We start from the raw sequence: 125,014 nt of genomic DNA, 5'->3' as shown, positions 1-125,014 counted from the left end.
AGTGAGCAGGGCACAGCACCAGACCTGCTAACACAGGCTTTAGGGGCTCAGACCAAAGGCAACAGGTGGAGGCACTGAACAGCCAGAGCAGCACAAGGTATCAATGGGGTGATTATGAAGGGCATGACAAGCAGCTGTCACAGCACACCAGCTGTCTAGCCACTGGTGTCTCACACTGAAGAGAGGAAAGAAAGAAAACAAGCCACCAATAACTGACACCATCACCCCCTCCCCATCCCTGAGCCTCACTGACAGACACAGGTCTCACTGGAGCTGCTGCATCGTTGTTCTTGGGTTACTTCTTCACCCCTGCCCATGGCCCTGTGCATGTTGTACCCTCATTTGCCTGTCTTCTCTTTTGTTTAAAGCTAGGCTGTTCCAGCTTCAAATAAGGAAGCCAAACTTGCCTGACTACAGAAGGAAGGAAAGGAAGACTTTAGATTGCTGATGACACCAAACTGGGAGGCTTGGCTGATACAGTGCAGACTGTGCAGCCATCCAGAGAGACCTGGAGAGGCTGAGAGCTGGGCACAGAGGAACCAAATGAGGTTCAATAAGGACAAGTCCCTCCTGCACCTGGGGAGGGATAATAAACTGCACCAGTACAGGCTGGGAGGGGATCTGTTGGAGAGCAGCCCTCTGGAGAGGGAGCTGAGAGTGCTGGTGGAGAACATCCATGGCACAGCAATGTGCCCTTGTGGCCAAGAAGGCCAATGGGGCCCTGGGGTGCATTAAGAGTGTGTCCAGCAGAGCAAGGGTCAAGCAGATCAAAGATCCTCTGCCTCTCCTTTGCCCTGGTGAGACCTCATCTTGAATACTGCTTTCAGTTTTGGGCTCCCCAGCCCAAGGACAGGGATCTGCTGGAGAGGGTCCTAAGAGAGTTTGGGCTGTTCAGTCTGGAGATGAAAGGCTCTGAGGTGACCTCCCAACAGCTGAAGAGGGCTACAAGAAAGCTGGGGAAGGACTTTTTGGGGTGTCAGGTAGTGACAGGACTGGGGGCAATGGATCAAAATCAGAAGTGGGTAGATTCAGATTGGATATTAGGAAGAAGTTTTTCACCATGAGGGTGGTGAGAGACTGGCACAGGTTGCCCAGGGAGGTGGTGGAAGCCTCATCCCTGGAGGTGTTTAAGGCCAGGCTGGATGAGGCTCTGGACAGCCTGATCTAGTGTGAGGTGTCCCTGCCCATGGCAGTGGGGTTGGAACTGGCTGATCACAGAATCAAACAGGTTGGAAGAGACCTCCAAGTTCATCCACTCCAACCTATCACCCAGCCCTGTCCAGTGAACAAGACCATGGCACTCAGTGCCCCATCCAGTCTTGTCTTGAACACCTCCAGGGACAGCGACTCCACCACCTCCCTGGGCAGCCCATTCCAATGCCAATCACTCTTGATGTCAAAAACTTCTTCCTAACATCCAACCTGAACCTGCTCTGGTGCAGTTTGGGGCTGTGACCTCTTGTTCTGTTGCTGGGTGCGTAGGAAAAGAGAATCATAGAATCAACCAGGTTGGAAGAGAGCTCCAAGCTCATCCAGCCCAACCTAGCACCCAGCCCTGGCCAATCAACCAGACCATGGCACTGAGTGCCCCAGCCAGGCTTGGCTTCAACACCTCCAGGGATGGCAACAACACTACCACCCAGGGCAGCCCATTCCAATGCCAATCACTCTCTGACAACAACTTCCTCCTAACATCCAGCCTAGACCTCCCCTGGCACAACTTGAGACTCTGTCCCCTTGTTCTGTTGCTGCTTGCCTGGCAGAAGAGACTGAACCCTGTCCCTTCCAGCCCTGACAATTGTGTGCTTCTCTATGAGTCCTTTACTTTGAAACATTCTCTCTCTGTATTCAGTTTACAGCTTTCCTTTGCCTGCTTCCTCAGTCCTCCTTTTGTGTGTATCACATTGAAATCTCCCTTCTTGTAACTGGATGTAATCCCAGTCCCAGCTCATAATAACAGTGGCCACTGGTACTGAGCAGCTTTCCAGAGGGAATCCATTATTCCAAGCATTTATAACTGGGCTGGGTAAAACAGTTTAAATATATATAGGAGAGAAAGGGAACAATTCTGCACTGCCAAGGGCTGGGCTTGGAAGACCAAAGAAGGCCTTTTTCTATCTTGCAATTCCTATGCTGATCATGGAAGCACAGAGCCTAATGAGCCAGATATTCAAACATCTTTAGGCAAACCCATTTTGGCCAGGAAGAATGTCATTGGATGCTCAACTCAATGCATCTGAAAGAAAAAATCAATAGTTTTCCAAAGGCCTTAATAGAACAGAAATAGTGTTGGCAGTTCTGGGTATTGCTTTGTGCAAATTTGGTACCCATCAGTTATATAAGTCACTAAAGTACTTTTCTTTTCGTGCATCAAAGGCTGTAGAGAGCAGGTTTGAGCTGCTCTTCCCCTCAGATCTTAGCCTTGCTGGCTTTCTGTGGATGTCATGAGCATAGCAACACCCCAAAGTATTTATTCTTTTATTGTATTGCCTTTTTTTTTTTTTTTTTTTGATGTAATCACCTGATTTCCCACCCAGTAAAAGACTCTGAATTCCCTGTCTGACAGATGTCAGAGTACCCCTGCCATGGGAAATGATCATCTCATGTTTATGGGAGATGGAAGAGTAGAAAGGTCTGGGCTGCAAGGGCCCTCCAAAGGTTATAGAATCACAGAATTGACCAGGTTGGAGGAGACCTCCAAGATCATCCAGTCCAACCTAGCACCCAGCCCTGTCCAATCATCTAATCCGATCCCCTCTGCAGTCAGCAGGAGCATCCTCAATTAGATCAGCCAGGAAGAAAAGGACTGGACACAGCACTCAAGGTGTGGCCTGGGCAGTGCTGAACCTTGTCCTGCTGCCCACACTGCTCCTGAGCCAGCCCAGGATGCCATTGGCTCTGCTGCCCACCTGGGCACTGCTGCCTCCTCTGCAGCTCCTCTCTGCCAGCACCCCCAGCTCCCTCTCTGCCTGGCTGCTCTCAGCCACTCTATCCCCAGCCTGCAGTGCTGCTTGGGGTTGTTGAGGCCAAAGTGTAGAACCCTGCACTTGGCCTTGTTCAATCTCATCCCCTTGGCCTCTGCCCACCCATCCAGCCTGGCCATGTCCCTCTGCAGGGCTCTCCTACCCTCCAACAGCTCCACAGCTGCTCCTAGCTTGGTGTCATCTGCAAACTTACTGGCGCTGGACTCAATCCCCTGCTCCAGATCATCAATGAAGATATTGAACAGGACTGTGCCCAGCACTGATCCCTGGGGCACACCACTAGTGCCAGCTGCCAACTGGATGTGGCACCATTCACCACCAATCTCTGGGCCCAGCTTTTCAGCCAGTTCTTGACCCGTATCAGAGTGAATCTGTCCAAGCCAGAAGCTGCCAGCTGTGCCAGGAGCTTGTTGTGGCAGACAGTATCAAAGGCTTTGCTGCAGCCCAGGTAGACTCATCCACAAGATTCCATTAGGGAAAAAAAAAAACCCAAACAACAAAAAGGCATGCAAATATTAGGCACTTTTGTTAAAATTGGACATTTTAGGTCGGGGAGCATTTGATTGAGTTCTTAAACTGGTTCTCATTTCAGGGTATTATGTTTTACTCTTAACAACTGAGTCTTCTGATAGGCTTCTTCTCCCTGTCCTCGCTACAGCGCCAATTGCTAAATCAATTACCAAACCAATTATCTATTACAAATGACCACTCTGCTCTGTTTGCCAATGAGAAAACCAAATATGAATTACCAAACCAATTAGAATGCCAATTAAAAATTTCCATTGTAATTACCAGCCCCCCCCCAGTAAAGCATTACCCCCAATGGCCATTTGCAACAGCAACTGCCAATTAAAATACCAATTACCAAAGCAAATACCAGTTACAGTAGCACTTAACAATTAGAATCCTAATGAATGATTGCATTACCATATCTGACATTGTTTATAATTAAAATAATTGCTATGCTCTATTCACATATCAAAATTAAATTACAGGACCTGCAAAGAGCTCTCCAAATCAAACCAGAATCCAATCTCAGCTGGCAGCGATTATATTTCCCCACCAAAATCTGAGGCATGGGAGGAGTAAACTGGGGGGAGGGCTTTTTGTGCAGGTGATGAATGGAAAATGGCAGAATTCCCCACAGAACACAAGGCTGAGGTTACCAATTGCATCAGCAAACTCTGGATCCAGCAGGAATCATGGAATCACTGAGGCTGGAAAAGACCTCTGAGATCATCCAGTCCAGACCTAACACCACCACATCAGCTGAAGCAGGCCAACAAGTGCACATCCAAGCTTGCCTTAAACACCTCCAGGGGTGGTGACTCCACCACCTGCCTGGGCAGTCCAACCCAGTGTATAATGACCCTTTCCATCAGGGAGTGCTTCCTAACATCCAACCTAACCCTCCCCTGGCACAGCTTCAGGCCATGCTCTCTCCTCTTGGCACAAGTTGCCTGGCCCCCACCTGACTACAACTTCCCTTCAGGTAGCTGCAGAGTGAGCTAGGGTCCCCCCTGAGCCTCCTCTCCTGCAGGCTAACCCAGCCCAGCTCCCTCAGCCTCTCCTCAGCAGCCTTCCCCTCCAGTCCCTTCCCTGCTCTTGTCGCTCTCCTCTGGCCCCACTCCAGCTTCTCAATCTCTCTCTTGCAGTGAGTGCCCAGAGCTGCACACAGTGCTCCAGCTGAGGCCTCCCCAGTGCCAGCCCAGGGCAGACTGACATCCCCACTGCTGCTGGCCACACTGCTCCTGCCACAAGCCAAGATGCCATCGGCCTCCCATGCCAGCTGGGCACACTGCTGGCTCATGCCCAGCCAGCTGTCGCCCAGCACTGCCAGCTCCCTCTCTGAACTGGAAGATTTCTGGAGGCCCCTTCCAACCCCTACCATCCAGTGAGCCTTTGTGATCTGAAACTGATGGTTCCCTTCAGATGTCTGCTTCTGAGCAGCCTCACACCCAGCAGCATCACTGCATGGCTGCAGTAGCTCTTCTGTTTTCGGAGGCTCTGCAAGCTGAAGGGCTGCCACATCACTCTCTGTGTGTATAACCTGCTCCCCAAGCTGCCTGAGACGCCAGCAGCACACAACCTATTGCTCATGGCATAGAATCTGGGGGCCCATATGTTCCAATGATGATGTGTGATGCATTATTCACCCTTCCAGTTGCTCTGTAACTGCATGCATTTGACTCGTCTGGGCACGTAACAGCTCCCAAGTACCAGTCATTGTGCTGGAGACTTCTCTGAGGCACCCAGAATGGTGCAGGCTGCTGGGTTGGGTTTTTCATCTTGTGTAGCTGAGCTGCTCCTGTGCAGTGCAATACTCAGCAGAGAAGGTAAGCCCTGGCAAACCCCCACTCGTGTCTCAGGGGGCTTCTTGGCAGGTGCCACAGCTGACAATTCTAACCACCCATGGAGAGCTGAGGGAATTACAGACCAGGCTGCCTGCCAGCCTGGCTCAAGGTGCAGGTATGCACAAAGTGCCCAAGTATGATGTCACTGTGCATGAACACAGGTGCCAGATGGGGGTTGTGGGGGTGGGAGGTGAGGGGGTGGGCATGGGAGGGAAGGGACCAATATGGTTACAGATTCTGCTTGTGCCTTCTGTGCTCCTTGGCTATTTTGGAGAGCATGAAGGTCTTTGGCAGTGTTTAAACACCCCTGGGGTGCAATATGGCATCTCCTCCAGGCTCTGCTGTGGACTCAGCCCTGCCCTGAGCTCTCACAAGCATCTCAGTAGAGGCCTTGGCACAGGCAACTTCTGATGGCCTCTGCAGTGCTTAAACTTGGGGACTGCTCCAAGAGGAGGGTGAGAGACTTTTGGAAGTCACCTCTGAGGAGGAACTGAGAGAACTGGGGATGGTTAGTTTGAGGAAGAGGAGGCTGAGGGCAGACCTCAACTGCTGTCTACAACTAACTGAATGGACATTGTGGAGAGGCTGCTGCTGGGCTCTGCTCACACAGAACTGGGGACAGAGCAAAGGGAATTGGAGACAGAACAAAGAGGCTGGGGAGGTTTGGATTGGACATTAGGGACAAGTTTTCAGAGAGAGAGTGGTCAGGGACTGGAATGAGCTGCCCAGGGAGGTGGTGGAGTCCCCCACCCTGGATGTGTTTAAGAGTGGATTGGATGTGGTGTTTAGAGTAGGGTTCTAGGTTGGACTTGGTGATCCTGAGAGGCTTTTCCAACCTGCATGTTTCTTTGATTCTATGATTCTCTGTAAAGCAAGTGGGAAAGGGCAGGAGCAGAGCAGACAATGTTCAGTAACTTCTGAGAGAAAGGTCTCTGAGGAAGGGAATTTAGGTTAGGAGAGAAAGTGTGGCACACACACAAAAATGACCAATGTTCTACTGAAGATCTGGCCAATGGCATCCTGGGCTGGCTCAGGAGCAGTGTGGCCAGCAGAGCCAGGGCAGTCCTTTGCCCCTGTGCTCAGCACTGCTCAGGCCACACCTTGAGTGCTGTGTCCAGTTCTGGGCTCCTCAATTGCAGAGAGATGTTGAGGTGCTGGAAGGTGCCCAGAGAAGGGCAGCAAGGCTTGGGAGGGGCCTGGAGCAGAGCCCTGTGAGGAGAGGCTGAGGGAGCTGGGGGTGTGCAGCCTGCAGCAGAGGAGGCTCAGGGCAAACCTCTTTGCTGTCTGCAACTACCTGAAGGGAGGCTGCAGCCAGGTGGGGTTGGGCTCTTTTCCTATGCATCCAGTGACAGAACAAGAGGTCACAGCCCCAAACTGCACCAGGGCAGGTCTAGGCTGGATGTTAGGAGGAAGTTGTTGTCAGAGAGAGTGATTGGCATTGGAATGGGCTGCCCAGGGAGGTGGTGGAGTTGCTGTCCCTGGAGGTGTTTAAGAAGAGCCTGGATGAGGCACTTGGTGCCATGGGTTAGTTAATTAGAAGGTGTTAGGTGATAGGTTGGACTCAATGATCCTGAAGGTCTTTTCCAATCTGCTTAATTCTGAGATTCATTGTTAAAAGCAGAGGTTAATTGTTTGGTCCCAGCTCACTGAAGATATAAATGCATCCCTGTGCAATACCTCTTCAATGGAGCTAAACCAGAATGGTTCTTCCCTGTACTCCTTCAACTGAGAGAGGAGTGATCCTATTTCACCCCTGCCACATCAGAGCCTGGTCTATTAATGAAGGTGCTTGCAGTGGAAAGGTGCATTTGGGAGGTGCAGAGAACTTGGCCAGCTCAGCAAAATCATTGCATTGGATTTTTCTGGTGCCTTTCTGTCTGTTTCCACTCCCACTTCTTGTAGAAATATTTAGGCAAGTGTCACAGCTTCTTGCTGCTGATGGATCTGTTCTGGTCCACTTATTGTTACTGCAGCTCTGTAAGATTGATCTTCTTTGTTATATCAACATCCATCTGGCAGCTGGCACTAGTGGTACCCCCTGGGGATCATAGCTGGGCCTGGTCCTGTTCGATGTCCTTATTGATCATCTGGAGCAGGGGATTGAGTCCAGCATCAGTAAGTTTGCAGATGGCACCAAGCTAGGAGCAGCTGTGGAGCTGTTGGAGGGTAGCAGAGCCCTGCAGAGGGACCTGGCCAGGCTGGATGGGTGGGCAGAGACCAGTGGGATGAGATTGAACAAGGCCAAGAGCAGAGTTCTGCACTTTGGCCACAACAACCCCAAGCAGCACTACAGGCTGGGGACAGAGTGGCTGAGAGCAGCCAGGCAGAGAGGGAGCTGGGGGTGCTGGGAGAGAGGAGCTGCAGATGAGGCAGCAGTGCCCAGGTGGGCAGCAGAGCCAATGGCATCCTGGGCTGGCTCAGGAGCAGTGTGGGCAGCAGGACAAGGGAGGTTCTTCTGCCCCTGTGCTCAGCACTGCTCAGGCCACACCTTGAGTGTTGTGTCCAGTTCTGGGCCCCTCAATTGCAGAGAGATGTTGAGGTGCTGGAAGGTGTCCAGAGAAGAGTGACAAAGCTGCTGAGGGGCCTGGAGCACAGCCCTGTGAGGAGAGGCTGAGGGAGCTGGGGGTGTGCAGCCTGCAGCAGAGGAGGCTCAGGGCAGAGCTCATTGCTGTCTGCAGCTCCCTGACGGGAGGCTATGGCTGGGTGGAGTTGGTCTCTTTTCCTACGCACCCAGTGACAGAACAAGAGGTCACAGCCCCAAACTGCACCAGAGCAGGTTTAGGCTGGATGTTAGGAAGAAGTTTTTGACATCAAGAGTGATTGGCATTGGAATGGGCTGCCCAGGGAGGTGGTGGAGTCGCTATCCCTGGAGGTGTTTAAGAAGAGCCTGGATGAGGCACTTGGTGCTATGGTTTAGTTGATTAGAAGGTGTTAGGTGATAGGTTGGACTGGATGATCCTAGAGGTCTTTTCCAGCCTGGTTAGTTCTGTGATTCTATTTCCCTCTCCTGCCCCTAGCACCTGGTTCTCCTACCAGATAACTAATTCTGCTTCCCCAGCTACCTAGGGAGGATTTAACAAGCTGAACCTGGAGCAGCTGCTGGCAGAGTTTGAACCTGTGCTGAGAATATGGGTTAGCAGAAAAGCACGATTGCACAAATGCTATTTAAGGCATTTCACTGAACTACTAAGGCCACAGTGGAAAGGAAGAGGATCTGCTGGGTCAAGCTGAGAGCTTTCTGTCCACCCACGGAGTAAAAAAATCAATCAGAGTTTGCCACTGGTGTCGGGAGCTGACAGGAAAGATCCTTCAAGGTCCTGCAGCTGGGTCAAGGCAATCCCAAGCATCAGTATAGGCTGGGCTGGGATTGGCTTAAAAGCTGCCATGAGGAGAGGGGTTAGAGTTAGGGCTCTGCCACCCTCACTCTAAAGAAGTTTCTCCTCCTGTTAAGCTGAAACCTTCTCTGCTCCACTTTGCATCCATTGCTCCTTAGTTTATTGCTGCTGACCACCCAGAAGAGCTTGGCCCCCTACACTTGGCACCCACCCCTCAGATATTTATAGACATTGCTCAGATCCCCTCTCAGCCTTCTCTTCTCCAGACTCAACAGCCCCAGGGCTCTCATTCTCTCTCCATCAGGGTGATACTCAAATCCCCCACTCATCCTCCTGGCTCTCTGTTCAACTCTCTCCAGCAGGTCCCTGTCTCTCCTGAACTGGGGAGCCCAAACCTGGACACAGTATTGCAGCTGTGGTCTCAGCAGGGCAGAGCAGAGGTGGAGCAGAACCTCCCTAGCCCTGCTGGCCACACTTTTCCTGATGCACCCCAGGATCTCATTGGCTCTCTTGGCCACAAGGGCACATTACTGGCCCATGCAGAACTTGCTGGCCACCAGCACTCCATCCTTGTGGCTCAGGGTGCTTCTCCTTCTGCTTGCCTTTGCCTTTGTGGTTGGCAGCCTTTCAGAACAACAAATGCCTCTAATTTTGTCTTAATTTCTTATGGGGACCCTGCCAAGGTCGACAGGGCTGAAATCTCACACACGTGTGCTACTCTAAAAGCATTTAATTTGGTGTTGGTTCTCGTTCCCCCTCTCCCCCCACCCTTACATCTCTATTATTAAGGGGGGGGGGAATGCCACTTCCCAAAAAGAGGGATGTAGGCTGTATTAAAATTCCAGCTGGGTGAACTGCTCACAACAGATTCAGCAGATGCAGGCATGCTGATGCCAGGGTTTTGCATGCCAGCTGTGCCCTCTCTTGCCTCTCCATGTCATCTCTGTCACTGAGAGCTGGCAAGGGACACAGGCTGTTAGAATCCAGTGTGCAGAGCTTGAGACACTCATCTCCAGGCAAGTTTCTGCTGGCTGACGTTGGAGAAGAGGGAGGGAGGAGAGGACATCCACACTGTTGAGGCTTGTCAGCAACATAAAGGTGCAAGCAGAGAGCACTGTGTGCTGAGTTAACCCTTTAGCACCAGGCTGAAAGCGCCTTTGGAGCTGCTGAAACCTGCTGAAGCGAAAGAGTCACACCTGATGTGCTCAGGGAAATGCAGAAGTAGGCACAGGTTGGCACAAATGCTTTCATCCATGTAGGTGCTTGTGTGCAGAGAAGTCTTAGAATGGTTTAGGTTGGAAGGGACCTCAAAGATCATCCAGTTCCAACCACCCACCATAGGCAGGGACAACTCCCACTAGAGCAGGTCACTAAAGGCCTCATCCAACCTGGCCTTGAACACCTCCAGGGAGGTTGTGGAGCACAGAAGCATAGAATGGGATCAAAGATCACATTCTGTGCTTCTGTGCTCCACAACTTCCCTGGGTAACCTGTGCCAGTGTCTCACCACTCTCACTGCAAAGAGCTTCTTCCTAACATCCAGTTTCAATCTCCCCTCTGCCACTTCCAACCCATTCCTCCTCATCCTGTCATTACAAGACCTTGTCAATAGTCCCTCCCCAGCCCTCCTGTAGGCCCTCTTCAAATGCTGGAAGGCTACTCCAAAGTCTCCTTGAAGTCTTCTCTTCTTGGATGAAAGCAGTTAAAAGGAAATGAAGTGGTGAGAGTGCAGTGGGTGTGAAGGAGAAGGTGGGGGTCAGAGGAGCAGCAAGAGTATCCATCAGGAGAAGCTCCCCAAGGAGGTGGGTGAATGCCTGGAGATGCTGAAAAGATGCAGAGATCCAATGCTGAGGGACAGTGTTCAGCACTCAATGATCAAAAAGGCCTTTTCCAGCAGAGAGGATTCTACCACTTCACGGCGAGATGGAGTTTGTATCCTCCCGCGAGGCTCCGTCTCGCTGCATCCTTCAGCCGCAGAGGGGATTCTTTCTCCTGCTGCTTTCAGCAACGCACTTAGCACAACCCAGCTGGTCTCAGGCTGATCAAATTTTGGTCTTGTCAACCTTGAAAACGTTCCTTTAGCTTCTCACCACCCAGACGTGCTGCATGTATCCATACACACATGCAAATAAGCAAATAGAGGCATGGGCGAGCGCAGACGCACAGGCAGGGACACGCTCAGCATCCCCCTCGGCTCGGCGTAGTGAGAGTGACATTACCAGACCAGAAGGATGTCTAACAGGAGGAAGTCTCTGAGGTCTGTGCAGCAGGCTGGAGCTAACCAGCCTCCTCTCCTATTATTTTTTCAATTTCATCTTAATTCTCCAAGTCCTGTCAGAAAAGATTGTGCTGCAGTCTTCATTCTGGGTTTTTCTTTCCTTCCTCCCCAAACTCCTGCAGTTCCCCGTGGGACAGACAGATTATTACAAATATTGACTGGTAGAGAGCAATAAAATATCACCTGGGGGATAAAAGGACCTGCTCCTCCAGTTGTCACACGTTACCTGAAGGCAAAGAGCCAGCAGAAACTGCACAATTAAAAGGAACTATTTTTATCCAATGACAATTTCATTTCCCACTCTTATCCTCAGAGGCAGTCGCTGTTGTTATTACCTGTAGGTCTGGTGTGCCCAAAGGCCCAGTCAGAGCAGGGATACACTGTGCAAGGCACTGTACAAAACATAGTAATGCTGTTGGTGTTCTTTTCTCTGAAGTTTACCTCCCAGAGCAGACTCCAAGGATTAGAGCTGGCCACGAGGGCTCATCCACTGCCAGCAGCGTCCTGCAAGGAGGAGAGGAATAGCTGAATTTATCGAGTGCTGCCCTTTCACTCCTTTCCCATGTGGATGAAGAGTCTCTGAGGCTGCACATTTTCCTGAGGAAGAGGTGGTCTGAGTTTTTGGCTCAGTCTCAGAAGGGGTAGCTCCATCACTCCCACAGCTCTGGACTCTGACTCTGAGGTGAAGAGCATGAGGGGGGCTGATGAGATAGCAAAGGAAACCTCTTCAGTCGTCATCGTCTTTCTGCTCCCAGTTCTGCTCTCCCCAGACAGCTGATAGTTTGCAGCCCCAGAGAGCTGGTATTTCTTAGCAGCATCTTCTTGCTGCTGGCACCTGCTCTGTATGTTCTGAGTCAGACATCCATGCTATATTGGCACGCACAGTCCCCTTCTCTCCGGCCAATAGAAACGTGTTTGTGTCTGTGTCCTTGGAAATGAGTCCCCTTCTCTCTTAGACATCATTTACATTCTGAGTGAGTGCTCAGATGGGAGGCAATTAGGTCCTGCCAGGGGTCTGGATTTACCACTAGCTCTGAAACCAAACAGATGTGTAACGCACAACTCATGTTCTTCATTCCTCAAAGCTGTTCCCAGCATTTAGAATCATAGAATAGAATCACAGAATAGAATCACAGAATCAGTCATGGATGGAAGGGACCACAAGGATCATCTAGTTCCAGCCCTCCTGCCATGGGCAGGGGCACCTCACCCTAGATCATAGAATCATAGGATCAGGCAGGGCTGGAAGGGACCACAAGGAGCATCCAGTTCCAACCCTCCTGCCATGGGCAGGGACACCCTACCCTAGATCAGCCTAACCACAGCCTCATCCAGCCTGGCCTTAAACACCTCCAGCCATGGGGTCTCAACCACTTCCCTGGGCAACCCATTCCAGCCTCTCACCACTCTCCTGCTCAACAGCTTCCTCCTCACATCCAGCCTGAACCTACCCATCTCCAGCTTTGCTCTATTGTCCCCAGTCCTGTCACTCCCTGATAGCCTAAAAAGTCCCTCCCCAAGATTTTTGTAGCCCCCTTTCAGATACAGTGGCCTCAACCACCTCCCTGGGCAACCCATTCCAGGCTCTCACCACTCTCATTTACCTCTTTGGTCTCAGCTCTTCCTCCCTTGGAGGGGCTATCACCAGCCTTTGAGTCTCAGCTGTAGTTGAGGCACCCAGGAGAGTGAGAGAAGACAATGTTGGCATAGATCTGACATATGTTGTTAGCACAACACACAGCCCTGTCCCTCAGGCTACTTCCCTGCCTTCTCTAATGCAAGCAATGGAGCCTTTTATAACAGGAGCATCGTGCTCGTTCCCCTAGCCAGCCAGAGAGAAAACAAGTGCACGAGCAAGGCCTGCTCTTTCATCTCCCTGCACACATTAAACAGACACCCCACCACATGTCTGTGATCCCAGAGCATGGTCTTGGGGCTCAGAAGGGAACAAAGTTTTGATGAACAGTCAGGGGCTATAAACTACACTGCAAGATATCAGTGGATCCTGCTCTAGGGTAGGATGTCCCTGCTCATGGCAGGGGGGTTGGAACTGGATGATCCTTGTGGTCCCTTCCAACCCTGACCGATTCTATGACTCTATGATTCTATGGTTCTATGCTGGGAGTTCCCAGATACCTCAGTGGTGAGGTTTAGTGGCATAAGTCCTTGGAATGGGTTGTCCAGGGAGGTGGTTGAGGCCCTATTCCTGGAGGTGTTTAAGGCCAGGCTGGACGAGGCTGTGGGCAGCCTGATTTAGTGTGAGCTGTCCCCGCCCGTGGCAGGGGAGTTGGAACTGGATGATCTTTGTGGTCCCTCCCAACCCTGACTGATTCTGATTCTATGACTCTGTGATTCTATGATTCTATGCTGGGAGTTCCCAGATCCCTCAGTGGTGTGTTTGAGTGACATAAGTCCTTGGAATGGGTAGTTCAGGGAGGTGGCTGAGGCCCCATCCTTGGAGGTGCTTAAGTTCAGGCTGGATAAGGCTGTGGCCAGCCTGCTCTAGTGTGAGGTGTCCCCCCCTGTGGCAGGGGAGTTGGAACTGGCTGATCCTTGTGGTCCCTTCCAACTCTGACTGATTCTATCATAGAATCATAGAATCAACCAAGTTGGAAGAGACCTCCAAGATCATCCAGTCCAACCTAGCACCCAGCCCTAGCCAGTCAACCAGACCATGGCACTAAGTGCCTCATCCAGGCTTTTCTTGAACACTTCCAGGGACAGCAACTCCATCACCTCCCTGGGCAGCCCATGCCAATGCCAATCACTCTCTCTGACAACAACTTCCTCCTAACATCCAGCCTAGACCTCCCCTGGCACAGCTTGAGGCTGTGTCCCCTTGTTCTGTTGGTGGTTGCCTGGCAGAAGAGGCCACCCCCCACCTGGCTACAATGTCCCTTCAGGTAGTTCTGTGATTCTGCTTGAGAGATGGAGATCACTGTCCAGCCAGCCAAACAAATCAAATCAACAGCAGACTCACTGCAGTTAGCACATGAGAGCAGTAGCAAGGAGCAGTGGATACCAAGGAGCAGTGGATACCAAGGAGCAGTGGATACCAAGGAGCAATGGATACCAAGGAGCAGTGGATACCAAGGAGCAGTGGATACCAAGGAGCAGTGGATACCAAGGAGCAGTGGATACCAAGGAGCAATGGATACCAAGGAGCAGTGGATACCAAGGAGCAGTGGATACCAAGGAGCAGTGGATACCAAGGAGCAGTGGATACCAAGGAGCAATGGATACCAAGGAGCAGTGGATACCAAGGAGCAGTGGATACCAAGGAGCAGTGGATACCAAGGAGCAGTGGATACCAAGGAGCAATGGATACCAAGGAGCAGTGGATACCAAGGAGCAGTGGATACCAAGGAGCAGTGGATACCAAGGAGCAGTGGATACCAAGGAGCACGCCGGTGCGCTCCAGCTCCTGCCACACTCCTGGCTCACGCCTGTCTTAGCTCCTGCAGTAAACCCTCAGCACTCAGTGCTCCATAGGTTGTGTTGCCCCAACGAGGCACATTAACATTTTTTAACCTTTCTGCTTCTGCTGGTGTAATTAACTCACCATTCCAAAGGCTCATTTGCCAGCTCTCCCTGACACGTTGCTGAAGCAACTGGAAGGGTTTCTGAGGTGAATAAGCAGAAGGTGGCAGATTTCAGTGCTGGGCACAGAGATGCTGCTTTTAATTACCTTAGAATGCATCTGCAATGATTGATTTCATACTCAATTAATGGTTAAATTAAATTAATAATTTGAGAGAGATGTTGAGGTGCTGGAAGGTGTCCAGAGAAGGGTGGTGAAGCTGGTGAGAGGCTTGGAGCACAGCCCTGTGAGGAGAGGCTGAGGGAGCTGGGAGTGTGCAGCCTGCAGAACAGGAGGCTCAGGGCAGAGCTCATTGCTGTCTGCAGCTCCCTGAAGGGAGGCTGTAGCCAGGTGGGGTTGGGCTCTTCTTGCAGACAACCACCAACAGAACAAGGGGACAGAGCCTCAAGCTGTGCCAGGGGAGGTCTAGGCTGGATGTTAGTAGGAAGTTGTTGTCAGAGGGAGTGATTGGCATTGGAATGGGCTGCCCAGGGAGGTGGTGGAGTCGCTGTCCCAGGAGGTGTCCAGGAAAAGACCAGATGGGGCACTTAGTGCCATGGTCTGGTTGATTGGACTGGGCTGGTGCAAACAGCTGAGGAGTGGGTGTCAAGTGAAGGCCAATTTCTTTTGGATGATCAGCAGCAATAAGCCAAGGAGCAATGGGTGCAAAGTGGAACACAGAAGGTTTCAGCTCAACATGAAGAGAAACTTCTTTAGAGAGAGGGTGGCAGAGCCCGGGCACAGGCTGCCAAGAGAGACCTCTGTGATGGTTTGGGTGTTCCCTGCCCCCCCACACTTTGGAAATCACCCAGACTAGACTCAGCAGCTCTGGGAATTTGAATGAAGCTTGTATTTACAGCTAGCACAATAAACAAGCAGGTATTTACAGTGTATACAGTTATAGACAGAAATAGACAAGGGAAAAGGCAATACAGAAACACAGCAGCCCTCCCAGAGACCTGAGTCCCCAGGAGGGGCTCCCAACTGCCCTTCCACCTTCTCCCCTTCTCAACCTTACCCCAGTCCCAAGGAAGAATGGAGGTTCAGCCAGGGGGTTAGGAAGCAAAGTGGATTAAGCAGAGAGATGGCAGAGAGGCTAGAGAGAGAAAAAAATTGCAGCTCTGAGCTCCCCAGCAGCAGCAGAAGGGCTCCTTATCAACGGTTGGATTCTTGTTCTTATACCTCTCAGCAAGCCTATGAGTGAATTAGACATCATTCTGTTTCCCTTTCACAGCCTGTAATCTAGTCCTTCTCACCCAAACATTCTAGCTAGCTTCAAACTAGCACAGTCTCCTTCTCTGGAGACTTCCCAAACCCTCCTGGATGCATTCCTGTGCAGGCTACCCTGGGTGATGCTGCCTTGGCAGGGGGATTGGACTGGATGATCTCTGGAGGTGCCTTCCCACCTCTAACACTCTGTGGCTCTGTGATATTTGCACCTGCAGGTGTACAGTGAGTGCTGAGGCACAGATAAGGCAGATCCCTGGCTCATACAGAAGCTGTTATCCTAAGGAACCCAACAGGGATATTAATTTTCTTCCTGCAGGAGATGGCCTATCAAGACTTATGTTTTTTTGAAGTACAGAAACTCCTGGCCAGATAACAAGCCCATAATCTCCTTCTTTCCCAGCTGAAAGAGCAATGCTATAACTTTGACATAAATACACAGAAGCAGGGAAAGAATTTGCGTTAAAGCCTCCATTCCCTCAGTGTGTGCAATAGATCATACTTCAGGTTAAAGATTGCTGCACTATCCAGACGTGACTAACAGAATTAAGGTCAGACCAGAAGACAAATCTCAGAGGGTTGGGGTGGGGTTTTTTTTAGTGCTGGGTTTAGGGGAAAATAATATTACTAACTTTTCAAAAGCAGAACTGGTAAGGAGAGAGATTTCTGTGTAGGTGCCAAAGGGAAATGGATGCCCTTGCTTCATAGCTCCATGCATGCCTGCACAGCCATGCACTCAGGCACACAGGCACACAGGTGCTTGCACACTGCTAACAGAGGGCTTTTTTCTGCAGGTATTCAGAGAATCATAGAATCAACCAGGTTGGAAGAGACCTCCAAGCTCATCCAGTCCAACCTAGCACCCAGCCCTAGCCAGTCATAGAATCAAGCAGGCTGGAAGAGACCCCCAAGCTCATCCAGTCCAACCTAGCACCCAGCCCTGTCCAATCATAGAATCATAAAATCAAGCATATTGGAAGAGAGCTCCAAGCTCAGCCAGTCCAACCTAGCACCCAGCCCTATCCAACCAACCAGACCATGGCACTAAGTGCCTCATCCAGGCTTTGCTTGAACACCTCCAGGGACGGCAACTCCACCACCTCCCTGGGCAACCCATTCCAATGCCAATCACTCTCTCTGGGAAGAAATTCCTTCTAATATCCAGCTTATACCTCACCCTGGCACAACTTGAGACTGTGTTGCTTGGGAGAAGAGATGAACCCCACCTGGCTACAGCCTCCCCATTGTATTTATCTACCCCACTCCTTAAACACCTAGTTCTTCACCATAAGAGCAGTGACAATCTGGAATGGGTTGCCCAGGGAGGTGGTTGAGGCCCCATGCCTGGAGGTGTTTAAGAGCTGGATGAGGCTCTGGCCAGCCTGATCTAGGACAGGGTGTCCCTGCCCATGGCAGGGGAGTTGGAACTGGATGACCTTTGTGGTCCCTACCAACCCTGACTGAGTCTATGATTCTATGGATGATCCTTGAGATTCCTTCCAACCCTGACTGATTCTATGGATGATCCTTGAGGTCCCTTCCAACTCTAACTGATTCTATTGATGATCCTTGAGGTCCCTTCCAATCCTGACTAATTCTATGCATGATCCTTGAGGTCCCTTCCAACCCTGACTGATTCTATGGATGATCCCTGAGGTCCCTTCCAACCCTGACTGATTCTATGGATGATCCTTGAGGTCCCTTCCAACCCTGACTGATCCAATGTTTCTATGATTCTATGGTTACCCCTGAGTGTTCTGTTTGATGTCAGACTATTTAAGAACAAAGCAGGCATGGTGGTGCTAAAGGATTGACTCTCTCTACCCTAAATCTGTCAAGGAGTGATCTCCTGGGAGCGATACTGCCCCATGCATTTTGAAAGGCAGCATTTCTTAGTCGTTTCCACCACTTCACCAGTTGATGATGGTGCTTAACAGCACATCCAAACCATTAACCACCTAACCAAGAACGGAAAATAAACATCTTGGGTCCCTTTGCCTGAATTTGGGAAACTGGCCACGTTTCAGGATTGAAGAGACAGCTTCACCTGACTGACTCTTCAGCTACTACAGTGGTGACAAAGCACAGTGGCCAGTGCTGAAACCCCCTTCCCCCCAAGCTCTAGAATCTTCATCTTGCTGAAAATGCAAATATCTTGATTCTTTTTTTTTTTTTTTCCTCTCTCTCTCTTTCTTTTTTAAATACTGCAATGAAAGTTTCCCCTTGGAATGTGTTGCTAGAGAAATATGAAAGGTTAACCTTCCCCACGCTGCAGAAGGTCAAATGTACCCCCTTCCTGGGGATTAGCTCTCTGGTAATTCAAGCTGCAGCAAAACATATGCCTTTGCCTCACTTCTCCCTCAACCCTGGCTCTTCTTAGGGTTTCCTGCAGGACTCCCATCTGTTCCCACAGTCATTTTTCCTGGTGTGGATATAGCAAGAGTTATAATTATCTAGGTAGAGATATGGAAAAGATAGATGAGACACGGAAGGGATACAGCTACGTGCCACAAAATCACTGAGGTGCTTGGTGCTGTGGTCTAGTTGACTGGACAGGGCTGGGTGCTAGTTTGGACTGGATGAGCTTGGAGGTTTCTTCCAACCTGGTTGATTCTATGATTCTGTGAAATGGTCAGGTTGGAAAAGTCCCTCAGGATCACCAAATGCAACCCAGAACCCTGCTCTGCAAGGTGCACCCTAAACCATAGTCCCAACCACCACATCCAAACCATCTTCAAACACATCCACCACCTGCCTGGGCAGCTCCTTCCAGTGCCTCACTACTTTTCCCCTGAAAGTATTTTTCCTAATCTCCAGTCTAAACCTACCCAGTGACAGCTTGAGGCCAATCCCTCATGTTCTATCCCTAATTCCCTGTGAGCAGAGATCAGCACCAACCCCTCCACAGCCTCCTTTCAGGTAGCTGCAGACAGCCATGAGCTCTGCCCTCAGCCTTCTCTGTTTCACACTATCCATCCCCAGCTCCCTCAATCTCTCCTCATCAGATTTACTCTCCAGGCCCTTCACAGCTTCCTTGCCCTCCTCTGCACTGCCTCCAGCACCTCCACAGCTCTCTTGTCTTGAGGTGCCCAAAACTGAGCACCATAGAACTGGGCACCATAGAACTGAGCACCATAGAACCATGGAATCATAGAATCATAAAATCATAGGTCCATAGAATCATGGAATCAGTCAGGGTTGGAAGTGACCACAGAGATCATCCAGTTCCAATCCCCCTGCCATGGGCGTTGACACCCTAGCCTAGATCAGGGATTGCGGCACTTGAGCATCTCCCCTCTGGAGAGAGTCTGGGAGCCCTGGGGCTGTTTAGTCTGGAGAAGAGAAGGCTGAGAGGGGATCTGAGCAATGTGTGCAAATCTCTAAGGTGTGATTCTATGATTCTATGATTCCTATACGAACTACCCTGGATGATGCTGCCTTGGCAGGGGGGTTGGTCTTGATGATCTCTGGAGGTTCCTTCCAACCTCTCATGTTCTGTGATTCTGTGACTGCTGGCATCAAAGGCAAGCTAAGGGACTCACACCTAAACATATCAGGTCACAGTTCCTCTTCTCCTCAGTCTTCAGCCTGTTGTCAGTACTTAGCCCATACCGATACCATAGAATCATAGAATCAAGCAGCTTGGAAGAGACCTCCAAGATCAACCAGTCCAACCTAACACCCAGCCCTAGCCAATGAACTAGATCATAGAATCATAGAATCAACCAGATTGGAAGAGAACTCCAAGCTCAACTCGTCCAACATAGCACCCAGCTCTGTCCAATCAACTAGATCACAGAATCATAGAATCAACCAGGTTGGAAGAGAGCTCCAAGCTCATCCAGCCCAGCCTAGCACCCAGCCCTGGCCAATCAACCAGACCATGGCACTAAGTGCCTCATCCAGGCTTTTCTTGAGCACCTCCACCACCTCCCTGGGCAGCCCATTCCAATGGCAAATATCATACCCACAAGTGAGAAAGAAACTGCTTCTGCTGCTTTCTTTCTTTTTAAAATGGCATAATAAAGCAAAAGTCTTTTTTGGAGACACTTGCCAGAAAGAGGCTATTAGATTTAATTCCCTGCCCCCCCTCCCCCTTCCTCCTTTAGAAACCTCCTGAATGGATTGTATTAAATCTCATTTGCTGCTGAATGTGCTACATGCTACTTTGTAAGTGGGTCACATTCAGCGCTGAATGAGAGGACAGGATGTCATGAACCTCTTGTTATTCTGATTCCCTTATCTGGAGATGGCATTTGCAGCTGGTGAAAGGCACGGGAGCCTTCCCAACTAAATGGCATTGGTTCGTTTCAGTTTGGGAACCATTTCTGCAGTGGAGGGGGGGTTTAAATGACCATGTTTGGATCCTGAGTTTCTCATTACAGATAGACAATTTGATTGGCAGGCTGCTAGGTATGGGATTATTTATTGGACTCAATGATCTTGAAGGTCTTTTCCCATCTCAGAAATTCTGTGATTCTGTTTAGCCTGCAGAAGAGGAGGCTCAGGGCAGAGCTCATTACTCTCTACAACTACCTGAAGGGAGGCTGTAGCCAGGTGGGGTTCATCTCTTCTCCCAGGCAAGCAGCAACAGAACAAGGGGGGACAGTCTCAAGTTCAGAGTAACAAAGCTGGTGAGAGGCCTGGAACACAAACCCTGTGAGGAGAGGCTGAGGGAGCTGGGGGTGTGCAGCCTGCAGCAGAGGAGGCTCAGGGCAGAGCTCATTGCTGTCTGCAACTACCTGAAGGGAGGCTGTAGCCAGGTGGGGTTGGGCTCTTCTGCCAGGCAACCAGCAACAGAACAAGGGGACAGAGTCTGAAGTTGTGCCAGGGGAGGTCTAGGCTGGATGTGAGGAGGAAGTTGTTGGCAGAGAGAGTGATTGGCATTGGAATGGGCTGCCCAGGGAGGTGGTGGAGTGGCTGTGCCTGGAGGTGTTGGAGCCAAGCCTGGCTGGGGCACTTAGTGCCATGGTCTGGTTGATTGGCCAGGGCTGGGTGCTAGGTTGTCCTGGATGATCTTGTAGGTCTCTTCCAACCTGGTTGATTCTATGGTTCTATGATTGGACAGGGCTGAGTGCTAGGTTGGACTGGATGATCTTTGAGGTCTCTTCCAACCTGGTTGATTCTATGGTTCTATGATTATGTCTTTCCTGGAAGTGTTGGGAAAAAAAAACAAAACAAAACCTTTTCACACTTCAGACAAATTTCAGTGGAAATTCCCAAATATGCTTCAAGTGCTGCTATTATGAACAGCAGAAGCAGCTGAGGAGTTCAGAAGCAGACAAAATTAGGGGAAAAGTTGGGGGGGGGGGGAGGGGGAAAGGGGGAAAAGGAATAACAACAACAACAACAACAACAACCAAAAAAGCACTGATCACATATGGAAATTAAAACACTCACTGATGACTCCACGATGAGACAGCTCAAATTTTCCTCACAATTATCAGGTAGAAGGCTGCAAATTATCCTCCCAGTTCACAAAGAAAAAGCAATCTAGAGGAGAAGGGCTGATTTACATAATCAATATAAGACAAATTCAGGGAGGCCACTTTTCAGCTTTCTCTCTCTCTCTCTCTCTCTCACACACACACACAATGATAATAAAAGGAAAGCAGAGCATCAGACAAGATATGCACCAGGCAGATAATGGAAGAAGAACCCTGCTGAGAGAAAACTGAGATAAAAGGAAAAGGACTTGAGAGAGAGGAGGCAGGACAGCACCACCTTGCCTCTGTGCCAGCCCAAGTGCTGGCTCTAAGCAAGCTGCAGTGGAGCATTTTGGATTGAAGGCTTCTTTTAAGTTGCATAATGTCATCTGAAATGTGCTGAGGAGGGCAAAGAAGCTGGGGAAGGGCCTGGAGAGTAAATCTGGTGAGGAGAGACTGAAGGAGCTGGGGCTGGTTAGTGTGAAATAGAGGAGGCTGAGGGCAGAGCTCATGGCTGTCTGCAGCTACCTGAAAGGAGGTTGTGGAGAGGCTGCTGCTGGGCTCTGCTCACAGAGAATTAGAACAAGAGGGGATGGTCTTAAGCTGTCACTGGGTAGGTGTAGACTGGACATCAGGAACCATTTTCTCATGGCAAGAGTGGTCAGGCATTGGAATGAGCTGCCCAGGGAGGTGGTGGAGTCACCAATCCTGGATGTATTTAAAGGTCTTCTTGATGTGATGCTTGGAGCTATGTTTTAGGGTGCACCTTGCAGAGCAGGGCTCTGTGTTGGCCTTGGTGATCCTGAGGGATTTTTCCAACCTGAAGGTTTCTGTATGGTTCTGTGCTTCTGTTTTTCTCTCTTCCAGGAAAGCAATGAACAGGAGGAAGCTTGGAAGCTCAGCAGCAGCCTCTCCACAATGTCCCTTCAGGTAGCTGCAGACAGCCATGAGCTCTGCCCTCAGCCTCCTCTGTTTCACACTAACCAGCCCCAGCTCCCTTAGTCTCTCCTCATCAGATTTATTCCCCAGGCCCTTCCCCAGCTTCCTTGCCCTCTTCTCCACTGGTTCCAGCACCTCTTCGTCTCTCTTGTGTTGAGGTGCCCAAAACTGAACACAGTCCTTGAGATGTGGCCTCACCAGAGCAGAGTCCAAGGGGACAATCCCCTCCCTGCTCCTGCTGGCCACTGCATTTTTAACACAAGCCAGAATGCCATTGGCCTTCTTGGCCACCTGGGCACACTGCTGGCTCATCTTCAGCCTACTCTCTACCAGTACCAGTACCTGGGCACACTGTGGCTGGGCTGTGGATTGCTTTCTCCTCTGCATGGTCCTGCTCCAGAAAACATCAGAGAACACAAGCTGCAGCAAGTGCAAGCATGTGAGTGTGTAAATAGATCACTGCAGACACAGCATGGAGATGCAAGTGGCTGAGCACAGGTCAGCTCAGCTCTGCACAACCACGAAGGAGTCACTCTCATCAGGCCTCTTCCTCTGCTCAGAAGCACCTGAAGCGCAGTACTGGAGCCAGAAGACTGGGCTGTGAAAACGTATTGCAGTGCCAGGGCAGAAATTCCCTCCTGCCTTCATTGGCAAAACTCCTTCTGACTCCCATCAAGGGGGGTGTGTGTGTGGGGTGGGCTGAAGCAAGACCAAGACCAAGGCAAGGCAAAATGAGCTGCCAGAAAGCTGACCACAGCTCTCTCGCCCCTCCAGACCGCGCTGAGTAATGCAGGATTCACAACCTGGGGAGGAAAACTAAAAATAGGCTGAACAGGGAAAGAAATACATCCCTTCTATTTCTGAGTCAAACCTAAAAATTAAAACAGCTATAATTATCAACCCTACTTTAATTAAAACCAGCTCCTCACCATCTGGTGTTATTTGTGGGAATTTGGAGATCCACTATTTCACATCACTTGTCTCCCCTTAACAAATCGTGTTAGAGACTGCATCTCTCCACCACAACAGTGATGCAACTGATCTTCTTGCAAATGATATTTCCTTCCACTCCACAGAAATACATTTTCCCTCATAACAGGGCAGAATGATCACTTTTTTTCCCCCTCCATCAGAAATGGATTTAAAATTAAGACTTGCGCCGTCGATAAAAAAGTAATTCACAGAAGTAGAAAGATGGGGGGGGGGGGGGCAACATCCATCTATCTATCCAGCCAACTATCCACCCAGTTACCTATCTATCCAGCCATCCAATCATCAGTCAGTCTATCTATCTATCTATCTATCTATCTATCTATCTATCTATCTATCTATCTATCTATTTATCTTAACATACATCTATCTATCTATCTATCTATCTATCTATCTATCTATCTATCTATCTATCTATCTATTTATCTTAACATCTATCTATCTATCTATCTATCTATCTATCTATCTATCTATCTATCTATCTTAACATCTAAATATCTATCTATCTATCTTTCCATCTATCTATCTATTTATCTTTCCATCTAAATATCTATCTATCCATCCATCCATCCAATCATCTATCTATCTATCTATCTATCTATCTATCTATCTATCTATCTATCTATCCATCCATCCAATCATCTGTCCATCCATCCATTTATCTATCTATCCATCCATCCATCCAATTATCTACCTATCTATCTATCCATCCAGCTATCCATCCTTCCATCCAATCATCTATCTATCTATCTATCTATCTATCTATCTATCTATCTATCTATCTGTCTGTCTGTCTGTCTTTCCATCTAATTATCTATCCATCCATGCATCAATCCAATTATTTATCTATCTCTCCATCCATCCAATCACCCATCTATTTATCCATCCATCCAATCATCTATGTATCTATCTATCTATCCATCTATCTATCTATCCATCCATCCATCCATCCATCCATCTACCTATCCATCCATCTGACTCACAGCAGTGTGTTAGGGCAGCAGAGCTGGTACAATCTAGGATGCAAGCTCCCCTCTTACAGGAAAGATTTGGAGGTGCTGGAGTGAGTCCAGAGAAGGGCCAGGAGGATGCTCAGAGGACTGCAGCTGCTCTGCTGTGAGGACAGGCTGAGAGTGTTGAGCTTGTTCAGTTTGGAGAGAAGAAGGCTCCCAGGAGACCTTCTTGTGACCTTCCAGTATCTGAAGGGGACTACAAGAAAGCTGAGGAAGGACTTTTTAGGGCGTTGGGTAGTGAAAGGACTGGGGGGAATGGATCCAAGCTAGAGGAGGGGAGATTTAGATTAGATGTTAGGAAGAAATTCTTCAGCATGAGGGTGGTGAGAGACTGGCACAGGTCACCCAGGGAAGTGGTAGAAGCCTCCTTCCTGGGTGTTTTTAAGGCCAGGCTGGATGTGGCTGTGAGCAACCTGCTCTAGTGTGAGGTGTCCCTGCCCATGGCAGGGGGATTGGAACTGGCTGATCCTTGAGGTCTCTTCCAGTCTTGACAATTCTATGATTCTGAATTAAATGTGGAGATACCAAGTCTATCCCAACTTGCCTGCCAATCTGATGGATGATTTGGTTTAATCTCTTCCCCTTTTCCCAACTGAAGCAGAGTCTGTGCATGTCTGAGCTGTGGGTGGTTCTCCTGTTACACTTGCTCAGCATTTGGGTCAAGAGAGAGGAGCTCTTAGTAGCCTTTTCAGGACAGCATTGTGAAAATGAGCAATGGCAAAACATTAAAGACCAAACACATCATCCAGACTGGATGGAGAGAGAAAGGAAGGGCTGCAATGGGGGAAAAAAAAGTGGAGGGGAAAAAAAGTCCTCCCTAAACCTCACAGGTTTTTCAGAGCACGTTTCCACCCACAGTTTTGGCATGCCATCACCTGGGGCAAGTTAGTCCATACCTGTTTGCAAGCTCCTGAAAATAAATGCAGGGAGTTCCCTGAAAATAGAGGCAGGGACACTCACTAAGGCATCCCCCGAGGCTTGGAGACCTTCCCCGCAGCAAAGCGCTCCTTAGTAACAGCAGCACTTAGGAAACGTATGGGGAAGTGTCTTCATGTTTAGCTCGTTCCATGTTAGCTTCTATGCAGGAATCTTGGCTGGTCTAAGTTTCCTGGGGCTGCTTGGCAAGCAGGATGCTTCCACCTCTCTTTCCCTTCTGCAGCACCCAGGCTTTTCCCTCCCCAGCCCGGGCTCTGCTCTGGAGAGCTCCCTTATTCCAGTGGGCACAGTTCTACAGCAGCTCTGTTTCTCTGACAAACAACTTGCAAAGCTTCACCCTCTCTCTGCCCGTGGGTATTTATAGACTGGCACACAGCAGCAGCAGCAGCCAGGCTATCCTGTTTGGTGCTTTGGTGAGCAAACCCAGCGCAGATGAGTTCCGTTGTTCAGCTGATGCTGGACCCTGCCCTACCGGCAGCCTAAAGCCGCTGATGCTCTCGGGGCAGGAGCCGCTTGGCAGCCCAAGTGAGCCAAGCAGAGGGGCACGAAGGAGCCCAAGCACGAGATGCTGAGATGTATGCAGGGAATGCAACATGACAAACTGCTAGGGCTGGTTAAATTGGGACTTAGTTAATTATAGCCATTTAAATTGGGTTCTGACTCAGATTTTGATTTCATAGTGGCAAGATGACAGCCTGGAGAAGGTGTTTGCAAATGGCTGACTCAGAGGATGATGATCAGCACCACGGTGCCTTCTGCCTCTGCTAGTACTATGTGTTTGTAGAAGTGATGTTAGAAGGTGACAGTTGCCAGTTCAGCTCCACCCCTTGATCTGCTCACCAGAGATTATGAAGCCTTGGAAAGAGAAAGTGAGCAAGTGGAGGAAGGAGCATATTAATTGGGTGAGTACAAAATGGCAATCCATCATGTTTCTTGGTGCTCTGTCCTCTTCTTTCCACATGGAATGCTGATTTTCCAGATTTTTCTGTAGGCACCCAGCTGCTTCCCACTTGAGTCAATGAAATGGATTCCGAGGGAAGAACAACTCTTTCCCAAATCCTCTCTGTGAGACAGAGCTGCAGAATTCCACCCAGTTCTCCAACTCCTGAGGCTGTGAGTGGGGGAGGCCACAGCCCCCTCGGTCCCCACTGAGAAGCCTTTGGGAGCACAGTGCCCTTGGTGGGACTGTAGGAGCCCGGAGCTCCTGGGATCCCTCTGGCAGAGCCCACAGGGGCTGCCAAAGGGATGGACACTCTGGGGAGAAAGCTGCTTGAGTGGACAGCTGCCAGACTTGCCTGAATTTCTGACCAGAATCTGCAAAGATGGAACACTGCTCGTGGGCTCACCAGCTGCTGACAGATCTCCTGTGTTGTCTGTCTTCTCCTAAAAGTGCTTTTGCCTTCTTTTTTTCCTTCTTCTTCCTCTTCTTCTCCTTCTCCTTCTTCTCCTCTTTCTCCTCCTCCTCCTCCTCCTCCTCTTCCTCCTCCTCCTCCTCCTCCTCCTCCTCCTCCTCCTCCTCCTCCTCCTCCTCCTCCTCCTCCTCCTCCTCCTCCTTCTCCTTCTCCTTCTCCTCCTTCTTCTCCTCTTCTCCTTCTCCTCCTCCTTGTCCTTCTCCTCCTTCTTCTCCCTCTTCTTCTCCTCTTCTCCTTCTCCTTCTCCTTCTCCTTCTCCTTCTCCTTCTCCTTCTCCTCCTTCTCCTTCCCTACCAGTTGTGCTTGAAGTCCTTTCATTCATGCTTTGATGCAAAAGGAGAATGCCCAAGCTCTCCTTGCCTGTGTCCTGACGGCACAGATGGCTCAGCTGGTCAAGCGGTAGCTGGAATCTGGCAGCCAATGTGACTCTAAGTTTCATGGCTGTTGTTTGTGAGCTACAAGAAGGGGGTCAAAAAATCCCACAGCAGCTGAAGAACGTAGCTAACTCTTGCTTTGAGCTTAGAAATCCTCATACCTGTGCATGGCTGAGGACTGAACGCTGAGTGGGAAGGATTTGTTGCAGACTACTTGCAACTGCCTCATTATCCAGGAAGTCATTTCTCAGCATCACTTCTCAGCTGGTCAAAGAAATAATGGAGAGCTCCTGAAAAAAAAAAATGACTGGTTTTGGACCTCTAACGCTGCCTCTCACCATTACTAGCCCTGGGAGACTAATCTATTCCACGAATTGCTGGGTTTCACCCATTGAATGGCTGAGAACAGATTGCGGTTTCCCCGGTCTATTTGTTATTCAAATGAGTTCAACAGATACCTTTTCTAATCTCTGACTCTGCGGATTGAAAGCAAATGTCCCCAGCACAGAGTTGCTGGGGCTCTGCTCAATCACATGGGCAGGAACTCTGTGCAAATGCCTCCCCCTGATTGCTTGTCGATGCGGACGCACAACCGAGGGTTCACAGGAGCTTGCTTAGTTCAGTGGTCAGCAGCAGGAAGAGAAGGAGCAATGGATGCAAACTGGAGCAGAGAAGGTTTCAGCTCAACAGGAGGAGAAACTTCTTTAGAGTGAGGGTGACAGAGCACTGGAGCAGGCTGCCCAGAGAGGTTGTGGAGTCTCCTTCTCTGGAGGCTTTCAGATCCCTCCTGGATGCATTCCTGTGTGGACTACCCTGAGTGATGCTGCCTTGGCAGGGAGGTTGGGCTGGATAATCTCTGGAGGTCCCTTCCAACCTCTAATGTTCTGTGATTCTGTAATATGTGGCTTCAAAACCTGTTTCTTCACACTTTAGTTTTTCCTTTCTTTTGTTTTTCCTTTCTTTAGTTTTTCCTTTCTTTTTTCTTCCATTCTTTAGTTTTTCCTTTCTTTTGTTTTTCCTTTCTTTAGTTTTTCCTTCCCCCCCCCCCATTCTTTAGTTTTTCCTTTCTTTTGTTTTTCCTTTCTTTTTTCCCCCATTCTTTAGTTTTTCCTTTCTTTTGTTTTTCCTTTTTTTCCCCATTCTTTAGTTTTTCCTTTCTTTTGTTTTTCCTTTCTTTTTTCCCCCATTCTTTAGTTTTTCCTTTCTTTTGTTTTTCCTTTTTTTCCCCATTCTTTAGTTTTTCCTTTCTTTTGTTTTTTCTTTTATTATTTTTCCTTTCTTTCATTTTCCCTTTCTTTAGTTTTTCCTTTTATTTGTTTTTCCTTTCTTTAGTTTTTTCCTTTCTTTTGTTTTTCTTTTCTTTAGTTTTTCCCTTCCCCCCCCCCCATTCTTTAGTTTTTCCTTTCTTTCATTTTTCCTTTCTTTTTTTCCCCATTCTTTAGTTTTTCCTTTCTTTTGTTTTTCCTTTCTTTAGTTTTTCATTTCTTTTTCTCCCATTCTTTAGTTTTTCCTTTCTTTTGTTTTTTCTTTCTTTAGTTTTTCCTTTCTTTAGTTTTTCCTTTCTTTTTTTCCCCCATTCTTTAGTTTTTCCTTTCTTTTGGTTTTTTTTCATTTATTATTTTTCCTTTCTTTCATTTTCCCTTTCTTCAGTTTTTCCTTTTATTTGTTTTTCCTTTCTTTAGTTTTTTCCTTTATTTTGTTTTCCCTTTCTTTTAGTTGTTTGGAGTTTTCTTTTGGGGTGTGTGTGTGTGTGTGTGTGTGGTTTGTTGATTTGTTTTCTTTTCAGCATTGAAAGTGTTCCTTGAACTGTCACAGGAGACGAGCACAAAGGAATTTAAGAGTGGCCAAACCAAACTTTGTTACTTCTTTTTTTGCCCCTGAAGAATATCTATGCACAGGCTGTGTCTGACACAGACAAGTGATTTGTGATAGGCTTGGCTTTAAATCTGCTGCCCTGCTCCTGGCTGTGCAAGCAAAGGATGAAGTATGAACATTGCCTTGGGAAGATCAGAGCCTAAGCTAAAGATGTCTGAGAACTTTCTGAATTATTCAGCTCTGACAATCACTATTTGGACACTGATGCTGAAAGAGCTAAGCCTGCTCTCCTTGCTTCCCTGTCCTCTAGACAACCTGGACCCTGGAATATTGACACTGCTCCCCTGTACAAACAAAACAGCACTGAGCATCCACAAGCACATGCACTCTGTGAGGGAACATACCCGAGAGACACCAGCCCTGCACAAGGGAACAGTCCTTCTGGCTTCCCTGGGGGCACCCAATGGCATTCTCCACAATGCCACTTACTTCACCAACAAATTCTTCTTATGGTTCTTCTTTTGTTTGTCTTGGTTTGGGTTTTGCCTTTTTTTATTTGTTTCAGAATAGCTTCTATTTTATTTATTTGATTGTTTATCTGTCTACCTACCTACCTACTTATCTGTCTATCTACCTGTCCTCGTATCTATCAATCTATCTACTTATCTACCTACCTACTTATCTGTCTATCTACCTATCTGCTTATCTATCATTCTATCTACTTATCAACCTACCTACTTATCTGGCTATCTACCTATCTGCTTATCCATCAATCTATCTACTTATCTACCTATCTACTTATCTACCTACCTACTTATCTATCTATCTCTCTCTCTATCTATCTATCTATCTATCTACCTATCCATCCATCCATTCATCCATCCATCCATCTACCTACTTGTCTATCTATCTATCTATCTATCTATCTATCTATCTATCTATCTATCTATCTGCCTATTTGCTTATCTATCAATCTATCTACTTATCTACCTGTCTACTTATCTACCTGTCTACTTATCTACCTACCTACTTATCTATCTATCTATCTATCTATCTATCTATCTATCTATCTATCTATCTATCTATCTACCTACCCATCCATCCATCCATCTATCCATCCATCCATCCACCTACTCATTTATCTATCTATCTATCTATCTATCTATCTATCTATCTATCTATCTATCTATCTGCCTATCTATCTACCTATCTACTTATCTACCTATCTACTTATCTACCTATCTACTTAGCTACCTACCTACTTATCTATCTATCTATCTATCTATCTATCTATCTATCTATCTATCTATCTATCTATCTATCTATCTATCTGCCTACCCATCCATCCATCCATCCATCCATCCATCCATCCATCCATCTACTTATCTATGTATCTACCTACCTATCTATCTATCTACCTACCTATCTGCTTATCTATCTACCATCTACCTACCTACCTGCTTATCTACCTATCTACCTACCTATCTATCTACCTATCTATTTATCTACCTACCTACCTACCTATCTATCTCCTTATCTATCTACCATCTACCTACCTACCTGCTTATCTACCTATCTACCTACCTATCTTTCTACCTATTTATCTACCTACCTACCTACCTACCTACCTACCTACCTGCTTATCTACCTATCTACCTACCTATCTTTCTACCTATCTATCTACCTACCTACCTACCTACCTACCTGCTTATCTACCTATCTACCTACCTATCTTTCTACCTATCTATTTATCTACCTACCTACCTACCTACCTACCTACCTACCTACCTACCTACCTATCTTTCTACCTATCTATTTATCTACCTACCTACCTACCTACCTACCTACCTACCTACCTACCTACCTACCTGCCTATCTTTCTACCTATCTATTTACCTACCTACCTACCTACCTACCTACCTACCTACCTACCTACCTGCTTATCTACCTATCTACCTACCTATCTTTCTACCTATCTATTTATCTACCTACCTACCTACCTACCTACCTACCTGCCTATCTTTCTACCTATCTATTTACCTACCTACCTACCTACCTACCTACCTACCTACCTACCTACCTACCTACCTATCTATCTCCTTATCTATCTACCATCTACCTACCTAGCAAGTTCTGAGCCCTCACTACAGTGAAGTGAGTGGAGGAGGCTTGGTGGCTCCAGGAGCTGAACCCTGCTCTGGAGAAGCAAGAGCAGATGGGTAGGAGGCAAGTGGGGAGGGAGTGGCAGGAAGGGCTGGCAGGTGCTGGTGCGAGGATGCTGGAGGGCACAGGCTGAGCTCTTGGTGCTTGTTGCACCTTCTCAGGGCCCATGGCCTGCAGCACAGTAGCTGTAAAAGCAGGCATTGTTTCAAAGCACTTACCCAGTCATGCTTAAAGGGCTTGTTCGTGTTTGCTAGAGGTTGGAAGCAAAACTGGGAGTAAAAATATAAGGCAAGCCCTGGGGGTAGATGTACTCTGTGAGAGGGTGTAATTTAGTCCTGCTGCTTCCCAGCTTTGCACCTGGTTAACTCTGGGTCAGCACGGAGCTGTCTAGTCAGCAGAGATTATTTGTGACCCCCAGACAAGAACATAACCTTTCTATCTTTAGACTCCACTGAAATGGCAATACCCTGATTATGGAATAGGTTTTTTTTCCCCCCCTGCTAATTAGAAATGCAGACTCCACAGGTCACTGGCAGTTCAGGCTATTCCCTTGGTGTAAGCAGATGTCTTCAAGATAAACCTGTACTGAACACATCAACAGCTCTGCACTATCTTCTATGCATTGGGAAGGGTAGGGGGAAAGAGAGGAAGAAAAGGAAAAGAGAGACAGCAGCTTGCCAAAGGCTGAAGAGCCAAATGGCTCCAGGAGCTGGGTATTAATTTAAGAACATTAAGTAAATAATTGCTTCTCAGGTTCTGGCTCCTGGGCTACCAATCTGTGTGCAGGGCTTATTGGGGAGCTGCAAACAGGGGGCATGGAAAAGGTGCTGCACAGCTTCTAAATCCTGGGGGCTCTGCTGGCTTTCTGCAGGCTGGACACAGCCTGAGGCTGCAGCTCCTCACCTGTGAGGACAGGCTGAGGGTGTTGGGGCTGTTCAGTCTGGAGAAGAGAAGGCTCCCAGGAGATCTTCTTGTGGCCTTCCAGTATCTGAAGGGGGCTACAAGAAAGCTGGAGAGGGACTTTTTAGAGTCTTGGGTAGTGATAGGACTGGGGGGAATGAATCCAAGCTGGAGAAGGGGAGATTTAGATTAGACATTAGGAAGAAGTTCTTCAGTATGAGAGTGGTGAGAGACTGGCACAGGTTGCCCAGGGATGTTTTAAGGCCAGGCTGGATGTGTCTCTGGGCAATCTGATCTAGTGGAAAGTGCCCCTGCTCATGGCAGGGGGGGGGAACTGGGTCACCTTTGAGGTCACTTCCAGCCCTGATAATTCTGTGATTCTATGGTCTGTACTCTGCTTCCAACCTGGAGAAGGTGGATGGAAGGACACATAACATACATTGCCCTGTACTCAGTACTGCTCAGGCCACACCTTGAGTGCTGTGTCCAGTTCTGGGATGCTCAATTCAAGAGAGATGTTGAGATACTGAAACATGTCCAGAGAAGGGCAACAAAGGTGGTGAGGGCCTGGAGCACAGCCCTGTGAGGAGAGGCTGAGGGAGCTGGGGGTGTGCAGCCTGCAGCAGAGGAGGCTCAGGGCAGAGCTCATTGCTGTCTGCAGCTACCTGCAGGGAGGCTGTAGCCAGGGGGGATTGGGCTCTTCTTGCAGGCAAGCAGCAACAGAACAAGGGGACAGAGCCTCAAGCTGTGCCAGGGGTTGGGCTCTTCTGCCAGGCAACCAGCAACAGAACAAGGGGACACAGCCTCAAGTTGTGCCAGGACAGGTACTACAGGGTGAATGTTAGGAGGAAGTTGCTGGCAGAGAGAGTGATTGGCATTGGAATGGGCTGCCCAGGGAGGTGGTGGAGTGGCTGTGGCTGGAGGTGTTGAAGCCAAGCCTGGCTGGGGCACTTAGTGCCATGGTCTGGTTGGTTGGCCAGGGCTGGGTGCCAGGTTGGACTGGCTGAGCTTGGAGGTCTCTTTCAAACTGGTTGGAAGGGGCTGGAGTCCAACCCCCCTGCCAGAGCAGGATCACCTACACACAGGTCACAGAGGGACACATCCAGACAGGGCTGGAAAGGCTCCAGAGGAGACTCCACAACCTCTCTGGGCAGCCTGTGCCAGGGCTCTGGGACCCTTACAGTAAAGAAGCTCTTTACTTCTACTCATTGTTCTTGCTATAATTATCTCTTGCATAGCAAAGGTCTCCCTCCCAGAGACAACCAGGCCTGTTTCCTGGAGAAGTTACCTCCCTCCCACCTCCCATCAATCTCTGTACCAACCACTGTGCTTCAGCTGGTACACACCATGCACCCCTGCATCCCATGACCCTCCTGGGAGGAGAGCTGCTGGCACTGGGGTTGTCAGGGGAGAAGCAGGACGATTTGCTCTATTTCCCTGAGCAGCTACAACAGCTGTAGCAGTCCAGACCTGTGTCCTTGCTCTCCCCAAACCCAGCAAATGCCTTGTTCTGTTGGTGAAGCAAGAGAGCTGAATCGTTGGCATCCTTGTGGCATATAAATCTTCCTGTGACAGGTCACAGCAGTGAGGGCATCTGCTGTGCTCTGCTCTTTGGGAAGCAGCTGGCTGAGTTTCAACTGCTGCAATACAGTGTGCTGCTTAGCATGAAGGTAATCTATATCAGAGCTGCCCTCCTGGCTGTCCCCTGGAAGGAAGATCACACCATCACACAAAGTTCCAGGTTGGAAAAGCCCTTCCCCAGCTTCCTTGCCCTCCTCTGCACTGCCTCCAGCACCTCCACAGCTCTCCTGTACTGTGGTACCCAAAACTGAACTCAATACTCGAGGTGTGGCCTCACCAGAGCCGAGTCCAAGGGGACAATCCCCTCCCTGCTGCTGCTGATGTACTGCTTAGCTACACTTAACCTGCACAAAGAACACTGGGACTGTACCTCTTAGAATCACAGAATGGTTTAGGCTGGAAAGGACCTCAAAGATCATCCAGTTCCAACCTCCTGCCTTAGACAGGGACACCTCCCACTAGAACAGGTCACTCAAAGCCTCACCTAACCTGACCTTGAACACCTCCAGGGAGGTTGTGGAGCACAGAAGCACAGAATGTGATCAAAGATCCCATCTGTGCTTCTGTGCTCCACAGCCTCCCTGGGCAACCTGTGCCAGTGTCTCACCACTCTCACTGCAGACAACTTCTTCCTAACAGCCACATTCAATCTCCCCTCTGCCACTTCAAACCCATTCCTCCTCATCCTGTCATTACAAGACCTTGTCAATAGTTCCTCCCCAGCCCTCCTGTAGCTCCCTTCAGATACTGGAAGGCCACTCCAAGGTCTCCTCTCATATGTTTTTATCCCACAGCCTTTGCAGCTGATACAGATGCAGGACAGAGTCAGCTATTCTTAAAGTGCTGTGCTGGGATTTTGTGCTCACTGACCCACACACAGCCATTTTCACATGAGAAGAAGTGACAAATAGCAACCCTTGATGTGTCTTCACCTGGAGATTCATGAGTGAGTTCATCCCAGGTGCCTATGGCATGGGCAAGTCTTAGACAAGAAGATACATGAGTGCATGCCCTATGAGGAGAGGCTGAGGGAGCTGGGGCTGTTTGGTCTGGTGAAGAGAAGACTGAGAGGGGATCTAATCAATGGCTATAAATATCTGAGGGCTTGGGGTCAAGAGGGAGGGGACAAACTCTGCTCAGTTGCACCCTGGAATAAGACAAGGGGTAATGGATCATAGAATCATAGAATGGACCATGTTGGAAGAGAGCTCCAAGCTCAGCCAGCCCAACCTAGCACCCAGCCCTGGCCAAGCAACCAGACCATGGCACTAAGTGCCCCAGCCAGGCTTGGCTTCAACACCTCCAGGGACAGTGACTCCACCACCTCCCTGGGCAGCCCATTCCAATGCCAATCACTCTCTCTGCCAGGAACTTCCTCCTAACATGCAGCCTGAGCCTGCCCTGGCACAGCTTGAGGCTGTGTCCCCTTGTTCTGTTGCTGGTTGCCTGGCAGCAGAGCCCAACCCCACCTGGCTACAGCCTCCCTTCAGGGAGTAGTTGTAGACAGCAGAGCAGATGTAAACTACAGCACAGGAAGTTCAACCTCAACATGAGCAAGAACTTCTTTACTGCAATGGTCCCAGAGCCCTGGCACAGGCTGCCCAGAGAGGTTGTGGAATCTCCTTCTCTGGAGCCTTTCCAACCCCCTGCCAGAGCAGGACAATCCTATCTAACACAGATCACAGAGGAACACATCCAGACAGGCCTGGAAAGGCTCCACTCAGCACTGCTGGTGTCACAGTGTCATCATTCATGCAAGCCATGATACAAAGAAAGCAAAGAGATAAAGCAGCAACCGGAGACGATGCTTCCGCTGATGGAAAGGAGCATGCAGGTAGCACAGCTGGCTCTGGGGAGCTGGGCACAGGGGAACCAGGTGAAGCTCAACAAGGACAACTGCAGAGTCCTGCACCTGGGGAGGGATAACAAACTGCACCAGCACAGGCTGGGAGGTGACTGCTGGAGAGCAGCCCTGTGCAGAGGGACCTGGGGGTGCTGGTGGTAACAAGTTGCCCATGGCACAGCAATGTGCCCTGCTGGCCAAGAAGGCTAAGGGGATCCTGGGCTGTGTTAGGAGCAGTGTGTCCAGCAGAGCAAGGCAGGTTCTCCTCCCACTCTACTCTGCCCTGCTGAGACCTCATCTAGAATACTGTGCTCAGTTTTGGGCTCCCCAGTTGAAGAGGGAGAGGGATCTGCTGCAGAGGGTCCAGAGGAGGGCTAGGAGGATGATGAGGGGACTGGAGGGCATGGCTGATGAGGAGAGGCTGAGGGACCTGGGGCTGCTTAGTCTGGAGAAGAGAAGACTGAGAGGGGATTTGATAAATGTTTACAAGTATCTGAGGGCTGCCAGGAGGGGAGGACAGGCTCTGCTCACTGCTCCCTGGGATAGGACAAGCAGCAATGGGTGTAAATTGCAGCAAAAGAGGTTCTGCCTCAACACAAGGGGGAACTTCTTTCCTGTGAGGGTCCCAGAGCCCTGGCACAGGCTGCCCAGAGAGGTTGTGGAGTCTCCTTCTGTGGAGCCTTTCCAGCCCTGTCTGGATGTGTTCCTGTGTGATGTGCACAAGGTGATATGGTCCTGCTCTTGCAGGGGGTTGGAGCTGAATATCTGCAGGGGTCTCTTCCAACCCCTAAACTCCTGTGATCCTGTGAAAGGCAGGGAAAGGAATACAAGTGGCATAAAAATGATCCTCCTTGTGTGTGTTTTGCTGTTCTGCTTGGTTTGGGCATCAAACTCCCTCTGCCCTTCTCCAAGCTCTTCCAGCCCAGGAAACACACATGCATCTCCCCAGACTCCACTCTCCATTTCATCCAAAAAATGGAGTATGAGAGAACCACAGAAGCCCTGGAGGGGAGCCACACAATCCCAGATGTTGTAGGATCTATGTCCCAGCTGCAACAAAGCTGCATGTGGCAGCTGCTTTCCTACAGCCATCAACAGCAGCAGCTGGAGGGACTCTGCTTTTAATGGCTCATCCCCTGGGAAGGAAGCTGTGCAAGGAGCAGCAGCAGGCATTACATTGCCACACTTTATGTTTCCTTTTGTTACAGAGCAAGCAAGGAGGCAGTGAAAAAGAAAATCAGACAGGTTTGCTTGCAGCCCCCTCCTGCCCTGCATGTGCCCCTGCCAGCAGTGTGCCCAGGTGGCCAAGAGAGCCAATGGCATCCTGGGGTGGCTCAGGAGCAGTGTGGCCAGCAGGACAAGGGAGGCTCTTCTGCCCCTGTGCTCAGCACTGCTCAGGCCACACCTGCAGTGCTGTGTCCAGTTCTGGGCTATTCAATTCAAGAGAGATGTTGAGATACTGGAACATGTCCAGAGAAGGGCAGCAAGGCTGGGGAGGGGCCTGGAGCACAGCCCTGTGAGGAGAGGCTGAGGGAGCTGGGGGTGTGCAGCCTGCAGAAGAGGAGGCTCAGGGCAGAGCTCATTGCTGTCTGCAGGGAGGCTGTAGCCAGGTGGGGTTGGGCTCTGCTGCCAGGCAACCAGCAAGAGAAGGGGACACAGCCTGAAGTTGTGCCAGGGCAGGTCTAGGCTGGATGTTGTTAGGAAGCTGTTGTCAGAGAGAGTGATTGGCATTGGAATGGGCTGCCCAGGGAGGTGGTGGAGTCAATGTCCCTGGAGGTGTTCAAGAAGAGCCTGGCTGAGGCACTTAGTGCCATGGTCTGGTTGATTGTCTAGGGCTGGGTGCTAGGTTGGACTGGATGATCTTGGAGCTCTGTTCCAGCCTGCTTGATTCTATGATTCTATGTGCTATGAGACAGTGCCCCCTCCCAGTTATGACAGGCTCACAGGATGCTAGGGGTTGGAAGGGACCTCCAGAGACCATCAAGCCCAACCCCCCTGCCACAGCAGGACTAGAGAATCCAGCTCAGGTCACACAGGAGTGCATCCAGACAGGGCTTGAAATTCTGCAGAGAAGGAGACTCCACAGCCTCTCTGGGCAGCCTGTGCCAGTCATGCTCCTCCCTTTCTGACTGAGCCCATAGGACTCAAAAGTGTTTGTGATTGTGTGACCTGTTCTAAACACCCTCCTTAAGGTGGTGAAAAATAAAGGTGGCAAAAAATAAAGGTGGCCTAGAGGGAAAATGAGCATGGGGAAGGGGGAAAGAATCATGAGCTCTGGAGGCTGTCAGGTGAATACATATCCCTAGTGGGGAAACAGACATGCATGAGGAGAAGTAAAATATAACACAAGAGAGGTTTGTATCCTCACTAAAGAAAAGAAAAAGCAGTTTCTACATTCATTGTCTCTATGGTTTAATATATATTTGGCTGTATTATGTGCTAGGATCATCTCATTTCCATATAAAGTGTAGCTACTTCCAGTTTTACTCTCTAGTCTTCAGGGGAAACTGTGATTTGTGTGCCCTAGGGCAGGTCTGAGGGAAGTATAATTTACTTTAAGTCCTTTCTGTCATGCACCATCAGTAAATTCCTCTGCAGATTACAACCTGGATGTTTAGTCAGAGGTCTGCACTCCCACGGTGGAGAGTGGGAGGGAATAATAAATGTGTGGACCAACGTTGAGGGGGGAGGAAGGCCACAAAAAAAAAAAGGGGGGGGGGGGGGAGCAAAAGAAAAGAGAGGAAGAGAGAAAATCCATTAAGAAAGGTTACTGAATCAAAAAAGGATCTATCAGAAGTGGAGTGGTGAGAGTGGCTCTTGAATTTTGATGAAGGTGTGCGCCACGTGAGTCAGGTAAGAGCAGAACTGGGACCACTGGGGCACACTCTGTCACCTTTCCTAATTTCCACTGCTCTGGACCACCACTTATCCACTCAATTCATCATCACTGACAACAAAAGTTGTTGTTTTTTTTCCCCTCCCCACTTTAGAAATGTTGATTTTCTTCTTCCTCCTTTTTCCCCCTCTCCTTTTTCTTTTTCTCTCTTTCTTTCTTTCTTTCTTTCTTTCTTTCTTTCTTTCTTTCTTTCTTTCTTTCTTTCTTTCTTTCTTTCTTTCTTTCTTTCTTTCTTTCTTTCTTTCTTTCTTTCTTTCTTTCTTTCTTTCTTCCTTCCTTCCTTCCTTCCTTCCTTCCTTCCTTCCTTCCTTCCTTCCTTCCTTCCTTCCTTCCTTCCTTCCTTCTTTCCTTTCTTTCCTTTCTTTCCTTTCTTTCCTTTCTTTCCTTTCTTTCCTTTCTTTCCTTTCTTTCCTTTCCTTCCTTCCTTCCTTCCTTCCTTCCTTCCTTCCTTCCTTCCTTCCTTCCTTCCTTCCTTCCTTCCTTCCTTCCTTCCTTCCTTCCTTTCTCCCTTCCTTTCTCCCTTCCTCCCTTTCTCCCTTTCCTTCTCCCTCCCCTTCTCCCTTTCTTTCTCTCTTTCTCCCTTTCTCCCTTTCCTTCTCCCTTTCTTTCTCCCTTTCTTTTTCCCTTCTTTCTTTCCTTCTTTCTTTAAGTGGAGAACTTTATCAAGCCACAATTTCTATTTCCCTGGTGAAGAAAAGCTTATGAAGTTCATTTATACAGAGAGCATAAATCCTATCTCCTACTGTTTTCCCATGTAACCTAAGGTGAAATATGGCTTTATAGCTCCACTAATTCTCAGCATTTAGTGCAGGCTGATGAAAGTAGTTCATCATTCCCAGGGATGCACACACACACGGAGCAGGAGCCATGCCTGTGTCAGGCTAGGGAAGGTCCATGCAGCACTGCCATGGATGTGGCACACTTAGGCTCAGCTACACTGCAGCAGCTTTGAGTCTTCATACTGCTCAATGGGGGTACAGAGCATGAAAAAATGAGCATTTAGAAACAGAATGGTTTAGGTTGTGGTACATAGCATTAAAAAGTAGCATTTAGAATCAGAATGGTTTAGGTTGTGGTACATAGCATTAAAAGTAGCATTTAGAATCATAGAATGGTTTAGGTTGGGGGTACAGAGCACGAAAAAACGAGCATTTAGAAACTGAATGGTTTAGGCTGTGGTACATAGCATTAAAAAGTAGCATTTAGAATCAGAATGGTTTAGATTGGGGGTACATAGCATTAAAAATAGCATTTAGAATCATAGAATGGGTTAGGTTGGAGGTACACAGCATTAAAAGTAGCATTTAGAATCATAGAATGGGTTAGGTTGGGGGCACACAGCATTAAAAGTAGCATTTAGAATCATAGAATGGGTTAGGTTGGAGGTACATAGCATTAAAAGTAGCATTTAGAATCATAGAATGGGTTAGGTTGGAGGTACATAGCATTAAAAGTAGCATTTAGAATCATAGAATGCTTTAGGTTGGGGGTACATAGCACTAAAACTGAGCATTTAGAATCCTAGAATGGTTTAGGTTGGGGACACATAGCATTAAAAATAGCATTTAGAATCCTAGAATGGTTAATGTTGAAAGGAACCTCAAGGATCATCCAGTTCCAATCCCCTGTCATAGGCAGGGACACCTCCTGCGAGAACAGGATGCTCAAGACCTCATCCAACCTGGCCCTGAACACCTCCAGGGAGGTTGTAGAGCACAGAATCACAGAATGTGATCAAAGACCTCCCTGGGCAACCTGTGCCAGTGTCTCACCACCCTCACTGCAAACAACTTCTTCCTAGCATCCAGTTAGAATCTCCCCTCTGCCAGATCAAACCCATTCCTCCTCATCCTGGCATTACAAGACCTTGTCAATAGTCCCTCCCCAGCCTTGCTGTAGACCCTTCAGATACTGCAAGGCCACTTCCTCTTGTACAGCTAAAACCTCTCTGTCGATCTTCCCTCTCTGCCCATTTATCTCCCTCTGTTAAGGACTCTCTTTTCTCACCCTCTGCCTCTCTCTGACGCAGAATACTCTGTCTCCCTGCTCTCCTGGCTTGCCTTGTTTGCTGCTCATTACTTGCACTCTGGCAGGATGTAGATACAAGAAGTTGCCCATAATCAGTTCAATAATTCCACTTCAAACCCAGCCGTTCTGCTGCCAAATATAATCCTGACAACTCATTATCCACCAGCCTGGGTAATTCTGGCTCCTGCACATCAGCTGCACTCCGACCTCAGCCTCCTTTCCTTGCCTTCTACACGTCCATTTACTATTCCTTGCCTCTTGCCGACTTTTACTCTCAGTTTCACCAGTGCAAGAGGAAGGAAAAGAGTGCAGCAGTGTAGCAGAGATGCTCAGCTGGTTGATGAAAAGCTGAACATGAGCCTGAAGTGTGAGTGCAGCCCAGACACAACCCTGTGCTGGGCTGCAGCAAGAGCAGTGTGGGCACAGGGCAAGGGAGGGGATTCTGCCCCTTGGCTCTGCTCTCCTCACACCCCACCTGCACTCCTGGGGGCAGTTCTGGAGCCCCCAGCACAAGCAGGACATGGAACTGTTGGAGCCAGCGCAGAGGAGGCCACCAAGCTCGGCTCCTTTGTGGCAATTGGTCCAGAGCTGAGACGGGAGGGTGCTGAGGACGCCACGGACGCGACCGCCGGAGCGAAGGGGCAGGAGGCTGCGTGCGCTCAGAGCGCTCCGCAGGCAGCAGCCAGCCCTGCGCCGCTGCGTTCTGCTGCTGCTTCTCCTCTCTCAATCCTGTTGGCACCTCGTGGCTTTTGTTCTCTTCTCCAGCCACCTTTCTGAGCACACCTGCCAGGCTGGCTGCCCGTCCCTCCAACCAGGAGCTGCGTTTTGCTGGGTCTCTCCTGCGGTTGCTCTTGCGTGACCCTTAACAGGCACTCATGTGCCGGGAAAGGAAATGGCTGTACGCAATGAAAGGGCAAGGATGCTCACAGCAAAGGGCAGCGCTCCCCAAGGCCCTGGGTGGCTGCTTTCACAGCAGAATGTTAAGCAAAGGAGGGAGCAGTGCTGACAGCTGCCTGTGACAGCTGAAGCAGGGCTGCCTCCAGAGCTGCTCCTGCGTCAGGCAGGCTAACAGCATCTCACTGGGAGCAGCCAGCACTGACAAACTGGCTCAGATTCTCCTCTCTACTGACAGTGTTGCTTTGTCCCTCGGCTTCTTCTAGGGTGTGAGTCTATCTGTATCCTCATCCACAGAATCACAGACTGTCAGGGGCTGGAAGGAACCTCACCCACTCCAAACCCCCTGCCAGAGCAGCAGCACCTAGAGCAGATCACACAGAAACACATCCAGGCAGCTCTTGGATATCTCCAGAGAGGAAGACTCCACAGCTCCTCTGGGCAGCCTCTTCCAGTACTCTGTCATACTCACAGGGAAAAAAATCCATCCTCATGTTTAAATAAAACTTCCTCTGCCTCAGCTTCCACCCAGTGCCCCTTGTCCTGGCACTGGCATCACCCAGCAGAGCCTGGCTCCAGCCTCTTGGCACTCACCTGCACATCTTTTTAACCATTCATGAGGTCTCCCCTCAGGCTCCTCCTCTCCCAGCAGCACAGCCCCAGCTCCCTCAAGGTGTCCTCCTAAGAAACTTATAATTTATAACCATTCATGAGGTCACCTCTCAGTCTCCTCTTCTCCAAGCTAAAGTGTCCTCAGCACCTCCCAGAGTGTCCTCACCACTCTGCAGGCACCATGCAACCCCAAGGCTGCCTTTCACAGCTAGAGGCCCTTTCCAATCTGTTGGTCTTGTCAAGCCAGGCAAATATCTTTCCATGGAATGGTCAGGATGACACTGAAGAACTCTCCCATCCCTCTCCACATACAGCCTGCTGTATCTCTGGGTGATAATGCCTGTTTGCCTCCCCTTTCCTACTTCTGTGAAAGTGGCTCTCACTAACCCTTTATAGCATCATAGAATCAGTCAGGCTTGGAAGGGAGCACAAGGAGCAGCCAGTTCCAACCCCCCTGCCATGCCCAGGGACACCCTACCCTAGAGCAGGCTGCCCACAGCCTCGTACAGCCTGGCCTGAAACACCTCCAGCCATGGAGGCTCAACCACCTCCCTGAGCAACCCATTCCAGCCTCTCACCACTCTCATGCTCAACAACTTCCTCCTCACCTCCAGCCTGACTCCCCCCACCTCCAGCTTTGCTCCATTCCCCCTCAGTCCTTTCACTCCCTGAGAGCCTTTGTGTCTGACTGCATTATGCACTTCACATCTCTCACCTCTTAACACACCTCTGCCTCCCCCATATCCCATCCTTGCCTAAGGGCTGTGCTTCTCAGACATCCCTCAGAGGGCTGGTGTTTCATGTAAGAGAAATTTGCAAGAAGGAATGAGAGATATATTAGTACAGAGAAGATCCAGCACCTGGGGACAGTAATTAACAGCCTAGGAGCTACAGCAGCAACCTGGCAGAAGTAGAAGAGCTGCCAGGAAGGAGAGTTACAGATCCAAATACACAACACAGGATCTACAGCAGGACAAAAGCAGTGCAGGGAAAGAACCTGAGGCAATCACTCATCAAGAAATAAGGGCAAGCAGTTAATGAAAAGCTGTAATTAAGAAAAGGCAAATACAGTCTTGGGATGTACAAGAGGGACCTCATGTGAAATAAACCCATTACCCAGTGTTTTGCTGCAGCAGCTACCAGCCTAAGATGCAGCTACCAGCATCTGTATGTCTGAAAGGCAAGGACAGGAATCCATGGCTGAGAAACCAGCCTCAAGACCTGACTCCCCTCCCTGGGCCAGGAAAGTCACTGTTAACTTCCACACACACACACACACACTGCACAGGCAGTCAATCCTCAGACTGTTTTAGGGGCTGAAAGAGCAGATGAAATCTGCTTTGCTGGCCCAGAGAGGACTTTTCACATCTTTTATACCTCATGCCCATGTTTGGGGTTTTTTTAAGCTCTTGCTAGTACACATAAGGGTGAGTCTTAAAGCTACAGCAACCCTGCAGGCACAAAGAGTTATCTCCTGCTCTGAGTGTGCTCTTGGGCACAAACGATGCAAGCTGGTGGCCAAGGCAAAAGGAGAAGTGACACTGCTCAAACACAGGTGGGAACCAGCAGTACAGCATCTGATGTCTGACTAAAGCCACATCACAGGAGCACAGGTTGTCAGGGGTTGGAAGGGACCTCCATGGATCATTGAGGCCAACCCCTCTGCCAGAGCAGGACCATACAGTCTAGCTCAGGTCACACACAAACACATCCAGACAGGTCTTGAAAGACTCCAGAGGAGACTCCACAACCTCTCTGGGCAGCCTGTGCCAGAGTTCCTCCCCTGTTTAAGAGGGACAGGGATCTGCTGGAGAGGGTGCAGCGGAGGGCTAGGAGGATGATGAGGGAACTGGAAGACTGCCTGAAAAGGAGAGGCTGAGGACTTGGGGCTGTTTAGTCTGTGGAAGAGAAGACTGAGAGAAGATTTAATGAAAGCTTATAAACACCTGAGGGCTGGGGACAGGAAGGGGGACAGGCTCTGCTCACTGCTTCCTGGGATAAAACAGAGAGCAGTGAGTGTAGGTTGCAGCACAGGAGGTTCCACCTCAACACAAGAGAGAACTTCTTTAGTGTGAGGGTCCCAGAGCCCTGGCACAGGCTGCCCAGAGAGGCTGTGGACTCTCCTTCTCTGGAGCCTTTCCAGCCCTGTCTGGATGTGTTCCTGTGTGATCTGAGCTGGATTGTGTGGTCCTGCTCTGGCAGAGGTGTTGGACTCGATGATCTGTGGAGGTCCCTTCCAACCCTTAATATGCTGTGATCCCACTCACTTCCATCATGGTGACAAGACAAAGCCTCTCAGCCCTGTTTCCTGACCTGACTGCAGCTTGGCCACCCATCCCTCCCTGGCAAGGAAGCTGTGAGTGTGCTGGGATATGGTGATAATGAGGAAGGGCAAGGTTACCTCTGCCTGTGTTGCAGGGAGGCCTGTGGAGATAATTCTGCTTGCTCTCTTCTTCCTGCCTGTGTTTTCCATGTCAGTGGCCTGTCCTCTGAGGGCACTGATGGATGGTATGTTGGGATTTGAGCTGAAACAAGGAGAAAAATGTTCAGGAGCTGGTGAAAATGCTGGAAAAGACAAAGAACATCTACATACCAAACTTACCATAGAATCACAGAATCAAGCAGGTTGGAAGAGACCTCCAAGCTCAGCCAGCTCAACCTAGCACCCAGCCACAGCCAACCAACCAGACCATGGCACTAAGTGCCTCATCCAGGCTTGTATTGAACACCTCCAGGCATGGCGACTCCACCACCTCCCTGGGCAGTCCATTCCAATGCCAATCACTCTCTCTGTGAAGAACTTCCTCCTGACATCCAATCTATACTTCCTTAATCCTACAGAGGCAAGAAAGTACTTTAAAAATGAGTGTCCCCTCTGTTTCCCACCCACCTACCTTGCAGTGAGCTCTGTCGTTCTGAAAGGAGCTGTCTTACCTCAGGCAAAGCAGCCACACTGATGTTCCACACTAATCACTGTCTGCCCCATCCTCTGATGCAGTGAAACTTGAGCATCTAAGTACCCTTGCAGTAAACCTGGAGGACATCTTGGTCCCTGTGCCCATTCTAATTCCTTGGTAATTCACTTTGGCTGTAGCTGTGGAAAGGTCACTGAAACAAAATCTGGCTGCTAATGGACAGGAGGTCAGCCCTGTTCCTGTCACAGCTGGGCTCTGGTAGCTGGCATTGCTGGCACAGTAATGGCTCCCATATGCAGGAGGGACAACTCCAACAAGTGGTTTCCATCTGCAAAGCAAATGTGAGTGACTATGAATAGAGCTCTGCTAAGAGTGCCTGGCGCTTTAGAGACGCTAACTGACCGACAGGTGCCTGACCTAAGGAGATTTCTTTCCAGCTTTGAGCATCACAGGACAGGTGAACGTGGCAAAGAAAGGAAGGGTTGGAATAAAGAGTTAGAACAGGTACAAAATTAATGTTGTATGCTACTGTAACAGGTTAACAGACTGTAAATAAGTTAATCTGCCTGGTTCACCCCGGCACAGAAGCAAGGGAAGAGCAACACACAACAACTCTGGGCTGAGAGAAGAGGAGTTGGGATGGAAAGTTTTTACTGAGCAACTCAGATAATAATGGTAGGGAGAAGGAGAAGGGGAAGGAGGAGACGAAGGAGAAGGAGAAGGAGCGGAAGGAGAAGGAGAAGGAGAAGGAGGAGAAGGAGAACAAGCAGAAGGAGAAGAACAAGCAGAAGGAGAAGAAGAACAAGCAGAAGGACAAGAAGCAGAAGCAGAAGCAGAAGCAGAAGCAGAAGAACAAGAACAAGAACAAGCAGAAGAAAAAACAGAAGGACGAGAAGGACAAGCAGAAGAACAAGCAGAAGAACAAGCAGAAGGACAAGCAGAAGGACAAGCAGAAGAACAAGCAGAAGGACAAACAGAAGGACAAGAATCAGAATTAGAAGAAGAGCAACAAGAAAAACAGAAGAACAAGCAAAAGAACAAGAAGAACAAGCAGAAGGACAAGAAGAACAAGAACAAGAACAAGAACAAGAACAAGAACAAGAACAAGCAGAAGGACAAGCAGAAGGACAAGCAGAAGAACAAGCAGAAGAACAAGAAGAAGAACAAGAAGAACAAGAACAAGAACAAGAACAAGCAGAAGAACAAGCAGAAGAACAAGAAGAACAAGAACAAGAACAAGAACAAGCAGAAGGACAAGCAGAAGAACAAGCAGAAGAACAAGAAGAACAAGCAGAAGGACAAGAAGAACAAGCAGAAGGACAAGAAGAACAAGAACAAGCAGAAGGACAAGAAGAAGAACAAGAAGAACAAGCAGAAGGACAAGCAGAAGAACAAGCAGAAGGACAAGAAGAACAAGCAGAAGGACAAGAAGAAGAACAAGCAGAAGGACAAGCAGAAGAACAAGCAGAAGGACAAGAAGAAGAACAACAAGAAGAACAAACAGAAGGACAAGAATCAGAATTAGAAGAAGAATAAACAGAACAAGCAAAAGAACAAGAATAATAAGCAGAAGGATGAGAAGCAGAAGCAGATCAAGAACAAGCAGGAGAAGAACAAGCAGAAAAATAAGAATCATAATCAGAAGAAGAACAACAAGAAGAACAAGCAGATGGTCAAGAAGCAGAATCAGAATCAGAAGAAGCAGAAGAAGCAGCAGAAGAACAAGAACAACAAGAAGCAGAAGTGTTTCACCACCCTCTTTAGTCAATACCTTTTTATCTACTGGTGCCTAACCAAAGAGGTGCCCCAAACTATAGGCTCATGTGATGGTCAGGACATGCAGTGTGGGGATCTTAAGTTTGGTGGCATAGTCTGGGCCCGTGAGGGAGAGTTAATAAGATCAGAAGAGTACAGAATCTGGCAAGGGTGAGTAAGCTGCTTCATGGCCCCAGGAGAAGGCTGTGAGCCTGACAGCCTCAGTGGGCAGCATTCTAACTGAAAACAAAAGAAAGAAGTGTCAAATTTGGGGTAAGGAAAATGATACCTGTGTTCATGGCACCTGCTTCCTGAGACATCCCTGATCATGTGCCAGTAAAAGGCAGGGTGAGAGTCAGCTGCAGCTTATGCAAGCACAGAAGCTGCAAGAGTTAATGAAGAGGTTATCCATCAAGCAGGGAATAAAGTCAGCCTGAAGCTGGTACCACACCGCAGCCATACCCAGAACTTTTAATCATGCTTCAGCCCCAGATTCCTTTCTATTCATACACAAAGTCCTTAGAAATGTGACTTGACTTCTTAGGTTCCCCAGGACTGAGGATATGGCTAAAAGCTGTTGGACTGCCTCCATCAACTGACTTTGAAGAGGAAAAACATCTCCTGTCCCTATGGCAGACTTTGTGCAGCCATCGGTGGGCAGAAGCAGCAGGTAACGCTGGCTGTGATTCATCTCAGCTCTCTTCAGTTATTGCCTTGGGATTCATGAATCAGCCTCTGGAAGAGCTCATTCCTTTCTCCTCTGCATACTGAGACCCTTGGGTTCTCTACTCCACGTTACATTGCCAAAGCACAGACCTCACAATTGAGCGAGAACAATCCTCCTGCAGCTCAGCTGGCAGCAGCCAGGAGACCTTTGTGAATCTGCTGGAGAGGAGGCAACACACAGAATGACAGAGCTTTAGAGGTGGGAAGGGACCTCCAGAGATCATCCAATCCAACCATTCCGTGCTTCTGTGCTCCAAAACCTCCCTGGGCAATCTGTTCCAATGGGATCAAAGATCCCATTCTGTGCTTCTGTGCTCCACAACCTCCCTGGGCGACCTGTGCCAGTGTCTCACCACCCTCACTGCAGACAACTCCTTCCTAGCAGCCACTTTCAGTCTCCCCTCTGCCACTTTAAACCCTTTACTCTTTATCCTGTCATTACAAGACTTTGCCAATAGTCCCTCCACAGCCCTCCTGTATCCCACTTCAGATCCTGGAAGGCCACTCCAAGGTCTCCTGGAAGCCTTCTCTTCTCCAGGCAGAAAAGCCCCAACTCTTAGCCTATCCTCTGCTTTCTCCCTGCCTATTCTAAGACATAAACAGGTATGTTTGGTTGGGTGAGGTTTTTTTGTGAGCACAACTCACTTTTGTTTGAAAACTTTACCCTTTGCTTATGATAACCTGAATGTAATTGCATTGGATAAGTGTGGACTCCATGGCTCTGGCAGGCAGCACAAATATTTACTCTCTGCTTGGTTTGTTTCATTTTGGTGCTAGCAGTCTCCTCCATCCTTTTTAGGATATCAGGACATTAGGGTACCCAGGTAGTGACAGGACTGGGGGGAATGGAGTGAAGCTGGAGATGGGTGGGCTCAGCCTGGACATGAGGAGGAAATTGTTGAGCATGAAAATGGTGAGAGACTGGAATGGGTTGCCCAGGGAGGTGGTTGAGGCCCCATGGCTGGAGGTGTTTGAGGCCAGGCTGGCTGAGGCTGTGTGCAGCCTGCTCTAGGGTAGGGTGTCCCTGGGCATGGCAGGGGGGTTGGAATTGGCTGATCCTTGTGGTTTCTTCCAACCCTGACTGATTCTCTGATTCTGTGATCCAGCCCTATTAAGGAGAACCATTAAGCCCACACAATCCATGCAAATACCTTTTGCTGCTTGAGCAAGAGGAGTGGGAGCTGGGGGACATTCTGCAATTCCTCAGGAAGTCTGACATGGTGCTATGAAAGGATACTTTTCTCTATTCAGAAAAGAAAACCACCTCTTTTGCTTCCTTTCTTCCCCCCAACAAACATGCCACTGCATTGTTCTATCAAGCAACAACAACTCCTTAATCTACCTTTTGTACTTACTGCAAGATAAGAGGTTGGAGGATAATGGTTCTCTCTTTTTTTTTTTTCCTTGTAAAGGAATCCTTTTAGAAATGCTGTTAGAGGCAAGGATCTGGTGCCAGAATTCTTTCTGACATGAAGAATTTAATGTTTTGCTGGAATATAAACTGTCTCCTTGAGGCCTGAGATGACAGATAATGGGACACATTATTCTGGTGTCACAGATGCACATTGCACCTAAATGTACTTCTCCCCTGTCCTTCAGCAGCAGCAGACAATCTTCTTCTTGAATCAAGGTCTGCTCAAGTTGCTCTCTACCACTCTGTTGATATCACCCAACTCTGGATTAAACCTCTAGATATCCTCTGGGTAAAGGAGAGGCTGAGGGAGCTGGGGGTGTGCAGCCTGCAGAAGGGGAGGCTCAGGGCAGAGCTCATTGCTGTCTGCAACTATCTGAAGGGAGGCTGTGGCCAGGTGGGGTTGGGCTCTTCTGCAGGCAAGCAGCAACAGAACAAGGGGACACAGCCTGAAGCTGTGCCAGGGGAGGTCTAGGCTGGATGTTGTTAGGAAGTTGTTGTCAGAGAGAGTGATTGGCATTGGAATGGGCTGCCCAGGCTGGTGGAGTCCCCATCCCTGCAGGTGTTGAAGCAAAGTCTGGATGAGGTTCTTAGTGCCATGGTTTGATTGCTTGGCCAGGGCTGGGTGCTAGGTTGGACTGGCTGAGCTTGGAGCTCTCTTCCAACCTGCTTGATTCTATGATTCTATCTGACCCTGACTAGATATTTGTATTGTCTTCCTCCATCATAGAATCACAGAATGGTTTAAGTTGGAAGGGACCTCAGAGATCATCCAGTTCCAGCCCCCCTTCAGATCCTGGAAGACCACAATAAGGTCTCCTGGGAACCTTCTCTCTCCAGACTGAACAGCCCATCCTCAGAGCAGAGCATCTCCAGCCCTCTGACCATCTTCATGGCCCTTCTGTGGGGACACTGGAGCACAGCCATGATTCTACCTTTCTTTTTTTAAGCACAGATAAAATTAACCCTGGGATTAATTTCTGCCAGTTACAGCCACTGGAAAGTGCCTGTTCAAACCTACTTCCCCTCTGCTCCTTCTACTGCTAGCAGGCAGTAGGTACCCGCACAGGTCAGTCCACCCCATTCATCTTCCTTACCTCCCTCCCAGGAATGTAAAATGCAAGGTAAGGCTTTTAGATAGGCAACACTGGCTGGGGCTGGACTCAGTGATCTCTGGAGGTCCCTTCCAGCCTCTGTGGCATGTAAATGGGATGCAATATTGCGCCACGCTCGATGGGGATTTCATTTGCTGTAGGCTGTTAGTCCCAAACCTGCACAGCTTCTTTCTTTCCTCTCTTGGCTGCTCCCTTATAAAAAAGCCTAGGAGCCTGGCAAGTTTTCATGCTCATTTAAAAGTCTTGGGTGCAGCCAGATAACACAACAGTCAATCAGGACTGGTTTTGTCAGGACCTCATCTGCTTCGGGACGTGGGTGCAAGTCCTACTCAGCCAAGCACGGCAGAACTTGCCCTCTGCATTCACCTCCCTCCTCCCTCTGTTCCTTTGTCCAGAGTTGCTCTCTTTCAGCTGTAGTTTTAGCAACAGCAGTTGCTGAAGGTTAGAAAAGTAGTGGGTAAAACTGGAAGCCTAGCTCCAGTAATGAGTTACTAGGGATAATAAGGTGATCATAGAATGCTCTAGGCTGCATTGGAGCTGGATGATCCTTGAGGATCATCCCACTAGAGCAGGTTGCTCAAAGTCTCATCCAAGCTGGCCTTAAACACCTCCAGGGAGGGAGCAGCCACAACTACCCTGGGCAACCTGTGCCAGCATCTCACCACCCTGACTGCAAAGAACTTCCTCCTAACATCTAATCTAAATCTCCCCTCTGCCACTGTAAACCCATTCCTCCTCATCCTGCCATTACCAGACATTGTCAGTAGTCCCTCCCCAGCCCTCCTGGAGCCCCCTTCAGATCCTGGAAGGCCACTGCAAGGTCTCCTCAAAGCCTTCTCTTCTCCAGCCTGCACAGCCCCAACTCTCTCAGCCTGTGCTCAGAGCAGAGCTGCTGCAGCCCTCTCAGCATCTTGGTGGCCTCCTCTGCACTGGCTCCAACACTTCCATGTCCTGCTTGTGCTGGGGGCTGCAGAACTGCCCCCAGGACTGCAGGTGGGATCTGAGGAGAGCAGAGCCAAGGGGCAGAATCCCCTCCCTTACCCTGCTGCCCACACTGCTCTTGCTGCAGCCCAGCACAGGGCTGTGTCTGGGCTGCACTCACACTGCAGGCTCCTGTGGAGCTTTGCATCAGCCCAGACCCCCAGGGCCTGTTCCTCAGGGCTGCTCTCAGCCATTCCCCACCCAGGCTGGAGCTGTGCTTGAGATTGCACCAACCCAGGTGCAGGACCTTACACTTGGCCTTGTTGAATGCCATGAGGTTGGCCTGGGCACAGCTCTGCAGCCTGTCTAGGTCCCTCTGGATGGATCCCTGCCCTCTAGCAAGTCAACTCTGCCACACAGCTTGGTGCCATCTGCACACTTGCTGAGGGTGCACTCAGTAGTGTAGGTCTGCCTGAATCAAAACCTCTGCCTATGCATGGGCCATGGTTAGATAAGGTGATGGTGGGGATGGTACAATAAGGAATTCTGTAAAGGTAAGGGGTCAAAGGGAGAGCTGAGGTGATCTGATTTTATCTCAGCATGCCAAACAACACAGAATTTGTAAGGCAGATGAGGGAAGAGGGGCCTTTAAAGTTTGCCCATTTGGCAGGCATTGATTCAGCTGAGCTAAGCAACCTGAGAACAGAACTGACAGATGCTATTATCCCAGGTGCTAAGGGTTGGGGTTTTTTCCCCCTCTTTTATTTTTCATGAACACAAGAAGGTTCCAACATTTTTTTCCCCCCACAGAAGATCTCATTTGGGGATCTCCAAGAAAATTCAGGGTCACTTTGTTTTGGTTGTGGGGTTTTTTTTTGTTGTTATTTAAGCCCAAGCCAAATGGAACTCCCTTCATTTTTAATGAGGAAGTCAGACCTGCACAGAGCACAGCCCCAGCATGCCATGCTGAGCTGCTGTGTGCAGCAACCACATCTTGGGCTGCATCCAAAGCAGAGTTGCCAGCAGAGCCAGAGAGGGGATCCTGACACTTTGCTCTGCTCTGTTGAGACCTTACCTGCAGTGCTGCATCCAGCTCTGGAGCCCTCAGCACAGGAGGGACATGGAGCTGATGGAGCAGGGCCAGATGAAATGCTCAGGGGCTTGGAGCAGCTCTGCTGCAGAGACAGACTGAGGAAGCTGGGGGTGTGCAGCCTGCAGAAGAGGAGGCTCTGGGCAGAGCTAACAGCAGCCTGCCAGTGCCTGAAGGGGGCTGCAAGAAGGCTGCAGAGAGACTGTTTGCAAAGGGCTGCAGGGACAGGACGAGGGCAATGGCTTCAGACTAGAGCAGAGCAGATTGAGATTGGATGTTAGGAGCAGGTTCTTTGCCATGAGAGTGGTGGAACACTGGAAGAGGTTGCTTGGGGAGGTAGTTGTGGTGCCACCCCTGGAGATATTCAATGTGAGGCTGAACAGGGCTGTGGGCAACTTGATATAGTTGAGGATGACCCTGCTGAGTGCAGAGGGGATTGGAGTGGATGAGCTTCTGAGGTCGCTTCCCACCCAGACAGTTCTATGATTTGGCTGGCCCCAAAGCTCAGTGGTCCCCTTTATGCTAGCTGGACACCCCAAGGCTGCTGGGAGAAGGAGAACAACCAGCTCCCCTCTGGAGCTGATCTCAAAGCTCACAGAGCTGTGCAGGGGCTGGGTACTCACACATAACCGTTTGCACAGACAGCACGAAGCAGCAGGCAGTGGGGAGAGCTCAGTAGCACCCAAAGAAAATCAGTTTATTGCTATTTCTATTAGTTTACAAGAGTACTTGCATTTCCCAAACTTCATAAAAGATGAAGCCATTTGCATTTAACTCAGTTATGGTGGTGTGGGATTTGCCAGAACTCTCCAATTCAGATTGTTTTCCAAACCAGGCAGGACAGGCTGCGTGCTAGTCACCAGGCCAGCTCTGGCTGCAAAAGGAGGGGGACCTGCCCAGCAGCCCCAGCTCACAGGCTCTGCCAGGCAGCTCCTTGGGACCAGCAGAAACTACAGTCTCTGACAGGTGAGTGAGGAAGAGTCAAAACTGGGTGAACAACCTGCCCAGCTGTGCCACAGGGCCTGGTGCTGGGTCCAGTACTGTCTTGTCTTCATGAATGACCTGGCTGATGGCAAAGAGAGCACCCTCAGCAAGCACACAGGGACACAGGAAGGATGTGGACCTGGCAGGGTCCAGAGGAGGGTCACAAAAATGATCAGAGGACTGAAGCATCTCTCCCGTGACAACAGGCTGAGAGCACTGGGCTTGTTCAGCCTGAAGAAGAGGAGGCTCCAGGTAGACCTTATACAGAATCACACAAACATCCAGGCTGGCAAAGCCCCTCAGGAGCACCAAGTCCAACCTACAACTCTACTCCACAAGATTCCCCTTAAACCATATCCCTAAGCACCACATCCAAACCACCCTTAAACACATCCAAGGTTGGTGTCTCCATCACCTCCCTGGGCAGCTCACTCCAGTCCCTGACCACTCACTCTGTGAAAAACCTTTTCCTAATGTCCAATCTAAACCTCCCCAGGCTCAGCTTGAGGCCATTCCCCCTTGTTCTGGCTCCAGTTCCCTGTGAGAGAAGCCCAGCAGCAGCCTCTCCACAATGTCCTTTCAGGTAGTTGTAGACAGTTGTAGACCTTCCTACCTGAAGGGGACCTGCAAGAGAGCTGGGGAGGGACTGTTCAGAAGAGCTTGTAGCAACAGGACAAGAGGTAATGGTTTCATGCTGGAGATTTAAATTGGATGTTAGGAGGAAGCTCTTTACTGTGGGGATGGCAGAACAGTTTGCCCAGGGAGGTGATGGAGACATTCAAGATCAGGCTTGATGGTGCTCTGAGTAAACTGATCCAGTCAGGGATGTCTCTGCTTACTGCAGGGTGGTTGAGCTAGATGACCTTTAAAGCTTCCTTCCAGTCCAATGCCTTCTATGATTTCATGATTCTAAATAAGAAGTGAGGAGGAGTGGCTGATATGGCCCAGATGTGTGGTGACGTTCAGAAGGAGCTGCACAGGCTGGAGGAGAGGGCTAACAGAAGCCTCAGGAAGTTCAACAAGGGGAAAAGCAGTCTGGTCCCTGGGGAAGAACAGTCCCAGGCACAACTCTGGGGGGCTAATTAACTGGAAAGAATCACAGAATCATAGAATCAAGCAGGCTGGAAGAGACCTCCAAGCTCATCCAGTCCAACCTAGCACACAGCCCTGTCCAATCATAGAATCAAGCAGGCTGGAAGAGAGCTCCAAGCTCATCCAGTCCAACCTAGCACCCAGCCCTAGCCAGCCAACCAGACCATGGCACTAAGGTGTTTTGCTGAGAAGGACCTGAGGGTTCCTGCAGACACTGAGCTGAACAGTAGGCAGCAATGTGCTCTGTGGCAAAAAATGCCAGCAGTAGCCTGGGCTGCATAAGGAAAAGCATTGTCAGCAGGTTGACAGAGATGATCTCTGCTCAGCCCTGGGGATGAGATGTCTGGAAAGCTAGGTCCAGACCCTGAATGCCCAGTATGCAAGAGGCATGGACACACTGCAGTGAGGCTGGAAATCTTCTCTGTCACCCTTTTCTGGACTACTTCCAGCAATGCCTGGAGAAAGGAAAACATGTCACCAGCTGAGGAAATGCAGCCACAGCCTCATCCAGCCTGGCCTTAAACACCTCCAGCCATGGGTCCTCAACCACCTCCCTGGGCAACCCATTCCAGCCTCTCACCACTCTCCTGCTCAACAGCTTCCTCCTCACGTCCAGGCTGACTCTCCCCATCTCCAGCTTCACTCCATTCCCCCCAGTCCTGGCACTCCCTGATAGCCTAAAAAGTCCCTCCCCAGCTTTTTTGTAGCCCCCTTCAGATCCTGGAAGTCCACAAGAAGGTCACCTGGGAGCCTCCTCTGCTCCAGCCTGCACAGTCCCAACTCTTTCAGTCTGTGCTCATAGGAGAGGACATTATAGGAAGGAGATAGAGCTGATGGAGAGGGTGCAAAGGAGGGCCACAAAAATGATCAGAGGGTTGGAGCAGCTCTGCTATGAGGGCAGGCTGAGGGAGCTGGGGGTGTTCAGAGGCTCCCAAGGGACCTAATAGCAGCCTGCCAATACCTGAAGGGGGCTACAAGAAGGATGCAGAGAAGCTGTTTGCAGAGGCCTGCAGTGACAGGACAAAGGGCAGTGGGTTCAAGCTTGAGAAGAGCAGATTTAGACTGGATGTTAGGAACAAGTTCTTTCCTATGAGGGTGGTGGAGCACTGGAACAGGTTGCTCAGGGAGGTGGTTGAGGCCCCTTCCCTGGAGACATTCAAGGCGAGGATTGATGGAGCTCTGGGTGACCCTGGTCCAGTGGGGATGTCCCTGCTGACTGCAGGAGGTTGGATTGGATGACTTCTAGAGGTCCTTTCTGGCCCAGATCTTTCTATGATTCTATAATTCTATGACTTATTGAAGATTTCCCTCTTCTTATAATGAGAATTATTCTAAACCTCTTATCATAAGGAAAAACATTTTGACTGTGAGGGTGGCAGAGCCCTGGAGCAGGCTGCCCAGAGAGGTTGTGGAGTCTCCTTCTCTGCAGACACTCAAAACCCACCTGGATGTGTTCCTGTGTGACCTCCTCTAGGTGACCCTGCCCTGAGAAAGGGCTTGGACTGGATGACCTCTGGAGGTGCCTTCCAACCCCTAACCTTCTGTGATGGTGTGATATTCTCTAGCCTGGCAATATGAGATTCTAGCTGTTGAACAAGAAGTAACCTCTTGATTATAAGCCCAGAATCATGCATCTAGGCAACATCTCATCCCAGAAATGTGTCTGTTGTTTGCTGGCTTGTTTGTTTCAGTGATGAATCACTTGTCCACACCACTCTACTCTAACCTCATCATGACATTCATTATCACAACATAGGCAAAGCCTCTGCATGTGAATGTAGTAAGAAGCTGTTGTTATAATAAGGATAAACAGGATGGGGAAATCTGATAGTTAGGGCTGAGCTGAGCTACAGTTACTCTTTAGGATAAGAGCTCTGCATTCATCTGTCTGTTGGAAGGTACTACAGAGTTTGCATTAAAGCCAGGAGTTAACATCTGGGCTTCCCCAACTCTATTCTGCAAGACTGTTGTAGAATCATACAACAGTGTGAGGCTGAAGGGACCTTGAAAGGTCACTTAGTCCAACCCCTCTGCAATAAGCAGGGACATCTGGGGGGCATCAGGAAAAGTGTGGCCAGCAGGGCCAGGGAGGTTCTTCTCCACCTCTGCTCTGCCCTGCTGAGACCACAGCTGCAATGTTGTGTCCAGGTTTGGGCTCCCCAGGTCAGGAGAGACAGGGACCTGCTGGAGAGAGTCCAGCAGAGAGCCAGGAGCATGAGTGGGGCACTTGAGCATCTCCCCTGCAAAGAGAGCCTGAGAGCCCTGGGGCTGTTGAGTCTGGAGCAGAGAAGGCTGAGAGGGGATCTGAGCAATGTGTGCAAACAGCTGAGGGGTGGGGGTCAAGGGGAGGGGGCCAAGCTCTGTTGGGTGCTGCACAGCAAGAAGCCAAGGAGCAATGGATGCAAAGTGGAGCAGAGAAGGTTTCAGCTCAAGAGGAGGAGAAACATTTTTATGGTGAGAGTGCCAAAGCCCTGACACAGGCTGCCCAGAGAGGCTGTGGAGTCTCCTTCTCTGGAAACTTTCCAAACCCTCCTGGATGCATTCTTGTGCAGACTACCCTGAGTGATGCTGCTTTGGCAAGGGAGGTTGGACTGGATGATCTCTGGAGGTCCTTCCAACCTCTACAGTTCCGTGATGCTGTGATTTTCAACTAGGTCAGGTTGCTCAGAGCCCCATCCAACCTGGCTTTGACCAGCTGCAGGAATGGGGCATCTACAGCCTCTCTGGGCAACCTGTTCCAGTGTTCTTCCTCATAGCTAGTCTGATGCTACCCTCTTCTCATTTAAAGCCATTGCTCCTTGCCCTGCTGCAACAGACCCTGCTAAAAAGTCTTCTCCTTTCTTACAGGCCCCCTTGAAGCATTGCCAGGCAACAATAAGGTCTTCCCTTCACAGGAACCCTGTAGCCTCATACTCCCAGCAAAGACTTCCTCATCCCAGAGTCATATTTTGCTCTGAGAGATATTCCCTGTGCTATTTTAACAATTATCTATGTGACAGTAGCCTCAGCTCCACTGCAGATATCACCACTCACATTTTTAGTAGTAATGCAAATAAAGGCAAATTGGATTGCTGAGAGGCTTAGTTAAGTAGGAGGAGGGGGTTGTATTTGATGGAAGAAATTGCTTGGAGTGAAGAGGATAGATCTAATATCCTCTTTATGGCCAGTAGAACAAGGGAGGTTCTTCTGCCCCTGTGCTCAGCACTGCTCAGGCCACACCTCGAGTCCTGTGTCCAGTTCTGGGCTCCTCAATTCAAGAGAGATGTTGAGGTGCTGGAAGGTGTTTGGAGAAGGTCAGCAAGGCTGGGGAGGGGCCTGGAACACAAACCCTATGAGGAGAGGCTGAGGGACCTGGGGGTGTGCAGCCTGCAGCAGAGGAGGCTCAGGGCACAGCTCATTGCTGCCTGCAGCTGCCTGCAGGGAGGCTGTAGCCAGGTGGGGTTGGGCTCTGCTGCCAGGCAAGCAGCAACAGAAGATGGGGACACAGTCTCAAGTTGTGCCAGGGGAGGTCTAGGCTGGATGTTAGGAGGAAGTTGTTGGCAGAGAGAGTGATTGGCATTGGAATGGGCTGCCCAGGGAGGTGGTGGAGTTGCTATCCCTGGAGGTGTTGAAGCCAAGCCTGGCTGGGGCACTTAGTGCCATGGTCTGGTTGACTGGCTAGGGCTGGGTGCTAGGTTGGGCTGGCTGAGCTTGGAGCTCTCTTCCAACCTGGTTGATTCTATGAAGCAATTGTTATATTCTATGAGGTTGCAGGGAGTAACATTCTTGCTGCCCAGAAGAGGCAAACAGCTTTCTGTCACCACAGATAATCAAACAACTTTGCCTTGGCTGGAAAGGAGATCATAGAAGAGATCAGTGCTTAATAGTTTGGGATGTGCACAGGCCAAGTTCTGGGATCATTTTGCTTTAGGGAATTCTGGTAAGGCAGCTGCAGCAGTGTTCTAGCAACACGTGCCTACTGCATGATGATAAGGTAACCATGGCAATGGTGATAAGAAGGCATTGATTCCAATGCACACAGAGAGGCCATAGAGGAGAGATCCACAAACACAACCGCTGAAAGAAAACGAGCGTGTCAGCTACATGTGCCTGGGTCTAAAAACCACTTGTCTAAAGTGTATTTGCTTTCTGCATGAGAGACCACCTCTTGTTCCTTAATTTTGTATTGTTGGATCAGACAAATGTTGGCCCTTGAGGGGGGCAATAGGCTGTTAGCTAGCTTGGTTTATAAGGAGCCTGCTTCTGTCCTGCCAATAGAGTGAGTCGATGCTCTGGTTGGCTTTTGGAGCAGCCCATACAAATAGCACAGCAGTGATTTCCACTTAATGGCACAGGTGAAGCAAGCACAGAAGAAATTGTTTGAGCATTTCTAGTTTTGTGTGGTCAGGCCCAGCCTTGTGCTGCAGATCAGGGACAGCAGTTTGTGTCTGGAAAGCCAGGACAAGGATTTTACTGTGAAGCAGCAGGTCTGGGTGCAGGGCTGCTGTGCTGTGCTCCAAAGCTCGAGCACATAGAATCATAGAGACATAGAATCAAGCAGGTTGGAAGAGAGCTCCAAGCTCAGCCAGCCCAACCTAGCACCCAGCCCTGGCCAAGCAACCAGACCATGGCACTAAGTGCCTCATCCAGGCTTTGCTTCAACACCTCCAGGGACAGTGACTCCACCACCTCCCTGGGCAGCCCATTCCAATGCCAATCACTCTCTCTGACAACAACTTCCTCCTAACATCCAGCCTAGACCTGCCCTGCCACAACTTGAGACTGTGTCCCCTTGTTCTGTTGCTGGTTGCTTGGCAGCAGAGCCCAACCCCACCTGGCTACAGCCTCCCTTCAGGTAGCTGCAGACAGCAATGAGCTCTGCCCTGAGCCTCCTCTGCTGCAGGCTGCACACCCCCAGCTCCCTCAGCCTCTCCTCACAGGGCTCTGCTCCAGGCCTCTCCCCAGCTTTGTTGCCCTTCTCTGGACACCTTCCAGTATCTCAGTGTGCACAGCCTTGGAAGCTGTGTAGCCACAGGAGCCCAGGCAGGCTGCTGAGTCCCAGACTCTCTCAATCATACAGGCACTCTGCCTTCACCCAGCTACCAGCACTATTAACAGTAGCTCTTCCAGCACTAACCAAGCCTATAAAATGAATGTAGAGGGAAATCTCATTGATTTTAGCAGGCTTTTTCCTGTGTTTGATGCTCAGAGGGCTGGAGCAGCTCTGCTATGAGGACAGAGTTGGGATTCCTCAGCCTGCAGAAAAGAAGGCTTTGAGAAGACCTTGGAGTGGCCTTCAGTATCTGAAGAGGGCCTACAGGAAGGCTGGGGAGGGACTATTGACAAGGTCTTGTCATGACAGCATGAGGAGGAATGGGTTTGAAGTGGCAGAGGGGAGATGTAAACTGGCTGTTAGGAAGCAGTTGTTTGCAGTGAGGGTGGTGAGACACTGGCACAGGTTGCCCAGGGAGGTTGTGGAGCACAGAATGGGATCAAAAATCCCATTCTGTGCTTCTGTGCTCCACAACCTCCCTGGAGCTGTTCAAGGCCAGGTTGGATGAGGCCCTTAGTGACCTGTTCTAGTGGGAGGTGTCCCTGCCTATGGCAGGGGGTTGGAATTAGATGATCTTAGAGGTCCCTTCCAACCTAAAACCCTTTTGCCATGCGGTGAACATTCAGCCCACTGCAATGCATTTCATAAGCTCTCGATTGCAAAAATGGTCCACAGGTCTAACAGCCTCAGATTAATATTGTTAAAGACAATAAAGTTTCCACTCCTCCTTGTTGCAGGCTTGCAGCATCAACTGTTGTTGCTCTTTTCCTCTCTGAAAGAGAAAGGGAAAACACAAGTTTGCGACACTACAAATGCTGTTTGCATAAGTCCCTTGGGCCAAAGCCATCTCTGAGGTCACTCTGTTGCCTGAGTTGTGCCTCTCTCTCCTTCCTGCACTTCACTGCAGAGATGTGGCCACTGCAGGCAGTAAGATGATTTGGTGAGAATGATTATAGAGATGATCACAAATAGATCCTGATCTCTAATCTAATCAAAATCTCTGCCTAATATCCTACACATGATGCCCGAGTTCCAGGGACCCTGCACCAAGTGATGGACTTGGCATCTCTTGGGCCAGGCAGCAGGAGCAGGAGGTGGATGCATAAACCAGGAAATAGATCACAGCCAAGTAGCAGTGCAGAAAATGACCCTGGCAGGCTGGCATGTCTTTGTGCTGTGAGATGAGTCAGGCAAGGGTCAAAGACCTTGTTCTGGAGCTGGGGGTGGCTGCTCAGCCCAGGTCTGCGTGGGCTGCTCCTGGTGATACAAAATGGGCTTAGGAGCTGATGCCAGTCTGCAGGCACAGCACCACTGGGTGAGTGGAAGAACAAGAAGAGAAACTTGAGATCTCAGTCCAGCTTGGCACTGCAAGACATTTGCAAATCATCTGAACTATGGTCCCCATTACTCAGAGCCTGCCTCAGTCCAAGAGGGATGTCTATCCAGCAGGGCGGAGAGGGGAAAGGCAAAGCTCAGATTCCAGCCAATTCTTTCTCCCTGATCTTTTTCCTTAGTTATCAAGAGGCAAAAATGGAAGGATTTTAGGAGGTGGTTTGAAGTCCATGGGCCCAGCTGAGCTCAGAAACCATTAGGGCAGACAATATGCAAACAACACACAGATGCTCCCTGCTGCCATGGGGCTGCAGCACAAAGAAGTGAAAGGGCAGAAGAGGAAACAGAGAAGAGCCACGAGGCTGATCAGAGGGCTGGAGCTGCTCTCCTATGAGGAGAGACTGAGGGAGATGGGCTGGCACTGCTGGGTCAGGTTGTGGTCATTGCTGGGCATGGTCACTTCTGCTAGGCAGTATTTTGTAGGGCTGGCAGCATGCACCAAGTGTGGGCAGCAGGGTGAGGGAAGTGATCCTCTCCCTCTGCTCCACACTGGTGAGACCCCACCTGGAGTACTGCATCCAGTTCTGGAGACTCTATTACAGGAAAGATCTGGAGGTGCTGGAAGGTGTCCAGAGAAGGGCCACAAGGATGGTTGCATGGCAGAAGAACCCAACCCCACCTGGCTACAACCTCCCTTTAGGTAGTTGCAGGCAGCAATGAGCTCTGCCCTGAGCCTCCTCTTCTGCAGGCTGCACACCCCCAGCTCCCTCAGCCTCTCCTCATGGAGTTTGTGTTCCAGATTCCACCAGAACCACCTCCCTCTACCTGCTGGCCAGACAGCAAAGTTACTCTCCAGTTCTTCAAGTCATCAGTGAGAAACCACACCAGGAGTGGTCATGGAGGATTGTGGTGACCTGTTCAGCATTTTTGTGTTGAGATTGAAGCTGTGCAGGGAATAGAAACTCTGTTTCATGTAACATTTCAAGCTCTTGCTGTCGATTTTCACTGAGTTAGCTATGAAACCCTTACATGCTTCAAAATTGTCCCAGAAAACGTTTTGAAGATTCATTTTAGGTTGCTCAAAATACATTGCCTCAATGGCACTTCATTTTGGGTTTTATTTCTCAGAAGTGTCGTTACAATATCACATAAATAGAACACAATATAAAGTAGAACACTGAATTTGAAGCAGGGCAAAGCTTGCAAAACAGCAAAACCTGATGTTTATCCAAAAAATAAGAGGGAAGAAAATCCTGAGACCAGAGCTCATTTTGCTGTTTAGGCTGCAGTGTGGCCAAACTAGCAAGCTTAGGTGATAGAAAAGAGTGCCACTAATGTTTTCCTGCCCAGCCCTGCTAAAAGGCTTGCAAAAATGGTCTGGGCTGATGAAAAGATCAACAGGAGCCTGCAGGGTGAATGCAGCCCAGACACAGCCCTGTGCTGGGCTGCAGCAAGAGCAGGGTGGGCAGCAGGGCAAGGGAGGGGATTCTGCCCCTTGACTCTGCTCTGCTCAGATCCCACCTGCAGTCCTGGGGGCAGTTCTGCAGCCCCCAGCACAAGCAGGACATGGAAGTGTTGGAGCCAGTGCAGAGGAGGCCACCAAGATGCTGAGAGGGCTGCAGCAGCTCTGCTATCAGGTAGTGACAGGACTGGGGGGGATGGAGCAAAGCTGGAGGTGGGGAGATTCAGCCTGGATATGAGGAGGAAGTTGTTGAGCAGGAGAGTGGTGAGAGGCTGGAATGGGTTGCCCAGGGAGGTGGTTGAGGCCCCATGGCTGGAGGTGTTTCAGGCCAGGCTGGCTGAGGCTGTGAACAGCCTGCTCTAGGGTAGGGTGTCCCTGGGCATGGCAGGGGGGTTGGAACTGGCTGCTCCTTGTGGTCCCTTCCAAGCCTGCCTGATTCTATGATTCTATGAAATGGCATAAATCAGCCCATGAAACATCCCATGCCTCAGACAGCTTGCTCAAAGTTAACCCAACTGTTTAAGCACTGCCCTTTAACAGCCACCTTATGGAAGAATTTGGCATGTGTAAGCTGCCAGAGCAAATGCTGAGCCAGGACCTGATTTGCCATCCATAAATATGCTGAATCAGGCAAAGAGGAAGCAGTAGAGAGCAAAAAGAGAAAATGAAGCTCAAGATCTGTGTTGGCACTTGGGCAAGTGTTAGAAACTGACCAGGAGTAAATTGAGACTGGGAATCAACCAAATAGTTGTTAACCATCCAAATAGGATAGCTCAAGAGCGTAGGGAAAAGCAGGATTGCAAATCTTAATTGATTTCACCATTTAATCAAAGTGGAGCTCAATTAATATTTTAAAGCAAATTTCATGGTACAGCTGTGTGAAATAATAGAGATTGGGATTCAGTGATCCAGAAGATTGCCTCTAATCCTATCTTACTAAGATACAGTTGTAAATAAGCCCAGAAAACATGGAAGGCTACAACAACCACAAAATCCTCTGGAAAAAAAAAACAACAACCCAAACATAATAGGTAACATGAAAAATAGGGCAGCATCATGGAGCCAGGAGAAAGGAGAATCTCAACTGGAAAGTGGAAGATGCACGAAGAAGGGAGAAAGCACAAGGCAGAGTAATCCAGGAGAGAAAATGCTGTTGGTGTCAGTATTGTGATTTAGTGTCCTTATTAATCATCTGTAGAATCACAGAATGGGCTGGGCTGGAAAAGGCCTCCAAAGGTCATCTACTCCAACTCCCCTGCAGTCAGCAGGGACATCCTCAGCTAGATCAAGCTGCCCACAGCCCTCTACAGCCTCACCTTGAATATCTCCAGGGATGGGGCCACAACCACCTCCCCAAACAGTCTCTTCCAGTGTTCCACCACACTCCTGGTGCAGAACCTGTTCCTAACAGCCAATCTCAATCTGCTCTGCTCTAGTTTGAAGCCATTGCCCTCATCCTGTCCCTGCAGCCCTTTGCAAACAGTCTCTCTGCAGCCTTCTTGCAGCCCCTTCAGGCACTGGCAGGCTGCTGTTAGCTCTGCCCAGAGCCTCCTCTTCTGCAGGCTGCACACCCCCAGCTCTCTCATCCTGGCTTTGTAGCAGAACTGCTCCAACCCCCTGAGCATTTTCATGGCACTCCTGTAGACCTGCTCCAGCAGCTCCATGTCCTTCATTAGAGGACACAGTCTCAAGCTGTGCCAGGGCAGGTCTAGGCTGGATGTTAAGAGGAAGTTGTTGGCAGAGAGAGTGACTGGCATTGGAATGGGCTGCCCTGGGTGGTAGTGTTGTTGCCATCCCTGGAGGTGTTGAAGCAAAGCCTGGATGAGGCACTTAGTGCCATGGTCTGGTTGCTTGGCCAGGGCTGGGTGCTAGGTTGGGCTGGCTGAGCTTGGAGCTCTCTTCCAACCTGGATGATTCTATGACTGGACAGGGCTGGGTGCTAGGTTGGGCTGGCTGAGCTTGGAGGTCTCTTCCAACCTGCTTGATTCTATGATTCTATGATGTCCTTCTTATAGTGAGGGCTGCAGAGCTGGATGCAGCACTGCAGGTGAGGCCTCAGCAGAGCAGAGCAAAGAGCATGCAAGCTGCACACAAAGGGCTCTCGCAGGTGACCCTGGTTTGGGAGGAAGTGAAAGGTAAGTCAGGACATGGAAACAACACAAAGCAACCTGCCGAGAGCAGGGATGTTACTAGAGGAAATAACAAGATGGATTCCCACTTCTAAGCCAGAAAACAAGCCTGAGGCAAAATCCTGCAAGCCACTTGTAGTGCATGGCACACTGCTCGTGGGAACACTGAACCACTTTGCGAGGAGCGTGGGTGGCCAATTGAGCATAAGTGCATATTATGGTTTGGCTGTGAAAATGCTGATGCAATTTTAGGGTGCAGTACCCTTGATATTTGAATCAAAGGCAATAGAGATCTATTTTCTACAGCATTTTAATGCAAATACAGCTGGAATAATACACTCAGTCAGTTGGAGGAGTTGCTGTGCGTGGATAAATTGGAAGAAGGAGGGTGGCAAACAATGAAAATTATCAGGAATCTAGACAGGCTGTTCTTGCAGAGTAGACCTTCAATCCCCTGGGTGTGTGATCAGCAAAGGTCCTGCCAGCCTTGTTTTATGCCATGACTCTGGGCTAAGCAGGCACCAAGTCAGAGGATACAAAACGCCAAAGGGGAGAAAACAATTTAGGCTGCGAGATAGACGCAGGAGTGCCAAATGGGGTGAAATTAGCAACATGAAACCACCAGCTGCCTCGCAGGAAAGTCTTTCAAGATGGTTCCAGCAGCAGAAGTGCTGCAGGGGGACCTAATGGAAGCTTGGTCACTCAGGATTGCTACAAGACGTCTGGACAAAAGACTGGAAAATGGACCGCAGGGAGCAATTCTCCGCCGGCGGAGAGCAGCGGAGCAGATGATCTAATAGGCTTCCTGCATCTCTAACCTCTGCAGTTCTATGGCTTCTTATGCTAAAGCACAATGTTTCAAGGGGGGGGGGGGAAGAAATCAATCTAAGGTAAAATATGAGATGTGTTTAAAAAAAAAAAAAGAAAGAAAGAAAGCAGCAAAAAAAAGTTGGGGAATGGATGGAGTTCTGCCCTCTTGCCTTCCTGTGTTTAAAGGATGTGCTTCTGGCACATTGTTTTCTTGTCAGAGGCACTTCATTTTCTCCTTCCCTCTCTTACTATTTTCTCTCTCACTACAAAAGCAGAAATAGCCACTTGGGACTGCTGATGTCTTTCTGAGGAAGGATGCTGCTCTCATGCTGTGGAATGGCATCAAGGCTTCGGTCAGTCAGAGCATAAAAGCCTGATTGCTTTCTTTGGGAATGGATGCTTTCTAAAGCAAGCCCCAAGCAAGTCCTTGCATCACAGTATGGGCACCAGCCCTGCTGCCTGCACACAGTGTCTTTCTCCTAATTCCAGTGCAGACTCACTTTGCCACTTCTCACAGAGGCACCCTGCTCTTTGGCACATGCTGCATCCTGCAGCCAACATATCTTCTCGAGCTGGTCATAGAATCAGAGACTCACAGAATCAGAGAAACACAAAATCAGAGAACCACAGAAACATAGAACCATAGAAACAGAATCACAGAATCATGGAAACATAGAATCACAGTCATAGAATCATAGAATCACAGAGTCATAGAATCACAGAATCACAGAAACACAGAATCACAGAAACACTGAATCATAGAAACATAGAATCACAGAGCCCTAGAATCTGCCCCTGTGCTCAACACTGCTCAGGCCACACCATGAGTGCTGTGTCCAGTTCTGTGCCCCTCAGTTTAAGAAAGATGTTGAGGTGCTGGAAGGTGTCCAGAGAAGGGCAGCAAGGCTGGGGAGGGGTCTGGAGCACAGCCCTGTGAGGAGAGGCTGAGGGAGCTGGGGGTGTGCAGCCTGCAGCAGAGGAGGCTCAGGGCAGAGCTCATTGCTGTCTGCAGCTGCCTGCAGGGAGGCTGTAGCCAGGTGGGGTTGGGCTCTGCCAGGCACCCAGGAACAGAACAAGGGGACACAGCCTCAAGTTGTGCCAGGGCAGGTCTAGGCTGGATGTTAGGAGGAAGTTGTTGTCAGAGAGAGTGATTGGCATTGGAATGGGCTGCCCAGGGAGGTGGTGGAGTTGCTGTCCCTGGAGGTGTTGAAGCAAAGCCTGGCTGAGGCACTTAGTGCCATGGTCTGGTTGATTGGCAAGGGCTGGGTGCTAGGTTGGGCTGGCAGAGCTTGGAGGTCTCTTCCAACCTGGTTGATTCTATGATTCTATGATCTGACTGTGGTTTTGGTCATGACAATACCTTTGCATTGGGTGGGCCTTCTATAAGGGAATATACTTGTTGCACTCTCTGGTGCAAAGCATTCTCTATACAGACAAGAAATACTTTCCTCTGTCAACAGAGTGCAGCCAGCTGCCCCCGAGCAGCTGTGATTTAGCACCGAGCAAGGCAGCACAGGCACAGTGAGAAGGGAACAATTCAGCCCAGTGACATTAGCAGAATCATAGAGCTTCTGCCTTAAATTGCCAAGCACCTGCTGGGACAGTTAGCCTGTCAGAGCCAGTTAGTTCCTGTGTCCTCCAGCACACAGCCAGTTCTTAGAAGCAGAGCAAGCCCAGCAGAGCTGCCAATGATTATCCAGAGGAGGTCTGAGGCTGCTTTGTGCCTCCACCCCCCCCCCCCCCCAGATTTTGTTCTTTTACATTTTGCCTTTCCCAACTATGTTGGTTTAGGGCCCTGAGCTACCCAATAGCAGAGGACAGAAATTATATTGACTCCTTTTTTTTTTTGGGGGGGGGGCATAAAAATAGAAATGCTCCACAACAATTGGAAGCTTAAAAGGAGATTTTGTTTACAAGCAGATAGCATAATTCCTGCACCTGGGAATGAGTGATTTGCTGATGATACCAAACTGGGAGGCTTGGCTGAGACACATGAAGGCTGTGAGGCCATCAAGCAAGACTGGCACAGGCTGAGAGCTGTGCAGAGAGGAACCTAATGAGGTTCAACAAGGATAAGTGTAGAGTCCTACACATGAGAAGGAACAATAAACTGCACCAGTACAGGCTGAGAGGAGATCTGCTGGAAAGCAGCCCTGTGGAGAAGGAGCTGAGAGTGCTGGTGGGCAGCAAGTTCTGCATGGCACAGCAGTGTGCCCTGGTGGGGCAAGAAGGCTAATTTGGTCCTGGGTTGCACTGAGTGCAGCCAGCAGATCCAGGGAGGTTCTCCTCCCCCTCTACTCTGCCCTAGTGAGACCTCACCTGGAATATTGCATTCAGTTTGAAGCTACTCAGTTCAGGAGGGACAGGGATCTGCTGGAGAGAGTCCAACACAGGGCTACGAGGATGCTGAAGGGACTGGAGCACAGAAAACTATTGACAGCACTTTTCAGAATGCCAGGGAGTGCCAGGATTAGGAGGAATGGAGCAAAGCTGGAGATGGGTAGGTTCAGCCTGGCCGTGAGGAGGAAGTTGTTGAGCAGGAGAGTGGTGAGAGGCTGGAATGGGTTGCCCAGGGAGGTGGTTGAGGCCCCATCCCTGGAGGTGTTTCAGGCCAGGCTGGACGAGGCTGTGCTCTAGGGTAGGGTGTCCCTGGGCATGGCAGGGGGGTTGGCACTGTCTGCTCCTTGTGCTCCCTCCCAACCCTGCCTGATTGCATGATTCCATGAGTCGTTATTCCACACAGAGTGCCCATTACTTTTGTTGACTTCAAGGCTCACAGAGAACAGGATGACAGTATTTACACTGGGATTTCAAGGAAGACTGCTCTTATGAATTAGTAAAAGGTATGAGTCATGCCAGCACAGCGTTTGATCCAAGGGATGCAGCCATCAGCCCTGCACACCACACCAACCTCTCTCTAAAACACCACCCAGCACCCTCATTAGCACGCTCTTCTGGGGAGTTAAGCAGGCTGGAGGTTGCAAAGAGGTGCTATTGTTGGACCAGGAGGAGTTCTTATGTTTTATTGATACCCAATAAACTGTGTATTGGCCTGAACGCAGGGAGACAGAGGGAGCAGGCTGGTGGGGATGTCTGTTCCACTCGAGCCCAGAGAGCAGAACTGGCCAAATCCTTTTCAATTACTTTTTTTTCTTCTTTTCAATAAATGTCAGGTTTGGGGAGGAGGAGACCATCTGAGCAATTTAATAATTAATAAGAACCTATTCATCCCACTGCAGAGCTGAACACATCTCCTATGGATAAAATTCCCCAGGTAATAGATTTGTGAAGCTTCATTATCTTCTCTTCTCTTCTCTTCTCTTCTCTTCTCTTCTCTTCTCTTCTCTTCTCTTCTCTTCTCTTCTCTTCTCTTCTCTTCTCTTCTCTTCTCTTCTCTTTTCTCTTCTCTTTTCTCTTCTCTTCTCTTCTCTTCTCTTCTCTTCTCTTCTCTTCTCTTCTCTTCTCTTCTCTTCTCTTCTCTTCTCTTCTCTTCTCTTCTCTTCTCTTCTCTTCTCTTCTCTTCTCTTCTCTTCTCTTCTCCTCTCCTTGAATCTCCTTGAATCTCCTCCCCTCCTTTCCTCTTCTCTTCTTCTCTTCTTCTCTTCTTCTCTTCTTCTCTTCTTCTCTTCTCTTCTCCTTTCCTTTCCTTTCCTTTCCTTTCCTTTCCTTTCCTTTCCTTTCCTTTCCTTTCCTTTCCTTTCCTTTCCTTTCCTTTCCTTTCCTTTCCTTTCCTTTCCTTTCCTTTCCTTTCCTTTCCTTTCCTTTCCTTTCCTTTCCTTTCCTTTCCTTTCCTTTCCTTTCCTTTCCTTTCCTTTCCTTTCCTTTCCTTTCCTTTCCTTTCCTTTCCTTTCCTTTCCTTTCCTTTCCTTTCCTTTCCTTTCCTTTCCTTTCCTCTTTCCTTTCCTTTTCTTTTCTTTTCTCTTTCCTTTTCTTTTCTTTCCTCTTTCCTTTTCTTTCATTTCCATTTCTCTTTTCTTTTCTTTTCTTTTCTTTTCTTTTCTTTTCTTTTCTTTTCTTTTCTTTTCTTTTCTTTTCTTTTCTTTTCTTTTCTTTTCTTTTTTTCTTTTCTTTTCTTTTCTTTTCTTTTCTTTTCTTTTCTTTTCTTTTCTTTTCTTTTCTTTTCTTTTCTTTTCTTTTCTTTTCTTTTCTTTTCTCTTCTTTTCTTTTCTTTTCTTTCTTTTTTTCTTTTTTTCATGCCACTTCTTTTCATTTTTAATTTTTTTAAATTATATTCCATTCTAGTCCATATTGCCCAAAGGCTTTCTTGGATATCAACCAGATAATCACTTGGGGGAAAAGGGAACCAGCACATGAAATGCTTGGTGCTGCTGACCCTAATTCTTCCTGTAGTTCAAATGTCTGAGGGGGGGGTGTCAAGTAGCTGAGACCAAGCTCTTTTCAGTGGTCAGCAGCAATAAGCCAAGGAGCAACAGCTACAAACTGGAACAGAAAATGTTTCAGCTCAACATGAGGAGAAGCTTCTTTAGTGAGTCCTGGAGCAGGCTGCCCAGAGAGGCAGAGCCTCCTTCTCAGCAGACTTTCCAAACCCACTTGGATGTGTTCCTGTGTGAGGTACCCTAGGGGATCCTGCTTTGGCAGGGGTGTTGGACTGGATGATCTCTGGAGGTCCCTTCCAACCTCTAACATCCTGTGACCTTTGCCTGTTCAGAAGCAGAAGTAGCATCTGCAACCATTAGAGCTTCTGGCAAAGCAGGGAACCTGCCTGGTGAGCTGTGGTGATGCTACAGGAGTCTGTGAAAGAGAGGCATTTGCTCGAGCTGGGCATTACTGCAGGTGACAATGAACCTTACAGATCACAGGGTTTATTAGGTTGAATTATTTATCCTGGAGATAAAGCACTGGAAGAGAGAAGAGCAAGGGGACAGAGTCTCAAGCTGTGCCAGGGCAGGTCTAGGCTGGATGTTAGGAGGAAGTTGTTGTCAGAGAGAGTGATTGGCATTGGAATGGGCTGCCCAGGGAGGTGGTGGAGTCACTGTGCCTGAAGGTGTTGAAGCAAAGACTGGGTGAGGCACTTAGTGCCATGGTCTGGTTGATTGGCCAGGGCTGGGTGCTAGGTTGGGCTGGATGAGCTTGGAGCTCTCTGCCAACCTGGTTGATTCTATGATTCTATGATTAACCAGCCCAACTTTGCACAGAATTTAGGCAGCCAACCAAATTTCCAAACAATTTAATTTGTTAGGGCCCTAACTGGTACTGGATTATCAAATCAAGTGGAATAGAGGCAGGCAATGCACTTTATTTTCCAGGCCCCAGAATGCCATAAGTGTGTTATTCCATTCACACCACATCTCAGGCTGCATTATGAAGGGAAAGGAATGTTTCCTCTGAAGGGCAATTTTCCATTTTACACCCCTTTCAAAAGCTGTCAAACACTTGTCACAAAGAAGGGGGGGGAAAGCCACACTGGCTGGTTTCTCACTGAAGCTTGAAACCTGTTAAATGTGAATGTAAAGTGGAGCACTACACACAGTCCCCACACGGTGGGAAGAATCAGAGGATCGTACAACCATAGCATCAGTCAGGGTTGGAAGGGACTCACACATCTGCTTCCTTTGCCCCCAACCCCTTAGTGAGGTCAGAAGGTCTACAGGAAAGCTGGAGAGGCACTTTTTAGGGTGTTGGGGGGAATGGAGCAAAAATAGAAATGGATAGAGTCAGATTGGATGTTAGAATCACAGAATCAGTCAGGGTTGGAAGGGAGCACAAGGAGCAGACAGTTCCAACTCCCTGCCATGCCCAGGGACACCCTACCCTAGAGCAGGCTGCACACAGCCTCAGCCATCCTGGCCTCAAACACCTCCAGCCATGGGGCCTCAACCACCTCCCTGGGCAACCCATTGCAGCCTCTCACCACTCTCCTGCTCAACAACTTCCTCCTCACCTCCAGCCTCACTCTCCCCACCTCCAGCTCTGCTCCATTGCCCCAAGTCCTGGCACTCCCTGAGAGCCTAAAAAGTCCCTCCCCAGCGTTTTTGTAGCCCACTTCACACACTGGAAAACCACAAGAAGGTCACCTGGGAGCCTTCTCTTCTCCAGACTGAGCAGCCCCAACTCTTTCACTCTGTGCTCACAGCAGAGCTGCTGCAGCCTCTGAGCATCCTCCTGGCCCTGCTCTGGACACTCTCCAGCATCTCCACATCTTTCTTGTAACAGGGGCTCCAGAACTGGATGCAGTACTCCAGGTGGGGTCTAACCAGAGCAGAGCAGAGCAGAGGGGGACAATCATCTCCCTCACCCTGCTTCCCACACTTCACCTGCTGCAGCCCAGGCTCTGGTTGCTCTCTGGGCTGCAAGTGCACACTGCTGGCTCATGCTGAGCTTCTTGTCCAGCATCACCCCCAAGTCCCCCTCCTGAGGGCTGCTCTCCAGCCACTCTCTGCCCAGCCTGCAAGAAGTGTAACTGTTTGAAGTCTGTCTTTGTGGCAATTATATGCTGGCAGCGAGGGACAATAGGAGAGTTTTGCCTTGGGAAAAGGGAGACTGACAGGTCTGGATGGGTTTTTTTTTTCCACAATCAATATTGTAGACAGAGCTCTTCTTACACAGCGGGGTTCAATTAAAGGGAAGGAAAAAAATCAGGAGAATTTGGGGGGGAATTCCCTGAAGACTTCAAATCCTTCCCAGGAGGAGGAAGAGGAGGAGGGATTGTTGTTTGAAAAGATGAGCTAGCATGAAAAATTCATGGGGTGGATGGATATGTTCATGCACACACACACACAAAAAGAGAGGAGAGGTTTGATAAATAAGTAATTGTCTTAATTCTTAGTGCCTCACACAGCAATTGCACAGCCACATTGACCACTTGAGCTTGCAAAACTGGCCCTGGGTGTAAACACGTGTAAAATCAAATCAGCCAGAAAAACAAAACAGGGCAAAAGGTCACAGATGCTAACCCAAGCAAAGTAGTTCACGCTGAAGTCTGTCACAACATCCAGGAAACAGCAAACCGCCAGATGCAGCCAAGGAGCCGGTCACAGGGAGGAACACAAAGAGGCAGACGAAACGCAGCGTGAAGAGCAGCGATAAGCAGAGATTTGCAGGCATCAGGAAGGAGAGAAGAGGAGGCAGCTGCAAAGACAGGAGGCCGGAAAAGATAGAGGAATTGGGCTGGAAATGTACACAGTTATGATAATGGCTGTGGAAGCGATCGCACCAAGCTGCAATTAGCGAGCTGTGCTCCGCTGCTCTCCGCTCGCGCTCACATCTCCCTCCTCCTTCCTCCCCAGGGCTGGCTGCGTGGGGAGGACAGGCACTTAGTGACATGGACTAGCTGATGGGATAGGGCTGGGTGATAGGTTTGGCTGGAAGAGCTTGGAGGTCTCTTCCAACCTGGTGGATTCTATGATTCTGTGATTGAATAGGGCTGGGTGATAGGTTAGGCTGGATGAGCTTGGAGGTCTCTTCCAACCTGGTTGATTCTATGATTGGCTAGGGCTGGGTGCTAGATTGGGCTGGATGAGCTTGGAGGTCTCTTCCAGCCTGGTTGATTCTATGATTGGATAGGGTTGGGTGCTAGATTGGGCTGGATGAGCTTGGAGGTCTCTTCCAGCCTGGTTGATTCTATGATTGGATAGGGTTGGGTGCTAGGTTGGACTGGATGAGCTTGGAGGTTTCTTCCAACTTGGTTGCCTCAGCCAACAGAGTTGTTGGAGGGAGTCCAGAGAAGGGCCACAAAGATGATCCAAGGGCTGGAACCCCTCTGCTATGGGGACAGGCTGAGGGAGATGGAGTTGATCAGCCTAGAGAAGAGAAGACTCTGGAGGGGACCTGAGAGCTGCCTTCCAATATCAGAAGGGATCCTACAGGAAAGCTGCAGAGGGACTTTTCATGAGGGTGTTTAAGAACAGGATGAGGGGGAATGGTTTATAGCTGAGGGAGAGAGAGTTTAGACTTGATCTTAGGAAGAAGTTCTTCAGTATGAGGGTGGTGAGCCTCTGGAACAGGCTGCCCAGGAGGGTTGTGGATGTCTCCTCCCTGAGGGTGTTCAAGGCCAAGTTGGATGAAGCCATGAGCAGCTGAGTCTAGCTTAGAAGCATCCCTACCCACGGCAAGAAGCTTGCAGATCTCTGAGGTCCCTTCCAACCTCAGCCATTCTATTATTCTATGATAATTATCTTCCCTCAGTTACCTGTGGCTCTGTGTTTTGTCCTGAAAGTTTCCCTGCATCTCTGCCCACCTGCCTGCTCCCTGTCCCAGCTCCTTACCTGCACCTCCTGCCTCTGCTTCCTCCAAGAGGAACTTTGCAGCATTTCCTCTTCTCACAGTCATCTTTGGTTGAGTCATTTTGTGCATGCCAATGAGAGCCTTAGGGTGCAAGGTTGAAATGTTCTTTTCTTCAGCTTCTTTTCCTTTACTTTGAATGGAGCTTCCAAGGCTTGCTCTGAGTATTCCTCTTGAACTGCTCCTCAGTGCAATGAGTTTGGCTTCCTAAACAGACCAAAGAGATGAGGAAAAGTCATCCCTCCCTTCCTCCCTTGTGGAACTATGATCATCTTAGGCCCCATCCCTGGAGGTGTTTAAGGCCAGGCTGGATAAGGCTGTGGCCAGGCTGATCTAGGGTAGGGTGTCCCTGGGCATGGCAGGGGGATTGGAACTAGATGATCCTTGTGGGCCCTTCCAACCCTGACTGATTCTGTGATCCTAGGAAAGGTTTTACCCTATAGCACTGCATAAGCCCATGCTCTGGTCTGACTCATGACTGATAAGTTACCTTGAAATGAGGGAGCATCAATATGTAGTAGAAAGTACTTAGTGTTGAGAGTAACCTGAAACCTAGAGGCTGGTGCTTGTGTATAGCAGTAGGTTGAATTCAAACTTCATTTCTTCACTGTAAACTGCAGCTCTCACTTAAATGAGTTCCATCACCAACCAGCCCCTCTGGGAAGCAAGGTCAAGAACTACAGAGTCACAGCAATGGTGAAACCAGGTTTTGGCAAGCAGAGCACAGGCAAACAGCTAGGGCTGTGGGAAATGCCCCAGAGGGTCTCTGCTATATGCATTTGTAACACTCAACCTTGTGGTAAAAGGAAGAAACTCAATGTTCCTGTCTGGCTTTTTCAGGTCTCATCCAAAGGACCCCGCTACAGAGAACCCATTTAATCTACTTTAGAAGGATGAAGGGCAGAGCCAACCCTGCTAAGATTTGAACCTACCACTCCAGGGAGCCTAATTATTGCAAATGTGGCTCTTAGACCACTAAACCCTTCCCTCCTGCTCTAATCACCTCTCAAAGAGCTCCTTTTGATCCGAGAAGGCTACGCAGCACCTACGACAAAGGCAAAGCGTTTAACAAAGTCTCTGTAAGTGGAGTATATCATTATTCATATTGCAGCAGGTCTGAAAGAGCCAGGCAAGGCTGAGAACATTGTGCTGTAACAAAGATTGCAGTGGCAGTGCTGTGAATTGCTTCTCTGCTCTAGTCTCTGTTTTCCTTCTGCTGCACAATGGGAAAACGGAGCCAGGGGAGAGCTGTGCTAAATGGTGCTTGCTCCCGACGTGTTTCTGCCCTAACCACATGCTCACTTGAAGGACATTTCATCTCACCTAGCTCAGCCACTGCCTAGTGGGCTGCACAGCTAGAGGGTGATGTGTGTGTCAGGCTTGTCCTCCTCTATTACCGTGCCAAGTGTCTCCAGGAGCCAGGCAGTTGGGAACCTCCCTACTCCGGGCTTACACCTGCGTGTCTATGCTGCAGTAGTGCAGGAGGCTCAGCGTGCAGGCTCTGAGGAGGGTGCTGGGGAGGGCATAGATGCTCATCCAGGGCAAGGCAGGATCTTGGAGGTCTCTTCCAACCTGGTTGATTCTATGATAATGATAATCTATGATTGAGGGTGGAAAAGACTTCTGAGCTCATCAACTCCAGCCTATAACCTAATACCATGGCATTAACTAAACCATGCCACCAAGTGCTACATGCAGGCTTTTCTTACACACCTCCAGGGCTGATGACTCCACCACTGCCCTGGGAAGTCCATTCCAGTGTCTAAAAATCCTTTCTGTGAGGAAGTGCTTCCTATATCCAGCTATACCCAGGTGGCCAGGACAGCCAATGGCATCCTGGCCTGGCTCAGGAGCAGTGTGGCCAGCAGGACAAGGGAGGTTCTTCTGCCCCTGTGCTCAGCACTGCTCAGGCCACCCCTCGAGTGCTGTGTCCAGTTCTGGGCTCCTCCATTCAAGAGACATGTTGAGGTACTGGAACATGTCCAGAAAAGGGTGATGAAGCTGGTGAGGGGTCTGGAGCCTATGAGGAGAGGCTGAGGGAGCTGGGGGTGTGCAGCCTGCAGAAGAGGAGGCTCAGAGCAGAGCTCATTGCTGTCTACAACTACCTGAAGGGAGGCTGTAGCCAGGTGGGGTTGGTCTCTTCTCCCATGCAACCAGCAGCAGAATAAGGGGACACAGCCTCAAGCTGTGCCAGGGCAGGTCTAGGCTGGATGTTAGGAGGAAGTTGTTGTCAGAGAGAGTGATTGGCATTGGAATGGGCTGCCCAGGGAGGTGGTGGAGTCGCTGTCCCTGGAGGTGTTGAAGCAAAGGCTGGATGAGGCACTTAGTGCCATGGTCTGGTTGCTTGGCCAGGGCTGGGTGCTAGGTTGGACTGGAGGAGCTTGGAGGTCTTGGCAAACTTTGCAGCTGATCATTTCACTTTCTGTTCCCTTGGCCAAAAGGTTGTTTTGTGATCCTCCCTCCTTCTATGATTGCCTGAAAGGGATGCATGCCTTCCACAGACCTGCAGATAGAGCCAATCTGAAATGCTAATGGACTGGCAGTGTGTGCAGTGGGGTGAACAGTTTGCTGCTGGAAGGCTGGTTGGCAGGATACCGTCCTGCAGTCGTTGAATCATTGCACTGAATCACAGCCATGTTGGCAGGATCCCATTCTGAGGAAGTTCACAGTGCTGTCAAACACCTGCTGTTGCCATTGAATGATATTATGCAAGATCTGAAATTCTATTTATCAAGATCTCTATTTGATTTCTTTTTCCCCCACTCTTCCCTCCCTCCCCCCCCCCCCATCCTCTTCAGACACCAGAATCTCAAATGACTGCAATAAAAATGATTCCCAAGAGAATTATACAATACTCAGCCTGATGCCAGGATACCAGAGTGAAAATCCATTCTTCCAACTTTGAGCTGATGCAGAGATGCCAGGATAGCACAGGGTACAGACACACAAGCATGTCTACAGTATGCACCCCCCAGGACTATTCAGGTAAGGAGAGTTGGTCTCTTTAGCTTGGAGAAGAGGAGGCTGAGGGGAGACCTCATGAATGGTTATGAAGATGTAAAGGTGAGTGTCAAGAGGCTGGAACCAGGCTCTGCTGGGTGATGCCCAGTGCCAGGACAAGAGGCAATGGGTGGGAGCTGAGGCAGAGGAAGTTCCATGGAAACAGGAGGAGAAATATTTTCCCTATCAGGGTGACAGAAGCCTGGAAGAGGCTGCCCAGGGGAGTTGTGGAGTCTCCCTCTGGAGATATTCCAAGAGCTGCCTGGATGTGTTCCTGTGTGCTCTGCTCTAGGTGCTGCTGCTGTGGCAGGGGGGTTGGACTGGCTGAGCTTTGGAGGTCCCTTCCAGCCCCTGACATTCTCTGATTCTGTGAGACCAAACAGGCTTTGACTTGCAGCCAGTCACCCCCCATTTTTTCCCCTTGCATGCCCTGGTTGTACAGTCTGATGGGAGAGGGCACACCTATAAACAGGTTTTATCTCCTACTCTTCTTAGACATTGATTGTTTCCAGTTAAAGCACATGCACACACCTAGGAAGTGAAGCACACCAGGCTAGGAGTTAAAGAGCAAGTATATTCTTCTCTCTAATAGCTTTTAAGATAAGATAAGTAAATTGAAGTGCCATTTCCCTGTCTGGCTCCTTATCTTCTGACCTGCCATGCTATGTACTTCACCTTGATTCTTTTTTTGGCAGTCCTTTCTCAAAAGCAGCAGTTGACATCCTGTGAAATCATCCCAAGTTCCATCCTGCCTCTTTGACATCAGGTCCTGCTGCCTCATCTCTGCCCCAGGGCAGCCCCAGCCCTCTCAGCTCTCCAGCCACCTGCATCATAACCAGTTCTGCTCCTTTCCTTTGCTTCCATGGATCTGGCCTTCTGGTTCCTGCAATCTTCTAATTTGGGATGTTCTACTCTGCAAGTGCCAGTCACTGGCTGCCTCTTTCCTCTACTAATGGTTCTGCTCTCTGTACAGGAAAGTTCTTTTCCTGCCCAAACTAAAATATCTATTGGGTTAACAATTCATTAGGAGATGTCAATGAGTTACACCAGGCTGCAGCAGAACCCTTCCTGCTCTGCTCAGCCTTTCCTGCTCATTCTTTCTTGACAATGCTGCTACCTTGCATCAAGCTCTCAGTCTGGGTATGAGCTTCTATTTGGCTCCTCATGTCCAGCTTCTAGCTTAAAGTCTCCCCTAGTTAGTAAAAGAGCATTAAATGGAGCAAGTCCTGCTTATCCAGTTTCACAAACAAAACTCCCAACCAAGAGCTCATTATCTTAGGTCTCAATTCTTGCAGCTCTCTTTTAGAGCTAACAGAGTCTTGCCTTGTGCTTGCCTTGCCACTGCACTGCTGCAAAGAACATTCCCTCAGCCTGTCTGCCTGCCCATGTCAGCTCTCATGGTGAATCTCTCCACTGGCTGCCCTTTCCCTTTCATGTAAAGACCTTGCTCATCCCTGTGCTGTCATTTTCTTCTCAGCACTCAAAAGGTGATTTCTGTCTCCTGCTTGCCCGTTGATCCCAGTCTCTGCTGCCCCCTTTGAATCTCAGACAAGTCCCTTTTCTTTCCTCCCTGACATCCCTTGGAGTTTCAAACAGCATCTCCCCCAAACAATACCTTGCTGTTGCTCTTCAATCACAGAATCAACCAGGTTGGAAGAGACCTCCAAGCTCATCCAGTCCAACTTAGCACCCAGCCCTAGCCAGTCACCTAGACCATGGCACTAAGTGCCTCAGCCAGCAGAGTTGTTGGAGGGAGTCCAGAGAAGGGCCACAAAGATGATCCAAGGGCTGGAACCCCTCTGCTATGGGGACAGGCTGAGGGAGATGGAGTTGATCAGCCTAAAGAAGAGAAGACAGGAGGGGACCTGAGAGCTGCCTTCCAATACCTGAAGGGATCCTACAGGAAGGCTGCAGAGGGACTTTTCATGAGGGGGTTTAAGAACAGGATGAGGGGGAATGGTTTATAGCTGAGGGAGAGTGGGTTTAGACTTGATCTTAGGAAGAAGTTCTTCAGTATGAGGGTGGTGAGCCTCTGGAACAGGTTGCCCAGGAGAGTTGTGGATGTCTCCTCCCTGAGGGTGTTCAAGGCCAAGTTGGATGAAGCCATGAGCAGCTGAGTCTAGCTTAGAAGCATCCCTACCCATGGCAAGAAGCTTGCAGTAGGTGATCTCTGAGGTTCATGATGACCAAGAGCCCCTTTCCTTCTCTTAAAAGAAGTTAGCACCTCTTCAGCAGACTCTGAGGTGACACTAAGAAGATATTTCAGATATTTGCTTTAAAAAGGCAACAAATCAACCAAGAAACAGCAACAAAAAAATCAATGAAAACACAGAAAGTACACAGCTCTACACTGTGTGCTTTAAAACAGAGCCCCACAATTAGCTGATGTTTGTAGGAGGGAGACAAGGGATAAGACTGGAGCACCCCTCCTATGAGGACAGGCTGAGAGAGCTGGGATTGTTCAGTCTGGAGAAGAGAGGGCTCCAAGGAGACCTTCTTGTGGCCTTGCAATATCTGAAGGGGTCTGCAAGAAAGCTGCTGAGGGACTTTTTAGGATGTCAGGTAGTGATAGGACTGGGGAGGATGGATTCAAGTTAGAGGAGGGGAGATTTAGATTAGGCATTAGGAAGAAGTTCTTCAGCATGAAGGTGGTGAGAGATTAGCACAGGTTACCCCGGGAGGCAGTGAAAGCCTCATCCCTGGATGCTTTTAAGGCCAGGCTGGATGTGGCTTTGAGAAACCTCATCTAGTATGAGGTGTCCCTGCCCATGGCAGGGAAGGGGTTGGAATTAGCTGATCTTTGAGGTCCCTTCCAGCCCTGACAACTCTGATTCTGTGATTCTGTGGTGCTGTGGTACTGTGATGCTGTGACTGAGCCTGCAGCTGGAGTTATCAGATACCAATTGCTTGGCTATCTGCAACTAGGACATCAGCAATGCAGAACTGTCCCCAAAACCTCTTCCTCCCCCCCACCCAGTCACACATGCAGCCCGTGGCAGGACCAGGGCTTGGGCAGACCCTCAGCTAATGCCAAGCACTCAGGCATTAATCATGTGCAAACTTACTGTGCTACTCAAGCTATTAACTTGCAAACTGAGAGCTTGGAAACAATGGCTGTGAAGGCCAGGAAGCAAAGCTGGTAATTAACAGGACCTGCCTATCACCCAGATTATTCAACTGCACTACAAATGTTTTGTTGCTGAAGATTAATTATGTAAATCTTCTCCAGGAGTTTCACACAACTGAAGGAAATATTCCTGTCTGATCACCAGCTCAGATTTCTTCTCTCAGCTACCTCCTGAAGGTTGTTTTGAGCTCTGGGCTGCTGCCAGCATTCACACAGTTGCCATTAACAAGTGCCACAAGGCTTTTTGTGCTGCAGGTAGCTAACATCTCTCTGTGCCTATGGTTGACTAAAGCCTGTAATGGTCTTTCAAGATAACACTGCTTGGGTTTATGGACAGGGCAGGAATTGCTCTGCCTCAGGTTGCATCAACTGTTACCTGCTCTTCCTTCTGTGCCCCTGATTTGCTTACTGCTTAATGGAAAACACTGCTTTGTGACGAATAAAAGACCCTGGGTCTTTAAGGCTGCTCTAAGGCAACTTTTTTTTGGCTGCTTTTTCACTGTGTAACACAGATGCCATTTAAAAACGATCACTTTTAAGTCTAGCATGGCCTTCTTAGAGCTTCTTCTGTGCTTCTGGCAAGCTGAATGAGCTGAGAAATAATAATTAAAGGTTTTGTGAAGTTTAATGCAAATACTTTCAGTGTGTCCAAAGCAAGGCTCAACTGAAACAATCCTTTGGGCAGAGGCCAATGGGATGAGATTGAACAAGGCCAAGGGCAGGGTTCTGCACTTTGACCACACCAACCCCAAGCAGCACTACAGGCTGGAGGAAGAGTGGCTGAGAGCAGCCAGGCAGAGAGAGACCTGGGGGTGCTGGTAGAGAGTAGGCTGAAGATGAGGCAGCAGTGCCCAGGTGGCCAAGAGAGCCAATGGCATCCTGGGTTGGATCAGGAACAGTGTGGCCAGCAGGACAAGGGAGGTTCTTCTGCCCCTGTACTGCACAGCTTGAGTGCTGCGTCCAGCTCTGGGCTCCTCAATTCAAGAGAGATGTTGAGGTGCTGGAAGGTGTCCAGAGAAGTAGATGCTACAGGATAAAAAGAGCATTTCTGCTCAGCTGGAGGTGAATTCAGCTCTTTCCTGGTGTTAGGAGATTGTGAAGCAAGAAATTTAAACAGGGAGCAAGTCTGCATTATAAGTTACAGGGGCAAGTGGACGCATTTGGCCGTGCAGCTTCTGATTCAGGATGTCTTTGTTGTGCTCTAGACCTCTCAGACATATCACAGTCTACCTTGGCAGCAGAGCTGAGCATTTATTTTTGTTCAATCCTCACTTTTTTTTAAGGGCTGAACCATGGAACACTGATATGAGAAGCTGTGTGCTGCTGATCTCACACGTTTAGGACGTTGCTGACCTGGAAGCATGAAGACAGAGCTATAAGATATCATTGATTTTCAGTCCTTCCCTAACAATGATGTTAACAGAAAAAGAAAAGCCAACAGTTATCTTGTTTGGTTGATATAATCCCCAGGAACTCCCATGGATCCTCAGGTGCCAAAGCCAGCACTTATTAACACCCTGTTCCCCTGGGCTCCTGGTGGAAGACTTTGCCGCTGCCGGCTTTGGGGCATGACAGCACCAAATTAAAGCAGGAGTGGTGCTACAGAAATAAAGCATGCAGAATGCAAAATCACCATGTGAACAAACAACAGGGGCCACTCCACTCGTTAGATTTTCACTCCAGTCTTGCACTGATGAAAGCTGCCCAGCCCTTAATTCAAGTGAATCAGACAGAGGATCTCCACCGTATTATGCAAGGGATCGGACCAGAGCGTGTCCCTCAGAGGGGTCTGCAACCTCACTGCCAGACAATCCCCACTCTTTGAGTGAAGAGAACATCCTGAGCCATGCCATTCAGATCCAAATTTCTACAGGACGTGGGCTTGTGACCCGAAGTTTTGGGTTGGCCCCACCTTTAATGACAGCTTGCTTTGGCTTTCCAGAGGTCGGTTGCAAGACTTGGAGCAGACCTCCTGCATATGTAGCTGACAGCTAATGAGGATTGTTATTGAACCTGAGCCTTGGCCGGCTGGGAGGAGGGAGCAGCTTTTTAGCATCAGATGGAAGAGACTTTTTGCCTCTGGAATCTTTCTCAGCACGGAGCAAAGAGCTGGGGGAGGAGAATGTGATGGGAACACTGCCGGAGCTGCCACTAATGGGGCCTGCCTGGGGCAGGCTGTTTGGTATCCCTGGGAAGGTGACCTTGGCTGCTAACATTTGCATTTTAGCAGCTATTTGGTGTGGTAGATCCTGTCTCCAGCAAAAAAAACCCCAAAACATTAATAAAGCAGAATCCTGGGGGAGACAGGTAGCTCAGATCACTGTCTTCAGTGGCACTCCCTCCTCTTGTCATAGAATTAGAAGATCAACCAGGTTGGACGAGACCTCCAAGCCATTGGAATGGGCTGCCCAGGGAGGTGGTGGAGTCACTGTCCCTGGAGGTGTTCAAGAGAAAACTGGATGGGGCACTTAGGTGATAGGATGGACTGGATCATAGAATCATAGAATCAAGCAGGTTGTAAGAGACCTTCAAGCTCATCCAGTCCAACCTAGCACCCAGCCCTATCCACTCAACCAGACCATGGCACTAAGTGCCTCATCCAGTTTTCTCTTGAACGCCACCAGGGATGGTGACTCCACCACCTCCCTGAGCAGCCCATTCCAAGAACTTCCTCCTAAGATCCAGCCTATACCTCTCCTGGCACAGCTTGACACTGTGTCCCCTTGTTCTGTTGCTGCTTGCCTGGCAGAAGAGCCCAACCCCACCTGGCTACAGCCTCCCTTCAGGTAGTTGTAGACAGCAATGAGCTCTGCCCTGAGCCTCCTCTTCTGCAGGCTGCACACCCCCAGCTCCCTCAGCCTCTCCTCCCCTGGTTGATTCTATGATTCTTAGTGCATTGGTCTAGTTAATTACAAAGTGTTGAGGGATAGATTGGACTGGATGATCTTGGAGGTCTCTTCCAGCTTGGATGATTCTGTGATTCTTAGTGTGGTGGTCTTGTTAATCAGAAGTTGTTGGGGAATAGGTTGGACTCGATGATCTCAAAGGTCTTTTCCAACCTGGTTAATTCTGTGATTCTGTGATTCTGCACAGCTCATCTCATTTCTTTACCCCACAGGATCTGCCTTGCAGAAGGTGGAGCTTTGACAATAGCTGCCAGCCCTTATTGCCACATGCTTTAGAAGCTCAGCAGATGGCTGCATGCTCCTACCACCTGGCCGAAGGGTGCTGTCGCCCTCCCAGACAAATGGCATTAGCACCTCTGAGGGACAGGGCCAACCCACTGATGGTGATGTACTTTAACTCACAATATAAGCAGGGCTAAGAGCACACATGGGGCTTAGAGATGAGGGCTTACCAGCTGGGTGGTCATTTGTTAAGCTGCTGTCATGCAAAAGCTTTCAATTGAGTATTCATACCCTAAGATCTTCAGCCAACAGAGGAGTGGTTTGCTTTGCCTTTTAACAGCAGTGGGAAGGATAGGAAATGAACATTTTAGGCCAGAGTGTCTGCCAAGCCCTTCACTAGCTTTGAAAATAGAAATCTCCCTCTCCCTCCCTCCCTCTGCTGCTCAAAGTTCAATCACTTATCAAAATAGTGATGCCCTTTGTCCTGGCACATTGCTCTGATGCTTAAAACATATGCTATATTAAATATTAACCAACCACTGATTGGTGCATCCTTTGGCCAAAGAAAGAGATGGCTTCATAATGTCACTGGCTTCTGATGGCTTAATACAAGGTGACCTTCTTGTGGCCTTCCAGGATCTGAAGGGGGCTACAAAAAAGCTGGGAGGGACTTTTTAGGCTGTCAGGGAGTGACAGGACTGAGAGGAATGGAGCAAAGCTGGAGGTGGGGAGATTCAGCCTGGAGGTGAGGAGGAAGTTGTTGAGCAGGAGAGTGGTGAGAGGCTGGAATGGGTTGCCCAGCGAGGTGGTTGAGGCCCCATGGCTGGAGGTGTTTGAGGCCAGGCTGGCTGAGGCTGTGTGCAGCCTGCTCTAGGGTAGGGTGTCCCTGGGCATGGCAGGGGGGTTGGAACTGACTGCTCCTTGTGCTCCCTTCCAACCCTGCCTGATTCTCTGATTCCATTCTAATATCCTTTGCTTGTTCCTGCCCTTCCTGCCTGGGTGTGTTGTGTGCTGGCTTGGGGCTGGAAGTGCAGATATCACTGCATGCAATGCTAGGGGTGTTCAGCCTGGAGGAGAGGAGGCTAAGGGGAGATCTCTTTGCTCTCTACAGCTCCCTGAAAGGAGGCTGGAGCCAGGCAGGGATTGGTCTTTTGTCAGAAGCAGCAAGTGACAGGGCAAAAGGAAATAGCCTCAGATTGCCCCAGGGGAAGTTTGAACAGGAGGAATATTTTCTTCCCTGAAAGGGCTGTCAAGCCCTGGCCCAGGCTACCCAGGGCAGTGTTGGAGTTGCCATCCCTGGAGGGGTTTCATAGTTGTTGAGATGTGGAGCTGAGGGAAATGGTTTAGTGGTGACCTGGTAGTGCTGGGTTAAAGGGTTGGACTCAATGATCTGAAAGGTCTTTTCCAACCAAAGCAATTCTGTGATTCCATGATTCCAATTCCAACACTATGCTCTTCAGCTAAGCTTACCACTTTAATCTTCTTGCCTCAATCTTGACCTTAAGGAGCATTTTGGCACCTGCTGAAAGGAGTTTTTGGGCTACCTTTTGCCTGTGTCAGGACTCTCAGTTTGGGGCAATTTGGAGCTGGTGAGATAAGATCTGGATTTTAACTCATTTTGGCAACTCTCCTCCCAGGTAAACATCACTTCCTCTGCACTGTGCTTGTTTCCCAGGTACAAACTACAGGAGGAGAAGCAGTGATGCTTAAATCATCCTGGTTGTCCCAGGATGAATTATTCAGGGAGAGAAAAAAAAGGTGTGTTGTAAACTCCCATGGAGGAAAATCTTTGTCAGAATCATTGCATCCACTTCTACTGCTGGCACATTCTTGGCTAGGAAATCAGTTCATGCAATGCACCTAGAGGCAGTGAGTGCCATAGGGGCAACAACCCCAGTGGAAGATGAAGAACTGGCTGATGAAGATGAAGAACTGCTGCTGTTTTTTTCAGCACCAGGTGTGTAGCACTGCCTTTATTTGTCTGGCAGCAACCTCAGGCCTTAAAATAGTTTCCAGGTCCCTGAACAAAGCAGACTTCTCAGTGAGGGCTGCTGTTGGAGCAGCTGCAGGGAGGGAAGAGTGGGTGGATGTGCATCGTATCAGGGCTGCCAGAAGTTCCAACCCTCTCAGGAAAAGGATGGTGCATGCTGGAAACTGTGACCATATTGCAGTCTGGTCACTCTTTATGCTTTTTTTTTTGGATGCCAGCAGAGACAAGCTGCAGTTGGACATATAATTAACATTTCCCCAAGCTTCTTGGCTGTCATCCTGTCCTTGCTGGTCCAGATGTACCCAACTGGTCAATGTGCAGTCACACAGACCTGGCCCCGTGGCTCATGCTGTCCTCTCTCCAAAATTCTGATGGTGCTGGTGGAAACTCTGAGGCTTCTCAACACAAATGGATCATTGGCAACTCGGGGTTGGTAGAGAATAGTTTGTTCCCTGACTGAGAGCTCTCCTTGGAGCTCTGCATACCTGTCTCACTGAGATAACCCAGCAGGGTGGGTGAGGGTTTTGCACCCCAGGGTGCACAAAGTCATTTGGCTCTTATTTAGGAAGAACAGGAACAAGCAGACCCTCTCATCTTTACTTCCCTCTCTGCTGGTCTAAAGCATGGATGAGAGAAGAACCACTGAGGCACCTCAACTGGGGACAGAAGCCTGAGCTGCATCCTGGCCATACATCTGGGCTTAGCTGTCAGGTTCAGAGCCAAGCTAAGGACAAATGCTGATGCTTGTGGTCAGGAGCCAGGGAGGCTCCCAAAGTTACAGTCACTGAGGAGCAACTTACCCCACTGAGCCTGGGTGGCCAGATGTGCTGTTAGCATGTGAGTGGCCAAATGTGCTGTTAGAACAGCTCTGAATTTGCTGTCACAGAATCACAGAGCCTTAGAGGTTGGAAGGGACCTCCAGAGATCATCCAGTCCAACCCCCCTGCCAAGGCAGCATCATTCAGGGTAGTTCACACAGGAATGCATCCAGGTGGGTTTGGAAAATCTGCAGAGAAGGAGACTCTCTGGGCAGCCTGCTCCAGGGCTCTGTCACCCTCACTCTAAAAAGATTTCTCCTTATGTTCAGTTGAAACCTTCTCTCTTCCAGTTTGCATCCATTGCTCCTTAGCTTATTGCTGCTGACCACTGAAAAGAGCTTGCCCCCCTCCACTTGACACCCCCTCAGATATTGTACACATTGCTCATAGAATCAAGCAGGTTGGAAGGAATCTCCAAGCTCATCCAGTCCATCCTAGCACCCAGCCCTAGCCAAACAACCACACCATGGCACTAAGTGCCCCAGCCAGGCTTCTCTTGAACACCTCCAGGGACGGTGACTCCACCACCTCCCTGGGCAGCCCATTCCAATGCCAATCACTCTCTCTGGGAACAACTTCCTCCTAACATCCAGCCTGAACATGGCCTGGCACTTGAGACTGTGTCCCCTTGTTCTGTTGCTGCTTGCCTGGCAGCAGAGCCCAACCCCACCTGGCTACAGCCTCCCTGCAGGCAGCTGCAGACAGCAATGAGCTCTGCCCTGAGCCTCCTCTTCTGCAGGCTGCACACCCCCAGCTCCCTCAGCCTCTCCTCAGATCAGATCTCAGCACAAGCAGTTGTAGGGGAGAGAACTTAAATGTTATCCCAGACATTCCTGTCCAGAGAATGTTTGGGGTTTGCAATGTTTCAGGGACCCACAAAGCCCTGCTCTGCTGCTGCAAAGAGTTCAGTCGCTCTTGAGGGGGGAAAAAGAGAACCATGCAGCAAAACCAAAAAACACTTTGACAAAATCTTTTTATTGTGCAGCCCCCAAGCTCTTGAGCTGCCTCAGTGGGCTAGTGGGAAACCTCTTTCGTCCTGAGCCTGTCTGGCTGAGCTGTCAGCTTGGCTGCTAGAGGCACAGCTGAGTTGGAGATGGGCGAGCAGTGTGCGTGCGAGACGCAGCCCCCGAAAGGGAGATGTCTGACAAGTGAAGTGTTTTCATTGTGTGATGGAGAACGAGCAGCAACATCAGACAGGTAAATCACCCTGCCAAGCAGGAGAGCTTCTGCCTGACAGGCTCCTTGCATTTATTTCTGCTGAAAAGCACCTGTCTGGATTACCATTTGCTGACTCTTCCTTACCCATCCTAATTGCCATGTGCCGGTTCAGAAGAGCAAAGGGAAGCCTTCACTTTTGCAGGTGAAGGGAAATGGGAAGTGACTCTTCTCCGAGTGAAGGAAGCTGGAGAGGGTAAAAAGAAAGCTTGCACAGCATCAGAAATCAGAGCCAAGCTTTCTGAGGGCGAGACTGGCATTTAGCAAAGCTTAGCAACTAAAGTTGCAATATGCCAATTAAAATATGCATCAAGGACTGACTCCTAGTAGCATGTCCTAGCAATTAGTGTTCCTTTATAACAACTATATAGCTATGTTCTACATTTTAGAGATATAGATAGTATAAAGTTTGTCTCCAGTTAAAAAGAAAAGCAACCAAACCCAACAACAACAAAAACACCCCCAAAAAACAGTTTGTGTCCCACAGTTCAAGAAGGGCATAGAACTGCTTGAGAGAGTCCAGCACAGCCACAAAGATGATGAAGGGAAAGGAACAGCTCCTTTATGAGAAGAGCCTGAGGGAGCTGGGGTTGTGTTGCTTGGAGAAGAGGAGGCTCAAGGGTGACCTCATGAATGGGGAAGCCTGAGGGGTGAGCTGAAGGGAGGCTGTAGCCAGGTGGGGTTGGGCTCTTCTGCCAGGCAGCCAGCAACAGAACAGGGGGACACAGTCTCAAGTTGTGCCAGGGCAGGTCTAGGCTGGATGTTAGGAGGAAGTTGATGGCAGAGAGAGTGACTGGCATTGGAATGGGCTGCCCAGGGAGGTGTTCAAGAGAAGACTGGATGGGGCATGTGGTGCCATGGTCTGGTTGATTGGCCAGGGCTGGGTGCTAGGTTGGACTGGAGGATATTGGAGGTCCCTTCCAACCTGCCTGATTCCATGATTCTATGAGTGGTTATAAAGATGTGCAGGGTGAGTGCCAAGAGGCTGGAGCCAGGCTCTGCTGGGTGATGCCCAGTGCCAGCACAAGGGGCACTGGGTGGGAGTTGAGGCAGAGGAACTTCCATGAAAACAGGAGGAAAATGTTTTCCCTGTGAACGTGACAGAAGCCTGGAACAAGCTGCCCTGGGGGGTTATGGAGTCTCCCTCTCTGGAGATATTCCAGACCTGTCTGGATGTGTTCCTGTGCGATCTGCTTAGGTGATGCTGCTCTGGCAAGGGGTTGGACTGGATGAGCTTTGGAGGTCCTTTCCAACCCCTGACACTCTGTGATGCTGTGATTCTGTAATATTTTTATAGCACAGAGCACTATTCTGAGGTCATTTACTTACCATGCTCTGATACAAACCTATCTGATGAAGTATTTTGTCTGGATGCTACGATAAAGAAATGAAAATAAACAGACTAGGAGGAGGTCATCAGACAGTGTGATATGAAGTTGTTTACCCAGCTGAGTGGGAGATGTCTTCACTCACAAGTGCCAAAGCCACCCATGAATATGTCCTTTCAGCCCTGGATGGGTGAAGAAAACACCTTGTAGCACAACACGATGCACTTTGTATGGACTGTACTCAGCAAAGTGCTTAAAAAGGTGCTTTAATTATTCAGCACTTGCACTAAAACCCAGGAGGAAACAAATCAGAGAGCATCCACTGCATATTTTACAGTAAAACTATTTTGGTGGTGCTTGAAAACACTCAAAAAAATGTTGTTTGGACTCTTTTGTGATCTCTCTGCTCTAGGTACTGTAAAGTGAACTGTACACAGCTCAGAAAGAAAGATGAAACTGAGTCAGTCCAAAGTCATTCAGAAGAAGTCCAGAGTTAACTTCACTGTGCATAGGAAGAAGTCTCAGTTTTGAAGTTTGGCTAAGGGCAAAAGCCTGATAGCTTGGCAGAAGACTTTGAAGCTTCCCTTTCCACCACCAATACAAAGTTCACATTTCTAGTCAGAAGAAGTCTAAAGTTTCTGATCCTCAGGCAAGGCCTGGGACGAAACTGAGTCTTGCATGCTGAGACTTTCAAGGCAGAGTAAGCCCAGGAGTGTGAGCAGGGAGGATGCTTGGAAAGAAATAAATAGGCAAGCTATCCAAAATGGCAGCAGCTGGAAGCTTCTCTGAGGTGGGATGTCAGGGTGAACCCCCTGGGAGATGTGATACTGCACACAGGGCAGAGGAGGAGGTCAAATGTGCAATGCCCTGCAATTTGTCAGAAGGCTAACACCATCATTACCTGTGTGTGTGTGTGTGTGCATGCAGGCATGCTTGCCTATAAATTACACTCACACATTTCCAGCCTAAAGGTTCTCATATTGGCAGCACAGAGCTCTGCACCACCACCTCCAACCCCCCCCACCATGAGGAGATTGGGTTTTATAATGAGCAATAAAACTAAGCTCTCATGGTGTGAGGCTGCAGATGAGTCATTGCTGAAATCAGCAACCATGTCAATAGTCTTTGATGGTTCTTTTTTCCCCTCTGCCTATTTCACATTTCTACTGTTTGGGGTATTTTTTTTCTTCAGATATCAGTGTGAGGAAGAACATAGGAAGAAGAGAACATAGGAAGAAGAGAACATAGGAAGAAGAGAACTAGGAAGAAGTGTGGGCTTGAAAAAGAGATACTTGAAGCAGAGGGTGGGACAAAGGAGGTGGACAGAGGAGAAGAGGAGGGCTCTTGTTACTGTAGTTCTCCAAGGTCAGGCTCAGGAGAGAGACATTCAGGAGCCACATGCTTCTAGACACTCCCTGGCAGACAAAGCTCTGCACTGTCTGCGCTCAGGCTGCAGCCCTGCGTTGCTGTCACTGCTGGTAAGAGCTCTGCTGTCAGCCTCAGCTCCCTGTGCAGCAGGAGCACACAGGCACTTCAGGCTCAAACACTGGATTTCAGAGGCAGAAGTGAAGACTGGGGCAGGTTCTCCTCTCCCTCTACTCTGCCCTGCTGAGACCTCAGCTTGAACGCTGCGTTCAGTTTTGGGCTCCCCAGCTGAAGAGGGACAGGGATCTGCTGGAGAGGGTCCAGTGCAGGGCTAGGAGGATGGTTAGGGGACTGGAGGGCTGCCTGATGAGGAGAGGCTGAGGGACCTGGGGCTGCTTAGTCTGGATAAGAGAAGGTTGAGATAAATCTTTATAACTATCTGAGGGCTGGGGATCAGGAGGGAGGGAACAGGCTCTGCTCCCTGGGATAGCACAAGGAGCAAAGGATGGAAGCTGCAGCACAGGAGGTTCCACCTCAACACGAGCAAGAACTTCTTTCCTGTAAGGGTCCCAGAGCCCTGGCACAGGCTGTCCAGAGGTTGTGGAGTCTCCTTCTCTGAAGCCTTTCAAGGCCTATCTGGATGTGTTGCTGTGTGGCCTGAGCTAGATTGTGTGCTCCTGCTCTGGCACGGGGTTGGACTCGATGATCTCTCTGGGTCTCTTCCAGTCTCTGACATCCTGTGAGCCTGTGACGTGTACCTTGCAGTGCTGTGCCACACTTATCATAGAATCATAGAATCAACCAGTTTGGAAGAGACCTCCAAGATGATCCAGTCCAACCTAGTACCCAGCCCTATCCAATCAACCAGACCAATCAACTGTCCAATCAACTAGACTTGTGCAGCATCACTGGAAGAGAGGGAATGAGAGAAGACCAAAAAAAAAAGAAGGGAAAATTAAAGTCTTTCTGCTCACAGTAGAGACAAGATCCTGCCCAAAAGGAAGGTAAACCACTAGACACTTCCTCAAAGTGACTGCAGAGAAAAGCTCCATCCCATTGCCCTGCTGGCTCCAAGAGTAGCATGTGACCTGTCTTGGTTGCATTGCCCCAGCAGTCCCACAGCCATCCTGGGCTCAGGATGCAGGCACTCTCCGGCAGCTGCCGCTCTCAATGCTTCAGGGAGCTTCCAGGACTGGGAACTCAGGAATTGCAGTAGCTGGCCCTTGTCCAAATCAGAAGAAGCCAGAAGCCTCGGGAGCAGCACTACAGCTCCTTACTGCTATGCCTTGGTCACAGTGAGCCTGCCGGGGGTGGGAGCAGCAGAAGGTGATGAACGCAGCAGAAGTGTCAGCACTGTGAGATGTAAATATGTTTAACATGTCCTACTTAATCTTCACCTAATGCTTTCCTGAGAGCCTAATACACCCATTTTCCCCTGGCCTCTCCTTTGCTGCTCTCAGAATGGCCATTTCGTTGCAGCCTGTTGAAAAACATCAGCTGCTGCCCTGGCATCTCCTCTGAAATACAATGGGGGGAGGTGGCAAATAACAGCTACGAGGGAGTGTGTATGGGGAGGAACCATTTGAACAGACTTGTGTGAGTTAGCTGTGGCCATTTGGAAAACAGGCCCAGGCAGCTCACTGATGATCTGCTTTCTGCTGGCTGTTGTCTCAGACTGGATGGAGGAGAGGTCTGGGGGAGGGGGGGGTGTATTATTTTTGTGCCATTATCTAAACTGAAGACCTCTGTTCCATTCTGATCGTTTCAGATCCAAAACGTGATGTGGTAAAAACAGCAGGGGCCTGGGGACAGGTGACAAAGAGGATTAGAGGGATAGGAAAGCCAGTGTGTGAAAGAGATTGAGACATAGGATTTGTCACAGTCGCAGAGTGAGATGCTCCTCTGACCTCTTTGCAGGATAAAAGCAAGGCTCCTCTTCTCCAGGTCCCTGGTGGGAGCCTGCCTCTCTGCATGCCCCTTCCCTGCAAACGGCTCCCTGACAGGTTAGTGAACCTCTCTTTCAAAGAAGTCACTTTTTAATGTCCAGTGCCATTGGGATGTTTTGACTTCTGGGCTTAAAAGAAACTGCAGCTGGACTCTGCCACCAGCACCCCCCCCAGCTCCGGCTGCCTTGTCCTGACCTCTGCCATGCTAATTGCTCATCTGGAGGCACCGTGCAGCCTTTCAGCTAGTTCCCTAATAGCCCTGGAATTAAACTAAACCAATGTTTGTACAGAGTAAATCTCCACTACCACCCCAGCACACAGCTTCTCCTCAGAGACCCGCAGAGCAGCCCTGCCAACGCCGCAAGGTGGCTCAGTGCTTGCCGCCCCCGCTCGAAGATCACAACAGTTCACTCTTACATTCGGGTCCATCACTCCTCCCAGTCTAACCTTGTGTTCTCTGGGCTGCATTCACTTATCCTAACGATGCCCATCTAACCTGAGATCCTCTCGATGAATAATGCCTCTTACAGCCATGAGGGAGAGAGATAGCTGCAATGTATGACTTGTCTTAAGCCTGTGTCTCAGAACGAGACAAGCTGCATTTGTTTCCTCCTGGATGTGGAGGGAGGCCAGATGAGTATCCAAGGCCAGGCACAAGGTTTCCTTAAAGCTGGGCTTATCTACAGCTGAATTTGGGTATGAGCATCTATAGGTGATACAGCCTGCAGTGGGGGGAAGGCAGAGTTTCACACAGCCCACAGCCGGCCACTCACCTGCACTGTAAGGCTCAGAGTCAGCCATCTCCAGTCCCACTGTCTAACAGATGGACTGGTAAGGCTTAAGGGTCACATTTGAAGGCTTAGGAAGTGCAGACATAGCCAGGAAAAGCCTGGCTGGAGGAACTACATATCCTCTGCTCAGGACAGGTAATGTCATATTTGTAACAGGGCAAGCAAGGGAAAACACTACTCTTCTCCACCTGCATGAGGAAGACCAGAAGAAGATCACTGGAGGCTGTTCTGGGAAGGTGGACAAACTGCTCCAGAGCCACAAAGAAAAAGCCACTGGGCTTGTTTGAAGCAAACCTAGGAGAAGGCTGAGTGCAACACCACCTCCTGTCTCTTACTCACCAGGCTGTTCCCAGTCAGTTTGCTGCCTTCGCAGGAAAAGAAGGCAGGAAAAGCAGGGAGTGAGGAAACGATCAGGAATTGCACAGAATCACACCTAACCAGCTTGGAAAAGAGCACTGAGATCATCCAGTCCAACCTATCAGCTAACACCTGCTAATTAGCTCAGCCATGGCACCAAGTGCCTCATCCAGCCTTCTTTTAAACACCTCCAAGGAAGGGGACTCCACCACCTCCCTGGGCAGCCCATTCCAATGCCAATCACTCTTGCTGGGAAGAACTTCCTCCTAACACCCTAAACCTAACAACCTCCCTAACATCCTAAAATTCTTCCTAAACCTGCCCTGGCACAGCTTGAGACTGTGTCTCCTTGTTCTGTTGCTGCTTGCCTGCCAGCAGAGCCCAACCCCACCTGGCTACAGCCTCCCTGCAGGTACTTGTAGGCAGCAATGAAACCAATCCTCAGCCTCCTCTGCTGCAGGCTGCACACCCCCAGCTCCCTCAGCCTCTCCTCACAGGGCTCTGCTCCAGGCCCCTCCCCAGCCTTGCTGCCCTTCTCTGGACACCTTCCAGCACCTCAACATCTCTCTTGAATTGAGTAGCCCAGAACTGGACACAGCACTCAAGCTGTGGCCTGAGCAGTGCTGAGCACAGGGGCAGGAGGACTTCCCTGGTCCTGCTGGCCACACTGCTCCTGAGCCAGCCCAGGATGCCATTGCCCTTCTTGGCCACCTGGGCAGAACATTTCACTAATATACAAACTTGGTTCTCAAGAAGAACATCAGAAGAGATCTTCTTGTAGGGGCAAGCTTGTGAAGAGTTAATAAAGATTAAAACCAAGTAAAGAATGAGCTGTCCAAGTCTTCTCAACTATGGACATGCAAAAATCACCTCATTTTTCATCTTTCTCACCAATAGGCCTGTTTTGCAGCACTGTCCTTCTACACAAACACCACCCAGCATACCCTCCCTTCCTTCACTGGCATAAATTATCTCCTGGATGCTCCCTGCCAAATTGCTGACTGAACTTTTGCAATTAATCTTAGCTCTAGGGTTGTTTTTTTGTCTAGAGTATATCAATAAAAGCCTGGATGAGGCACTTAGTGCCATGGTCTGGTTGTTTGGACAGGGCTGGGTGCTAGGTTGGGCTGGATGAGCTTGGAGCTCTCTTCCAACCTGGTTGATTCTATGATTCTATGACTGGATAGGGCTGGGTGCTAGGTTGGGCTGGCTGAGCCTGGAGGTCTCTTCCAACCTGGTTGATTCTATGATTGGGCAGGGCTGGGTGCTAGGTTGGACTTGGGATGAGCTTGGAGGTCTCTTCCTACCTGCTTGATTCCATGATTCTATGATTGGATAGGGCTGGGTGATAGGTTGGACTGGATGAGCTTTGTGCTAGTTTGAGCCTAGCTGGGATATTTTGGTGAGAAGAATAAAATGATAGGCTGTGAAAAGGAAACAATGGTGATGGCTACTTCACTCATAGGCTTGCTGAGATGGATAAGAATAAGAATGCAAACACAGATAACAGATTCTCTCTCTGGGCTCTGGAGCTGCTTGCACTTCTCTAATCTGCCTGACTAATCTGTCTGCTTCCTAAACCCCCTGTCTGACCTTCCAAACTTACCTTGAATGTAAGGCAAAGACTGGAAGTAAGGTAGAGGAGTGGGAAGAAGGTGGAAGGGTGGTTGGGAGCCCCTCCTGGGGACTCAGGTTTCTGAGAGGGCTGCTGTGTTTCTGTATTGCCTTTTTACCTTGTCTGTTTCTGTCTGTAGCTGCATACAGAGTAAATACCTGCTTGGGTATTGTGCTAAGCTGTGAATATAAAGCTTCATTCTTTAACTTTCTAGAATGAGTCTAGTCTGGGTGATTTTCTTAAGTGGGGGGAGACAGGTAACACCCAAACCCAAGCAGAGGTCTCTTCCAACCTGGTTATTCACTGGAGAACCTCTCCTGTGAGGACAGACTGAAAGATTTGGGGCTGTGCGGGCTGGAGGCTCCCAGGGGACCTTCTTGTGGCCTTCCAGGATCTGAAGGGGGCTACAAAAAGGCTGGGGAGGGACTTTTTAGGCTATCAGGGAGTGGCAGGAGTGGGGGGAATGGAGCAGAGCTGGAGGTGGGGAGAGTCAGGCTGGAGGTGAGGAGGAAGTTGTTGAGCAGGAGAGTGGTGAGAGGCTGGAATGGGTTGCCCATGGTTGAGGCCCCATGGCTGGAGGTGTTTAAGGCCAGGCTGGCTGAGGCTGTGTGCAGCCTGCTCTAGGGTAGGGTGTCCCTGGGCATGGCAGGGTGGTTGGCACTGCCTGCTCCTTGTGCTCCCTTCCAGCCCTGACTGATTCTGTGATTCTATCTCCTTGCTGATCCATCTTAGGCAAGAAAGAGAGTGCTCTGCTGAGGACTCTGCTCCCCTCCAAGGGAGCATCACTCTTGTTACCTGTAAAGTGTCCTCAGCTATGCACTCTTTAATGATGCTCCCCCTCAGCTTTCACTGGGCTCCAGGCAAGACCTGCACTCCATTCTCCTGCAATAACTCAGCTGCCACCAGGTTGGTGCTCCTGACAGTTACATCCTTACCGAGACTTCCCTGCTTTGCCCCAGCTGGAGCAGGGCGATGCAAAGTGACTGCCGTGCCCTGGGGAGGTGACAAGGGCTCACCTCTTCGGTGACCTGGAGTACTTCCACTGGGGCCACGCTAGGCAGCAGGCGGCAGAAGAGCACACGAATTAATGCTCCCTGCAGCTCCCTGGGGTGGTGTCACTCACTCCTTTTGCTACTCATCTTTCTGCAGACGTGAGCCCACGCATGGTTTGTGCTTTAACACCTTCCTTCAGTGGACTGCATCAAACTACAGCCAAAAAAAACCCCCCAATACCCTGTTGCCTGCACCTAGGCGCTCGTAGAAGCAGTGTGACTGTAGCTGGGGTTACCAGATGCACGCAGGATGCAGTGGGAGTGCTTCTGCCCTTTACCTCCAAAGGACACATCTCCACTCAGTAATCTACAAGAGCATTTTTGCAGGCTCAGCCAGTGGAAAGAATTGATAAACACTTGAGTGGCCCTCATGTATATTTCATCTGGTAGGCAGGGGCGATGGGCGCGCTTGTGCGCACACACAGGCGCCCATCCCCTGCCCAGCCCCTGGCATTCATCTGCCGCTGCACAATAGCTCTGGCATGCTTTTAAATAGCACAGACTGGCCAAGCACCTCCCTGCCTTGCATTCCAGAATGCAGGAGAGTGAGGAGGTGGCAGCATGACAAACTACAGGCCCTGTGTAAATAGGTAACGTGTGAGGTCTTGTTTTATTTCTATAAGCCACTACCTGACTTGGCTCAAATGAGTTAGAGAATCAGAGAATCAGGCAGGGGTGGAAGGGACCACAAGGAGCAGACAGTTCCAACTCCTCTGCCATGCCCAGGGACACCCTACCCTAGAGCAGGCTGCACACAGCCTCAGCCAGCCTGGCCTCAAACACCTCCAGCCATGGGGCCTCAACCACCTCCCTGGGCAATCCATTCCAGCCTCTCACCACTCTCCTGCTCAACAACTTCCTCCTCACCTCCAGCCTCACTCTCCCCACCTCCAGCTTTGCTCCATTCCCCTCAGTCCTGGCACTCCCTGACAGCCTAAAAAGTCCCTCCCCAGCTTATTTGTAGCCCACTTCATATCCTGGAAGGCCACAGGAAGGTCCTCTGGGAGCCTCCTCTTCTCCAGCCTGCACATCCCCTACTCTTTCAGTCTGTCCTCACAGCAGAGCTGCTTCAGCCCTCTGAGCATCCTGATACATCCTCGTGGCTGCAGTTCTCCCAAACCCAGGTGGACTCAGTTATGTTTGTTTCAGAGATGAAGGTAAATGAAGGTAATGCCTGCAGGGTAGGATGGAGTTCAACAGCAGCCACAATGGAGAACAGGAACAAGTATTTTGTTAAAGCAGAAGCAAACAAAGGCATAACATGACATCCTTCTGTGCACAGCAGGACAGGAAAATGTGAGAACATCCTTGCCTGGAAACATTCTGGGTTGGTGAGTCCAGGATTCTTGCCCTCAGACAAAAAACCCCACTCCTGAATCCACCAGTCAAGCAAAACTGATCTTCCTCCCTCTGTTTTTTTCTATCCTCTCCATCCCTCTATGTAACAATCAATCACCTGTGGTGCAGGATGCATTACACCTGGCGTGATGAGCAGGTGAGTTCATGCAGAGGTATCCCACACTTTCCTGTTGCTTCAAATAGAAACTCTCCAAAATATCTTGAAAATGAAAGTGGTGTGCTGAGACTGCAGGAGCACCATGGCTGGAAGAGAACCCAGTGGCTGACAGGCAGCCAGCCTTGCACAAAAGTGACCTCTGGACTCAGCACTGCTCAGGCCACACCTTGAGTGCTGTGTCCAGTTCTGGGCTCCTCAAGTCAAGAGAGATGTTGCAGTGCTGGAAGGTATCCACAGGAGGGCGACAAAGCTGCTGAGGGGCCTGGGGCACAGCCCTGTGAGGAGAGGCTGAGGGAGCTGGGGGTGTGCAGCCTGCAGCAGAGGAGGCTCAGGGCAGAGCTCATTGCTGCCTGCAGCTGCCTGCAGGGAGGTTGTAGCCAGGTGGGGTTGGTCTCTTCTGCCAGGCAACCAGCAACAGAACAAGGGGACAGAGTCTCAAGTTGTGCCAGGGGAGGTCTAGGCTGGATGTTAGGAGGAAGTTCTGCACAGAAAGAGTCACTCCATCCTCTTGGCACTCACCTTTACATCTTTATAACCACTTAGAGAATCACAGAACCAACCAGGTTGGAAGAGACCTCCAAGCTCAGCCAGCCCAACCTAGCACCCAGCCCTGCCCAATCAACCAGACCATGGCACTAAGTGCCTCACCCAGTGTTTGCTTCAACACCTCCAGGCACAGTGACTCCACCACCTCCCTGGGCAGCCCATTCCAATGCCAATCACTCTCTCTGCCAACAACTTAGAGAATCACAGAATCCCTGTCCCTGGACAAGAGCATTTCCTGACTTGTGAGTTGTTACAGTTCCTCTGTAGATTGTAAGCCTTAAGACAATTCTTCCACTGATACCAGAACAGTGCATGCAAAGTTGGTAGCCTTCAAAACGAGTGCTCTGTACCCCTCTGCTGCTGCAGAGAGGAAGTCCAAATTCTAGAGAATCTCTACTCAGAAACTATAGGAACACTGTAGTGCAGTGTGTGAAGAGCTGAATGCATTGCAGACAGGGATCAAATTGCTGACAGGCTTCATTCCTCCTAAAGGGAGGAAAGAAACCTCCCTCCCGAAGGGTGGAGCAGCAGCATCTAATTGCTTGGACGATTTCAGTCTCCTGAAGGAGAGAGAGCAGTGGGCTGTGTCGTCTATCATGCTGTAATCTTCCCTCTCAGCCTGAGGTTGTTAATTCTTGACAAGTTCCAAGGTCTAATTTAGGCTGATCTGGTCTGATAGAGTGACCTATTTCTAGGCTGATGGAATAATCTTCTCTGCCCTGGTGAGACCTCGCCTGGAATATTGCATTCAGTTCTGGGCTCCCCAGTTTGAGAGGGACAGGGATCTACTGCAGAGAGTCCAACAGAGGGCTGCTAAGGTGGTGAAGGGGCTGGAACACTGCCTGAGGAGGGGAGGCTGAGACCTGGGGCTGTTTGGCCTGGTGAAGAGAAGACTTAGAGGGGATCTAATCAATCAATATTAATCAATATCTGAGGGCTAGGGGAGGGGACAAACTCTTCTCAGTTGCTCCCTGGGATAGGACAAGGGGCTATGGATGGGAACTACAGCACAAGAAGCTCCATCTCAACATGATTCAATGTCCCTGGTTGCCTGGCAGAAGAGACCAACCCCACCTGGCTACAACCTCCTTTCAGGTAGTTGTAGACAGCAATGAGCTCTGCCCTGAGCCTCCTCTTCTCCAGGCTGCACACCCCCAGCTCCCTCAGCCTCTCCTCATGCAGCTGAATGAGAATTTACAAGGCAGGAGTAAAGTGACAGCCCTGCTGGTTGTCAAGGAAGGGACAGCCTCTGCTCACTTGCACCCTGGGACAGGAGAAGGGGGAGTGGATGTAAACTACAGCACAGAAAGCTCCACCTCAGTATGAAGAACTTCTTTACTGGCACAGGCTGCCCAGAGAGCAGCAGTCTCTGGAGACTTTCCAGCCCTGTCTGGGTGTGTTCCTGTGTGACCTGTGCTAGATGATATGGTCCTGCTGTGGCAAAGGGGTTGGCTTCAATGATCTCTGGATCCTAACATCCTGTGACTCTGTAATCCTGTGAACCCAGGAGCAGGCTGCCAAGGTGGACCTGTGGAGTCTCCCTCTCTGGAGATGTTCAAGAGCTGCCTGGATGTGTTGCTGTGTGATCTGCTCTAGGAGATGCTGCTCTGGCAGGGGGGGTTGCACTGGATGCTCTTTTGAGGTCCCTTCCAGCCCTGGCAGGGGGGGTTGCACTGGATGCTCTTTTGAGGTCCCTTCCAGCCCTGGCAGGGGGGGTTGCACTGGATGCTCTTTTGAGGTCCCTTCCAGCCCTGGCAGGGGGGGTTGCACTGGATGCTCTTTTGAGATCACTTCCAGCCCTGGCAGGGGGGGTTGCACTGGATGCTCTTTTGAGGTCCCTTCCAGCCTCTACCATTCTGTGCTTTGGTGATTCTGTGATGACCTGATCCCTTGCTCCTCCTGCTGCTTACCTCTCTGATGGCCACTCTGGTTAAGCCCCACAGCTCTTCTAACAGCTGTTATGGCTTCAGCTCTTGGAGGAGGACACAGGATGGTGAAACTGAACACAGCTTCCCAGCTGACAGGGACTTCCAAAGCCATCTCTTGCGTCTCGCACACCCCACGGGAAGCTCCTACACAAACCAGATGACCTTTGGAGGTCCCTTCCAGCCCCTGACATTCTATGGTTCTTTTTTTCCCCATGCTTCACACCCCCAAAGCTGAGCAGCTCTGCTGTTGTGGAGACAAACCTGGGTGCCTTTAGGAAGAGTTAGCTGAAGTGGAGCTCTGTGCTCTAGTCTACCTGCCAGCTTTTCTGCCCTTGCTCTCATCACTCCTATTACAGCAGAAATGCCCCACAAACCTACGTGGGAAAATCAGGCTGCAAGCAAGCCCACCAGTTCCTGGGATTTCTCCTCCCTTCCTTCTACCTGATGCCAGCCTGAGGGTGACTCCTCCTGTGGGATCCCTGCCCTGGAAACATGGAGGGGCTGCAGAAAACAGACTGGGGTGGGAGTTGTCTTCACTCCTGACGTGGACTACAGCAGACTGCACACATCTGGGCAGGGTTTCTCTTCAGAACGAGTGTGCAGCATCCTGCCAGGCTGTGAGGCTGTCAGGAGCTGTTCATTCTTGGACTTCTTTTATGAGTCACTGTGAGAAACAAGCCAAAAGCTCTGGGATTTTGGGGATTGTGCAAATCCCACCCCCCCTTTTTTATCCCCTAGGATCAATCTTGATTTTTTATTGCATGGTGCTGGTTTGGGGGGGAGGGGTGGGGGGTGTTTTCTCTGCTCTGCAAGCTATTGCCCTTTTCAAACTGCTTGACAGAACACTGATGCTGACAAGCAAACTATTGAGTGCTTAGATCCAGGTTATAAAACAATATGGGACAGCTGAGCACCAGAAAACAGACCATGGCCAGAGAGACTGCAATAAGCAGTGCAAGTGCTGACCCTCCATGTGACATGGAGACCTGGAGGTCTCAAAAGAGGATTCTGAGCCCTAAGAGATGCAATGAAAAGATGTAGAATTTTTAATATCCAGCTCTTTAGACTAAGGCAAACTGCAAGAGCTTGGAGGGTTGTTATTGATTCTGACCTAGTGTGCTATTGATATGAATTTGAAATGCTGTGAAGGGAGCAATGCTCAGTTCAAAAGCAGTCATGGAATCATAGAATCAGCCAGGTTGGAAGAAACCTCCAAGCTCAGCCAGTCCAACCTAGCACCCAGCCCTGCTCCATCAACCAGACCATGGCACTAAGTGCCCCAGCCAGCCTTGGCTTCAACACCTCCAGGCACACAGACTCCACCACCTCCTTGGGCAGCCCATTCCAATGCCAATCACTCTCTCTGCCAACAGCTTCCTCCTAACATCCAGCCTAGACCTCCCCTGGTACAACTGAGTAAAAGAGGTTCTGCCTCAACACAAGGGGGAACTTCTTTCCTAGAAGGGTCCCAGAGCCCTGGCACAGGCTGCCCAGAGAGGCTGTGCAGTCTCCTTCCCTGGAGCCTTTCCAGCCCTGTCTGGATGTGTTCCTCTGTGATCTGTGTTAGATAGAATTGTCCTGCTCTGGCAGGGGGGTTGGACTGGATGATCTCCTCGGGTCCCTTCCATCCCCTGACATCCTGTGAGCCTATGTCTGGTGAATCTGAAGTGCTGGGACTTCACACCTCGTCCTGCTGGCTTTCCCCTGCCCATTGCTGTATAATCACTGTCATTCTGGGGAGATGAGGTTTTGTCTATTGAGGCACACACTCACAGGCCTTTTGTGCTTGCCTTCACGGTCATGATAACCACAGTAACACAGGCGCTGGTGGTAGCAGTAGCACAAGCAGCAATAACGATCCAATAGCATCCTATTGTGCCTCTGCTGCCATCCTCGGAAACACTGATCAGCTTTTGTCTTCCTAGAGCCAGGAGATGCTTCCCTCTTTCAAGTTTTGTCTTCACAGAAGCTCCTTTCAAGGTTGAGGCTTTGTCGGGAGCTAACAACAGTGCCTTTGAAATATGTCATTTCAGCTGGAGAGTGACAAACACCCTGCCCTGCTCCTGAGAGAGCAGCTCTGCACTCACTTAATGAGGTAGCTGAAGACAGTTCTGGGCCTTTTCCCACTTGGAGCACAAATGCCAGAGGCAAAGCGGTGAAGCTCTCCTCGCATGTGCGCGAAGATTTCAAGCTCTGCGCACTCCCAGCTCTTGTCACCTTTCTGGAAGGGTCATTTTGACTTGCATAGTTATTCAATCCTGCCTCCTTTGTTCTACCCAGCTCAGTCTGAGGCCAGCACGCTGAAGGAGCAATGTCTGCTGAGGGACACTTGTAAAACGCAGTGTGCTGGGGAGCAGTGGCAGCAGGCAAAGCCTGGCTGGATTCCGCTGCCTCTTGGGCGTGTGATGCCTCTCAGTGAGAGGGCAGCTGGGTCTCTGTGATCATTCTGCCTGTTACCATTCCTGCAGCATGGCAATAAGAGCACAACTCCACCCATGATGAGCATTCCTGGTCCAGTGGCACTGAACAGAAACAGGCAGAGCACTGTAACTTGGTGGTCTTTGCATGCAAGCTACCGCGGGGAGGTGTAGGAGAATAAGAAGCTTTCCATCTGCCCCAAAAGATGGCTTGACCTGAAAAGCTCATTTGCTTCCTAACCATGGCTGTGCTCTACTTTCTTCTCACCACACACTTCAAAGATTTACTCCAGTAAGGCTCCTGGAAAAGAGAGACCATCTGCTGGAGAGCAGCCCTGTGCAGAGGGACCTGGGGGTGCTGGTGGCTAACAAGTTCCCCATGGCACAGCAATGTGCCCTGCTGGCCAAGAAGGCAAATGGGATCCTGGGCTGTATTAGGAGCAGTGTGTCCAACAGATCAAGGCAGGTTCTCCTCCCACTCTACTCTGCCCTGCTGAGGCCTCATCTTGAATACTGCCTTCAGTTTTGGGCTCCCCAGTTGAAGAGGGACAGGGATCTGCTGGAGAGGGTCCAGCGGAGGGCTAGGAGGATGATGAGGGGACTGGAGGGCACTGCCTCATGAGGGGAGGCTGAGGGCCCTGGGGCTGCTCAGTCTGGAGAAGAGAAGCCTGAGAGGGGATTGGATAAATGTTTATCAGTATCTGAGGGCTGCCAGGAGGGGTGGACAGGCTCTGCTCACTGCTCCCTGGGATAGGACAAGGAGCAATGGATGGAAGCTGCAGCAAAAGAGGTTCCACCTCAACACAAGGGGGAACTTCTTTCCTGTGAGGGTCCCAGAGCCCTGGCACAGGCTGCCCAGAGAGGTTGTGGAGTCTCCTTCTCTGGAGCCTTTCCAGCCCTGTCTGGATGTGTTCTTCTGTGCTCTGTGTTAGATAGAATTGTCCTGCTCTGGCAGGGGGGTTGGAGTGGATGATCTCCTCGGGTCCCTTCCATCCCCTGACATCCTGTGAGCCTGTGTTCCATTTGGAGCATATGCTTGAAGAGAATCCTTACAACCTCTCCTCCTTGCAGCGCCTGGATAATGAGCATGCCTGAAATTCTAAATATAGGCTAAATGCCTCATGCCCAGGGAAGAATTCAGCCATGAGATAAGTTACAGATTTATGATGCACAGCTCATTAGGTTTTGTTATCTGATTCACCAAGGTTTCAATGAAGACAGATTGCCAAAGAGGAGGAGAGGTAGAGAAAATCCAGTCCATTTATTCAGGAGGACTCTTTGGGCAAGCCTGCTTCAAAACCCAGGCGGTTTATGGTACAGTTTGATTCGATGGCACTTAGCAGTCCTCATCAAATGCTTATTTATTTCATCAAAGGAAACAGAAACTTGTCCAGAAATTGGAAGAGCCACTCATTAATCTCACAAGGAGTGCATTTTATTCCCATCTCACTGTCATGCCTGTTGGGGACAAGAAGACTCTTGGTTTTATCGTCGGCGTCCATGCAGCTACCCTGCCCTGCAGAATCCATGATGACTGCATCTTTGAAAGAGTATCTCCCCAGGGACTGCAATTATTCATCTTTCAGCAGACACAAGATCTATAACACACAAGTGCTGCAGACAAGAACTAGTTTACAGGTTTATCTCATGACTGAAAGTGTAATCCATCTTCCCTGGCATGATTTAGGAGGTGCCTCATAAGAAAAGAAAAGAAAGTGGGTCAAGCCCATTCCAACTTGCATTCCCTTCCTCACTTAGCTCCTGTTCTTTTAATTTCTCCTTGAAGGGAAGGAATGCTTGAGTGAGCAGAGGAAATGGGCCCTGGTTCCTGTATCCTGCAGCCCACCTTGCAGCCATTAGGATTGTGCCTTCAACGACTTCTGGACTCCCTGCCGGCTTTCCTTCCCCAACCCAGCCTCACATCAGCTCTGCTGGATGCAAGCAGATCCAGGAATCACAGAAACACAGAGCCTTAGAGGCTGGAAGGGACTTCCAGAGATCATCCAGTCCAACCCCCCTACCAAAAGCAGGGGGGCAGTTCACACAGGAATACATCCAGATGGGTTTGGAAAGGCTCCAGAGAAGAAGACTCCACAGCCTCTCTGGGCTGCCTGTGCCAGGGCTCTGGCACCCTCACTCAAAAGAGGTTTCTCATGTTGAGCTGAAACCTTCTCTGCTCCAATTTGTATCCTTGTTCTTTGCCTTATTACTGCACACCAATGAAAAGAGCTTGGCCCCTTCCCCTTGACCCCCACCCCTCAGCTGTTTGCACACATTGCTCAGATCCCCTCTCAGCTTTCTCTTCTCCAGACTCAACAGCCCCAGGGCTCTCAGGCTCTCTGCAAAGGGGAGATGCTCAAGTCCCCCACTCATCCTCCTGGATCTCTGCTGGGCACTTTCAGATTGGATGCTAGGAAGTTCTTCACCATGAGGGAGGCGAGGCCCTTGAAGGAGTTGCCCAGGGAGGTGGTGGAAGCCTCATCTCTGGATGTTTTTAAGGCCAGGCTGGATGAGGCTCTGAGCAACCTGCTCTAGTGTGAGGTGTCCCTGCCCATGGCAGGGGAGTTGGAACTGGGTGATCCTTGAGGTCCCTTCCAACCCTGACTGATTCTGTGATCCCTTCTTATTTCTCATTTTGATCTGTGCTAAAATCCCCACTGTCAAGAACCCATCCCTCTGGCTTTGTTCTCCCCACACCCTCCAATAACCATCTCTTTTCCCTAAAGGGCAGACATAACTTGTCTTTTTTCATTCTTAGACACAAAATTCCACTCAACAACCCCAAAACTTGTGCATTTTTAATGCAACCCCTGCTCTCATCTGCTTTTCGTGGTCTTACACGCAGCTTTGCCTGCATAAAGTACACCAAGCACTCCCCAAGACAGCTGCTAAAGGGTTGCTAACAGAGAGAACAGAGTCTCCAACATCAGGCACATTAGGAAGCAGGCTCTTGGGTGCTCACATTGCAAAGTATTTCAAATCACCAGTGTCAGACAGGCTGGAACAGCTAAACTGTACTCTAGACATCTAAATTGAAGGATCTGTGTTTCTGCTGATGCAGTGGCTGACATTATTGATTCTGAAAGCAACAGGAGCATATCTCTCTGCCTTGCTTTTGCCATTGCAGATTAAATCATCTCTGCTGAGCCTTTGCAGGTAAAAGAGGGCAAAAAGCTCTTAATACACCATTTCAAGGCTGGGGAGGGAGCTGGAGCACAGCCCTGTGAGGAGAGGCTGAGGGAGCTGGGGGTGTGCAGCCTGCAGCAGAGGAGGCTCAGGGCAGAGCTCATTGCTGTCTGCAGCTACCTGCAGGGAGGCTGTAGCCAGGTGGGGTTGGGTTCTTCTGCCAGGCAAGCAGCAAGAGAACAAGGAGACACAGTCTCAAGCTGTGCCAGGGCAGGTTCAGGCTGGATTTTAAGAAGAAGTTCTTCCCAGCAAGAGTGATTGGCATTGGAAGGGGTTGCTCAGGGAGGTGGTGGAGTCGCTGTGCCTGGAGGTGCTTAGAAGTAGGCTGGATGAGGCACTTAGTGCCATGGTTCAGTTAATTAGAAGGTGTTAGGTGATAGGTTGGACTCGATCCTAGAGGTATTTTCCAACCTGCTATTTCCAATTCTGTGATTTCAAAAAGCAGCAGACCTCAAGGATTTAAGTGCCACCACTGCAACTTCAGCTGTCTGAAGCTGTAGTTTGTAAGTCCCTCTAAAATACAGTGAGAGGGATGAGAACCTTAAATTTAGGCTTCTTTGGACGTGTAAACTCAATTAGCATTGTGTAAATACAATTACCATTGTTACTCCTTGAGACTGCCTCTGATCTGGGAGCCTGCTCCCTGCTTAAAGGTATTCCAGTGCTGATGTATCAGAGCCACCAGTGATTTGTGAGGTAGAATCACTGATTTCAGTTGTGACTCACCCTTTGAAATCAATCTGGTCAATATTTAGGAAAAAATATCAATCTCATTACCTCTAGCATTTATAACTCATCTAATTTATACCATGGGAAGTGAGCTAAGATCAAAATAAATCTTATTTCTTTTTCACCCTTCCACATTATTGACTGAGCTGACTGATTTGTGGCAGCATTTCTGTCACCTTCGTGCCTAGGAGAACTTGCTCACAGTAACTACCTGCCCTTTCCTGCCTCATCTGGATTGCCATGCAGGTGGAGCTTGCAAATGCTGAAAGAGTCCTGCACCTGGGGAGGAATAACAAACTGCACCAGCACAGGCTGGGAGGTGACTGCTGGAGAGCAGCCCTGTGCAGAGGGACCTGGGGGTGCTGGTGGCTAACAAGTTGCCCATGGCACAGCAATGTGCCCTGCTGGCCAGGAAGGCCAATGGGATCCTGGGCTGTATTAGGAGCAGTGTGTCCAGCAGATCAAGGGAGGTTCTCCTCCTCCTCTACTCTGCCCTGCTGAGACCTCATCTGGAATACTGCCTTCAGTTTTGGGCCCCCCAGTTGAAGAGGGACAGGGATCTGCTGGAGAGGGTCCAGCGGAGGGCTAGGAGGATGGTTAGGGCACTGGAGGGTATGGCTGATGAGGAGAGGCTGAGGGCCCTGGGGCTGCTTAGTCTGGAGAAGAGAAGCCTGAGAGGGGATTGGATAAATGTTTGCAAGTATCTGAGGGCTGCCAGGAGGTGGGGGACAGGCTCTGCTCACTGCTCCCTGGGACAGGACAAAGAGTAGTGGGTGTAAGCTGCAGCAAAAGAGGTTCTGCCTCAACACAAGGGGGAACTTCTTTACTTTACACTCAAGGTGTGGTCTGAGCAGTGCTGAGCACAGGGGCAGGAGGACCTCCCTTGTCCTGCTGGCCACACTGCTCCTGATCCAGGCCAGATGTCATTGGCTCTCTTGGCCACCTGGGCACACTGCTGCCTCATCTTCAGCCTTTAGGCTGAAGATGATCCTTGAGGCTCCTTCCAGCCCTGACAATTCTATGATCCTATGACATTAAGCCCATGGCCCTATATGAGATGATATCATCAAAGTGATGTTTTAGGACACAATGGAGGCTTAGACACCTTGCTGACCACCCATCTGTGGTTAAGTGAAAGGACATACATCACTGGAAAATACTAATAGCTAGTCTTCAGGGGAAAACACTGGGATACAGTCAGCATTAATCACATCCCTGACTCTATCTCAGGAGCCAAGAAGAGGTCATTTCCCCCACCACCACCACCCCCCCCACACACACACATCAGGAACATCTTGGTACTTAAGGGAAAAAAATGCATTCACACTTAAAGATTTCTCTGTTGTAACCATAGAGATGTGTTAATGTAATAATCACACACAGCCATGTAGGGACTGGTGCAGAGGGAGCTGGCAAAGCCCAACCCTCCTCTACACAAAGGCACACTTACAAAATGCCAGTCTGACGAAAACAGAGGCTTGCCTTAAAATTCATCAGGCTTAGTTCCACCAAAAACTATTTGATTTGTGGTCTAAGTTGGTGCCAGAGTCTCCACGTGGTAGAAAGCCATGTACCCAGGGTAGCTCTGGGATTTGCACCTGCAAAGGCACCAGTCTATCTCTGCCCTCGAGGCTCTGACATTCAGAGGGTTGTGCTATGAGATGCAGTGAATCTGAACTGCCAGAGCCAGCCCAGTTTATCACTGCTGAGCTGCACAGCAAAGCTCAGCTGCCTCATGCACATCTCACAGAATCACAGAATGTCAGGGACTGGAAGGGACCTCAAGGATCATATTCAGCCTAAAGGCTGATGATGAGGCAGCAGTGTGCCCAGGTGGCCAATTGAGCCAGTGGCATCCTGGGCTGGCTCAGGAGCAGTGTGGCCAACAGGACAAGGGAGGTTATTCTGCCCCTGTACTCAACACTACTCAGGCCACACCTTGAGTGCTGTGTCCAGTTTTGGGCTCCTCAGTTCGAGATGTTGAGGTGCTGGAAGGTGTCCATGCAGTGTGCATTTCACAGAATCACAGCATGTCAGCGGCTGGAAGGGACCTCAAAAGATCATCTGGTCCAGCCCTCCTGCCAGAGCAGCATCACCCAGAGCAGATCACACAGGAACATACCCAGACAGGTGTTGGATATTTCCAGAGAGGGAGACTCCACAACCTCCCTGGGCAGCCTCTTCCGGAAGGGACCTCAAGGATCATCTAGTTCCAACCCCCTGCCATAGGCAGGGACACCTCCCACTAGAACAGGCTGCTCAAGGCTTCATCCAACCTGGCCTTGAACCAGTCATCTCCACAGAATCAGTCAGGGTTGGAAGGGAGCACAAGGAGCAGCCAGTTCCAACCCCCCTGCCATGCCTAGGGACACCTCACACTAGATCAGGCTGCCCACAGCCTCATCCAGCCTGGCCTTAAACACCTGCAGGGATGAGGCTTCCATTACCTCCCTGGGTAACCTGTTCCAGGGTCTCACCACGCTCATGGTGAAGAACTTCTTCCTAACACCCAGTCTTCTAGTTTTGCTCCATCCCCCCCATCCTACCACTACCTGACATCCTAAAAAGTCCCTCCCCAGCTTTTTTGTAGGCCCCTTTAAGATCCTGAAAGTTCATCAGCAGGTCACCTGGAAGCCTTCTCTTCTCCAAACCAAACAGCTCCAACTCCCTCAGTCTCTCCTCGTAAGAGAGGTGCTCTGCTTTCCAGAGAGCTGTTTGACAAACGAGAATCTGGTGAGCACTAAACAAAGGTGATCTGTTCCAATAATGTCACAGCCTGCAAGACTCCCCTGCTACCAGAGCTAGTCAAGTGTGTGTCCATCACAACTAATAGCTTGTGTCAGTCCTCCCTGCCTGACAGGCCATGTGCTCTGGGGCAGGAGGAGCAGCACAGCAGTGCAGCAGCGGCTGCCATGCTCTGAGCAGCTGCAGGGAGGTAGGACACCAGCTGGGACCCTCCAGCTGGCTGGGAGGCTGCTGCGACCCCAGGGGCTGTGCACATGGAAGCACAAGAGCAGGACAGGGCCGGGTCAGAGCTGGTAAAGAGGCTGTGGTGGGTTAAGGAACTTCCCCCCCCCAGTACACTATTGAGATTTACCAGACCTGCTCAAATGGCTTGGAATTAAGATGAAGCTCTATTCACAGCAAAACTGAACTGACAAGCACAGATACACAACATCTATACCAGTACTTACAACTAGATATCACATTTTATAGGTTGGATATATTCTATTGCATAGGTCAGATGCATTTTACAGGTTGGATATGTTGCATTTTATAGGTTAGATATATTTTATAGGTTGGGTATATTTTATAGGTTGGATACATTGCATTTTTATAGGTTAGATGCATTTTATAGGCTGGATATATTATATTTTATAGGTTAGAAATATTTCATAGGTTGGACATATTGCATTTTCTAGGTTAGATATATTTTATAGGTTGAATATATTGCATTTTATAGGTTGGATATATTGCATTTTATAGGTTAGATATATTGCAATTTATAGGTTAGGTGTATTTTATAGGTTGGATATATTGCATTTTATAGGTCAGATGTATTTTATAGGTTGGATATATTGCATTTTATAGGTTGGAGATATTGCATCTTATAGGTTAGATGTATTTATATAGGTTGGATATATTGCATTTTATAGGTTAGGTGTATTTTATAGGTTGGATATATTGCATTTTATAGGTTAGATATATTTTATAGGTTGGATATATTGCATTTTATAGGTCAGATGTATTTTATAGGTTGGATATACTGCATTTCATAGGTTGGAGATATTGCATCTTATAGGTTAGATGTATTTATATAGGTTGGATATATTGCATTTTTTATGTTAGATGAATTTTATAGGTTGGATATACTGCATTTTTTTATGTTAGATATATTTTATAGGTTGGATATACTGCATTTTTTTATGTTAGATATATTTTATAGGTTGGATATATTGCATTTTTTATGTTAGATATATTTTATAGGTTGGATATACTGCATTTTTTATGTTAGATATATTTTATAGGTTGGATATACTGCATTTTTTATGTTAGATATATTTTATAGGTTGGATATATTGCATTTTTTATGTTAGATATATTTTATAGGTTGGATATACTGCATTTTTTATGTTAGATATATTTTATAGGTTGGATATATTGCATTTTTTATGTTAGATGAATTTTATAGGTTGGATATACTGCATTTTTTATGTTAGATATATTTTATAGGTTGGATATATTGCATATTATAGGTTAGATGTATTTTATAGGTTGGATATATTGCATTTTATAGCTTAGATGTATTTTATAGGTTGGATATATTGCATTTTATAGGTTAGATGTATTTTATAGGTTGGATATATTGCATTTTATAGGTTAGATGTATTTTATAGGTTGGATATATTGCATTTTATAGGTTAGATGTATTTTATAGGTTGGATATATTGTGTATTACATTTTATGCACTATATTCTATGTTATATTTGATAGGTTGGACTTGGTGATCCTGAGGGTCTTTACCAATTTGGATGTGATATAAAATTGAGAAACAATATATGGAAATTCTAATTCCTTCCTGGACAAAGGAACTGCCCAGAAGGGACTCAAAGCCTCTCTCTCTTCCAGACAGACAAAACAATCAGCAATGCTTACTTATTATCTGTCAGTGGAAGGAGAAGCAAAGAAAAGAAGCATCCCAGAGAAAGGAGAAGCTAAGAGAGGAAGCAACCCAGAGCAAAGGAGAAGCTAAGAAGCATCCCAGAGCAAAGGAGAAGCAAAGAGAAGAAGCATCCCAGAGCAAAGGAGGAGCAAAGAAGAAGCAAAGAGAAGAAGCATCCCAGAGAAAGGAGAAGCTAAGTGAAGAAGCATCCCAGGGCAAAGAAGAAGCTAAGAGAAGAAGCATCCCAGAGCAAAGGAGAAGCTAAAAGAAGCAGCATCCCAGAGCAGAGGAAAAGCAAAGAGAAGAAGCATCCCAGAGCAAAGGAGAACCTAAGAGAAGAAGCATCCCAGAGCAAAGAAGAAGCAAAGAGAAGAAGCATCCCAGAGCAAAGGAGAAGCTAAAAGAAGCAGCATCCCAGAGCAAAGGAGAAGCAAGGAGAAGCAGCATCCCAGAGCAAAGAGGGACAAGTTAATCACATTTTGGCTTTTTATGCCTTTTATCCCTTTAGCATTTAGCATCCCCTAATGATTCAGACTTTATCATCATTTTCTTCTTGCAACCACTGATCTAATTTCTCTCGTTAGAACATTCCAATCAACCTCAAAACAGCATAGAGACTGCTAAAGCATCCTCAAAAATATAGGTCAGAAGCCATTGCAAAACTACCATGAGGAACCAGTTCATTTACTGCTTGACAGCTGCAGTGGGTGGGGCTGGGGAAGAATGCATCTCGGGGTCCCTGAAGAGCTTGCAGTGCAGAGCTGCCCAGAACAGTCTGGATTGCATCAATAAACATTAAAATATCACTGGCACTGCAACTTTCATTAAAAAGAAACCCCAAACAACACCCCCCCACAAAAAAAAACACCCTAAAACCAAACCAAACTAAAATAACACAACCACAACAACAACAACAACAACAAATCAACCAACCCCCCCAAAAAAAATTGGGATTGCTGGAGGGAATCTCAAGCACAAATCCAGACTGGGCAGTGAGTGGCTGGAGAGAAGCCCTGAGGAGAAGGACTTGGGGGTGCTGGTGGAGGAGAAGCTCAACAGGAGCCAGCAGTGTGCACTTGCAGCCCAGAGAGCAACCAGAGCCTGGGCTGCAGCAGGAGAAGTGTGGCCAGCAGGGCCAGGGAGGTGATTCTCCCCCTTTACTCTGCTCTGCTCAGACCCCTCCTGGAGTACTGCATCCAGTTCTGGAGTCCCCATTGCAAGAAGGATGTGGAGATGCTGGAGTGTGTCCAGAGAAGGGCCACTGGGATGCTCAGAGGGCTGCAGCAGCTTGGCTGTGAGGACAGACTGAAAGAGTTGGGGCTGTGCAGTCTGGAGAAGAGAAGGTGCTCAGAAGACCTTCTTGTGGCCTTCCAGGATCTGAAGGGGGCTACAAAAAAGCTGGGGAAGGACTTTTTAGGCTGTCAGGGAGTGCCAGGACTGGGGGGAATGGAGGGAAGCTGGACAACAACAAACCAACCAAGCAAAAAAGCATCTCCCATGAAGGTGCAGTGGGAGAGCTGTGGATTTCCTTCCTTTCCTCAGTTTAAGTCATGCCTAGTTTGAGTTCCATGATCTTGGATTTCTAAGGGCTTTGTTGTGGTTACGAGGAAAATAGAGAGGAAGGACTGTGCTGATGATGTCAATTATGGAATAAAGGGTAAATGACTATAAAGGATGAGAGATTTGTCCAGAGAATCCTGACTTCTGCCCCAGCAATCATAGAAGTAATTGAGCAGACAGCAGCAGCCCTTGCAGCCCTTCTTCAAGGCACTTAGAAGGGATGAGAACTCATTTTGTCTTGTTTGCAGGCAAACTTTGCAATGCTGATGGCTCCTATCCCCAAAAATCAGGTTTAGGAGGGAAAAAAAACAACCATAGGGAGAATGTGAATCTGCTAGGGGAAGGAGGGAGTGAAGGCTGATTAGGTTAATGGTGTGTCTACAGTGTTAACTGTGTTTAAACTGAGGCCAGGGCAAGAGGGCAATGTTCTTACCAGGCCTCCTTCAGCACTCCCTGTGGGGAAAAAACTAAGTGGAAGGAAGTGAAACAGATAAATCCAGAACCATAGAATCAGTCAGGGTTGGAAGGGACCACAAGGAGCAGCCAGTGCCAACCACCCTGCCATGCCCAGGGACACCCTACCCTCATCCAGCCTGGCCTGAAACACCTCCAGCCATGGGGCCTCAACCACCTCCCTGGGCAACCCATTCCAGCCTCTCACCACTCTCCTGCTCAACAACTTCCTCCTCACCTCCAGCCTGACTCTCCCCACCTCCAGCTTTGCTCCATTCCCCTCAGTCCTGTCACTCCCTGACAGCCTAAAAAGTCCCTCCCCAACTATGTTGTAGCCCACTTCAGATCCTGGAAGGCCACAAGAAGGTGCCCTGGGAGCCTCCTCTTCTCCAGACTGCATGGCCCCAACTCTTTCATTCTGCCCTCACAGCAGAGCTGCTGCAGCCCTCTGAGCATCCTCATAGCTGTTCTCTGGACACTCTCCAGCACCTCCACATCCTTCTTGTAGTAAGGGCTCCAGAACTGGATGGAATGAGAACATGGTGGAATTAGTGCACAACAAAGCAGAGAGAGAAAAGACTAGGGGGAGAGAAGGGAGAAAGAGAAAATGCTGTGTTGGTGATGAAGGATGCTGGGATGAAGGTTGGACTGGATGATGCTGGTGGTCCTTTCCAACCATAGCGATTCATACTGATGAGATGTTGTGCTGAGGGATTTGGTTTAGTCAGGGACTTGGCAGTGTGAAACTAATGATTGGACTTGATGAGCTTGAAGATCTTTTCCCATCTAAGAAATTGTGTGGTTCTGTGAAAAAGCAGGTGACAATGCACAGCTTTGCATGTGACAAGGCTCAGTTAGCCCAGCTCGTGGTTTGTTCCTCTACCCTTCTTAGCTGTGCAGAGGGCTTGCTCCATGTTCTTCTGCCAGGCAACCAGCAACAGAACAAGGGGACACAGTCTCAAGTTGTGCCAGGGCAGGTCTAGGCTGCATGTTAGGAGGAAGTTGTTGGCAGAGAGAGTGATTGGCATTGGAATGGGCTGCCCAGGGAGGTGGTGGAGTCACCGTGTCTGGAAGTGTTGAAGCCAAGCCTGGCTGGGGCACTTAATGCCATGGTCTGGTTGATTGGCCAGGGCTGGGTGCTAGGTTGGGCTGGCTGAGCTTGGAGGTCTATTCCAAATTGGTTGTTTCTATGATTCTGTATGATTCTATTGGAGGCCAGCTGCAGCTCTCTCTCCCCAGCCCATCCAGCCTTCCACACCAAACTCTCTGCCTCTCCCCAAATAGACCCTAAGAAAGAAGCACTCTAACCCCTGCGGACCACTGCACTTCAATGGGCTCGGGATGGGCTGGAGCTGTTCACCTTTGTACTCTAAAGAAACCCAGAGAAAGAGAACGAAGATCAGTGGCAGCTGAACGTCTTCTTGTGTAAAACAACTTGAAAGGCAGGGCTTAAGCCAGCTGAAGGCAGAGAACATTCACAGCCCACCTACTCTATCCAGCCCCAGACTTGTAATTGCGGTGAGCCCCCAAGAACGAAGTTAAAACTACATGGGGAAAGGAGGAAAGGTCACGAGGCTGATCTAAAAAACCCTGAGAAAAAACAATTTGAGGTCTTCAGCTGTCTCTGCTGCTTTCCTTTCAAGACAGACAGCGTGTGGCATGATCTCACTCTCGTTTTCTCCAAGGGGGGGGGGGGAAAAACCTGACACCACATTAAGGCTAAATGAATCAGAGGAGCCAAACGCATCTGCGCGCACAACCCAGCTCGGGAAACTTTCTACCCTCCTTGAGCACCAGCTGGAAGAGAAATTCTTGCAACAGAGCCCTTTCTGTTTAATCCCTTAATCTTCTCAACATCCCTCCAAACAGTAGGGAGTCTCTCCTAAACCCGACTGGAAACTAACATCTGCACTGTTGAAAGAGAGGAGGCAGCAGAAGGCAAGCCACTGAGGTCTCGGCTCGCTCGCCCCCACTCAATAGTTTCCTCTTGAGGATGCCTGTTAAGGACAGTTTCTGTTTAATGGAAATGACACAGAGCAGGCAAAACCCAGGGGCTGAAATATTTTCTCTTCCTGAGCTGTTATGCCTCCCTATTCTTTTGCTGGGGGAAGTTTAAATGCCAAGGAGACCACAGAGAGGGATTTAACCCATAAGCGGTGTGATGCCCTGAAAGGCTACTCCCTTTTCTCCCTTCCTTATTATTCATGCTTGGTGCTTTTGCAGCTTAAAACACAGTGATGCTCCTCACTATGACTTGTCAGAGAATCAACCTGGATGGAAGAGACCTCCAAGATCATCCAGTCCAACCGACTGTTAGTCCTGGGGCTTTGTTATGGGTGGCAGGTTGAGTGCCATAGTAGCCCAGACTAGTTGAAGGGCTGCCTCCCAGATGCTAGCCCCCAGTTTCATGGGTCTCTTGGTTAACCCAGCCTCACACAATCCTGTGAGAAGTCAGGCACCAGCACTCACAGTCTGGCTGTCTTCTTGAATCATAGAATCAACCAGGTTAGAAGAGACCTCCAAGTCAACATCTCTCTTGAATTAAGGAGCCCAGAACTGGATACGAAGCTCAAGGTGTGGCCTGAGCAGTGCTGAGTACAGGGGAAGAATAACTTCCCTTGTCCTGCTGGCCACACTGTTCTTGAGCCAGGCCAGGATGCCATTGGCTCTCCTGGGCACACTGCTGCCTCATGTTCAGCTACTATCTACCAGTACCCCTTGGTCCCCTTCTACCTGGCTGTTCTCAGCCATTCTGTCCCCAGCCTGTAGTGCTGCTTGGGGTTGTTGTGGCCAAAGTGCAGAACCCTGCACTTGACCTCATTAAATCTCATCCCATTGGCCTCTGCCCACCCATCCAACCCGTGGAAATCTAATAGAAAGGGGGAAACATCCTTCTCTGATCAGAATTAGATGTAGAATGTGTATTAATACATAGAACTCCCACATATTAATGTCTTCTAAACCCCCAATGGCTCTAATCATAGAATAATAGAATCACAGAATTGTTTCAGCTGGAAAATACCTCTAAAATGGATCATCAGTGTCACTCACTTCATTCTTGAAGTCTAATAGAAAGGGGAAAACATCCTTCTCTAATTACAGTTAGATGTAAAATGTGTATAATGTGTAGAACTCCTGTGTAGTGTCTTCTAAAGCCTGAATCACCCTAATCATAGGATAATGGAGTCACTCAACTGCTTCAGTTGGAAAACACTGCTAAAAATGGATCATAGAATCAACCAGGTTGGAAGAGACCTCCAAGATCAGCCAATCCAAACTAGCACCCAGGCCTATCCAGTCATACAATCATAGAATCAAGCAGGTTGGAAGAGACCTCCAAGCTCAGCCAGACCAACCTAGCACCCAGCCCTGGCCAACCAACCAGACCATGGCACTAAGTGCCTCAGCCAGGCTTGGCTTCAACACCTCCAGGCACAGCGACTCCACCACCTCCCTGGGCAGCCCATTCCAAAGCCAATCACTCTCTCTGCCAACAACTTCCTCCTAACATCCAGCCTAGACCTGCCCTGGCACAACTTGAGACTGTGTCCCCTTGTTCTGTTGCTGCTTGCCTGGCAGAAGAGACCCACTTGGCTACAGCCTCCCTTCAGGTAGATGTAGACAGCAATCAATGACACTCACTTCATTCTGGTCTTTGACTTCCTTCCTTCCTGTCCCTTTTTCCCATCTTTTGAGTTCTCATCAAGCTGCAGTACAATTATCTGTTGCAGGGAGGAGAAGCAACCGGTGCCAGTCTTAGGCTGTGAGCTTGGCCTGCTTCTGAAATAGCTCTCACAGCCAATTAAGGCAAACTTTTTACCAATGCCCAAGAAAACTCTCCTATAAATCTCCATTTCCTTAGTAACCTTCTAGTTCTATAATAGCCACCCCCTCTTCTAGAAAAGAGAGCCTGATCTCTGTGGTACCTGAAGGCAGAAGCTGCTTTGGGGAGTCAAAAGCAGGCATACACAGAAAAAAAAAAGCAGGTGCACAGAGATAAAAATGCACCTTTGTGGTCTTTGACCCTTTTTGTTATTTCCATCTGCAAGCTGCAATTTATCACAGCCTGCACTGTGGCTTCTGATGAGAATTAAACATGAAGGATGCTCCAGTTGAACTTCCTGGGCTCAGAATCGATGACTCGCTTCAAAGTTGCAGTCAAATTGGTGCACAGGCCCAGAGTTTACTTCAGTATTGGCTGGAGGAAGGGAATGGAACATCTCTTTTATAAGGAGAGCCTGAGGGAGCTGGGGCTGTGCTGCTTGGAGGAGAGGAGGCTGAGGGAGGACCTCATGGATGGTTATATAAAGATGTGTAGAGTGAGTGCCAAGAGGATGGGGCCAGGCTCTGCTGCCTGATGCCAGGACAAGGGGCACTGGGTGGAAGCTGAGGCAGAGGAAGTTCCATGGAAACAGGAGGAGAAATTTTATCACTGTGAGGGTGACAGAAGCCTGGCAGAGGCTGCCCAGGGGAACTGTGGAGTCTCCCTCTCTGAAGATGTTCCAGAGCTGCCTGGATGTGTTCCTGTGTGATCTGCTCTGGGCGATGCTGCTCTGGCAGGGGGGTTGGACTGGATGAGCTTTCAAGGTCCCTTCCAGCCCCTGGCATTCTGTGGTTCTGTGACTCTGTGAAAGTTTCTGGCACCTCATCAGGGTGAGATCTGGCTGGGAACCAGTGAGTCACTGAGCTGTGACACCACAGAGAAGATGCCCAGGTGAGACATTTAGATGGCACTACAGCAGTGATCCAGGATGATATTCAGGACCTAAGCCTTTGAGCTGCCCTGGAGCCCTGTGAGCATACACAGGTGTGGTGGTTTGAGGGATCCTAGGTCCCCCTCAAACAAAACCATAGTCACTTCTGTCCCCCAGTCCTGGGTATGCTTGTGGCCCTGAAGTGGGACAGTAGTGCAGAGTACCTGGGGGTGTTCTCTGCATGAAAACAAAGGTTGGAAAAGAGCTCTAAGATCCTCAGGTCCAACCATCAACCCAACACCACCAAGGACATCAAACCACGCCCTGAAGTGCCATGTCTACCCATTTTTTGAACACCTTGAGGGATGGTGCCTCCACCACCTCCCTGGGCAGCCTGTTCCAGTCCCTGGCCACTCTTGCAGCAATAAGTTCTTTCATATTATTACTTAAACCTCCCCTGGCACAACTCGAGGCCCTTTCCTCTCATCCTATTGTTAGTTCCTTGGGAGAGGAGTCCTAACACCTACTTCACTACAGCTTCCTTTCAGGTAGTTGTAGAGAGCAATAAGGTCTCCCCATAGCCTCCACTTCTCCAGGCTAAACAACACAAAGTCCCTCAGAAGCTGCTCATAAGACCTTTTTCTCCAGACCTTTCAGCAGCCACCACCTCCTACACCTCTCTTTCCAGTATATGTGTGCCCAACACAGACAAGAAGCTTGAGGCAGACCTCCTGATCCCCAGCTGAATCCATCACATGGAAGTCACCAGAGTACTCCAGACTTAATAAGATCTTAATCAAACATATATCTAATCTTGCTTAGATCTTAATCAAACATATAAAACACACAGATCATAACTCCAAGGTGAGTAAATCTAATCAGTAGGGAAAATTCAGGTGAAGTGGATGAAGCAGATCAAGCAGAAGGGCTGGAAAACAACCTTCCCTTTATCCACTGAGTCCTGGGAAAGGAAGCCCTTTCCACCAGCCCTTATTTAACTTCCAGTGGTTTCCTGAGCCAAACAAATCACACCAAGATATGATATGATGTGATTCTGCTCCTCTACTCCACTCTGATGAGATTCCACCTGGAGTACTGCATCCAGTTCTGGAGCCACTAGAACAAGAAGGATATGGACGTGATGGGATATGTCCAGAGCAGGGCAGAGTGCCCTGGGTGATGCTGCCTTGGCAGGGAGGTTGGACTGGATGATCTCCAACCTCTAAAGTTCTGTGATTCTGTGATTCCCCCTGGAGCTGCATTGGAAACAAGAGTGGCTTAAAGGGTAGGGGGCATTGTGCTGCCCCCTCAGCCACCCAACTGCATGGCCAAGGAGAGTTTGCAAAGTAGCAGCTTAGCACCACTGTTGCCACATCAGCCCAGAAAGAGTTCCCCACACTGCTGCACTCCTGCCAGAGACTTTCCCTCTGACCCAGGAGGCTCTGTGCTAAACTCCAGTCTGTGGCCAGCATATTTTCTGTCCTTACTCAGAGTCTTTGCTTCAGTGTGGCATGAGATTGGAGGGATCAGAGGCTACTTTCTGCTCTACTGTTGGCAGCTGGGTGCAAGGCTAGGGAAAAGTCCAGGGAGAGGTGGGATAGCAATGTTGCAAAGAAAGGTTAAGTCTCAAAACCTGATGCTTTTACCTGGCAAATCCTGATAGTGCCAGAGATGTGCAGCGTACTGCTCTGCTGTGCTGAGGGCTTTAGTGCAGCAGCAGCTGGGTAGAGATGTAAGCACATGAGCCTCTAGCTTCCAGTTCTCTTGATCCCACTGCTTTGCTTTCCAGGCTCAGTTCTTTGAGGCTGAGGATGGAAAAGAACCAGTTCTTTGAACATATACATCTATATATCATAGAATCAACCAGGTTGTAGGAGGCTTCCAAGATCATCCAGTACAAACTGTCACCCAGCCCTGTCCAATAGATTTATTTTTCCTTCCTTCCCCTCCCTCCCTCCCTCCCTCCCTTCCTTCCTTCCTTCCTTCCTTCCTTCCTTCCTTCCTTCCTTCCTTCCTTCCTTCCTTCCTTCCTTCCTTCCTTCCTTCCTTCCTTCCTTCCTTCCTTCCTTCCTTCCTTCCTTCCTTCCTTCCTTTCTTTTCTTTCTTTCTTTCTTTCTTTCTTTCTTTCTTTCTTTCTTTCTTTCTTTCTTTCTTTCTTTCTTTCTTTCTTTCTTTCTTTCTTTCTTTCTTTCTTTCTTTCTTTCTTTCTTTCTTTCTTTCTTTCTTTCTTTCTTTCTTTCTTTCTTTCTTTCTTTCTTTCTTTCTTTCTTTCTTTCTTTCTTTCTTTCTCTCTTTCTTTCTCTCTTTCTCTCTTTCTCTCTTTCTCTCTTTCTCTCTTTCTCTCTTTCTCTCTTTCTCTCTCTTTCTCTCATTCTCTCTTTCTCTCTTTCTTTCTCTCTTTCTCTCTTTCTTTCTCTCTTTCTCTCTTTCTTTCTCTCTTTCTCTCTTTCTTTCTCTCTTTCTCTCTCTCTCTCTTTCTCTCTCTCTCTTTCTCTCTCTTTCTCTCTCTCTCTTTCTCTCTCTTTCTCTCTCTTTCTCTCTCTCTCTTTCTCTCTCTTTCTCTCTCCAAGTGTGCAGGGAATGGAAGGGTGTGGGGGGGGGAAAGGCACAAGAAGCTTCTGCTGCAACATTATTACCAAGACCACTTGTGACACTTTCTCATTAGCCTGTGTAATGGGAAGCCAATCTGCTGCTCAGGAAGCAGCACTGCAAATGATTTTCGGGCACAGCTGATGCAGCCTGGCTTTGAACTGCTCAGGCCTCGTTCTGACAGAAGCAGCAGCAATACTCATTTAATGTGCACTGACCTCTCCCTGACCTGGGAGACAGAGGCAGCTCCCTCGCTCTAGCTTATGCCTGCATCATTTTCCTGTAAAGGTTTCTACTTGGCAGGCTACAAGGAGCAAAACATTAAACTCTGTTTGCAAAAGGTGCAAAGCTTTGGGTTTGTTTGGTTGGGTTTGGGGTTTTTTTTTTGCTTCAGTGTGGTTAGGGGAGAGAAGCAAACCTGTTTATTTCTCCCCCTCCTGCAGCCATGCTGAGGGCGCATGGCAACTTCTGAATCTTAAAGAGCAGCGATGTAAGGAGAGGGTAAAGGAGTTATCTGGACAAAGGGTGCCCCATGGGCATTAAAAACAGCTATTCCACTTGCCTTCTGTTGCTGCAGTAGGCTCACACTGCTTGTCATTCACCAGGAGACCTGTATCACACAGGATCATAGAAGCATTCAAGTGTCAGGGCTGGAAGGGGCCTCAAGGATCATCCAGTTCCAACCCCTCTGCCATGGGCAGGGGCACCTCACACTAGAGCAAATTGCCCACAGCCACAGCCAGCCTGGCCTTAAAAACATCCAGGGATGAGGCTTCCACCACCTCTCTGGGCAGCCTGTGCCAGTCTCTCACCACCTTCATGCATGAAGTTAAGAACTTTTTCCTAACATCTAATCTGAATCTACCCACTTCTGTTTTGCTCCATTCCCTCCCAGTCCTATCACTACCTGACACCCTAAGAAGTCCCTCCCCAGCTTTCCTGTAGCCCCCTTCAGATACTGGAAGGCCACAATAAGGTCTCCTTGGAGCCTTCTCTTCTCCAGACTGAACAACTTGTAGCTAACAGGAAGTTCCCTGATGGAGACAAATCCATCAAGCCTCGTGCTCTGACATGGAAAGGAATCACCTCCTGCTCCTAAGCTGATGTCATCTGCTCCATGTCCCATCACAGTAGAAGGGAGACTAGAGACATGCAATGATATGGGTCCTCAGCACCAGAGATGTGCCCTGATGTGGATCCTCAGCACTAGAAATGTGTATCCTCAGCACCAGAGATGTGGATCCTCAGCACCAGAGATGTGGATCTTCAGCACCAGAGATGTGCCATGATGCAGATCCTCAGCACCAGAGATGTGTCATGATGTGGATCCTCAGCACCAAAGATGTGGATCCTCAGCACTAGAGATGTGCCATGATGTGGATCCTCAGCACCAGAGATGTGGATCCTCAGCACTAGAGATGTGCCTTGATGCAGATCCTCAGCACCAGAGATGTGTCATGATGTGGATCCTCAGCACCAGAGATGTGCCATGATGTGGATCCTCAGCACTAGAGATGTGCCATGATGTGGATCCTCAGCACTAGAGATGTGCCATGATGTGGATCCTCAGCACCAGAGATGTGCCATGATGTGGATCCTCAGCACCAGAGATGTGTCATGATGTGGATCCTCAGCACCAGAGATGTGGATCCTCAGCACCAGAGATGTGCCATGATGTGGATCCTCAGCACCAGAGATGTGCCATGATGTGGATTCTCTCACCTCCCAAAAGCCTGCCATACTACTCAGCATGTCAGTAGTGGGTCAGTATTGCCACAGGACCCCATGCACCTCAATTTTAACACCCACAGCACAGTTCTAGATTGGTAAAAGGGGAAATAGGAGACAGATATGAAGGGACACAGAAGAAAAAGACGTCCTGCTTGCAAAGCAGGCAGAAGAATTCATGAAGAAGCAGAATGAAAAATGAAAGCTTCCTGCTCAGCCAAAAGCATGACCACATACTTGAGCTGGCTGAGCCTTTGCTGGCAGTATCACACAACCATCACAGTGCCCATCTGGGCTGACAGTGCCTCAAGAGCTAATGGTATGGGTTTATGTTGTCTGCCATTGAAAGGCCACTCTTGTTCTGTTTATTCCCACTCTGTCTTCATTTATGCCTTCTTCCTCTACAGATTACTCTGAGAGCTGTGAAAAACACAACTGCTGTTTGGGTTGCCTCACTGGAGGAAGGTAATTATATTTCCATTTCCTTCTTGGCCCTTCTTGCTTCTCCACTTCACGGATTGCTGACCTGCTGGTGTAGCTTCTGGTTTGATCTCTGGAAACTATGCCAGGGCTTGAGAGAACTCATCCAAGGAGCAGACAGGCATCTGTCAGAAAGAGCTATGCAAAGAGAGAGCAGGATGAGGCCAGTGACAGCTCCAAGAGCCTGCCCTAGATGCAAGAGTTGTGTCATGCTGAACATCTCTGACATCAGTTATCACCTTGGCTAACCATGGAGGCTGATGCTGGGCTTGTGCCTGCCGCGAAACAGCTGCGAAGAAAGGTCTCACTTCTCCAAAGTGCTCTTCTGGTTAGCTGCAGGGCTGTGAACTCTCCCTCTCACAAACTGTGAGATTTAGAAGGGATAAAGGTTTCACTGCAGCTATTTCTCCTATGGAGAACCAGAAAGAAGCAGCTGAATGTGCTTGGGGTAAGAAATGAGTTCAAACAAATTGCAGAGTGGCAGGACAAAGCCTGGCCAAGCAGGAAGCTCGAGAGGGGAGAATATTTGAGGCAGTTGCTCTTACCTGCTAGCCCTGCTGCTTCTGGAGCTCACCTTCTGGCACTACTGCTGGCTGCTTTTCCTAACAGCAACCTTGAATGTCCACATGAAATTATAAATTAAGCCTTTTATCATGAATTTGTTCTTCCAGAGTGAGTGATTGGCACTGGAATGGGCTGCCCAGGGAGGTGGTGGAGTTGCCATCCCTGGAGGTGTTGAAGCAAAGCCTGGATGAGGCACTTAGTGCCATGGTCTGGTTGATTGGCCAGGGCTGGGTGCTAGGTTGGCTTGGGTGAGCTTGGAGGTCTCTTCCAACCTGCTTGATTCTATGATTGGACAGGGCTGGGTGCTAGGTTGGACTGGATGAGCTTAGAGGTCTCTTCCAACCTGGTTGATTCTATGATTGGATAGTGCTGGGTGCTTAGATTAGACTGCATGATCTTGGAGGTCTCTTCCAACCTGGCTGATTCTATGATTTTGGGGCTTGGCATTTCTCCTCCAGCGTGCAGAAACCACCTCCCACCCCCAGCTCTGCAAAGCCTCCACATCTGATCATTGAATCACAGAATGGTTTGGGTTGGAAGGGACCTCTAAAGGTCATCTAATCAGACCACTGCTGCAATAAGCAGAGACACCCTCAACTAGAGCAGGTTGCCCAGAGATGCATCCACCAGCGTGGAGCCCACCACGGGCTGCAAGGAGGATCTCTGCCCTCTGTTCTGAAACCCCCTCATGGGTCCTTACCCTAACTGGAGATCTATCTGAAGGTATCCTCTGGCAAAGCGGATGCACCAGATCTCAGCACACTCCTGCTCCACGTTCTGCTGAGTTGATTACAGAGCTAATTGGACACAGGGAACAAAGCAATTTAACTTCCCTAGAAGATGACAGCAGCAAAGTGCCCAGAGTCATTGAGAGGAGCTCGATGCAGGAGCTATTTTTGCCACCTCACTGACCACAGTCAGCCTTCACGCACTGGAAGTTTTAGGGCACTGCTTTTCATCAGCAGAGGCAACAAAGTGTTTGGAAGCATGCTGCACCAGCCTGGGACATTCATGTGCTCATTCTGCAGTATGTCTTGAAGTGTGCCCCAAATGGCCCTTTTCAGCACTGGGAAAGCTGAGAGCCAGCAGCATCCCATCTCCTCAGGAAAAATGCTGCAGAGGATGGAGTGAGGAACTGCTCTTCTCTAAAGACAGATGAGGGAGGGGGCATGAGAATGGACAACGTGGGGAGGGAAGCAAAGAGTGAGCATTTGGAGAAAATTAATCAAAGGAATAGAGGAAGAAAGACAAACAAGAGGAGAGGCCTCTCCCTCATGGGGTTGCACCTTCTTGGACATAAAGAGAACAGCCTTGGGAAGGGCTTTCTGGTCAGCTGGCTAAAAGCTGCTGAGTAGGATGGGGAAGCTGAAGGTTGCTCCTGAAGTGTATCTCTGTGTTTTGTGAATGCTTTTCAAAGGACTTCTTTCCCCCTTCTGGTTCTCTGTGAGTGACAGAGAGGGGACCCCGTTTTAACCACTAGAGACAGTGACATAAGTGCACCCGAAGTGTCTCAGCCCACTGTGTGACTTGAGCTTTGCCAGATGCCCAAGTCCTTCTGACAGGATCACAGGATGTTAGGGATGGGGAGAGGCCTCTGGAGATCTTCAGGTCCAACCCCCTGCCACAGCAGGCTCACAGGATGTTAGGGGTTGGAAGGGACCCAAGGAGATTGTCCAGACCAACTCCCCTGCCAAAGCAGGACCACACAATCTAGCTCAGGTCACACAGGAACACATCCAGACAGGCCTGGAAAGGCTCCAGAGAAGGAGACTCCACAGCCTCTCTGGGCAGCCTGTGCCAGGGCTCTGGGGCCCTTACACTCAAGAAGTTCCCCCTTGTGTTGAGCTGGAACCTTCTGTGCTGCAGCTTCCATCCATTGCTGCTTGTGCTATCCCAGGGAGCAGTGAGCAGAGCCTGTTCCCCCCATTCCTGACCCCCAGCCCTCAGACAGTTATAGACATTGATTCAATCCCCTCTCAGTTTTCTCTTCTCCAGACTAAGCAGCTCCAGGTCCCTCAGCCTCTCCTCACCAGGCAGTGCTCCAGTCCCTTCATCATCCTTGTAGCCCTCTACTGGACTCTCTCCAGCAGATCCCTGTCCCTCTCAAACTGGGGAGCCCCAGACTGAACACAGTACTCAAGAAGGGGTCTTGCCAGGGCAGAGAGTAGAGGTGGAGGAGAAGCTCCCTTGATCTGCTGGCCACACTCCTTTTAACGCACCCCAAATAAAGCAGGACCATATAATCGAGCACAGGTCACACAGGAACATATCCAGACAGGGCTTGGAAGTCCTTGGAAGACACTCCACAACCTCTCTGGGCAGCCTGTGCCAGGGCTCCATGACTCCAGAAAGAAGTCTCCCTGTGTGGTGAGGGCAGGGTAAAGCACCTTCCCAAGCACTGCCCTAGGCAATGCAACCTGTTGTGCCTCAGCCTGTCATCCCCTCTCCCAAACAAAGAGCAGCTGGGAGGAAAGCCCTACCCCTAAATGTAGATTTATTAGCACTCAACACCAGGAAAGTCAAGGTCAAGGGTTAAATCTTGCCTTTATCCATCACCTCCTGATATGACCTTGGTGAGGCTCTCTGCAAAGGGCAGGGACAGTTGACGCCGTAATGAGCTGATCTCCCCAGGAGACCCAGCCTGATGGAAAAGTGCAGAGCATCCAGCCCAAGAACAGAGGCTTGATTGGTAATAAGTTGCCCATTAAAAATACATGGGAACTCACCTTGGCGAGACAGAGAGGAGACCCCACAGGACAGAGACGTTCAGCCAGCTTGTAGCCACAGCAGTCAAACCCTTCTGCTTCAGACTGCCCTTCCCCATTCTTCTCCAAAGGAAGCTGGGTCATGCAGGAGAAACAGAAAGGGAGATGAATTCAGGAGGAAAACTGGAAGGGAAAGGAAATTCAGGAGGAAAACCTGAAGAGAAAAGAAATTCAGGAGAAAAAAATAGAAGGGGAAAGAAACTAAGGAGGAAAACTAGAAGAGGAAATACATTCAGGAGGAAAACTAGAAGGGGAAAATAGATTCAGGAGGAAAAATAGAAGGGAAAATAAATTCAGGAGGAAAACCTGAAGGGAAAATAAATTCAGGTGGAAAACCTGAAGGGAAAATAAATTCAGGTGGAAAACTAGAAGGGAAAAGAAATTAAGGAGGAAAACTAGAAGGGGAAATACATTCAGGAGGAAATCTAGAAGGGGAAATACATTCAGGAGCAGACCTGGACCTGCTATATGGCTTGCAAATGTCCTTGAACATGTCCAGGGAGGTTGTGGAGTCTTCCTAACATCCAGTTTAAATCTCCTCTCTGCCACTTTAAACCCATTCCTCCTCATCCTGGCATTACAAGACCTTGTCAGTAGTCCCTCCCCAGCCTTCCTGTAGCCCCCTTCTGGAAGGCCACTGCAAGGTCTCCTCAAAGCCTTCTCTTCTCCAGGCTGCACAGCCCCAACTCTCTCAGCCTGTGCTCAGAGCAGAGCTGCTGCAGCCCTTTCAGCATCTTGGTGGCCTCCTCTGCACTGGCTCCAACACTTCCATGTCCTGCTTGTGCTGGGGGCTCCAGAACTGCACACAGGACTCCAGGTGGGGTCCCAGGAGAGCAGAGTATAGAGAGGGAATCACTTCCCTTGCCCTG

General features: G+C 49.4%; 2 long non-coding RNA genes across 2 annotated transcripts; one reads left to right on the top strand and one right to left on the bottom strand.

Moving 5' to 3' along the window:
- The first annotated feature begins 25,540 nt into the window (after positions 1 to 25,540).
- LOC135189204 (uncharacterized) lies at positions 25,541 to 110,172 on the top strand. The gene is made up of 3 exons (XR_010307965.1): positions 25,541 to 25,964; positions 73,436 to 73,674; positions 109,144 to 110,172. It is a non-coding gene; the product is annotated as an uncharacterized LOC135189204 (long non-coding RNA).
- Positions 71,110 to 124,216, bottom strand: LOC135189205 (uncharacterized). The gene is made up of 3 exons (XR_010307966.1): positions 124,107 to 124,216; positions 72,580 to 72,802; positions 71,110 to 71,443 (listed from the first exon to the last, which is right to left on the bottom strand). It is a non-coding gene; the product is annotated as an uncharacterized LOC135189205 (long non-coding RNA).
- Positions 124,217 to 125,014: the final 798 nt, after the last annotated feature.

Source organism: Pogoniulus pusillus, chromosome 31 (assembly GCF_015220805.1).
Source record: "Pogoniulus pusillus isolate bPogPus1 chromosome 31, bPogPus1.pri, whole genome shotgun sequence".
Lineage (NCBI taxonomy): Eukaryota > Metazoa > Chordata > Aves > Piciformes > Lybiidae > Pogoniulus > Pogoniulus pusillus.
Note: the sequence above shows the minus strand (reverse complement) of the source record. Positions and strands in the feature narration are given on the sequence as shown.